This window comes from Chanodichthys erythropterus, chromosome 3 (genome assembly GCF_024489055.1).
Source record: "Chanodichthys erythropterus isolate Z2021 chromosome 3, ASM2448905v1, whole genome shotgun sequence".
NCBI classification, from domain to species: domain Eukaryota; kingdom Metazoa; phylum Chordata; class Actinopteri; order Cypriniformes; family Xenocyprididae; genus Chanodichthys; species Chanodichthys erythropterus.
This window is the reverse complement of record NC_090223.1, coordinates 34424026-34548684: the sequence shown is the minus strand read 5'-3', so window position 1 is coordinate 34548684 and position 124659 is coordinate 34424026. Positions and strand designations below refer to the sequence as shown.

At 37.8% G+C, this 124659-nt stretch overlaps 2 protein-coding genes and 2 non-coding genes across 4 annotated transcripts; 3 read left to right on the top strand and 1 right to left on the bottom strand.

Moving 5' to 3' along the window:
- The first annotated feature begins 4268 nt into the window (after positions 1-4268).
- rpl3 (ribosomal protein L3) lies at positions 4269-9456 on the top strand. Its single transcript, XM_067381912.1, has 9 exons — positions 4269-4405; positions 6241-6433; positions 6708-6876; positions 7227-7362; positions 7629-7815; positions 8039-8199; positions 8293-8394; positions 8474-8689; positions 9345-9456. Exons 1-9 carry the CDS (start codon positions 4403-4405, stop codon positions 9387-9389), a joined length of 1212 nt encoding a protein of 403 aa, XP_067238013.1. The 5' UTR covers positions 4269-4402; the 3' UTR covers positions 9390-9456.
- On the top strand, positions 7881-7976 carry LOC137018244 (small nucleolar RNA U83B). Its single transcript, XR_010894872.1, has one exon. It is a non-coding gene; the product is annotated as a small nucleolar RNA U83B (small nucleolar RNA).
- On the top strand, positions 9125-9259 carry LOC137018243 (small nucleolar RNA SNORA54). The gene has a single exon (XR_010894871.1). It is a non-coding gene; the product is annotated as a small nucleolar RNA SNORA54 (small nucleolar RNA).
- Positions 9457-27029: 17573 nt separating the features above from the next.
- Positions 27030-118416, bottom strand: cacng2a (calcium channel, voltage-dependent, gamma subunit 2a). Its single transcript, XM_067374254.1, has 4 exons — positions 118191-118416; positions 57576-57659; positions 30541-30681; positions 27030-27574 (listed from the first exon to the last, which is right to left on the bottom strand). The coding sequence occupies exons 1-4, from the start codon at positions 118414-118416 to the stop codon at positions 27030-27032; spliced, it is 996 nt and encodes a 331-aa protein (XP_067230355.1).
- Between the last annotated feature and the right edge of the window lie 6243 nt (positions 118417-124659).

Genomic DNA, 124659 nt, shown 5'->3' with positions numbered 1-124659 from the left:
TGTGAAATGTGAGCAGAATTATTTATTCTTAAAGGGTAAGTTTCCTGTCATCCTCATATTGTTCCATGCCATGATATGACTTTAATTGTTCACATGATTGTGTGTAACACGTCAGGAGTTACCCAGCAGAATGTTTAAATCACAGTTTTCTATACAATGATTGTGAATATCATTGGCCAAAATAACAATACAATGTTTGGACACTCTGCTGAACATCATCTTTGTTACACCCTAGGACAGACATACAGGGTTGGACCAATGTGAGGCTAAATCAATTATCTAATTTTAATTTTGGTGGGAACTAATTTAGTTTTTTGTTTATATGATTACATTTTTGTGATAATTTGTTTATAGCAGCACACTTAATAATATAATTTTAATAATATAAAATATTTATGTGAATTATTTTACCAGTTTAAACTTGAATATTTACTGCTTCTGCATGTAGCCACTGTAAGGCTGGGAGCTTATGCTGCTATTTTGATCCAATAGTCGGAACAAGTTTCAAGTTTACTTTATTTATATAGCACATTTAAAACAGCCACAAGACTGACCAAAGTGCTTCATAAGAGTAGTAAGATCACATAAAACATACTATGACAAAGAACCAGAAAAAAGAAATAAAGCAAAAAGCAACTGAAGGATGATTATGCATAATTCACTTATTAATCGGACTCCATTAAAGATGTTGGTTTTTCTGTAAACTCTTATTCTTTAAAGCTAAAATTCTTTCTTAGAACTGATGGGAAAACATAAGATTTAACCTGAATGCTTAGCCTATGTAAGGCCTGCCCAATCAGCCCAACGGCGGTTTTCCACAGGACAGGAAGGTTTCTTGCACGTTCAGTCTTTTCAGTGTGGCAAAGTAGTTTAATTCCAAGTAAACTTTTATCTGACTCCATTTTATTATGACCTCGAATTTAGGTTAGAATGTCAATTGATTATTGACAATTTATATGATAATTTATCTAGACATTTGATTATTCTATTTAACTCTTTACTCTTATTGTACTCGTTCATTCGGTTCTCAGAGTCGCACAGGGTCCTCGCACCAGCTGTTATGCGGGCCCACGATCACAAACTCGCCAGTCTGATCAATAAACAGAGGTTATGGCTAAAGCGATTTAACAATGCTGCCTATGCTTGCTATTTTTAAATGTAGCTCCATACAATCGCTTATATAACAACTTAGTTAAAACTTAGACAATAATCAGGGGTTATGACCAGTACTACGAGGTAATGTCACCCCTCGATAGTAATTTATCTGGCCCCATATAGTTAATAATATAACTATATAACAACTTAATTAAAGCAGAGGTAATGACCAGAGGTTATGACCAGTAGGCTACACCTTTGTCTAGCCCCATATAGTGAATGCGATTGCATAACAACTTAAAGTCAAGCAGTTATCTAGAATCTCACCAGATGTGCCCCATGCGCCATACAATCCGAGATCTAGTATGTACTTAAAGGTGCTAAAGAGGATGTTTTGTTTTTATACATTTTTGCAATATTACTTGAAACTGTGTTTACTAACGGATAAAAGACTATTTATTAGGTGCACTGAAAGTAATGATATTAATATACATCATCTGTGCATGAGGTAGGGCCTTAAAAACATCAGCCAATCGTTTATGCGATCATAGCGTAAACGATTGGCCCTCTGGCTTGTCAATCACTGCCATGACGTTCATTGTGAGAGACGTGCGCGGCTGCGTGCTAGTGATGGGAAGTTTGGATCATTTTACCGACTGGGACTTTTGAGTCTCATTCAGCAAAATGAACGAATCTTTTTTCGAGTCCTTTCATTCATTTTAGAAAAATGTGATTAAAATGTTACGTGTTACTTCCCCAACACATCTACTACTTATGCAAACGTTGATCCCACTACAAACAATACAAAACTACAATGCTATAAGATTCAGAAATGATTAATTCATTACCTGGGTCTTCAGTTTATGACAAGCTGATTAAGCTCACCTCACCTCTTGTCTGACAAGTCTTCGGGTTTAAGTCATTCCTTAATGACGTGACGTGATGCTAAACCAATGCAGTCTGAGCCGGTAAGAGAATTGATTAGTTCATTTCATGAGTCTTTCGGGTTTTGAGTCATTCCTTAATCATGTGACAGACCCATACGCTATTTCTGACATTTCTGTCACTATGTTTTTGTTACTGTTTCTTGAGGATCTGTGGTGTGTTATTATTTTATAAATAAATAAAGCCCTGTTATAAATAAAATATTAATTTATCTTTTTGACTGTCTATCTGTAAATTAACACTAGGCTATATAATTTTTCAAATTATAAAAAAACCCCAAAAGATTCATAAAAAGAACTAATCAATTCTCTTTCCGGCTCAGAATGCATTGGTTTAGTGTATGGGTTTGTCATGTGATTAAGGAACGACTCAAAACCCGAAAGACTCATGAAATGAACTAATCAATTGAATCAACACGTGAACTACTACTAGCAGTACACAACCTGTAGAATATTGCGCATGCGCGACTGAACGAATCACCCCCCGAGACGACTCGTTCTTCCCGAGTCACATTAAAGATTCGTTCAAAATTAACGAATCGTTCAAGAACGACACATCACTACTGCGCGCTCCAGTAACTTTCCACACGCCACAGGCGCCGCATGCAATGTTTTAGTCAGGAGACAGGAGTAACAACTGCAGATTATGAGTTACCTGCGGTGAGTCCGACATAATGAATCCACTAACACGACACAGTGAATGCCGGTGGTAAACACTCGTGTTCCAATACGAGTGTTTACGAGTTTTGGGAGGCGTTCCCTCGAAAGGAGGGGGGGTTGTTCTTACGCATGCGCTCATTTCAAAAACTCAGTAACAGTCTTTGGTTTCTCAGTCGACGAAACGATCCTCTTTATCACCTTTAACCCTGGTCGTAGATTTGCGGTAACAACGGATACATCATAATCTACTGAAGTCAATAATTTCAGAGTAAGTCAGAATAAAGCCAAATGTAACAATTTATTAGTCAGGTAAATGTATCATGCCAATTACATAATCATTTCAAAGATGACCAATACAAAACATCCAATGCTCAGAAACAGAGTAAAAGATGCTAAAAGGAAAGATTCTCAAAGCATTTAAGCAGGCAAAGTTATTTAATAGGTTACATGTTTAAATTTACAGACAGCAGAATGGAACAATACACTGTATAGAAAAAACTGTAACAAATAATGCACTGCAGTGAAGGAGAGGCTGTAAAAGCCTTTCTTGTAGAGGTTACGCAGGAGTGGCAGCGTTAAAGCCATTCTCTCAGATCAACAGTTACCTTTCCTTCTTATACCCGGAGCAAAGCATTGTTAAACATGAGTGGAATACCAACACCAAAACTGACTGACAGGAAACCAAAAGATAAAGCAAATGGGTGGTGATCGAGTAGGGGAAAATCATAGGCTATTCATGTATTCTTCTCAATGCATGTTTAAGCAATAGTACCTAAATTGTACATTAGAATACTTTAATATCTCTATTATGTTTGCCACCTTTTAGTTAACCTGTCAGATGAGACCTAACAACATAGTTACTATAGAATGCCAAATAAATAAATGTGGAAATAAATAAAAGTCGAAATGACACAGTGTAAGTAAATAAACGTGGAAAAAATATATACATAAATAAGGAATTAAATTTATAAATAAATATTTATTTTTTGCTTTTTTACATTTCTTTGTATATTTATGTATTTATTTATTTTTAATTTTGGCAAGTTTGGCTCTCTAAATAGTGTTAAAAAAAACACTAAAGCAGAGTTGAAATGGATAGAAATCTTTACTGCCCTAACACTTAAGACATCCCCAAATTACAAAAACCTAATGTTAGCCTGTGAGGGTGTTTCTAACGTCCAGCAGCAGCTATGGGAGTGACTTTCTCTCTCACTGTCGTCAATCAATCTCTCTCTATTTTTTAAAAATCTTTTTGATAGTTGTGAAAACACCGTTGTTGAGTTTCTTTTGCTATGTGAGAACACGGGAGCACAAATATATATATATATATATATATATATATATATATATATATATATATATATATATATATATATATTTTTTTTTTTTTTTTTTTTTTTTTTGTATTCTCTCTTTCACGGCCACAGAATTTTCCCCAACTATGACAACTTCCGCTTCTGAGAAACCCGGAAATGTGAAAGGGTGCAAAGAAATGTAACATTAAGATCCGTTGCATATTAAAGACTTTACATGTGTTTGACACATAACGCTAGAGGTTTGACATTAATCTTGAAACAGAATGAATAAATGTTATGATCTCAACTGACGCGTATGCGTGTGACGCACACGCGTCGAACGCGCCTCTCGCTATATAATGACGCGCCGCCTCTCAGTCGCTCTCTTTCAAGCGGACCGGAGACAAAATGGTGAGTGCTCGACACTTCTTCACAATCCAGCCTAAATCAAAGCCATCCTTCTAATTTCAGACACAATCTACTCAATATATTGAACACAGAAGGTAAACAAATGTTTGGTTTAGGGATTTCAGTCTCTGCGCCTGAGTGTTTTGCACATGGTGTGTGATTGACCGTGGGGGAAAATGGCAGCGTCCTTTGCCTTGAGCTCTTACGCTTAAATGCGGTTTAGGAAAGGTGAAGCTGCGAGTGCACTATTATAAGCCTTTCTGCTTGTCATATTGTCCTTTACGTTATGATGTTGCGCCGTTCTCGTTATGTTTTGTGTCTTTCTGCGATTTTCTGTTGGGCCTGTAACGAAGTGCCCGAGTCAATTTTACAGCCACGCGTTAAAGGGCCAGTCAGTCATTTCTTGCACTGTCTTTTATGGCAAGCTTTATATGTTCCCATTGCATATGGCGACTCCCTCAGTTTAAGATCGCCTTTATTACTAAAACGATTTTTTTTTCCCTCCAAGGAAACATTTAACGAGTACAATTCAGGAGTCTTATTTGTAAATGATGTAATTCAATTAGCATGCAAGGTATTCAGACACACTTTTTTTGTAAAGTTGAGCGCTGCAAGAGACGCGCACATGTTTGCATTGTAAAACAATGGAAAACTAGGGCGGAGGAATGAATGGGAAAAACGTGTTTTGTTTGAACTGCCCCTTAAGACATCGGTTCTATTAGGAGTGTTTTAAAGATTTATTTAAAGTGTACTTTAATGTAAATGTACCCAAATTAGCCAGACTTTTTTTTTTTTTTTTTTTTTTTTTTTTTTTTTTTTTGAAAATGTGCTCATTTTCCAACTGTCCTAGAGTTACAGCTGCGTTTTTTTTTTACCATTTTTGAATCCATTCAGCCGATCTCCGGGTCTGGCGGAACCACTTTTAGCATAACTTGGCATAGATCATTGACTCTAGTTGCGTCCCAAATGACTCTCTATACACTATGTACTTGTGCACTATGCACTCATCCATGTAGTGTGTGAATTTTATAAGGTTATTTTGTCATTTAACAACCGAGTCCGATCCTCCCTTCCCCTCCACTACGTAAAGCTGCGACAGTTGAGTGCATGAAGTGTCCAACATTCCACACTTCATTTTTTCCATTAAGTGCATCATCCGGGTATTTAAAGTGCACTTTTTTGGGGGAATTTGTGTGAACGCACTACTCGCACTATTTATACTTAAAAACGGCATAGAATAGTGCACAAGTACGCGAATTGGGACGCACTTTCTGATTAGACCATTAGCAATGATATTACGCAGCGGCTGTGACCCCCTGTTTGCACAGGGAGTGTGCCTTGAAACCATGGAGACGTTTGAGATGCTTCATAATATCATTGCGCCTGCTGCACCCATGGTACGGCAGCAAAGTTCCTTTGATTACGCTGGCATTAAAGTATAGTTCCTAGCCATATCGGCTTAGAAAATCACAACTCTTCACTTTCCGTCGGTCTTAGTACACAATGTAACTACAGAAGACTCAAGTTTTAAATGAGAAAAATATTGACTCTGGTCATTTTGAGTGGGATGCTAACGGTCTAATCAGATTCAATGAACTATGCTAAGCAATGCTAAAAGTGGTACTGCCAGAACCGGAGATCAGCTGAATGGATTCGAAAATGGTAAAACTCAACTGTTTAACTCTAGGGGAGTTGGAAAATGAGCCTATTTTCAAAAAGTGGTATGTTCTTTAAAGTGTGTATCCATCATAAACAAGCTGTAAAGTTATGAACTTTTGCTGTTTGAACAATTTTAACATTTAGAATGCATGTTGAATAACTTTTTCTTTCTTATGTAGTCTCACCGTAAATTTTCGGCCCCACGCCACGGCTCTCTGGGCTTCCTGCCACGCAAGAGGTGCAAACGTCATCGTGGCAAGGTGAAGAGTTTCCCTAAAGATGATCCCAGCAAGCCTGTTCACCTCACTGCTTTCCTTGGCTACAAGGCTGGTATGACCCACATCGTCCGTGAGGTTGACAGACCTGGCTCAAGTGAGTTGGTTTACATGTTCAGAACTTGTTGCATGTAAAAAAAGTAGTCTACTTTGCTTGTGTGCCTGCCAGTGATGAAATTCTCGACGGGCGGACATATTTGGGCCTTAAACCCCTGCTGAATGTCGAGTACTGAGAGCAGCTGCATAACTTTAAAATCAAAGGTTTTTTTTTTTTTAAACCTGCATTCTGCGATGAAGTAGCTTGGTGTTTAAAACCTGTCAAGTCTTATTGTTTGCAGTTGACTGACTAGCTTGTTTCTTGTGCTTATCAGAGGTCAACAAAAAGGAGGTGGTTGAGGCAGTGACCATTGTGGAGACTCCTCCCATGGTTGTAGTGGGTGTTGTTGGATACGTCATGACCCCACGTGGCCTGCGCTCTTTCAAGACCATCTTTGCAGAGCACATCAGTGACGAGTGCAAGCGTCGCTTCTATAAGAACTGGTAAGGCTTGCTTTCAAAAATGTATGCTTGCATGTTTAGTCTGGAGCTGATAGTAGTTGGCCAGATAAAACAGTCATGTTTTTCTGAGCCAATCTAATGTGTCGGTGTGGTGCAGCTCCGCTCAGGTGCCAGGTGCCCTGATGAGCTCCGGGCTCCTCTGGCCGGTGGAAAGGGCTCCTTAGAAACTGTGCCATGAGCTGAAATTACCTAATGCTGTTGATGCCTCCCCTTTACCGTGAGGATGGGCAAAGCAGCTACGCACCGTCTCCTTCCACTGGCCCGCTGGGCTATGAAGGGGCTGTGCCAACCTTTCTTTGTGCTTCTCCCCCACCCTTATCTACCACTTTCAGGTACAAGTCCAAGAAGAAGGCTTTTACCAAGTACTGCAAGAGGTGGCAAGATGAGGATGGCAAGAAACAGCTGGAGAAAGACTTTGCCTCCATGAAGAAGTACTGCCAGATTATTCGCATCATTGCCCACACACAGGTGAGTTCAAACCACTAGTCTCATGGTGGGTTTTTTTTTTTTTGTCTGGATTTTGTTGTTCAATTCAAATATCACATTGTATAATTATGAATTATGTTTAACCTGCCTCTTTAAATGTAGTAGTTTAACTTGCAGCTAAATATTGCATTTTAGCATATTCCTGCTTAACACAACTGTATAAATGTAAAATAATAGACTTTCATCCATGTTTTATAATTGGATGTTTTGTCACGGGGGGGCTTTACTAAATTATTTTTTTTGTCTAGATGCGTCTGCTGCCCCTCAGACAGAAGAAGGCTCACTTGATGGAGATTCAACTAAATGGAGGCTCCATCGCTGATAAAGTTGACTGGGCCAGAGAGAAGCTTGAGCAGGCAGTTCCCATCTCTAATGTCTTTTCTCAGGATGAGATGATTGACGTTATCGGCGTTACCAAGGGTCACGGAGTCAAGGGTAGGTTGGATGGCTTTTCGTTCAACATCTGTCCATTCATGACTTAATTTTGATTTGACGAGCATTGTGCACAATGATGAAAAACATGGATTAAACGCGTCAGGCATGGCGCCCGAAACTCATGAGGAAATTTCCCATGCTGCCTTCCTTCTGACAGCACACTTGCCATATTATAAGCAAATGCGCTTCAAAGAGGCCTTTTCTGATCAAAGTGTTTCTGTAGGTGTGACAAGCCGTTGGCACACAAAGAAGCTGCCCCGCAAGACTCATCGTGGTCTGCGTAAGGTGGCCTGTATTGGAGCCTGGCATCCTGCCCGTGTGGCTTTCTCTGTGGCTCGTGCCGGTCAGAAGGGCTACCACCACCGCACTGAGATCAACAAGAAGGTGAGGCCTCAGAAATGGACCCAAGCACTCCTGTGGGATCACCTTTATTTTTAAATCTCAAGTCTTGTTTCTCATGACGTTTTGTCTTTTTAGGTCTACAAGATTGGTGTGGGCTATCACACCAAGGATGGAAAAGTAGTTAAGAGCAACGCCTCTACTGATTATGATCTCTCTAACAAGAGCATCAACCCCCTGGTGAGTGTGCAGATGTCTCTTATGTAATTTTGTTACTTCAGACTGTCATCACTTTTTAAACTGACTCTTGTTTCCTCAGGGTGGCTTTGTGCATTATGGTGAAGTGACTAATGACTTCCTCATGGTGAAAGGCTGTGTGGTTGGAACCAAGAAGAGGGTTTTGACCCTGCGCAAGTCTCTTCTGGTCCAGACCAGCCGTCGTGCTCAGGAAAAGATCGAGCTCAAATTCATCGACACCACCTCCAAGTTCGGTCATGGACGTTTCCAGACCATCGAGGAGAAGAAAAGCTTCATGGTGAGTGAATGACTTTAGGACTCAATGGTTTCTCTCAGTACCTTAAACCTGCTGTGACCTGAGCACCCTCTCAGAGTTGGACTGCAGTACAAAAATGTCAGACAGAATTAGGCCAGGCCTAAGTCTACAGGATGTCAGTGCATGGTAAGACGGGCCAAGGTGTTGACAGCCATCGCTGCTCTGTGGTTGATGTGCACCATGCCAGACTGTCTACTTTAAAGAAGCTTTAATTGGTAGTGTTTAGACCGATAATGTAGAGGTAATGGGCCTCTTGAATGAGGTTGTGCATACTCTGTTGCCTACAACTGAAAACCTTTGAGAAATGGGGCCACCGAGTCAGAGCAGATGTTGTGAATTTTCAGCACTCTATATCTAGCATGTAGAAGTTTAATCTGGAGTGGTGGTAAAATGCAGCTCATGATCTTCTGCACATCAGTGCACTGTTCGTAACCTGTTTCAGCCCATCAGTCTGAGATTTGGGTTCCATTCCAGTGCAAAATTAAAACACAGTGAGGCAGGGGAGTGGTGCCTCATTTGTGCCTTCTCCCTGTTCACTCTCTGATGACATGACTCCTGTTATACTTAAAACATTAATTTCTCATTTGACTTAGCTGGTATCTAATTTTTTTTCTTTCTCTGTACCCCTTGTCAACAGGGACCCCTCAAGAAAGACCGTCTTGCCAAGGAGGAGGTGTCCTAAATGTGCTCTGCTCTGTCTGGTGTTGTCATGCAGTACTGCAGAGTTGTTTAATAAAAAAACAAACCAATGTCTTTGACTTGATTTCTATATATATATATATTAGTATTTTCAGGAGAGGTTAACTGCATTCTCAATTGTTCAGTTATTGCAGTGGTTTTAAACCTTTTTGACTCAAAGGCCTGTGTCCACAACAGTATTCAGTGGTTCTCTAGATCTATTTAATTTTCAAACAGTTTATTCATAGGCATGGTTTAAAATACTTGTATGAATTCCTTAACCATTTGAATTTGTGACTTGTAATTTTTGTATTAACTCACAGCAGTAGCAAACCATAATCCAGTCAGTTTTCCAATTGATGAAATCAAGTCCACAACATTTTTCTAGTTTAAGCTGCTTTACTGTCACAATAGGGAGGAAAAGACTAGCACAAGGGCTTTCATGCTGGCTTCAAGTTTATCACACAGAATTGAAATGCTGTGTGTCCATTAAAACAAACCAAATCATAAAATGTGAAGTTGCAATTTTAGATCTATAGACTCAACCCAAATGGCTTTCACCTTGAAATGTGGTTTAACTTTGTTTTCTATGAACGACCTTTTGTAAAGGGTTGCTCCAGGAAAGCAATGCTGCAGAGCAGGAAGTGGATCAATGGCAGCCTTGTAGATGTCCCTGACTCAGCAAAAACCGTGGCCTTCAGGTGCTGGGTCGATAATGAAAGCTGTGTATATACCTTAATTAGTATTGTACATTCACATGGCTCCTGGAGGACAAAAGATTATTCAGAATGAGGCTGGAAAAGTCCACACTAAATCTCAGCTTGTACCTTTTGTCAAAACGCTTGTTCCATGTGCTACTTTTTGTTCCATATTTGACAAGCATGTCTCTCAAAGCAGGTGTATAATCTGCAAAATCACTTAAAACTAATTAGCTCACCAACTGACAGCAGCTTCATTGTAATAAGAGATTATGGTACTGATGAGGCAGTGTTAGGAATTCTACCTTCCTTTGTCACATTCATCTGTCTAACCACAACACCCCACAGCACTCATGCCCAGATGCCCACACCAAAGAAACAGCTGGCTCTCTCCACTCCCTCTGGCCTTCCACCCAATCCCACCATTACATCACAGTTGGACAAGAACTTTCATTGCACCCCTGTCTGTTTTCCATGTGTAAATTTTGCTATAGCAATCTCAAGCGACAATAGTTTCGCAAGGCCTGTAGTTTTTGTCCTTGAGAACCGAGCAAGCATCCTTCTCTGAGCGTTGGTGGTGTCAAGTTTGGATTGAGGCTTTTGTTTACGACAGTCCAAAGGGAGCTCACCTAATTAACACTCTTTGTCCTCACTGACTCATTGAAAAACTGCATCCCCCAAGATTTCACAGCGTAATAAGAACCCTGGAAGCTCTTCACACACTATTTAGGCCTTTCTTCCTCCTCACATGGTAGATTTTCTGCACTGTTGGCAAGAATTGCCTTGCCCCTCACCCACAACCCTTCCAGCAATATTCATAAGGATGTATCAAGGATGGCTCCTTCATTTTTTGATGAGCTTAGACCTTGGAGTGCTGTCATCATTTTTTTTTTTGTCACGGCTTGTCTTTTTTGTGGGAAAGGCATACTAATACTTCAACAGGCCGTTTTAACCAAAGCATCAGAGAGAAAGAGAGATAGTGGCGAAAGATGGTTCTGTATATAAGAATCATGAAACCTTTTGAGGCTTCTAGGCTAGACACCTCCTCAGCAATGAACACTAGAATGAGATGGTCTAGGAAGTCATCAAGGTTTCCACAGCATGAAAATACTGTTAAAGGGTTAGTTCACCCAAAAAATTCAAAAATTATCCCATGATTTACTTACCCTCAAGCCATCTTAGGTGTATATGACTATCTTCCTTTAGACGGACAGAATCGGAGATATATTTAAAAATATCCTCAAAGCTTTGTGAAGGGGGGACCACATTTTGAAGCAAAAAAATACATGTGCAGGAAAAAAAAATCAGGATTTGAAAAAAAAAGGCTGACGTTCAAATTGAAATGGTGTCACAATAAATCAGATCCTCCCTCAAAACTGGGCTTTCATTAGAACCTCAAGCGATCCCATTTGCTTAAAGAACTTTTAATGGGTACTCTTTTAGTGCCTGATTACAGTTCCTACAAAATCACATTACATTTGTAGTTTTATCTACTTTATAATGACTATTAATGTTTATTGTAGTTACCTTTCTTACTAGCATAGCATAAAGATACACGATTTGTATCTTACATGATTACAACGATTTTTAATGCAATTACCCGCATTAAATATCCAGATATTTCAGTTATTACAAGAATGATGTAATGATGTTCAATTATTTGATTATTGTTATTATTATTATTTATTAGCAGTCAATCAAGTGAAAGAATGTATTATTTCCAGTTTGTTTTATTGCAACTGTATAGTATAGTTTTATTATAAATATATAGTAAGAAATTTTATACTTATTTTAAATTAATGTTGTTACTTATTAGTATAACTATTAACTGGTAACTGATACAGACGCTATTTTGAGGGAGGACCAGATGTCCCTGTTATTATATAGACCTCATTGGGAGGTAAAATAATGGAGTGTGCAGGGAAAAAGAGAAGTGCAGGGATGAAAGGGCCGGAGCGGTATGTCATTGTGGCCGAGGGGCGAGTCTGTGTTGGTCTCCTCTCTGCACTGTGCTCTTATGTAAGGAGCTCTGGCAGGGCAAACAGTTATTCCCCACACTGCCCTATCTTCTGCTCTCCACCCCTCCTCCTCTTCCCCTCTCATGTCATAACTACCCTTCATTATTGTTTATGTTCTCTAAGCGTGCTGTTTAAAATACTCGATGATATCATTGTTTATATAGTGTATGATTCATGCAGAAAGATGTTTGTTTGATGTTTGAAAGATGTGTGGTTTTTTTTTTTTGTTAATATTTGTCCTCGGTTATGTTGTCTTACATTTCAGGAGGATGTAATGCCCAAATACACTTCTAACATAGGACCATGTCTGTTAGTAGGCTAGTGTCACAAGGCACACAGATCAGACAAGAGCATCTACGCAGTATAAAGAAAACATGCTTTGGGTTTTATTGGAAACGTTTTTTATAGCTTCTTCTTGGAATATAATAAAAGCATAGCTAGTTAAGGAGGGTCATATTCTATTTCTGTCTAAACATTGTTTTTTGTTTTTTAGGTTATGGACTATTTGTTTTATTATCTGGCTGTATTTAAAACTCCTCTTTGCTGTTTACTTTTTTTTGTCATTATGAGTGAGTATTCTTCAACCATTGCTTTTCTTTCTTTCTTTCTTTGTCATATGTTGCCATATATTGATTGCCGAATATAACACACATTTGTTTTATTTTCTGGAGAGATGGAGACAGTGGACAGTCCTTGGTTAGAACCTGCCTAACTGCAGCCCTGATGCACAAGTGCTGCACTGTGGAATCAGTATTCTGAGCTGGTTCCTATGGACACAGCATTCTTAAAGCCAGCAACAGCATCACCAGACTCCTGAGCAAAAAAGGCTCAGCACACTTTCTCACCTAACCACTAGAGGGCGAGGGTCGCACCACTTGCACAACTGCAGTACATCCCACAGTCAGTGTACATGTGAAGAGAGACACAAGGAAAGGGTTGATCATCGCGCTGGGCAATGGGTGATACAGCTACTAATTAACTACGGGCTGTTGATCTGTTCCATCTATGTGAGTGAGAGAGCTGAATTTGTTGGCTTTTGTGTCATAATTTACATTCCTTAAATTCTCAAAGTATCTTTTATTGTCCAAGAAGTTATTAGATTTGTGCCTAAACTTTTGAAAAAAAGTCTTAAAAAGGGGCGGGGAAGTCACTAGTGACAAAATCCCTAAATTGGCAACACTGGTTTTCATTTGAATGGTTTGTATCTCTACCTGTGGGCATTTATGCTGCCTTCACGTGATTTTGGAATTACGATTTTTTCCCTCTCAAGTTGTATTTACCATTGGGAAACTCGGGGATAATTTTGGTACCCAATTTCCCGAGTTGTAGCTCTGGCCAAAAATTTTAAACATGGCGGAGGGGTGAACAGTTGCTGCTGTGACTAGTATATTCTTAACCCTCTACCGCACGCATTATGATACATTTATAAAAAAAAATATTTGACTCTTTTTCTTTTCTTAGAATGGCTTAGCTTGAAGTGCTGTAAAAAAAATTTTGAAAAAAAAAAAAAAATATTTTAAGGTACTTTATAATATGTTGCCATATGGCAATACTGCGCAATAGTGGAAATAACTTAAAATAAGTGTAAGTGTAGGCTATATAGTTAATATTTTTCCTCAGAAATGTTGTTTGTATTGAATACATTTGTGCTATTATAAGCTTTGGCAGTAAATATAAACAACACCTTATAATTATTTTCCAACATCTTGTGCTTTTATTTATGGAATTTATTATTTTGCTGAATAATGCTTTATATTCTTTCAATTTCATTACGTTTTTCGTGAATATTATTTAAATTGCAAATGTAGACAGTTAAAAACAAATCTAATACTGTTCACCATGTATCATAAAACATTGACGGGCGTTTCTTCAACTAGGGGCACTTTTAGCCTTGTGAAGTTGAATAAAATAAACTTGTTCAAAAGTCATGTAACACATTCTCTTAAGTTTAAATAATTTCTCTAGTTTTAAGGTCTGTAAGAGGACAAACTTAGATTACAAGAGAAATTGTTAATATTTTACATTTTTTCCGACCTGCAATGAACAAATGTCATTTCCACCACATCTCAATATACAGCTATTATTTAAAAATAGAATAACTTATGCCACTTAAGAATTATCTAAGATCATTTTTGTAACTTTTACCAGTTTTTCCACAATGTACATTAATTATACATTTGCCAATGAGATAAAATCAACTGCCCTAAGGACCAAATGCTGAACTGTACACCTGTCACACTCTGAAATTTAATATTGGTTTGGGTAAGAGTTTATTAGAAAATAAATAACTATAATTTTTATATTAAGTAGAGCATGATCTCATAAATTGTGGATACATTTTTAATGTGTGATGAGAACTTTTTTAATAGTTTTTAAAAATGTGTGTGGTGATGGAAATGACAGGGTGTGGTGGAAATGACAATGAGTTAATGTGAATGTAGAGAAACAGTAGAAATATTTATTAGAAAAAACTTAAAGTCTTCACACTCATTAAACTCAATTCACAGAATCACTAAACATAACCACACCTGTTTTAGCGTAGTGCTGAGTTTGATGTATAAAACAAGATTTGTCTCACAGATGAAAGTTACAGTGCATACTGTAAATAACCCACACAAATGATGGCAAGGCAAAAATATAAGCAATAAATGATGCATCAAAATTTCAACATTGTGAGATAATTATGATGCTATATAATTGTGAGAGTTTGATACTGAAATGTTCTTATTGGTCTCTTGAATGAATACTTATTTTCTGTAAAGAGTAATTGTAAAGAACACCTGAAACTGTATCATTTAAATGGAGGTGTGGAATGTGGAAAATTTTGAGCACCTTGAATGCGTGAGTATGTTTGCATGTGTGTGAGAGAGAGCGTTTGACAGATCTGTCTCTTTTAAGTCTCTCCTTCATATTTTATAGGGTCAGCTTTTATTTTGTCCCCATAGGCCTGTGACCTTTCTTTTGTTGTCTTAGGTGGCATCTTAAAAATAGAAAAAAATGAAATCAATTAATATAAACGTAATATAATTTAGAAATAAAAAATCATAATATAATTATAAATATAAAAAGTATTGTAACATACACTATATTGCCAAAAGTTTTGGGACGCCTGCCTTTAGTGCTTATGAACTTTAATGACATCCCATTCTTAATCCGTAGGGTTTAATATGGAGCTGTTCAGCAAGGTTTAGGAGTGTGTTTATGGAAATTTTTGACCATTCTTCTAGAAGCACATTTGTGAGGTCAGGCAGTGATGTTGGCAAGAAGGTCTGGCTCACAGTCTCCGCTCTAATTCATTCCAAAGGTGTTCTATCACGTTGTGGTCGGGACTCTTTGCAGGCCAGCCAAGTTCCTCCACACCAAACTCACTCATCAATGTCTTTATGGTCTTACTTTGTGCACTGGTGCGCAGTCATGTTGGAACAGGAAGGGGTCATACCCAAACTTCCCACAAAGTTGGGAGCATGAAATTATCCAAATTGTCTTGGTATGCTGAAGCTTTAAGAGTTCCTTTCACTGGAATTAAGGGGCCAAGCCCAACCCCTGAAAAACAACCCCCCACCATAATCCCCCTCCACCAAACTTTACACTTGGCTCAATGCAGTCAGGCAAGTACCATTCTCCTGGCCACCACCAAACCCAGACTCGTCCATCAGATTGCCAGACAGAGAAGTGTGATTCGTCACTCCAGAGAACATGTCTCCACTGCTCTAGAGTCCAGCAGCGGCGTGTTTTACACCACTGCATCCGATTCTTTGCATTGCATTGGTAATGTAAGACTTGGATGGAACTGCTCGGCCATGGAAACCCATTCCATGAAGCTCTCTACACTGTTCCTGAGCTCATCTGAAGGACACATGAAGTTTGGAGGTCTGTAGCTATTGAGTCTGCAGAAAGATGGCGACTTCTGTGCACTGTGCACCTCAGCACGCGCTGACCCACTCTGTTATTTTACGTGGCCTACTGTACCACTTCGTGGCTGAGTTGCTGTTGTTCCCAATTGCTTTCATTTTGTTATGATACAACTAACAGTTGACCGTGAAATATTTACTAGTGAGGAATTTTCACAAATGCGCTTATTGCACAATCACGGTACCACGCTCGAGTTCACTGAGCTCCTAGAAGTGACCCACACCTGTGAAAGTGAAAGTGACTGGAACTTCTGTATTCAATGATTTGGAGGGGTGTCCTAATACTTTTGGCAATAAAGTGTATTGTTATAAAAAGTATTACACAACTATACTCCCACTATCCATATCAATTGTACTTCTTAACCATAAATGTCATTTCCACCACATGCTGTCTTTTCCACCACAGAGGGCAGTGTGGTGGAAATGACTGTGGTGGAAATTACATTTCTGTAGTTTTTTGTGAAAAAATGGAAGATAGCTTCACTGATTCACTTTGAATTACTACTTAGCATTTCATGTACGCAAAATACTCTTATTTAACTTAAAATGTTTAGCTTTTTAAAAACACCCTTGAAGGTACAGCATGTTTGGAAATGACGTAGAATAAATATATTTACTGATCTAGCAATATTTACCTTGATTTTTCTTCATTTGTTGTTGATGAAAATTTAAAATTTCCTCCATGTCCAACATGTGCTCTGATGTCACTGAACATTTCCACAGAAACCACCTAAACAATCTTTCACACAAACTTTTTAAAGGGACATTACAGCATTGTGGTGGAAATGACACCAATACTGTGTGACAGCTATATTTTGTGTAAAAAGTAATATTGATAGTAGTCTCACATTAAATACGATAATGTATTTTAATTATTTTACTAGTGCTTAATTCAGGTACATTAATAGTTACCAGATAAATCATATTTTTAAACTGTATTTTCATTGTTGAAGTTTAAAAGTCTGGGTGTGGGACAAGGAGAAAACAGTGATTTTGACACCTATAAGGAGGTTGGAAAGTATGAAAAAATCATAATAGAAAGGTAGTAAATTTTTTTAAAGGTGGTTTTGTTGATAGTTTGACAAAGAAAAAAGAATTTGTCAAAAAATATATGTATTTTTTAAAATATGATCAAAGGACATAAAAGTGCCCATAGTCTAAGAATCACCCTGACACAAAACCAAAAATATTGTAGTTCATGAAAATTCAACATTACGCAATCTTATGAGAGGAAGGTTATGAACATGAACCCCCCATAATCCTTGAAACGTCACCTTTTTTCTGTATGAAACTTGTGAGACACATGTACACATCACATTTGGTGCTCTTCACCCTAACAATACACTTACATCCACTTGCACCTGTCTTTTTGAGACACCATGGTAGGCCAGTGGTAGGTCTGGGCCAGTAGTACTGGCTGTGGTGGCAGATCTCTGATGTTGATTTAATCCATAATATAAATGCTATGGCAGTCCTTGACATACGACTAATCAACGTTATGATTAATGTTTTTATTGTTATAGCTTAACAGACTGCAGCTAAATTTTGCTAGCTATTATAATAATGCCATTCCATTATTGCACAGTGTTGCCATTTGGCAACACAGACATTTTATCGATTTACCAAAAACTAATTTCATGAATTTTTTTTGAGTGGTGAATGTTATCATAACTTACCTGAGATGATGTTAACAATTTTTTTGTGAATGTGACATGGGCGGGTCCTTGTTTGTTACTGACATTTTAATTTGCTTTCAGCAACTACATACAAGAGATGGCAGTCTGTCAGAAAATCGCCAAAGCACATCATTGGCTAAACTAAAGTTTTCTCTTACCAACAAAAAAAACGAGAATGTTCTCTTAAAGAGATAGTGGCAAGGAAATGAACACAAAGTGTATGTTGCCATATGGCAACACTATGCGGTAGAGGGTTAATAATTTTTTTCCACAACAGCTACATCGCCTTTTCTTATGGTTAAAATTGTGCATATTTAGGCTACATATATATATAAAAATAATCTTTAAGAGCATATTGTACATTTTATATAAAGCAAAAATAGCCTGAATTTGCCTGAAATTCCAGAATTGCCAGCAAGCTTACTATCTAGATGTTTATCCATTTTATCGGCGCCATATTTGTGTCCGGTCACAGCTGCGCGCTCTGTTTAAGTCTATGGTGACAGCAGCTACAACCACCAGAACAAGGCCAACGAAACACTCTCAGAAGGTTCAAAACAAATTTACAATATGTCTGGGATATGTTGTGCTGTTAGCTGTTTTAACAAATGAGCGTACTACTGGAGTTAACATTGATTAACTTAAATTTATGAAGTATAAATATCTGATTAATCTCATAAAGGATGTGTTTTGTTGAGGTAAATAACCAGCAGAGCTTTACTGTACTGATGATTATCTTCAGCGAGCACTCAAAAAGTAACGCAAAACATTTATAAATGAGCGCTGCTGTGTTAGTTGCCATCTCGGACACAAATATGGCGGCGGGCATAGCGGAAGTGACGTCTTTGAAACCCATGGATATGGTTGTCAATGAATGGGCGTTAAATATCATTTTGGCTTTAATAAGATTTTCCCAATAAATAGGCAAGAATAAATCCGGTGTCCTCCACTTCAAAGGTGAGTTCACGCAATGTTGTAATTAGCCTACAGTAATTTACCGCTGTAAAAAGCTTTCACATCCTCAATCAGCTTCATCAGCACCACTTCAAGTTGAACACACCTAACGTGTTTTCATCTCGAAACCACTGTAATTATGACTTGGTGTGAACCCAGCATTCAATGCGACGAGCTCGTAAGATGACTTAAAAAGTGGGAAGTAGGGAATTTCCCTTAACAGGTGAAGGCAGCATTATTCTAGCTATAAAATGCCAATTAAAAAAAAACACTCAATAAAACAAATCAGAAGAGGCCTTTGTTTTTATAAAAAAGGTGGAAAAACATACTATTTAAAACATCATTGCCTGTCATATATTTTTACTTGTTATTATATATTAATATAATATCACACACACACACACATATATATATATATATATATATATATATATATATATATATAAACACACTGAAGACTGGAGTAATGATGCTGAAAATTCAGCTTTTACATCATAGGAATAAATACATTTTAAAATATATTAAAATAGAAAACAGTTATTTTAAATTGTAATTTCACAATATTACTGTCTTTAGAGGCTTGTTTCAAAAACAAAAAATTGAATGGCCCCAAACTTTTGAATGGTTATATAAACACACCATATACACTGATCAGGCATAACATTATGACCACCCTCTTATGTGTTGGTCCCCCTTTTGCTGCCAAAACAGCCCTGACCCGTCGAGGCATGGACTCCACTAGACCCCTGAAGGTGTGCTGTGGTATCTGCACCAAGATGTTAGCAGCAAATCCTTTAGGTCCGGTAAGTTGTGAGGTGGAGCCTCCATGGATTGGACTTGTTTGTTCAGCACATCCCACAGATGCTCGATTGGATTGAGATCTGGGGAATTTGGAAGCCAAGTCAACACCTCAAACTTGTGTTCCTCAAACCATTCCTGAACCATTTTTGCTTTGTGGCAGGACGTATTATCCTACTGAAAGAGGCCACAGCCACCAGGGAATACTGTTTCCATTAAAGGGTGTACATGGTCTGCAACAATGCTTAGGTAGGTGTTACATGTCAAAGTAACATCCACATGGATGGCAGGACCCAATGTTTCCCAGCAAAACATTGCCCAAAGCATCACACTGCCTCCGCCGGCTTGCCTTCTTCCCATAGGTCATCCTGGTGCCATGTGTTCCCCAGTTAAGAGATGCACACGCACCCGGCCATCTACGTGATGTAAAAGAAAACATGATTCATCAGACCAGGCCACCTTCTTCCATTGCCCCATGGTCCAGTTCTGATGCTCACTGTTGGCACTTTCGGTGGTGGACAGGGGTCAGCATGGGCACCCTGACTGGTCTGCAGCTATACAGCCCCATACACAACAAACTGCGATGCACTGTGTATTCTGACACTTTTCTATCAGAACCAGCATTAACTTCTTGTGCAATTTGACCTACAATAGCTCGTCTGTTGGATCGGACCACACAGGCCAGCCTTCACTCCCCATGTACATCATTGAGCCTTGGTCCATGACCCTGTCGCCGGTTCTCCACTGTTCCTTCCTTGGACCACTTTTGATAGACACTGACCAATGCAGACCAGGAACACCTCACAAGAGCTATAGTTTTGGAGATGCTCTGACCCAGTCGTCTAGCCATCACAATTTGGCCCTTGTCAAACTCGCTCAAATCCTTACGCTTTCCCATTTTTCCTGCTTCTAACACATCAACTTTGAGGACAAAATGTTCACTTGCTGTCTAATATATCCCACCCATTAACAGGTGCCGCGATGAAGAGATAATCATTGTTATTCTCACCTATCAGTGCTCATAATGTTATGCCTGATCGGTGTATACCACTGTTTTTTGTGCTTTTCAATCTTCCAGTCTCCTAAACTCTGACTGACCTGGGTGAACTCAGCTGAGCTCAGATCCCAGCTGCTTTATGAGCATCACAGGCTCGAGACACCCCCAAAAACAGACACAGCACAGCTCTGTGTCGCATCTCAATCCCGACTGTTTGAATGGATGATAGAGACATGCTGAATTTTAGGCTTGCTGGACAGTTGGCTTTGTGGTCTGGGCTTATATAAGTGTGGTCAGGGGCTGGAGACACAAAGGCAGCAGCTGTGGGATTGTGCCTTTAGTATTCCCAGCCAGAAGGGGACAGCATGTTCCTCGGGTCTCGGAGAAATCAACCACACACACAGTCTCTCTCTCTTCTGCTCACTCTCCACTCTGATCACACAGCACTGCAGAGAGACACACAAGGCACGTTTGATCACCACAACAGGAGAGAGAGAAAGAAGCAGAGGGAGGGAGAAAAACAGATATGGGTGGATAGACAGCCAGCGACGGGGAATAAGAATAGAGAGAGCGAAAAGACTGAGAGAGGTGTCAAAAGGAGAGGTAGCAGGATAGAGAAGGCTGGAGATGGGCAGACAGACACTGACAGGTACACAGCAAGAGGCTAATACCTAACATCATGTTTCACAGCATGATGCAGATATTGACAATCCGGGTTAGAGAAAGAGAGAGACGGATCCAAAAGAGAGATCCCATGCAAAGAGAATAACGTGAAGATTTAAACCCCTTTTATACTGACTGTGATTTTGTTGCTGGAGGTCACCAGGCTGCTGGATTGTTGTTTCTTGCTGGAGGGGTGCATAACTGGCCATAGCTTTTGATGACCACAAATTAAATGTATATTGCAGGTGAAAATAAGATTTCTTGCTGCGAAATGTTTACATTTTGCAAAGAAAATAAACATATAAATTGCAGCAGTGAATAATGCATTGTATCTCAAACTAGTAGAACAATTATCACAAACGATTTCACAATCTCAGACATGGTGTTGCATGCATCAAACCAAATGATTACAGTATTTTCAATTTTGGGTGAACTATACCTTATAAAGCCTTTTTTCCATTCAATGAATTGAAAACATCCATTAAAAATGAACTACTTCCGGTCATTTTTTGCTGCAAGTCACTGTTGTTAGTGTGAATAGAGCTTCAAGCTGTATAGAGGAAACAAAGATACGCTTTAGATGCAAAAGCTATATCTCTCCTTCCTTTTAATACTCTATTTCAGAGCTGACAGTTTGTGCCTCCTGGCCACAGAAGGGGATCATTGGAGAGGGAAATATAGGTCTCGCTGTATGCCTTCAGCCATGGCACCAATGTCCACACACACACACACTCACTCAAAACCATGCACACTCAAATCAGTGCAAATCAAAATTGTGCTACTGTGCATTGTTACTTAAATCAGAATAGTCTAATTTTTCAGCCATTTGTTTAGTATGCATATTTGAATTGAGTATGTAAAATCCCAAAGGGAATAAAAATCATAAAGAACATGTATTTAAATTGTACTCACTAATTTTTGCAAAAAAAGTTTTACACCTCAAGAAATGAATGGTATTTTTGTTGAATGCAAACAAAAATGACAGAGTTCCCCTTTATTGGAAGACATATAGAGAATTTTTGCTTAAGTCTCAGATTTTCCTTTTGAGAAAATATTGTCATCTTACATGTATCTCCTCTATAGTTATATAGAGAAGACTTCTATAGAGATCTCAACATCACACGTTAGCAGAATACCCATGTCTGCATTCAAATGTCAGAGATTTCAATATGTGATTATTAGTGATGTAATGATACCCTCATGTCACGATTCGATATATCATAATACTGAACTCACGATACAATATTATAGGGAAACTTCAAGACGTGGTAAAAGGATAAAGGGTTAGTTCTCCCAAAAATGAAAATAATGTCATTAATTACTCACCTCATGTCGTTCCACGCCCGTAAGACCTTCATTCATCTTCACAAATTAAGATATTTTGATTAAATCTGATGGCTCAGTGAGGCCTGCATTGAGAGCAAAGACACTTCCTCTCTCAAGTTCCATAAAGGTACTAAAAACATATTTAAAACAGTTCATGTGAGTTCAGTAGTTCTGCCTTAATATTAAAAAAATATTATTCTCGTCATTCTATAATATTAAGGCAGAACTACTGAACTCACATGAACTGTTTTAAATATGTTTTTAGTACCTTTATGGATCTTGAAAGAGGAAATGTCATTGCTTTGAATGCAGGCCTCACTGAGCCATCGGATTTCATCAAAATATCTTAATTTGTGAAGATGAATGAAGGTCTTACAGGTGTGGAACGACATGAGGGTGAGTAATTAATGACATTATTTTCATTTTTGGGTGAACTAACACTTTAACAAAAAAAATTAACTGTTGATTAAAATGCTAAATTTGGTATTACATTGGGAGTGGAAATGAATAGGCTTGGACTTGGTGCTAGTAACCCAATGCACACAACAGTGTTGATACCAGAATAGTTTTTATGATTCTGAAGCTGAAAATACAGACAAATACGAATATGCTTGCGCTCTGTCATTGACTAGATATATTTAAAATAATGTAGGCCACTTTTTAATGGTAAGATAGACATTTGGCATTATCAGGACCCACAAATATTTCCCCACTGCATTACTGTGCATTATATTCAACAGTAGTTTAATGTAGTAATGACAGTAAAACTCTGTAAACTTGAATCTTTTCTCACACAGTAATTTTCGTTTTGGGTGAACTATACACGATTGTCACTATCCACGATACATATTGTTGCATTATTTGTATTGCGATATATTGTGACACGATATATTGTTACACCCCTAGTGATTATTTCTCATCATTATCTTCCAAGACTAAATTAAATGAGCTGTGATGCATTCATTTTTCTGCATTCATCATTACAATTGTGTCAGTTTCTATTTTTATTTTTATTAAGGAATTTAAAGAGAAATATCAGAAAAAAATGTATACTTCATACTTTGGGATTTACATGAACTTTGCTTTCTGGTAAGTGTAGTGTGACTAAAAATATAATTTGCATGAACTATAATAGATATTAACACAGTTGTTTTCAACCTTTCAACCTTCAAGGCATGCCCACTGCTAATTAAAAAATAAAACAGATAATTACGACTTTTTATCTCGCAATTCTGACTTTTTTCTCACAATTGCGAGTTAACATCTCACAGCTCTGACTTTTTCTCAGAATTGCAAGATATAAAGCACAATTGTGAGCTATAAAGTCAGAACAGTGAGATATAAACTCACAACTGCAAGAAAATGTCAGAATCGTGAGCTGACTTGTTTTCTCAGAACTGGACTTTATAACTCACAATTGCGACAAAAAAGTCAGAAATGCAAGATAAAAAGTCTTTTTATACTTTTTAAAATTACCTTTTGTATTTTTTTTTTTATTCCGTGGTGGAAACAAACTTCCATATCAAGGCCACAACAATAGCCTACTTGATCACCCTATGACTTCTTTTTTTTTTTTTTTAAATTTGCACTTTTCCAAGTCTAGAATTCACCTGGGAACCACGGTATTAACAGATAATTTTGCAAGATAAAACACAATTTGCAAGATAAACACAAATTAAATCTAAGCAGAGGCAGCAAACATGCTTCAGTATGTACTGCCATGCCACAGTCTTAGAGACAGCGGCTCATTTAGAGGAAAATAAAGAGTGAGCATATTCATTCATCAGCCGGTAATCTTGATCTCGCGAACGAAGAGGCTATTACCTGATGATTGATTTGTCTGTTCAAATCTGTTGATTTTTTCCCCTTTTTCCACAATATTGTAATGAGGAGAGAGGAGGGTGGGGGATAGACTTTGATTTGTTAGATGAGAAGAATGGGAAAGTTGATGCGAGAGACGTCAGAATGTGATGAAGGAGAAAAAGGACAGAGCGAGTGATGAATGTGTAATGGAGAGGAGGATAGATGGAAAAGAGAGCGAGAGGAAAAGAAAGGAGTGAAAGCGATAGATGGGGGGAGGGGTGTAGTATGCAAGTAGATGATTCACAGAGAGAGGGAAAAATGAGGGATTGTGCAGGGGAGGCAAATTAAGGACAAGCATGTTGGCCCAACAAGATGGAGGGAGATGGATGAGGGAATACACGGAGTGGGAGAATGAGGGAAGCATTTTAATTCAGAGAACTGAAAAAAGGGCATAAAACACTGCTTGTGTGTGGTTGTAATTTCGTACTCTCTCTGCCTCCTCGGTCGAGGGAAGACTCACAAAATGGCTGTCGCTTATAGACGGCGGGTCAGATTTCGGCATATATTAAGAAGGCATGAATCCAATATGTATAGCAGCAAAAGTAAATTCATTCCTCCCAGGGAGGCCTGTTGTGTAGATTGACATATCCTCTTATTGAGCATGAATTCATGCTTATATGAACTAATTCTGAAAGTAAAACTCAAGCCCTTTGCTGCTCTCTGAAGCGATTCTGTCCTACGCATGAATCCAGACCTGTTACGCGCAGGTCTTCGGGAATGAAAGTGATGCTTTTAGCATGCTGGTTGAAGGAGAACGCTTCAGCAGGTCATGTTGTTTTACAAACCTGTGTTGTTTCTCGGGAACATGGCACATCTTCTCATCCGTGTTTTTTCTCTCCATTTTTTCGAGTTCGCTCCATCAGGTCAAAGCAAAACATAGCCTAGCCTACTGAATCATTCACACTCATTATTAGCGCAGCAGATACATTACATTCTTAAGAGACTGTTTCCCACTTATAGATGAGCCTGGAACAGATGAGTAATTACGTGGCCTGTTACTTCACTTCCCTACTGTTACTTACTCACGTCTGACTCATTTGGAAAGCCTCATGCTCGCTCACAACACGGTCTGCCTTCCCGCTGGTTTGAATGGTGCTCGAGACTTCGTCAGGTGCATGAGGGTTTGCAAACACAGAGAAAGAGCGAGTTTGTTCCCCCTTGGGTTTGTCTGTTTATTCATCAGGACTTAATGCATCCAAGTTTAGGATCATTCTGTTTTGGCACCTTTAGATTTCATTTCAAATAAAACGACACGTTAATGAATCCAAATAAATGCGAAATGACTAAGGCGTGTGATTCTGAGAAAAAGAAACGAGTAAAAGAAATACATGTGGATACAAAGAAACAACTCAGAATTTAAAAAGCAGTTTTGTCGTAATTTGTTCGTTTGGTTTATCACCAAGGTATGTTATTATAATGATTAATTAATAATAATAATAATAATAATAATAATAAAAACCAAAACAGAAAGAGTACACAAAACATTAATATTTAACATTTTTAACATTGCTTTTCCCTTTATAATTATCATTATCCTTTAAAACTTAAGTTTCAAGAGCAGGTTTGCTGTAAATTTATAGCATGCATTTAATCTTTGTATTCGTGAGTCACTTAGCTTCGTTTCTCGTAATATTTCATACTTTATTTGTCGCTTGCGTTCTTGCAAGTATTTATTTAGAGTTCAGCATCCTCTTCTTTTCCTCCCCCCTCCTCCTTCCTTTTTTTTTTCATCTTGGCAGTCGTTTCTGGAGTCTTTCAGCGAACTCCGACCCTTTTTTTGTCGCTCGTGTCGGCGAAGGGCTTTGCGTTTGGTTTTCTGTCGTTCGCTCCCATGACGACCGAATGCGAGAGTAGAGAAAAAAAAGGAAGCAAAAAGGGACTGAGAAAAAGATGAGAAGGTTCTTTTAAAAGAATAGAATTTTGTCTAAGGTTGAACGTCTTTGTCAGTCTCATGTTACAGCAGCTTTGCAGTGAAGATTCTCTGTGATTTTGTCCATCGTCCAGCCACAGTCGCAGCTCAGGGACACAGAATCTCTTTTCCAACAGATCATTACAGCGGTTTGACTTTTTTTTGCCTCTGAAAAGTCTTGATTATTATGTTAATTTATTTATAAAATTAATACATACATACATACATACATACATATGTGTATGTATGTATGTATGTATATATATATATATATATATATATATATATATATATATATATATATATATATATATATATATATATATATAGTGTACCTTTTGTAAGAGATTGCAGAAGACCGGCCTATTTCTTACTGAATACTGAAGTGATTGTTCACAGTTTTTTTTATGCAAATAACAAATGAACAAATAAATAAATAAGATGAATATAGTGGAGAGGGAAAGAAGACTTATGAGGGAGCAGTAGCTTGCTGATCCATGTAGACCGACGGGTGGTGAAATGCTTTCTTAACAAAACACGTCAAATCAACGCCACAAGCTACTGCTCCCGTGTCACAGGCCGAAAGAACCCTTCTGCATATCTCTTATCACCTCTCTCCATTTCAAACCAGCCTCATTTTGTCAATGGCAAATGGCAAAATCATGCATACATGTGTAATCTTTGATCGAAACGTAAAAATCCTCCCGGTTCCTCCGAATCGTGAAAACGCATGGTACATGAAGTTTGATCTGTAATATTCTGGGCCTCCGCCCCCCTCTGCCCTGCTCCCGTCTCCCTCGCCCTGCTATCTGTACGGGGGGAGGTTGTGCCTCATACAGGGGTGGTGCGTCGGTTGGCTGTGTTAGTGTGGGATGAGTCTTTCAGGTCCTTCTGGATGCAGTTGTGGACCTGCAGGAAGTTGTGGTCCCTCTCCGAATTGTAGGTGGCAGTGGGGGTGCCGTGGCTGCCCTTTAGGGTGTCGCCCCCGCGGGTGAGTGTGTACATGGAGATCTCTGTGGAGGGCAAGGCCCCGAAACCCTTCAAGCCCACCGGCGAGGTGTCGCGGGAGTGCGAGGGGTCTGTGGAGCGGGACGAGGAGCGGGAGCGGCGCCGGTAGCGGTACCGGTAGCTGGGGATGCGCGTGATAGCCGAGCCCTGCAGGTAATCTGCGGCCCGCGCGCCCGCCCGCAGCTCCCGGTGCCGGTCGATGAACATGTGCACGGCCAGCACGCCCACCATTTCAGCCATGATAAAGGATAAAGCACCAAAGTAGAAACTCCAGCCGTATGAGTAGCTGTTCTTCTTGGAGTCGCTCTTTGAGGGATCCCCCGCATTGGCTGATATGTACACGATCATGCCAATGATGTTACTGAGGCCTGTGGGGAAGAGAGCAGAGAATTTAATCCCCTAGCCATGGCTAAAATGCTTATTCACAATCTAGCACGTCTTCAAGTGCCTTTTATAAAATAAAAAAAAAAGTGCCATCCTTGCCACAGAATATAAAGTCGCTGACGTGTAAACTAATGTTAATAGGCCTCTAAGGGTGCTGTGTTTAATGATATATGGGTCAATGATAGGTAAGGGTGAGAGATATGATGAAAAGAAGAATCATTCCACAAAATGAGAGCTATTTGTGTTCACAACAATTGAAGACGTGTACTATACACAAACATTTGCTATTAAGTGAAAACTAGTAATATTCAGAGACTAATAAAAACGCATCATAATAAATATTATATTCATGTTTAATTAGTGTGTTTATAAATATTTAAAAAAAAGTCATAGTACAATTATTCCTAAATAAAAATGTATTACCTGTAAATGTATATTAGTTCCCCATTTAAAGTAGATCAGTCATATTAAATAAATATTTTGAATTAAAACAGGATCATTCATTTGTCCGTGTCTGTGAGTTTTAAAGCCGCACCAATTATTTACCTCAAAAAACAGTGACTTGTCCCTTTAAATGATCTGAGCATGAGGAAGTGACATCAGTCTTCAGAGGAGCCATGTTTAAAAGCTGGTTAGTTTGACTCTCATTCAACAGTTATAATAAGCTGGGGCTTATGCCAACATAGAAATAAACTGTGTTGTTTATTAATGCTAATGCTAGGATCAGGAGCCTGTATTCATGATTACATAGAGAAGAGCAGTCATTTTGATTTCAAAGTGTTAAGTCCCATCATTTTCCATCCTGGCACGAATTGAGTTACGACACCTAAACACTTCAGACTTTAATGCCTACAAAAAGTGAACATATGAATTTTAAATCAGAAATTGAAACGATGTTCCTTATACAGGGGGTTTATTCAAGTTATTATCTGTATGAATGTTTGTGGTTTTGAATAGATCTGAAATATAAGAATTGCAATATTATAAGTAATACAAAGACATACAAACATACATACTTCATTTAACTTATACCTCAGTGGTACAGTTATCATCAGAAACTGAACTTTGACCATTTTTATGACCTGCACTGTGTTCCACAAATGAAGAAAAAAATAAAAATAAAATGTAGACCCTAGATGTGGCTGAGGATGACAGAACCTTGCTGTCATTTCTGTGCCTCACAAAATAAACTGTGACTGCCCTCTAAATGGTAAGGTTAACACAGCCAGTTTCACAATATCCTCAACCCCTTAGCCATAAACTAAACGCTGAGTGCCTTAATTTGTCAGAGTGAGCAAGTAAATGAGGAGATCAGAGTGAAGAAGTGAGCTTATAACTGAGACTAGAGTGGGTGACCTCACAGGAACATGATCTGTGGCTCACTGCTGACTTCAGTCACACTCTGGTGGAGTTGTCTGTGACAGAGTGAAACCACCATGATGGATCACTGGGAAAGTGTGTCAGGGACACCATATTTTTAGAGTTTAATCCCAAATGGCCTCTCTAAGCCTAGCAACAGAATCAGGACCAAAGTGAGACAGAGAAAAAGAAATCGACTTGCTAACTGGCTACTGTATATCACTGAGGCAGCTTGTTCGAAAAAAGTCCAGTGCAAGACTTTGTTTCTAAGTGATACTGTGCTGATCTGGACATTAAGGTCAAGGGTTTGGTTTCAGAAAATCTTTGTTTTACTGAATTGCACTGCTAGACAGTATCGGGGGTCAGCGTGAGAGAGGTTGGGGCCAGCTGACTGAACTGTCAGCCTGTTGGGTCAGCGGTATACACGGTTTGATCATGTACACGCATTATATCTTTTTACTTTTATACCGTTTTACATTTAGTTGCAAATTCTGCTTGTCAACTTGTGAGCTTGGTAAAATTAATTGGCTAGGATGAGGCTGAAAGTGATTTGTGGTAGCATGCGTAGGAAGGGGTTTAAAATGACAAACTAATTAGTAATGTTTAATCATGTATGCCATTATTTTGTGTTTATGAACTTATCTTGGTCTTTCTTTGCAACTGTATAATTTCCAGCTGCTAATGCAAACTTCATTTGTAAAGAAAAAACTACACATTTGATGAAAAGAAATGTGTGAAAAATCTATAATAATTCATTTAAAAAAATAATTTCATAATATAATATTAACTACCGTTAAAATGTTTGTTTTAAAGAAATTAATACTTTTATTGAACAAGGATGCATTAAATTGATGAAAAATGACAGTAAAGACATTTACAATGTTACAGAAGATTTCTACTAAAAATGCTTTTCTTTTAATTATTTCAAATTGTAATAATATTTCACAATATTACTGTTTTTACTGTATTTTGATCAAATAAATGCAGAAAATCATTAAAAAAATCTTACCAATACCAAACTTTTGAATGGTAGTATACACTCTAAAAAAATAACTTTAAAAAATGAAACAAATTTACAAAGTAAAAAAATCAAAACTGTAATATACCGTAAAAAATGCATTCTGGGTAATATTATTTGTCGTCTTCGAGAAACTAGCCTATAGACATCTTTTCTTAAAATGATAAATATTACTCAAAATTCATTGTGTTTATGGTATATTAATGTTTCAATGGAAAACAGTAATTTACCGTGTACATTTTAGTGTTTTCTTTTTTCTTTTTTAGAGTACATAATAAACTGTAAATAATATATGTATGTGTGTGTGTATATATATATATATATAAGGGTATATTTGAGATGTGAAGGCATTGTAGGAGTCGTAGTATGTGTGAGCATGATGGGTAATATATTTCTAGAGAGTGTTTGTGATAATTAGTGATGTACAGGCTTAGCAAATGTCAAATACTGCTAGAAAATTAAAATAAATCTGAATGCTTTAGAATCCAGTTCTGGTTATTTGTAGCAGAAAAAAGGGGTCTTATTTGTGTTCTGTATGTTTTATCTCTTCCTTCATTCATTCCATAGTCTCACCTGCAGACACAAAGAGGATTCCTGCACTGAGGATGATATTGTGGCGGGACTTGTAGAACTCGCTGGCAGCTATACACAGGCCACCCATGAAGAGCAGGATGACGCTGAGGATGGGGAAGATACTAGACGCTCGCACGGCTCCTGCAGATGGAGAGACAGAGAAGAAGGTGGGATGAGTATAAGATGTTTGTTACTTGTTGAATGAATTCCTTATAAGAGAGAGAATGAGACGAATGAAGAAAGCTGTCATTTCAGATGATTTTAGCAGCTGTTCTTCTCTGAGCAAATTGAACACAGCCAATCAACACTTTGCCAGTGGAGTAAACAGCTCCCACACCCTTTAAAATGCCTGTGGAAGAGCAATCAGAGGTCAAGAGCCTCACCAAACACTTGTGCCTAACACAAACACTCATGTACTTGAAGGCTGAACGGGACCAGAGACACCAGGCCATTTACAAATGCCTCTATTTGCACACTTTAACAAAGTATGTTCCTAGTGAGACTTCAACAAGAGTTGGCTTCATTCAAGCCATGAAATGACAAGTGAATGTGTTAATGAATGTTTTTAGGACAGTCTGCCAAGCCTTCAACTCACCAATTAGTTTTTCAACTTGACATTTGTGCAGCTTAAAGAGATAGTTCACACAAAAATTACAACGTTGTCATCATTTTCTCCTCTTTGTGTCTTTCTGGACCTGTTTGCCTTCTTCCGTGGAACACAAAAGGAGGTACTTTGCAGAATGTTCATGCTGTTCTTTCCTATTCAATGAAAGCACACCTTTTTTTCACATTCAAGGTATGTATTTTCATACTAGCCCTGGAAATCAAACCCATTGATGACACTATGTTCTACCAGAAAGCTATGGTGACCCACAAAAAAAAGAAAAAGAAAAAAGAAATCTTTATAAAAGTGCCATGTATGAACCAATCTGTCTGTTTTCCTCAGGTTTTTTTTTTAAATATATATTTCAGGTCTTCTGAAACTTTATGCAATTGCTATTGTGTTATCAGTAGTTTGAAATTATAGACATGTTTCACTTAAAGGGGTGATTGATTATGATTTCACTTTTTTAACTTTAGTTAGTGTGTAATGTTGCTGTTTGAGCATAAACAGTATCTGCAAAGATGGGACTCTCAAAGTTCAATGCAAAGGGAGATATTTTCTTTTAAAGAATTCTCTGTTTAAGGACTACAACAAACGACTGGTAGGGACTACTCTTTTGGAAAGCGGCCGGGAGCTGCAGCTCATTTGCATTTAAAGGGACACACACAAAAACAGCGTGTTTTTGCTCATACCCAAATAGGGGCAAATTTGACAAGCTATAATGATCTGTTCTGTGGGGTATTTTAAGCTGAAACTTCACAGTCACATTCTTCTCACATCTTGTGAAAAGGGGCATTATAGGTCCCCTTTAAAATCTTTGCTGGCATAACGCTGCATTCACACGGGGCGTTGGCATTAATGCTTCTCATTTACTTTGAATGGGTGACGTCATGCATTGCCGAACTGAATTGTGGGTTCTGTCGCATCGCTTCACTCACGTTGCAAGTGGCAGAAGTTGAAGATTGAAGTAATGTGATTGGCTGTTATCACTATAATGGTCGCATCAACACAAGCTTCAGACACGCCCTCCGTCAAGCGTTGACGCTGACGCCCCGTGTGAATGCAGCGTAACAGTTCGGAATGACTTGGGTGAGAAAATGATATAAATGTTCTTTTTGAGTGAACAATCCCTTTTAAGATTGTCAACATCTTATGACTCATATGCTTTATAGTTCTGTTAACTTATTCATGAGTTCATGTGAAGAATGGTATACCTATATTATGGGCTGTGACATTACAGTACAATATTATTATGTAGTTTGAGATGATTAGAGGAACATTTTCAGTGGTTGCTCAAACTTTGGACCTTAACCTCTTGTTCCAGAGCAGGGATGATTTTCTAACCTTCCACTTCAACCCAAAATATACTTTTATGAGTAAACGGGTACGTATAGTGAATGTGACATACATTTATCATTAGTATAGTAGAATCCTTCTATTGCACATGTCAAATGCCTGTGTTCACGCTAGCAAAGTATCAGTGAAGTACTTTGAAAGGCTGTGCGTTTGGCTGTATGCAGAATAAGCCATTGCCTCAAAACTGAAGTACACTTTAATCTGCTTTCATCAAGCAGTAGTGTTGTCATTCTCTCCTGTCCTTTTTACTTCACAGTCTTTCTCAATTCATATTGCTTACTCATCTCTTACCTCTTCTCCTTTATCTGTCTCTCTTTTTAAAATACTTGATATGCAAAGTTATGCTTTCATCTGGCTAGTTAAATTTTCACCACTCCATCTAGTCTGCAAGCTCAGCAGGTTTTTTCCCCCATCTCTCTGTCCCTCCCTGCTGTGCTGTAATCCCTGATGTGTGGACAGCATGGCAGTACTGTGAACTCTTGCTGGCTAAAGTGGGGTCTGAAGGTCCTCTTGAGAGGGTCATCTGCTCTCCTGCCCTGCCCTCACCTTCACCCTAAAACCACTTAAATTGTGCCATCTGCTGCAGATCACACAAGAAGCCAAAGTCAGCTACCACAAATGTGCGTTAGTTTCGCATTTTTAGCAAAATGCCGCAAGATAGAAATACCTAAAGTTCCTAAACTGTTATGTTATGAATATTTTACTTGGTAAATGCATTGAATATGCGCTGTGCTAAATGCCGATATCTCATATGCCGCATGTGTTACATAAGGTAAGATTTTTCTAGTGCACTTGCCGCAGTTCTTCTCTCCCTCTCTGAGAAAACTAAACGAGACTTCACTCGAAGTGATGAACGGCATTTTAATTTTCTTGCGCTTTGTCCCGTCCTCTCCTATCAGTCTCTTTCTCTCTGTTTTTCTCTCTATCCACTCAATCTTAGTGAGTCCCTAATAATTCTCAGTGTCTTGCTCTATCTTTTTCTACTGTGATGTTCCACTAGTAAAACCATATGAGGCCAGGAATTGCCATTTGTACATCTAAATTGGTGTATGATAACTTCCTTTCCAAACCGGGTCCAAGGGTCCATTCTGAGAATGACTTGTCTGTCAGTGGCGGCTCATCAGAGGAAGTAAAGGAGGCACAGCCTACCCAAAATTTGAGGTGGAAAATGGGAAAAGGATGATTTAATGTTCTCAGACAATTTAAAGTTCTCAGTTATTCATTTCATTTCATGTCTCAGAATGTGAATTTCTTGTTTGTAATTTGACCATTGTAACAGCATGAAATATTACTGACGTCAGAACCACTACTGCCCTTCCCCCGAACATGTTGAATTTACCTTTTGGAAAACTGTGCTAAGGCGAGTCCGAGCGGATACAGAAAGGGAGGAGAAGCAAAATCCATAGCTGAGCTGTGTCTCTTTTCAAAGTCTGCGTCCTCCGGAGGGCTGCATACGTCATAAAGGATGTCTTTTTCCAGAAAAGTAACCATTATTAAATTGACCGTTATTACTAGTGAAGCATAAATTGGTGTAATTTCTTTATGACTTTGGAATGTAGTGGTCTATTTACTTAAATAAAGCAGCCTCATTGATGTATACGGCTGACAAATGCGACCTCTGGAGGACGCAGCCTTTAAAATGAGACAGCTCTGGCGACTTTTGCCTCCTTTTGTAAAAAAACAATCATTAGTCAATTAGTCAATCATCATCTAGCATTTCACTTTCAGCAGCTAGAGTGTTGAGAAAAAATGCATCACAGAGGAGGCTAACGTCTCTTGGTGTATCAACCAATCATCGCAGAGATGTAAATTAGTTTGAGAGACGTAGATATTATAGCATTTGAAGTGGATCAAAAAAGTTAATCAAAGTTGTCCTAAGAAGAAGGATTTAGGACAACTTTGATGAAAGGTTTTGATCCACTTCAAATGTTGACTACTGTAGTTTGAACTGCTCCAGTGCTCCTGCTGTGCTGATAATCTAGCAACTACCTTAATCATGGAGAGTAGAGATATTGAATATTTGATCACCAACAAATTGATTAAAATGCCATTTTTATGCAGGAGCTACAAATTAAAAATGAATGAAGATCCCATGCCTAAGTTAGATATAGGCTTGCCAGGGGTGGCGAACATCGGTCCTGGAGAGCCACAGTCCTGCAGAGTTCAGCTCCAACCCTGATTAAAAACTCACCTGCCTGTAGCTTTCTAGTAACCCTTCAGACCTTGATGAGCTTGTTCAGGTGTGTTTGATTAGGGTTGGAGCTAAACTCTGCAGGACTGTGGCTCTCCAGGACTGACGTTTGCCACCCCTGGGCTAGGGCAATCAGCTTCACTAAACGGCCCAACATGCTCTTTTAACACGGACATTTAAAAGGACAGAAGGATGGATTTTTTCCTCAAGTGATAGGCTAGGTGAGTGAAATGATATTTATATTTTAAGTATGTGTCAAAAAAGCCATTTTAAAACCGTTAATAGTAATAAAAAAAATCCTTCATAGAGGATCTTCAGACCATTACAATTAATGTGCCTCGGTGCCTCCTCTATTTTAAAATTCACGAGCCGCCACTGGTCACAACTTTACAAAGAATAACTCGCTAGCCAAATGAAGCCAGTGATAAACTTATGTTCAATGATAATTTCTATATATATATATATATATATATATATATATATATATATATATATACTTTTAATATATATAAACTAAAATTAATATGTAGTGACTGTACACAATATATTTTCATTATAAATGCCAAAATAATGCAATGCTTTATTTAAATGGTTAGGGCCATCAAATAATACTATATGCAGTTAATTGTGATTATTTGATACATTTCCCAGCATAAGTTAGTTGTGTTGATTGCAGTTTTAATCAGTTGACAGCATTAGCATTTTTTTTGTATTAAAAAAGAAAAGAAAAGTACAGTTCCATGACCTGTAAATATTCTCTATTCTGACGCCATTGGCAGAAAAGTTTATTTTGGACCTTGTTTGCAACTAAATAAAGGTGGATTTTTTTAGATGGATGCCCTTGTGCGTTCTCTTTATCCTGCCTCTTTTCCCTCATCCCTCTCTCTGTAGGGTGTAGAGTTGCCGGGAATGGTCTGATTAAATATTAAGGTGTGCTGGGTGCTGACCCCGGTCTTGTTGCCCTGTAACAACCTTCTCCCAAATCTCTTTCTCTCTTGAGCGCACACACACACACGCACACACACTCCCCCCCAATCTCACATTAACCTGGGGATATTGACATGGCCAGTCACAGCACAGAGAGGACATTCCACTCCTTCTCATCCATCAGCCTCATTCACAAAGACACCACAAAGCACGAGGGATGGGGGCAGGAAAGGATGTGAGGCAGGATGTGAAAGTGGGAAAGGAAAAGATAATAACCTAAATCTATTGATTGTTGACACAAGCGTTTAAAACGACAGGCTTGAAGGTGACAGAAGGGTCCTCAGAGACCAGGATGCCATGTTGATTTTCAGCTGTTGTTAGTGAGAGTCCCAGCTAATGTTTTCAAGCTTTAAGGTAACAGATATTTTTAAAAGACAAGACATGCTTTACAAAAATCATTCCAGAATAAATAATACTCTGTAATACATTCTACATGTAAGGTCAGTGAGAAGCGGAGATGGAGGGGATGTAGACATTCCTAGAAACAGTGTGAATCTCACACACAGACTTCATACATTCCTAATCATCCCTGTGGACACACGTGGGCTCATAGAGACAGGCTTTCACTCATAAAAATCTCTAGCCGGCAATCGCAGCTCTGTGACCTTGGCTTTGACCTCTCGGATCAGTCAGCAGAGCTGTATCCATGGCTGCAGAGGCTCTGGAGGAGGAAGAGAGTGATGTGGATTCTCCCCAGGCTCCCTGCACTGATCACAGCCGGAGACTGACCAGCCTGAGGGCCTTTTCACACTGACACCGAACATTTGTTTGAATTTTGAATAGAAACAATGGGTTTCTATTCTACCCCATGCACAAACATTATTCTGTCGTCAGACCAATTTTTTTTTCTTTACGAAGAGTGGTGCAATTTTCTTTGTTCATCCATCGAAGAAAATTGACTGACCAATGAGCTTTTTATCATGATTTTTAGATCTGCTTCATTTCATTGAACCCTTTTGTATAATGTATATTATGGTAAATTACTGTTTTTACTTTTGAGCAAATAAATGCAGCCTAAAAACAACAACAAAAAAAACCCTTCAAACTTTTAAACGGTATAGTATGTATTTATGTAAATGATAAATGTGCTTAAATTTTAAAATACCCGACAGAGGTGTTTCCTGCAAGTGCTCCTGTAGTCATCTTATGTGCAGAAACCCCCCCCCCCCCAGATGCTTTTCAATTAAATAAGACAATATATATATATATTTGCACTTTATGGAGTTAATCTTGCATATTTCCCACAAAGTATTGAAAATGCTATTAAGCATGATAAAATGTTCATTTTGACAGCTAGCCTTAAACTGAAAGGTGTGTGCACCATTTGTATGTCAGCACCACCTAGTGTACAGGAGTGAATTTCATTTTAATTTAGCCCTATGAAAATAATAATTTTGTCTTGGTGTGAATATACTTTTTGTGTGATCCACTGCACTTTTATATTCACATTTGTTATGACTTTGGCTTCAGTCTGTAGAATGTCATCAAACACATTTTCATGGGTTTCTCAATTATGTGTACGAATATGTATATTTTCATTGTCTTCTTCTCTGCGTGAGAGTCTGTGAGGCTATTGTGGACCAAGACCGGGCTTAGGATGGAGGTTTCTTGGGGAGCTGGACTGATAATGATGCCCCAGGGTTAGCGCGTCTCTTTCGGCAATCTGCCCAGACTCCCCAGGCATGACACTGGCACAAAGCACAGGGAAATTTTCACACAAGCCCTGTGTAGCGTTTGAGGGTCTGTCAGGGGCAGAAACACTGCCTGCGGGGTTGTTATTAACATGGTGGAATGGGCAAAGAGGAGAGAAGAGTCAGGGGCAAGTCAAGCCTGAAGCAAGGAAAAGAGAGGAACAAAGCAGCAGTGTTTTTTGTGTGTGTGTGTGTGTATTTTTGTTATGCCGCCTTCTATTAGAATGCTCTGTACTCGTGATTTGGGGCTTTTATCAGGCCCCGTTTACACTAGTGCGTTTTATAACGATCCTCATCTACACTGGCTTTCCACAGCATTTCAGAAACGATATCCTTAGAGGCTGTTCTCAGTCTCAAAGCTGCATGCAGCTGGGGCTATTGCTTTAGTTATATTACCAGTCCATTTCTTTCATTTATGCTTTTTCAAAAAGGTCACTGTAAAAAATAATCTACCCTTATAAAAAGTACCGGGTTGTGATGGGTTGTAAAGCTATCCAATGGTAATACCATGGTGTCTTGGTATACTGTATATATACCACTGAATGATTATCTTATTTATGGGCCATGCTATTTATATGGTACTTTATGGAATATCATAGATACGGTACTGCTATGGTAGTCCAAAATAATGCAGTGCTCTACAATGTTTTCATAGTAGATCTTTACCTATCTTTATTTATTTTCATAGTAGCCCTTTTGGTCCTTTTGACCATTTGTTTGTACGTCAGTCCAATAAACCTTCAAACCAGCTTATAGATCAACCAGGGATAGTTCACCCAAAAATGAAAATTATCCCATGGTTTATTCACCCTCAAGTCATCCTAGGTGTATATGACTTTCTTCTTTCAGACGAACACAATCGTAGATATATTTAAAAATATCCTTAGTCCTCAAAGGTTTATAATGGTTGTGAATGGGGGGCCGCGTTTTGAAGTCAAAAATAATGCATCCATTCATTAAAAAAGTAATCCATACAACTCCAGTGTGTTAATGAAGGTCTTCTGGAGTGAAGCAGTGTGTTTTTATAAGAAAAATATCCATATTTAAAACTTTATAAATTCAAATAACTAGCTTCCGGTGGACCACCGTACGCAGAATACACAAGTCGACTTGCGGCGGAAGTGTATCTTTGACCTTATGCACAACGTAATGACGAACACGGAGGCGCAGAGGATAGAGCAAAACAAATCACCGGTCACGGATTATAAGTCTAAAACGATCATTCTTAAAGAGAAATTTCAGAGGACGATATAAGAGAAGAGGAGCTTATATTTGTCGCACAGCCCTATTTGTTTGAACCGCGAGAGACGTCTAAGCTTACAACACTCCAGAAGACCTTCATTAACACACTGGAGTCATATGGATTACTTTTTTTAATGGATGGATGCATTATTTTTGACTTCAAAACACGCCCCCCCCCATTCACAACCATTATAAACCTTGGAGGACTGAGGATATCTTTAAATATATCTCTGACTGTGTTCGTCTGAAAGAAGAAAGCCATATACACCTAGGATGGCTTGAGGGTGAGTAAATCATGGGATAATTTTTGGGTGAACTATCCCTTTAAGCACTTTTCAAAACTTTCAGATTCAAAGTGAATTACGCACACAACCCTGGTAACAGTTTGATAAAAGTTCCTTTGTAAAACAGCCCTTTTCAAAACAACAACCCTTATATTTCCAGCAGTCACACAGTAGTGCACAGTACGTGAAGAATATCCTGTCGCTCCCAGACTCTCTGCCACAGCTAACAATGACCTGGGCCAAATTAGCACTTTCACCTCTCGCCCTGCTAATGGCTGGTGAGGATGAGAGGGTGTGAACTGAGGTTCTTGTCCCATAGCAGATAAGAGAGGGAGATCTGATCAGAGAGGCGGTTAGGAGACGTGATTATCTGGAAGGTCACGGTTTTGATTTAAGTGGAGGTCAAAGATGCTGGTGGCTCGAGCAGACCCTTCAGGGTGATGCTGCTCATGATGAGAAGCACAGGAATTTAGGTTTAGGTATCTGTTCAGAAAGCTGTTAGCATCCCTATTCACCTCAAGTCATGGTAGTTACACTGCAAAAAATGCTGTTCTTACTTAGGTTTTTTGTCTTGTTTCTAGTCAAAATATCTTAAAGTTCTTGAATCAAGAAGTATTTTCTTGACAAGTAAAAAATATTTTCTTGTTTTCAGGAAAAATAAGTCAAAATTGAGTGAGTTTTTCCTTAAAACAATGACAGTGGGGTAAGCAAAATAATCTTATTTCAAACCAAAAATAAGCTATATAATCTTGTTTTCAGTTTGGATTAAGATTATTTTGCTTAACCCATTGGCAGATTATTTTGCTTGTTTTAAGGAAAAACTCACTTAATTTTGACTTCTTTTTTCCTAAAAACAAGAAAATAATTTTTACTTGTCAAGAAAATGCTTCTTAATCTAAGAAGTTTTAGATATTTGGACTGGAAACAAGACAAAAATTTTAAGTAAGAACAGCATTTTTTGCAGTGTAGTAGTAACCTTGACCCTTTAAGTGCACAACACCAATGCCTTCATGCCTTCAATGCTGCATGTTTGAAATAACTGCTTATAAACAACTGCTTGGAATTAGCAGGAGCTACTACACATGGGGCATAAATAATGCTCTCTCGCACTCACATGAATGCACACACTTTCTTTCTGACAGTGGCTGTCTTTGAAATTTCATTCTATTCGTTGCTCTCCATCTTTCCTTCACTCTCGCTCTCACACTCATTGACAGCATTGTGGAAGAAAATTAACATTCACACTTAATCAGCCTCCCACAGGCTTGAATGTGCTGATGTGCAGGACAGGGTCATGCTAATCAGGTGCTTTAGCTTGCAGGCATATTGATTGAATACTACAAACGCTTATTAATCTAGCCCTGCCCCAGCACCTTACCCTCTCGCCACAAACACACCCACACATGTGAAATTACATATTTTCAAAAACAACTAGTCTGTGGGTTGTACTAGTAGATGAATTTATCTTAAAGGGGTGGTTGCATGCGATTTCACTTTTTTAACTTTAGTTAGTGTGTAATGTTGCTGCTTGAGCATAAACAGTATCTGCAAAGTTACAGCGCTGAAAGTTCAATGCAAACGGAGATATTGTCTTTTAAAGTTATGGCAGTTTAAAGCCTACAAAAACGGGTGGTTTGGACTACAACGAGCTTCTTCCCGGGTTGGTGACATCATAAACCCTTGCTATTAACACAAACACTGCCCCCGGGAACACGCAACAAAGTGGGCGAGGCCATGTGGCGCGGCATAATGGAAGCGGAAGAGTTGTTTACACCGAACGCGAGCTGTGCGACGCGACGCATCAAAAGATAATAGACCCCATTATAATCTGTGATATTTCCTACACTGAATGCGGCGCTGAAGACAGATTCCAGAATCTACACAAGTTCAATGCTGGATTTACACAAAGACTTTTACTGAAAGAAGCAGTTCCCACTTTAAAAGCAGAAGCTGCTGTTTATTGTCTTCAAACTGTAAGTACGTTTTATTGTTTGTCTTTTAATCGTAATGTTATAGTTCTGTTGCTATTTTTAATGCATCAAGGACGTATACAAAGAGCAACTCGTTTTTGCTAGCCAGTTAGCTAAGTTCTAGTGCAACAAACACCAACAAACTTCTATGTTCATATATACAAACAGTTGTTCATGCTATAAATTAAACGCTACCTTTACAAAAATGCGACTACTCAGGCATGTATTTACTACAGTAAAGCTTTAATCAGGATAAAACTGTATATTGAAAGCTAACAAACAGCAGTGACAGCATCTAAACACTTTGACACAAATACTAAATGAAATACCATTTAAACGTCCTTTAAAAGCCGCGATTGCAGAGGTTCTGCTTTATCCTCCTCATCTGGGTCTGATTCGGCTCAATTTGATACAGCAAAGTAGGCGCTATTATTTACTTTCCACCTAAGCGCGTAACTACGAATGGTAAGGGGCGTGGCGTTTCCGGACGCTTCAGCGAATCATGACAGACTGGGCCAGTAACCAACCTGCTGACCAATCTGAGCACATTGCGTATGTCAGAGGGAGTGGCTTCATAGAAGCAGGAAGTCAAACGAGCCGTTCATATGACAAAACACAATCAAGCCTAGAAAAAAAACATGTAACCACCCCTTTAAGGAAGCAATGTATAGGCTGATTTCAGGTTCATCTGACCCTAATTGAACCTGTTTCTGAAGCAGTGTTCACACAAGATGTGTTTTTGTGTTCTGTACAACTAAAGACAAAACTTTAAAACTTGCGGCCTTATGTTTCACACAGGACGAAGAGGATTAAGTAAGTAAAACTAAAGACTGATGAGGAGAATAGAAGGACTGGTGACTGGCTATTAAAAGTTGGACTATTTTTGACTTTAAATAGTTTGCGACGTTCGAGGCAGGACACTCAAACAACAACAACAAACAAACAAACAAAAAAAACAACCTGCCAGATTTGTTTGCATGCACACTCAGAGGCTTGTGTAGTAGATAAGTCATGTTGGTTTTGTCTATTTATTGGCATTTTTATATTTTAGCGGTGCTGCTATTACAGTTTCAACTGCTTACACGTTTTTTCAAAACTTTACTCACAAATCCAAGAATTGCACACACAAAATGCAAAAATGCCTCACATTTCTTGCAAAATGAAGCACTGCATTCAAAATATCACAAACAGATCTCAAAAGCAAACATTTGTCTTACGTTGTAAACCGCTTTGCCATAATATTCTATTTCTGGATATATCACATACACACAGTTATTCAAAACCCAAAGCTCTTCTTTCATAAGCTCCTATATACATTTCTGTACAAGACTGAAAGTAAGCAGAGAGATGTTGAAAAATTCAGAGTAAACATGAAAGCAAGATTGAAACCAAACTATTTCTTCTTTTACTGTAAGCATTTGTGTTAGTGAATACAGTATTACACAGTACGAAAGGAAAGAAATACATCAACCATGTGTAGTTGGACAGAAACAATGTTTGTGTTTGAAAAAGGAAATCAAGATACTTCCTGTTAGATTTTTGTGTGTTACATAGAGAACTGTGTGATGTGTTTTGCAAAAAGTGTTTTATGAAGTCGAAGGCCGAGGATTAGTGTATGGTTTTGCAGATTTGGTTTGTGGTTCTGGTGTTTAAGTGTCAGCTTTCAGAAATTGTATGACAAGTATGGATTTTGTGTGTAATGTGCATGTTGTGCTTTCACTTTTCCACTTTTTACCTTCTTTTGAAAAAGTATTTAAATCTTTTAATAAACATGTGAAGAACAAAATATTACTTATTCCTGTGTTGCCAAAGCTGTTTTGGTGTTAAAAACATTTGTTCTGATTAACCTCTCATCCCCCCATGGCCCTGCTCAGGTATGTGTGTGTGTGTGTGTGAGAGAAATGCTTTTCTTGTTTGCAAAAATATATATTATGCTGTATTATCATCATCAGATATATGTTATATCGTTATAGATTTAAAAAAGTATTGTCAGTGAAATTTCTCAGAACACAGCTAAAGCTCTTCTTGTCAGTTATATCTGAGTAAGTACAAAGCAGCCACAAACACACTGGCATTGAAGCAGTCAACACTTTAGTTCATTTTAAGCACGTGGTGAATATTGTTCTCAAGATAACACAATTATAGTGAAAACACTTTAGGAGTAGGAAATACCTCAGCTATAAGCACACAAGACAGCCAACTCAAGGGTAAAAGCTCCAGAAGCTGATGTGCGTCTGTAAACCTAGAATTTACCATAATTTGTGTTACCCAGCTCTATATCACACACTCTGCTCCACAATCCACTAGTCCCTTCCAGTTTACCCCAAAAGCATCAATAAATGCTACAAAAAAATGTGCTTCATGGCCATTCCCAGCAAACTTTGCTATTTTTGCCCTATCTGTGCCTTCATGACTTATTACTGGTATAACGTATCATTTACTGAAATGTCACATTACTACACTCTAAAAAATGTTTGGTTAAAAACAACCCAAGTTGGGTTGAAAATGGACAAACCCAGTGGTTGGGTTAAATGTTTGCCCAACCTGCTGGGTAGTTTTATTTAACCCAACTACTGATTAAAAATGACTATATGACTGGCTTAAAATGAATCTAAAATAGGTGAGAAATTAAAAATCAGACACATAATTACTAGGCAATAATAATAATAATCAAAAGGTGTACATTTATTAATAAGCAATTTAATAAGTGTTTATTGTTTATTATTCATTATCTTATTAATAAATGGTCATTTATTAAACATATTAATAAATGTTAATTTCCAGCATATTTTGGGTTCATTTTAAGCAAGCAATACAGTAATTTTTATACAACAGTTGAGTTAAATAAAACTACCCAGCACGTTGGGCAAACATTTAACCCAACCACTGGGTTAAAACAACCCAATTGCTGGGTTTGTCCATTTTCAACCCAACTTGGGTTGTTTTTAAACCAGCATTTTTTAGTGTAGATTTTACTCTGTTTGGGAGCTGTAATGCTCTCAAACAAAATTATTAATAAATCAATTAATAAAATAATATAATGTTCAGACACAAATGGCAGAGAATGACATTTCATCACACTAAACTAAAATGCTTTTATCATAGTATTAATAAGTCTAATAGGGATTGTGTGTCATATGTGTGATGTTTAGATCAGTGGTTTTGTTTCTAAACACAGATAGTAACATTGGACATTAAGTGGCAACCCAATATGAAAAGTATGAAAATTGAAAAGTATGAAAAATCTTTAAAACTGAAATTTGTGGTTTTTAAGGATGTGTTGATTTCTTTTACCAAGTGAGTAGATGCAAAATCACAATGACAGTTTGCAGCAAAATACCAGAGTTTGATTTAAACAACAAAAGATAAGCAGTTTCTCCTTTTCAAAAAATGTATTTACAATATGTTGTTAAATGGTTTTAGATAAAAACAACAACAAAACATTTAGCATTATTATTTTCCCCCTGCTATCCTATAAATACAGACCTGTGACCCATTTTTGGGTCACAACCCACCAGTTGGGAACCACTGATGTGAGTGCTATTTCCTTTTTTATGCCCATTTCACACTAGATGCGCAAGCAGAGTGGAAGCAGTGCATGAGCTGCATGTATACAGAACAGAGGCAGCAAAGTGCTTTCACACAAGCAACTGAACCGCTGCTGAATGTGTAGTCCTCGAATCACGCTGTTTTGTTTACGATCACTGGAATACTCAGCATGTTGTATGGTTTAACATGTAGCTTTGTAGTGTAGTTTCTATGAGAAAATGAACTTCATCTTCAGCTATTCTTGTAGTTTAAATAATTTAAACATGCTTTTGTGGGCTTTGCAACTCCTAGTACAATAGTCTTGTTGTTGTTTTGCTTTTTACACGGTGTTGGAAGTCATATGGTGACTGTAAAACACAGTAGACTTCACTTACATGCTTTTATGGTAAAACAGCTCCTTTTTCGTGTCAACCAATGTTTATTATGACCATGAACAATGCACTGTCACTTTAATTCAGCATGAGCAGCACAGCATTAGAATTAATGTATATAATGTAAAATGGGCCATTCAGCTCCTCACAACTTTTTTTTTTTTTTTTTTTAAATTTATAGCCTAGAAAGTATTACAGTAATGGATAAACTTTCTCCAATCCTGTATTTACCTCTTTCAGTTACAATTAAGTCTTTCATCTCTCCATTCAAGATAATGCTTTTTAAAAATTCTACTTTACGAAATGATTACAAAATCCTCCACCTATTTCCACCGAGCTCCACTGATCTCTATCACAATGTGCAGAATCATCCTACATTTCGTGCCTCTCGAGCTCAATGAGCGGTTCCGGAAATGCTGGGAATCCGGTACAGTACCCAGTGATGCAATTCACATGACCTACAGGACAACTGTATTCTAAATATATCAATAATGCAGAGCATGGCCTTTGCTATTGTGATCATGGACTCGTCGGCTGGGCGTGTGGAATCTCTATAAGCTAAGCAATGTCATATCAGGTGACACAGGCAGTGGCCTGCACTCTCATGTGTGTGTGCATGTGTGTGCTCCATGCCCAGTGCCTGAGGCTTCAGTGGCATGTGCCCCATCCCCCCTGCCAGCTCTATGATGGATTGTCATGTTTGGAGTAAGAAAATGAGACAGAGATAGCGACTGGAAGAAAGAAAGGTTTAAAAAAAAAGAGGTGGCAAGAGAATGAGGATTCATTAAATCCCCGCTTTCACCGGCGATCAGGCCATTCGCTGTGATGTCGGATGGCGTCTTCCTCTTTTATTGCTGTCTACTATAGCACCAGTCCATCCTCTGCCTTGAGCTAACCTACTGCAGCCTCCGCACATGCAAACCCGTTGCTGTTCGGCCAGCCTCATTGATTTTATCGGCCAGCATTTCGGTATGTGTGCGTCTGTGTGTGTGTGTGTGTCTGGGTCATCCAGTCACAGCCAGTTTTGGCCACACAGCGTGCCCGTGAGGGGGAGAGCCATACAGACACTGATACTCCAGAGCACCTGCTGATAGTCGACATGATAGTCAGCAGTCCACACCATCATGACAACTAATGTACAAAACACTTTTGTGTTTATGAAACTTATGTGTCCCTGTTGTGAAGTTCAGTAGTGTTGTTGTTATACAATTTTATTTAGTGCAGTTTAATGCTGAAGTGCCATGCTTATTAAAAAATTAGGGGGAGATGTTTTCAGGAAAGTTGTTTTAAGTGCAGCTTTTTATTTTTTATTTATTTTTATTTTTTTAAATTAATAAATAAAATCTGTATTGGGTCAGAAAAAAAGTAAAGTACCTTTTATTTGACCACAATATTATAGTAAAACGGTAATATTGTGAAGTATTATTACAATTTAAAATAACGTTTTTCTGTTTTTAATATATTTTAAAATGTAATTTATTCCTGTGAGGGCAAAGCTAAATCCATCTTCAGTATCTCCAGTCTTCAGTGTCACATGATCCTTTAGAAATCATTGCTGATTTGGTGCCCAAGAAAGATTTCTTATTACTATCACTGTTGAAAACTGTTGTTCTGTATAATACTTTTGTGGAAACATGCTACTTTTTTTCAGGATTCCCTGATGAATAGAAAATTCAAAAGAACAGCATTTATTTGAAATCTAACATTATGAATGTCTTTACTGTCACTTTTGATTTATTTGATCAAAACTTGCAGAGTATTAATTAAAAAAAAAAAAAAAAAAAAAAAAATCTTACTGACCGCAAACTTTTAAATGGTAGTGAAAATAGTGAACACTAGTTGACAACACTGCCAATAAAATAAAATAATCACAGTTAATCTCATGATTTCCAACCAATCTTTTGAAAGCAAATTCAATGGTAATATTATAAAATTTGGTGAATTTGAATGTTAAAAAATTGGCCCAAAAAAAGGGTTAGTTTACCCAAAAAATCTAAATTCTGTCATTTATAACTCACCCTCATGTCGTTCTACACCCTTTAGACCTTTGTTCGTCTTCCGAACACAAATTAAGATATTTTTGATGAAATCCAAGAGGTATATGACTCGTCCATAGACAGCAATAAAATCAACACTTTCAAGGTCCAGAAAGCTACTAAAGACATCATTAAAATAGTCAACGTGACTGCAGTGGTTCAACCTTAATTTTATGATGCGACGAGAATAAATTTGTGTGAAAAAAAAAAAAAAAAACAAAAAAAAAACAGCGACTACATTAGAATGCCGGCTCAATATTGGCAGAGGCTGTTCACGTGAGCAGCATGACGAATTCGTGTGAGCCGGCCAATAATGAGTCCCCGTTCTGATGTAGAACCTGGAAGCGCTGAACATAATCAGCATACGAGAATGCCATAGAAAAGAAGATATTGTCGAATAAAGTCGCTGCTTTTGTTTTGTTTTTGCACACAAATTTATTCTCGTCGCATCATAAAATTAAGCTTGAACCACTGCAGTCACGTCGACTATTTTAATGATGTTTTTTGTACGTTTCTGGACCTTGAAAGTGTTAATTTTATTGTCATTTACCTCAGATTTTATCAAAAATATCTTAATTTGTGTTCTGAAGATGTCTTACGGGTGTAAAATGACATGAAGGTGAATTATAAATGACAGAAATTTCATTTTTGGGTGAACAAACCCTTTAATTCTGAAAACCCCTAAAATATATAGTACATAGTAAGTAAATAAATAAATAAATAAAATACTTAATTCTGCCATTCTACCGTTTTCACCCTTATTTCTCCTCTCTGACTGTTTCTAACACTCTAGTCCCTTCTACCAGCTGGCTGACTTTCTCAAAATTCGCCTCTCGCTCTCACTCTCTCAGTCCCTCTTATTTCTTCTTTTTTGTCCTCCCTTCCCCCTCTCAGCGCTGTTTGGTCCTGTGGAAGATTGCAGCTCTGACACGGCATGATCTAAAAACCCACTGGCGCTTCAGAATGCTTCAGCACTCTTATATAACAGTGTGTGGATGTGTGAAATGCCTGATTCCACTGCCTAGGCTGCATACCCGTGATCACTCCAGCAAAGAGAAGCCTGCCACTGATAGGGCCAGTGTGAAAGTGTGTGTGTGTGCTTGTGTGTTTGTGCACGCTGTAAATAGTATGCAGATGATGTGCTGTTACTACGTCGTAGATATTTCTTTCATCATAACCCTCAGCCCGTGGGTGCTTGACAATCAGCGCACAATTCCCTCATAATAAAATGTGCATGAATTCATACAGTAATTTTGCATGTAAGTATGCAGATGTTGGGCTCTAAAAATACAGGCATGAATATACATGCGCTTTTATGTGCAGTATTAGAACAGATGTGAACACTGACCTGTTTTTCATTTCCCCTGGTTTTCCCCCTCATCTTCATTTGAGCTGTGTGCATTTTCAATAAACGTCGATTTTTTCGGTGTATCACTGAACTGTATGACGCTTTCTATGACATCACTTATTTGTCACTTCACTAATGTGGCTCCTCGGTTGGAGCTCTGATTCCTTACATAACTGTTTCACGAGTGGTGGAGATGAGAGCATCCAATCCACATTGTCTACTAAAGCACAAGGCATGATACTAACAGAAATCTCACTTCTGAAAACCATCTAAAATGCATCAGTTTTGGAAGGACATGAGGGTTGAAATCAGTCACTTGATCACACATTTACTAGTTTCTACATGGTGAATGGCTCATAGTACACTATATAGAGGATATATATATATATATATATATATATATAAATGTACACTATATATAGATATATATATATATCTGCTTATGTTCGATATATACACGGTTCACGTGACACTAAGGCGAAAATGGACTTCATTCGCGTCAATGGAAAGCATATTTACTAGTCTGAATCATTCCCTATCCTCTATATAGTGTACTATGAGCCATTCACCATGTAGAAACTAGTAAATGTGTGATCAAGTGACTGATTTCAACCCTCATGTTCCAAACTTGTAAGACTTTCGTTCATCTTCTGAAAACAAATGAAGATCTTTTTGATGAAATATGAGACATGTCTGTCTCTCCATTGACTGCCTTTGCAACAAACTTTGACGCTTGATCACTTTTAATGTTGAACAGATTTAATTTAGGCTTTTACTCGCAAGTAAACATTGATCAGAGAACACAGAAGCTCAAACAAACATGAATAACTCACAAGAACAAACCTCTTCTGGAAGCTCAAACGTGCTGCGTAACACACGAGAGTGAACCTCATTGGTTACGCAGCACGTTTGAGCTACCGGAAGACTTATTCATGTTTGTTTGAGCTTCTGCTTATGTTTGCTTTTATTATTGGCCTAACTTTAATTATAGGTCACTTAGGTTTACTTATAGGTCAAAGAGGTTCAGCTGACAAAAAAAGTTGGGGAATGCCCGCATTGCATGTAAATATGAATGTGAATTTGTGCATTTTAATGTGTTTGGAAGACAAAAGCCTTCCAAAGAGAGTAATACATGGTTAAATGACTCGCTGAGTTATAATTCAAATAATAATTAATGTGTGCGTCAGGAGCTGATTTAGATATGTGCAATGTTGCAATTTTGAGAAAACAATTCTTAAAAGTGAAATGATTTTTTTTAATCCAGTGATCAAATACTGTTGGTCTCAATTTTACAGTGATAGGCACATGACTAGTGGCTGGTCTGTGTGTGCGCGATTAAAAACAAACCTGGAAGAACTTCTGAACATATATAAGCAGTAGGCTTTTTAGAAAGTAACATTTAAAAGATAAAAAAGAAGTAGTAGTAGGAGGAATCAATGAATTATGAATAAATTACTGCCATTGTGAGAATAACATGTAATGTAATGTAAAAAAGTAACTGTAGTCTGATTACAAGTATTTTAAAATGCAATATACTCTAATTACAAGTACTTAGTTTTTTATTATTATTTGATTGCATATAGGATGTTGCATGACACTGTTAAATGTTTTCTCATCAAACAAGTGCAATGTTTCTAACAAAGCAAGGCAATTTTTTTTTGTAAAGCACAATTAAAAACAACAGTTAGCTGACCAATGTGCTGTACACTTTTTAAATATGTACAAAAAGCAACAAAAAAAAAAAAACATACATTACACACCAATATTATACAACGCAGACATAACCACACAACATTAAAGGTGCTCTAAGTGATCCTGGGCGGAGTAACTTCCTGTTGACGTTCAAAGTGTTGTCAAACAAAACAGAGGCTAGCTAGACCCTCCCTCCTCCTCCTCCTCCTCCTCCCCCTCCCCTCAGTGCTTCCTGAAACAGTCATGAACGTGCATTTAAAATCATTCTTGTCGGTTATTGGCTGGAGCATGTTTATTATGTTAAGTGGTCCAGGCTGCACCAGTTTGTTTTTATTGCCGTTTTCGGAGCTTGTGGCGTTTTCTTTACAGTGTGTTCAGGGGACAGTCAGCTAGCGGATAGTGAGGAGATGTTTGCTGTATGTGACAAAAAATGTTTTGGCCTAAAAACGCGTGACATCGCTTAGAGCACCTTTAAATGAAAAAATATCAATAAATAAGAACCTACAAAAAGCCATTCTAAAATTTATTAAATATCTGTATTGCATTACAGCATATAAATAAGCTATTTGGACTGAATGTCACCATATACACTACTGTCTGTTCAAAAGTCTGGGGTCAGTACTTTCTTGTGAAAGAAACAAATGCTTTTATCTTTTTAAAGATCCACTAACTTGATCAAAATAATGACAATACAGACATTTATAATGTTTCTAATTCAAATAAACCTTTGCTTTCTATTAATCAAAGTGTCCTGAAAAATGTATCAGGGTTTCCACAAAAATTTTTAGCAACTGTTTTCAACATTGACAACAATAACAAATGATTCTTGAGCAGAAATTCAGCGTTGCCGTCACGGGAATATCTATTAAAATAGATTAAAATAGAAAACAGTTATTTTAAATTGTAAAAATATTTCACAATATTAGTTTTTTTCTGTATGTTTGATCATAAGCGACTTCTTTCAAAAACAATAAACAAATTCTTACTGACCCCAAACTTCTGAACATTACTGTAGACAACCGCTTTACAGAACACTCTGTATTACAACATGATCTTTCTGCGAGCAAATATCATTGCTAAACTTGCTAAAAGTGTTCAGCTAGTCAGTTCTCAATGGCAGTGCATACAGCGGATCCCTCAGTGACTGCACTGTTCTTGAAGGATTCAGAACAACTTGATAGCTAAACACCTATTTTATACCCACAATGTTTGCTACCTCGTATTGGTAAAAACAAAGAAACTGTTTATTCATTTATTTACTGGCGTGTGACTTCCTATTGAAACATAAACCACTGTATCTGCTCACTCTGTAGATCTCCCATAACTCTAATTTAACCCAGCACACAGTTGGTGACCAAAGTTACTACAGAACAGATGTCAGAGAGGATAAGAGATAGACAGGCAAGGAGAAGAGAAGTAGGAAGAAGAGGAGAGAAAGTAAGAGAGACAGAAAACTGACCTATATAAGAAAGAGGCTGAAATATTTATGGAAGTAAGTGTCCTAATTCACAAGCCACTGGGAGCGTTGCGGCCTATGCGTCCAATTGCAGCTAAGGAAAAGGACAAACACACACGCGTTCATATAGGTGTTCACACACACACACACACACACACACACACACACACACACACACACACACACACACACACACACACACACACACACACACACTCAGAGCGCATGAGGTCTGCGGTAGTTCTCTGTCCCGGCTGGCATGTCATCTTGACCACTCCTGGTCCACTAGTCCCCATATTCACCCCTTTCTCTGGGTGTCGTTCTTTAAGCGGTTTGAACTTGATATCTTAACTGTCTTTATTGCTACATATGGGAAGGCACAAGTGCTCAAAGCACCAAGACTCACTGGCAAGGCTTTATCTGTGGAGTTAGTATGCATTGTGACTGACTCTGCGCCCACCTAACAGCCCAAAGCGCGAGACATGCTTGGACGGATCCGACTCAGACGTTCAGACTGAGATCCGAGCACTCAGAAAGCGAATGCATCATTATGACATTGACAATTAACAATCAACTGCAATGGGGTCAATGCTGTCGCATAACTGCGTAACCTGCGCTGTTTAACTGCGTGAACTATAATCACAGGCTTAGTGAAGAGTCAATTACAGCAGGTCAGCCTCCTGTTTGGGGTGATGCATGAAGCTTAGATACTGAAGAAGGCTTTGTACTGGGATAATTGTATGGTCTTTTATCTGATATCATCATCTAACCAATGGGTGTTCGGTTAAGTAGGTTAAACGCTTCTGACTGGATGGGCAAATGCTCTGAAGGATGAGCTGTGATTCTAAGGCTCTTGGCTGTATGTGACATTCTAACATATTATTATTGGTAAATGTTGCAGTCTGAGCTGATTTAAACAAGGAACAATGTTAATGTTATAAAATGTTGATTTGGATCAGTTAGTGGTCATTCAGCTAGCTCAAACTAACTCATAAGCCTACAGTTTTAAAGTGTCCTCCTGTCAGATGCTTGTGCTGTTTAGTGCATTTGAGACCTTTTTTCCTCTACGTGTCACTCGTATTGTTTTGAATGGGAGAAAGTGTAACGCGCAATATGGCGGAATAAGTCCCGCCTTCTAAAACTAAGAGCCAATCGCCGACTGGTAAAGTCATCGCGTCACTTCAGCGGCCGTTAGAATCACCGGTTTCTATAGAAACAGTCAGACGCGCCTCCGAAGAGACGCGCATTTAGGTCTGCGCATGCGCAGTAGCTTGATCCAGCCTGAATTTTTTTTTTTTTTTGTCATGATTCGAACGTTTAGAAACTAAATTTATGAGTCGGTTGTTGTTAGATTTCACTGGTGATTTCAAATATCAAATTTAATCGTAAGGTTGACGAACAGTTTTGGAGAATCTGATGTTTCCCCATTCAAAGAGATAGGAGCTGCATGATGCCCAGGATGCCCGAGGGGCGTTTCAAAGATGGCCGCCGAGTGAAATGACTTGTCTTAAAGGGACTTTGGCGTTACCTACATGCCACAGAGACTCCAGACCAGTGAGGAGCATAGGTGACAAGATCATATCAAACCGGTTTGAAAATACAGCGGCATTTGTGACTGCTCGAGACAGGTTCGGATCACGTCGTGCTAATACCTAACAAGCATCAGTGACTGCAACGAGTACCGATTTGGCCGTGACCTGGAGGTTTTGTCACAGACAAAATCCAGCCAAATATCATGTAGCGCGAGTTTGCATTAAGACTAGATGATGACGAGATGACACCAACGTCATTAAACGATAACTGACTATATCAACATGCAGTATCGTTGACGAAAAAGATGAGACAAAAATGTTGATGAATTAAAACTTGACCAAAATCACAACAAAATCTTAGACTGTTCTTAACAAGCCGCTATGAGCTTGCGGTTGCCAGATGTCAAGAATTTAAATCCCCCAATCAAAGCTTTCCTCTTAAAAGGATATATTTTCTACCCAATGTTTTACTTAATCTTTGCAATCTGGTAATCAGGCGCACATGCTCTCTCTACACTGTGGAAGTGCCACTGATGATCTGAAAACACAGACAAGCAAGTAAGCGAGAGTTTAGCAATCTCCACTGAGATATTCTGCTCAAATGAAAGTGTAATTGATAGTCTGTGTTCCTTCACAAGCCACTTGTGCTGTTTGCTGTGACTAAATCTGCAATCAAACCATCTCAGTGATGAACTGTAATAAATCCAAACATGGATCTTGACTATATTCTTTGTTTGTTTGTTTTTTTGCTGTTGTTTTAATATAAATACATTAATGTAATTTTGAATTATTGGAATAACTATTAGAATTTCACTTTTAAATTCTATTTGACATTCTCTTGTGCTTATAGCTGAAAGTGCAACAATTCTGATGAAATGTAAAAATGCATATCTCAAATGACAACAATCCTTGTGATTATAATTTTGATCAAAAATAATCATGATTATCAATTTTATCATTATGCAGAATGATGAAAATGTGTTCAAAACGTTTCAATGACTAAAATTAGATTAAAATGCTTAAACATTAAGATGACTAAAACTTGACTAAAGAACAGGACAAGGTTGACTGATTATGATAAATAAAAAGTACATTTGACACAGGACTAAGACTAAATAAAAAAATAGCTGACAAAATTAACATTAGAGCACAATAATTCTGCACTTATTCCCCCATTTAAAACAGAACCATAAACTTGGAGTCCCATCCAAAATATTAGTCCCGTCCAAATGTTCCATCTCGGTAATCATTACAGACAATGTTAGTATATAATAATGATATCAAGGAGCAACGTAATACGCACATGATGACTGGGAGGGTGACGGCGCTTCGTAAATCGAGTTCTGGTAGTTTTACTGAGATTTCTTATCCCGTGCAAATTGGCTACTAATATTACAGACGTCCTGTGGTAAAATTACATTACTCCATCTACCATTGTAAAACTAATCCCTTCCGAATAGGGCTTTAGACTAATTTCCCCTCTCTCTCAAGTAGTCTGCCATTGTCCTCTTCCACAACAGTTCCAGAATCTTTAATTACTCTTTGTTGTTACCTTGTTGTTTCTAGTCAATTCAGGCCCTTGTTTTGATGACAGTAACTGATAGTCCTGCTTGTGAGTTTAGGATTGATGCGTGTGGCTTGTTTGACACTCACTTCCCGGGTCTGCTTGCGCAGACGAAAAAAGAGTGGAAATCAATGCTCTGTGTTTACGAGGGAGCCAGTGTACTGTAATCGGGCCTAGTTGGGCTGCACTGTACGAGCTAGAGAGGCTGCCGCTGCTGAGAGTCTAAACAGAGTGAGGAAACATTCACACTCTCCCGCAGAGACAACAGACCATCCTTACACAGCTGAACAGCATGAGAAAACCAAAGATAGGTGGAACAAAGTTAAAACTAGGACATTACTTGAAATACAGCTCTGCTGCATTCATTTAGTGTGAGAGATGTTTCATTGCCAGCAACAGCTGGAAAGTAATAACCAGCCCCATACAGAATCTTTTTTTAATTGATTTTTATTTATTTATCTATTTATTAGGGAAATTAGCTACATTTTGTGAAAATAATCTACAGTAAACATGGTAAAATGACAGTTACTACATTCTAATTGCTAGCTTAAATGATCCATTTATTTAATATTTTAATACAGTTTTAATATTTGATTACACTTTTAATAAAAAAAAATATATATATATAAGAGTCTAAGAATAAGAAGAACTATTTATTTAATCAGTGGTTAGAGTACTACACATTCCTATTTGTAGCTGAAAGCTAAAATAATCCACAATATTTAATATTTTTTTACATTATCATTGTTACATATGTTATATGTAGTTGCTATTGTAATAAATATAAATTATTCATAATTACATGCAACTAACCCTAAACCAAACCAAACTCTAATCCTAAACCTATAGTAAGTACATGTATTTACTTAAAGGTGCCCTAGAATCAGAATTTGAATTTACCTCGGCATAGTTAAATAACAAGAGTTCAGTACATGGAAAAGACATACATTGAGTTTCAAACCCCATTGTTTCCTCCTTCTTATGTAAATCTCATTTGTTTAAAAGACTTCTGGAAAACAATCGGATCTCAACATAACACCGACTGTTATGTAACAGTCGGGATCATTAATATGTATGACCCCAATATTTGCATAATGCCAGCCTATTCGACGCATTAGACAAGGAAAGGCAGTATTAACGTCTGGATCTGTGCACAGACAAGGTAAGCAAGCAAGAACAACAGCAAAAAAATGGCAGATGGAGCAATAATAACTGACATGATCCATGATATTATGATATTTTTAGTCATATTTGTAAATTGTCTTTCTAAATGTTTCGTTAGCATGTTGCTAATGTACTGTTAAATGTGGTTAAAGTTACCATCGTTTCTTACTGTATTCACGGAGACAAGACTGTCGTTATTTTCATTTTTAAACACGTGCAGTCTGTATAATTCATAAACAACTTCATTCTTTATAAATCTCTCCAACAGTGTGTAATGTTAGCTTTAGCCCGTTAGCCACAGAGCATAGCCTCAAACTAACACAGAATCAAACGTAACCATCTAAATAAATACTTTACTCACATAATTCGAAGCATGCATGCAGCATGCATGACGAACATCTTGTAAAGATCCATTTGAGGGTTATATTAGCTGTGTGAACTGTGTTTATGCGATATAGTTGAGAGCTCGTGGGGCAGAGGGAACGCATCTCTTAAAGGGGCCATGCTGAAAAAATCAGTGCATTGTTAATGATGCCCCAAAATAGGCAGTTAAAAAAATTAATAAAAAAAAATCTATGGGGTATTTTGAGCTGAAACTTCACAGACACATTCAGGGGACACCTAGGACTTATATTACACCTTGTAAAAAAACAATCTAGGGCACCTTTAATGTTACTCAGTACTTAAATGTATAATTACAGTGTAACAAAGACACCTTAAAATAAAGTGTAACCAATATTTTTAATTATTAATACAAATTTTGCCTTACAGTTTTATTTAAAAATAACAAAGAATAACTATTTTAAACAGTGGTTAGAGTACTACATTCTTATTGGTGTCTGAAAGCTAAAATATCCAGCATATTTTATATTTTAATTTAAATAATAATACAATTTCGATATTTTATTTAATTATTAGCAAAGAATATGTTTAAACGGTTAGTTCACCCAAAAATGAAAATTCTGTCATTAAGTACTCACCCTCATGTCGTTTCACACCCGTAAGATCTTCGTTCATCTTCAGAACACAAATTAAGATATTTTAGTTGAAATCCGATGGCTTCGTGAGGCCTCAATAGGGAGTAATGTCACTTCCTCTGTCAAGATCCATAAATGTACTAAAAACATATTTAAATCAGTTCATGTGAGTACAGTGGTTCAATATTAATATTATAAAGCGACGATAATATTTTCGGTGCACCAAAAAAACAAAATAACGACTTATTTAGTGATGGCCGATTTCAAAACACTGCTTCATGAAGCATCGGAACATAAATTAATCAGTGTGTCGAATCATGATTCAGATTGCATGTCAAACTGCCAACGGCTGAAATCACGTGACTTTGGCGCTCCGAACTGCAGATTCGACACACTGATTCATTTATGCTCCGAAGCTTCCTGAAGCAGTGTTTTGAAATCGGCCATAACTAAATAAGTTGTTATTTTGTTTTTTTTGGTGCTCCATAAATATTCTCGTCGCTTTATAATATTAATATTGAACCACTGTCCTCACATGAACCAATTTAAATATGTTTTTAGTACATTTATGGATCTTGACAGAGGAAATGTCATTGCTTCCTATGGAGGCCTCACTGAGCCATCGGATTTCAACAAAAATATCTTAACTTGTGATCCGAAGATTAATGAAGGTTTTACGGGTGTGGAACGACATGAGGGTGAGTAATTAATGACATTATTTTCATTTTTGGGTGAACTAATCCTTTAAGTCTGTAAATCATGGTTAACCTGTAGAGTTTTGCGGGCCTGGAAATAACCTTCTCCAAACTTTTTGGACTCTTTTTTTTTTTTTTTTTTTTTTTTTTTTCTCAAAGATTGTACATGTAGGTTAAGTTTTTTTCCTCCTTTGTTTCAGCAGTAACAGCACTTGGGCAAAAAATAGCATATCTGGTACTACTTGAAATGCCTCACAGATTGAACAAGGAAGAACAAGATGGTGAGAACATGAATACTGTCACAGAAACACTAAGGAGGCACTCACGTAAGAAGTACTCTGAGGCATCTGCTTCATAATCTGTGTCTTCTGGAAAGTGATCTATCTGCTTACACAATCCTTTGAAGTTTCCTGTAACAGAGAAACATAGTTTCAGAGTTAGGTTTGTGAATTCAAACGCCACATTTCCACATTCTTCTCAACGGCATTTTGCTTATTCATAGGGCACAGAGGGACACGGATGAACGCTTAGACCCAGCGCACATGCGCTCAGGTTGGGCTCGGCTACTCAAGCGAGCCCAGGGATGCGGTTCGAAGCAGAGGCCTGTCGCGAGGCCACTCCAGCAGCAGGCGGCGGCTTGTAAACAAGGGCAGCACAGCTGGTGAAGACCTGGAGCAGCTCCAACTGCTGTGCTATGGAAAGCTCATCTGCTAATGTTCATTCATTAGGTGTGCTCGCAGAACCTGACATGCTAGTGCCCAGGTTCAGACACTTCTTGGCCTGCTCAGTGAGGAACCCGCTGTCCTCCGCCGCTGCTCTGGCCCGTAGCGTATAACAGGTCAGTCAAGGTGAACTGGAGATGTGGGCCTGCAAACAGCAGCGATTACCGCAGCCTTTGATGTGTGTGGACATAAACAACGGGCACGACACCAGGAGCGCAGTGCCAAGCTTATGAAGTTGTTCATCCAACCCCCCCCACCCCCCGTTACCTCGCCACTCTCCCTCCTTCATCTCCCACTCTCTCTTTTCCGTCCTCCCATGTGTTTCTCTAATGATTTAATCAGTTTTTTTTCTTCTTCTTCATGGTGCCAGGTGTTGCTGGGGATATTTTGGCTGGGAGGCAGAACATTAGTGGCATGCTTGTGGAGATGAGATGAGAGTAGAGGCCTATCAAAGACGCTTTCATGTAGGAGACAGATTTACATTAGTCTCTCTACTCCATACAGTCTGTTCTGCTAGGCTTTCAGGTCGAGAAGAAAGATAACAGGCGAGCAGTTCCTTCTGCTTTCACAGGGTTAGTCTATTAGGGTTTTTTTTTGGCTGTCATTATTGGTTTTCATTTTGGTTTCAAGATGACAGCTTTTTGCTTTAAGAAAATAGAATAATGCATTTTATAAGAATACTTAGAGGTGAAGTGTGCAATTTCTGTGCCACTAGTGTCACCAAACGGAACTGCAATCAATAATGGCTGTTGTCAAATCAAGCAGGTCTGTAATAACTGGAGAAAGCTATCCGTTAGCATTCGCATTTATCTCAGTGGCTGCTTGGCTGAAGCTGAAAATGCATGATTTAAAATCTGCAAAACAATTGTGTCCAGAAGTGAGTGGGCATAAACAATCACTTGAGTTGTAAAATGTCATGTGATTAATCACTCGAGAACTGAAAAATAAGTATTCTGATTGGCTGATGGCACCACGAGGTCTCAAACCTGAGCGACTATACTGAGTTGACATGAAAGGTAACAGAGAGGGAAAAATATGATTGTTTTTGTTTGTCCTTCAGAAAGAATCGTTCACTGATAAAACAACTATAATATGATAATGTTTTGTTTTCACACACACACACACACACACACACACACAAAACAGTATTATTTTGTCAGAATACTTTTGAATAGCACTCAATTACAGAAAGATGGCATTTAAGCCAGTGGTCCCACCACTTTGACTCAAAAGCCCCTTAATGTCCAAAACAATCTTTTAAGGCCATATACAGTAAGGTAAGACATGCCCTCCAGTTTTTCTGCTATAATTATGAGAAACTGGGAAACAATCAGAAACCATAGTTATTATTTTTAATTAATTTATTTAATGTAATAATTTAGTTTTAAGTTGGGTTCTTTTAATGTATTAATACTATTCATATTAATTGTATTAATAATAATGTATTTATTTGAATAATTGGGGACTTTGGAAGTTTGCTGAGGCCTCCCTGCATCCCAGCATTTTTTTTTTTTTTTAAAGGATTAAGGCCCATTCACAGCCGATAAATAACTATAGATATAGAAACACAATTCACTCCTATTAGTAATGAATGGGAGAAACTGTAACGTGCAATATGGTGGTATATGTCCCGCCTTCTAACTAAAAGAGCCAATCGCTGATTGATGAAGTCATTGCGTCAGATCCTGTTCCCATAGAAACCGGAGACTCGCCCTGGGACTGCTCATGTGCATTGACTCGTCTAGCCTGAAAAATAAGCTTTTTTTTTGTGCATAAAAAACAACATCTATGGGACAGTTCATGTCAGATTTTGTTGCTGATTTGAAATATGTTATTTAATTGTGAGATTTCAGGATTCCCCCATTCAAATAGACTTGGACTTGGTCTTGGATGCCCAAAATAGCTGCCTGGAGGCGTTGAAAATATGGCCGCCGAGTGAACAGACTTTCCTTGAAAGGGACTTTGAGCCCGTTCATACCAAGAGTGACAACTATAATGATAACGATAAAGATATAGTTTTAAAAATCAGAGTCCACACCACAACTATGACGATAACGGCACAGAGGAACAATATCATTAGAATCACTTTCTGAACAAAAGCTGAATCAATCAGAATCTATCCTGCTTTAAATAAGTCAAGCCTTTAAAGTGTTAAACTACAAAACTCAGCGTGCACTTATAATAAACAGAACGTTATCGTCTGCTGGTGTGGACGCTAATATAGTTTCTTTATATTTACATGTATCGCTCTTGGTGTGAATGAGAATTTAGGATCAGTTTCATTAGTAAAGGGATAGTTCAGCCAAAAAAGAAAATTCTTTCATTCTGTTACTCATCCTCATGTCGTTTGAAGCCTAAATGATTTTCTATTTTTGTCCATAGAGCGAAAGTCAGTGGGACTTTTTTGGACCCCACTTTCATTGCCAAAATAAAAAACAAACAATTTTTTACATGACATAATGGTGAGTAAATGATGACAGAATTATCTTTTTTTTTCCCCCGATGAACTATCCCCTATAAGTTTTGTCTCTGGGGTCTGAATGAAAAAGGCTGAAAAGGTTTGCTGATAGATTTTATAGCAGTAGCCACATCCTTTACACTGTTGGATATGTCAGTTATTGCATTTTATGCTGCTCAGAGCCATTTGAGGTTGACTTTAATGCAATAAATGAATAATAAGCAAGCTCAAATATAACTAATGGCATTATGGTCAGATTGATTCAGAGGTTTTGTCAGGGGTTCTGTGGGAAACCAGACAAATACACAATGTTTATATTCAACACCTCTTAATCATCCAAAGGATCAGATATGCAATTGCTGAGTGTGTATGCTTGTGTATTTGTGATGTTCATTGCTCTGCTTCACCTTCCTGTGCTTTGGCTCACAATCAAACATTGCACATTGATTTCTATCAGTGAGCTCTGCGGCAATTAGCTGGAGCAGGGGTGGAAGAGAAGAGGGAAAGAGAGAGAGAGAGAGAGAGAGAGAGAAGGTGAAGATGAAAGGGAAGAGCAGAACAGAGTAGAAGGAAGAACCGAACAAAGATTACAAACATAGAATCAAAGGGAAAAGGTGGTATCCTCAAAGTAAAACAGAGAATAAGATACAGTGCGTATTGATACTGTAAACAGTACGAATGTCCTCATGTCTGAAATCTTATGCACTTTAGGTTAGGTATGTGTCCAAAATGTAATAATATTGTTCAAATATCTTCAAATTTCGTACCTTTAATATCAGGTGAGGAACATTAAGGAACTTTTACATGGACAAATGTATAATGACAAATGGGTAAATTCATGAAATAAGTTTTCCATTTTTGCATGTGGAATTTTAGCTTAAAAATGTATTTATGTAAATGTTTTAAGAGTATTTAAGTTATTGTGTTTAAATTAGGCTCATTAAAGATGGTGCCTTTACAAAAATAAATCAATAAATAAGTTTACCTTTCAGACGTAAAATTAAAGGGAGAAGAGTTTTTAAACAAATAATGCAACATGATTTACTAAGGTTTGTGGTAGTCAATTTACTGTTATTTGAACCATTACTTAACAATTACAAAAGCATGCATTAACCAATTATGCTCTTGACATGACTGTGATAGTTGCTTTTTCAAAGTTCAGGGGCCTCATTTATAACCGTTGTGTACGCACAAAACATGCCCTGAAATATGTGTATGCCACTTCCTATGCAAAAGATGGGATTTACAAAAACAAACTTGACTGGAAAATATGCGCACCAGCACGCAAACTCTGACCCATGTGTACAAACTCTTTTAGTGAGAAAAGTAATGAAGTAAACAGAACGATTTTAAACTATAAAACATTTGCATTAATACTGCTGGATTCGGTGGTCGAATGGTCCATTGTCCTGTTTGAATAGGTTCAGTGATAAAAGCTTACTTTAAAACCGCAGTTGCATGGAGGTGTTGACGTTGTGTGAAGGCATCTTCAAACAATTATTAAATATACCACTTTATTTGAAGGATGCGACTTGAAGAAAACTGGAAGATTTGCATGTTTCCTTTTTAAAATACTTTGTCAGTGATGCGCTGAGTCAGACAATTGTATTTACACTAGAATAAATAAGTAGGCGTATCTGTTTCCTCTAAAACTATCCTATGAACATCCTAAAAGATATGTTCACCTTATCAGCAAAACTGCATCAATTTTATTTGATTTTAATTGTTTAAAACAATTATATTGTTTTAAACAATTATAAAATACTATTTGGCCAGTGGAAATGAATGAATCAACTCTTTTCTAAAAACTTTAGCCTTTCTGATTTTGTTTTTATGGATTTTTTGATATAATTATCCTAAAACATAAATATCATCCATATTGGATGATTTTTAGCAAAGTAATGTCTATGGCACAAATGGCAATTATAGTCTGTATGTAATATTTTCCAATGTCTTGTAGCCTACCTTTGACGGTGTTGTCACATGGATGGGAATATGCATGGAAATGATATGCAGATGAGGTTATGCAGAGTAAAACTAGGTGTTATAAGCTCCATATATGGTGATTTCAGGGAGGAGACAGGGTGTTTTCCGCTGACTGGGATTTATGGGATTTTTGCCCAGATTCTGGCGTACGCATGCTTTTATAAATCTGAAAACGTTACACAGAATCTAGCTTTTGTGTGTACGTACACTTTTAGCATGAAATCTACAGAAGGTTTTATAAATGAGGCCCCTGGAACTTTTGGGGGTGGGACTGAACACACACAGCATTTTGATTGGTTAACTCCACGCAGCATTTTATTTCAACCACCACAAAAAGTCTGTTGCGGTGCATACAGTACAAGTTGTTTGCCATTTTTATTCAACAATGTAGTTTTAAAAATACGACCGATGGACCAGTGACAAGGTTCAAGATTTATTACGCTTATACGGAGGATGACATCCAGTGGAAACTGGAAAGTCACATGCAGTCCCACGTCCTAATCTTTACGGCATATTGGACCACAATGGAAACGCAGAGAGCTGTAGGAAAAAAGGTTCCTAGGACAAATTTTGGTGGAAAGGCATCTATTAGCATTAGTTGTTTGCGACCCAGCTCTAAATTTGCGCAGCTCTTGTTAGATTGTGTTGGTCATAATGGAAATGAGCTGCTGGGTCTGTATTATTTAATTGGCACATTGTCAGTGGATCACCCACAGAACTTTCCACTCCCGACTGCACTTTTATGTGACTGTAGTCTCACGCTAATTTGCCATTTAGTAAATATGGCCTTATATTTCCTATAATTGTTGTGAACATATTTTACTGATAGTTATTAATCAAATAATAATAATCAAAAAATGGAGATGAGTCCCCTAACTCTTAACTCCCCAACTCCTCTAGTGAGAAGCGGTTTAAACTCATTGTAAAATGACAGAACCTTACTTTTCTAGGCCAACAGTTTCCATACCAGCGCCCATCAAACAGAGAACAGCCATGCTTGTGTGTATCTCAAAGACTTCATGAAGACTTCATAAAATGATACTGACATTACAGTCATAAATTAAACGTCTATCACTAGCAAAGTTGAGTCTGGTGACCTTCCAGTATCACGGGCTACAGTATCTTATAATCTGCATCGCCGATATAGGGACAGAGTCCACCCTATTCAATCACTGTAATGGCAGAGAGGGGTCGTCATACACATCCCATCTCATGACATGTAGATGAGCTATGCATTGCTCTCCTGCTTCAGTTCCTCATAAAGCATGCGATTATCATTATGCTTAAAGGAAGGGGGTCAGGGATGAAGGGGAGAAAGAGAGAAAGAGAGAGGGATTGGTAGGCAGGGAAGACAGCAAATTTATGAGTGCTTGTGCGGCAGAAACCCCCGGTCAGCCCACGCACCAGGCTTTCCCAGTCACCATCAGTCGATGAACCTCCATCTCTTGTGTTCTCCATTTCCTAGCCTTTTCTCTCTGTTCATGTCAGTGGATATTCGGTTTCCATAGACACTGCCTGAGAACTGAGGCTGCTTAGGTACAATCACATATATGTGGGTGTTTCTTCAACTACATGCACTTCTGTGTCACAGAGATGGGTTTTATTTAAATAACACGTTTCTTATGAAGGTAACATTAAACTTAAGCATGCATTTATTTTTTGCTACTTGTCAACTAACTGTCTTATACTATTTCTTTTACTCGTCTCAGAACCACAATTTCAGCCTTGCAATATTTTTTATGGAAATCCATATTTTATCATTTAAATGAAATCTGTCTTGTTTGATAAAAATAATTTTATCAATATCCTGTATATCAGTGAATCCTTTCCACCATGACTAATAATTTTGATCCAGTAAAGTTTTTTTTCTTTTTACTGTACTAATTTTTAAGAGGATATACTATGATATGTGGTGAATAAAAGAACAATAATATTTTTAAATGTAATATTTTTATTGTGTAGGATTTCCAATCAAGTCCAATCTGTCCAAAAAAATGGATGTTATTGATTTTTATTTTTATGATGCATGAAATTTTACCTGTGAAATTAGCCTTAGCTTGATAAAAGAGTCTGCCAGCTTAATCTAAGTTTTTTTTTTGGAGAATGCTATAACAAAATTGCTTTTTTAGAAAAATTAGGAAAATGGTAGTTGCTAGTGGACAAATTAAACTAAACAAATGAATGTGTTATCAACTATGGGCACTTTTGGTGCTGTGTGTGAACACAGGCACACATACACACAAATTAAATTAGCTTTGGATGTGGAAAAATATTAACCCTGTTTTTGAGAGATTAGGTATTTTATTAATGAATACAGTTGTTGTTGAGACGTGAAGTTAATTCCAGCACACTCTCCCTACAGCAATGTTTTCTTACTGTGCTCAAGCCACTGGGGCCTTTATGCACCTTCCCCCTAGTCTTCTCTCATCCGTCTCTCTGAGTAAGTGCTGGATTGTAAAGCTCTGCTGCGTGGGATTTACTGCTGGTTAAAAGTGGGACAATTTCTCCCTGCTGAAACTCCTCACTATTCATCTCTTTACTTTTTCATCCCCCCTTTCTCTCAGTTATGTTAACTTAATTCAGAACAAGCCTGAGTTCAATTCGGTTCAAAATGAAGGTCTATAGATTACTTAAAAATATATTAATTGCTAACATGAGCATTGTGTGTTTGTGTTTTAGGTGTTAGTTAGGTCCACAATCTGTTATGTTTCCTAACTATCGTAACTAAGCAAGACCTATATATATATATATATATATATATATATATATATATATATATATATATATATATATATAATATATGTGTGTGTGTGTGTGTATATGTGTATATATATATATGTGTGTGAGAGAGAGAAATATAACTGTCTTGCTTGTATAAAAAAATGTCTTGCTTTATATATATATATATATATATATATATATATATATATTAGGGCTGTCAAATGATTAATCACGATTAATCGCATACAAAATAACAGTTTGAGTTTGCCTAATATATGTGAGTGTACTATGTGTAATTATTATGTATATATAAATACAAACACATACTTGTTAATATTTCTCAAATATATACATGGATATGTATTTATTTATATTTTTATATAATTTATATTATATATAAATACACTTTTTGTACATAAATAACATATTTCTCTTAAATATATACATTGATTTGTGTGTATTTATATATACATATTATTTACACACATTACTCACACATAATAGCAAACTCAAACTTTTATTTTGTATGCGATTAATCACGAGTAATCATTTGTCAGCCCTAATATATATATGTGTATATATATGTGTATATATATATATATATATATATATATATATATATAATGATCAAAAATATATGAGAAAATAAAAGTAACAAAAATTATGAAATATTTATACCTTTGACCTTTTTATTTTTACATTTTCAAATATATTTCAAAATATATATCTGAAAATATGGACATATGGAACTTGTTTAATATGATCTAACTAGTCTCCCACCCAGGCCAAACTGGTGTTAAACTGGTCTCCCAACCATGCAAAATTACTATTTATTTAGCATGTTTAGCTGGCCCTTAACATGACCAGACTAGTTACACTTTATTTCAATTTTTCACTTAAGATATTCTTCTAAATTTAAATAACTTTGAAACTGCATGTCAACTAACTCTCATTAAAGTATTAGTTGACTGTTAGTAGACTGATAGGTTAGGGTAGGTGTTAGGGTAGGGTTCGGGTTAGTAGAATAATTTGACATGCAGTTGAGTGTCTGTTGGGGGACCATCAAAATAAAGTGTTAGCAGATCTTGAGCACATGGTCTACTAATACTCTAATGACTGGTCGATGACGTGTGTCTAAAGAATGTCTAAAGTGGACTATCGAAATAAAGTGTTACTGGTGTTGGTCCACAATCAGATATGTTTCTCTTCTAGCTTATCCAAGGAAGACATCTTTGGTCAACCAGCATCATCAGAAAGCCATGCTGATTAACCAGCTAAGTTTTGCCACATGTCGGACCAGCACTAACCAGATTAAACCAGGTTTAAGCTGGTCTTTTCAGCAGGATGTCTACTGAAAACATCAACTCAGTAACTAGATGTATAGCTCAGTATCTGTCCTCTCTTTTTTTTCCTCATTGTTTCATTCTCCCTTTTTAGTCCTTTCAGCTTCTTAGAGATGAATGACCATAGAAAAACCACAAAGCTCATTGCCCAACGATGGCAGATTACTGCATGGAAAAAATTTGATTTTTACTTTAATTGTAATCTTTATCTTCCCATGCTTTTCCCTTCCGCACAATTTCCATTCAGTGTGAAAGATTACAGAGGGATTATTAAAGATAATTGGGAGCATTCTCCTGCAATCCTCCTCCCTTCTCATCTCCACCCTTCATGCGGCTCATTAGATATCTGAAGTTGCCTTCCCTATTAAGACGGTGTCACTATGCAGCCCTTCTCACTCACGGTGTGTGTGCATGTATGCGTTAATGGTTGAAAAACAGTAAGTGAGCCCTTTCACAGCTCCTTTTCTCTCTTGCTGCTGCTATCATAGACCAAGGATATTGACATTTTCCCTCGCCTGTCACCGACCCCTCTGTGGCCATTGTCCTATCATCGTCTGCTCGACTAAAGACAGGCATGCAGAAGAGCCGCCCACATGCTGCTCCCCTCTAAAAGTGATGTCATCCCTTCAGCTCAAGAGAAAATCAATGCCGTTGCCCACACAGATAAAGACAGAGCTGAAGAGGGTTTGTGTGTGTATGTGTTTGATGTATTTGTGTGTGTGAGTGTGTGTAGGGGGTGTCAATCAGCTCAGTTCAGCTCGGTGGAGGAGTAGGCCAGATTTTTTGTTTTTTCTGTGAGAGGGAAAGCTTGACTTTTTCACCGGACTCTGCCCCATCTCATCTTTTTTACTGGCCTGCTGCAGGTGGGTGTAATATTTTCAAAAAGTTTACCAGCAGCCTCATGAGCTATGCATTATTATTCTGAGTTTCCATGGTTACAGTTTAGGCCTATCAGATGGTTATATCAAGTAGCAATCTAAACCTATAGCTTAAGAATAAACAGCTTACAACTTCCTAAAATGTCCAAGATGCAGTAGTATACACCAGAAATGTACTTTTCAAGTGAAAAAGTACATTACAAAGTGTACTTAGAGCAGTGCAGTTTATAAAATACATTTTTGGGTAAATGCAAACTGTATTACAAGCTAATAAGCAGCTAGTTAATATTGAGAATTGGACCCTAAATGACAGTGTTACCAAATATTTTCATGTAAATAAATTAACATATATTAGCAATATAAATATTTGTAAAAAGGCCATTTGTGTATATTGTGAAATATATGTTCAGAAGTATTTGTAGATGTACTGTATATTGTCATGGGAGGTTGCAGTCAAACAGACGAAGACGATGATTAAAGGTCCAACAACGGGTTTTAATAATAATATTCCTTGAAAGGCAAACAGGTAGGCACCACACACTAAACATAACGGTGATGGGACAGAGAATGAACGTGAGGGACCAACTTATATAGGAAGTGCAAACGAGGATGATTAATGAAACACAGCTGACACAAATTACTACAAATGAGGAGCGGGAAAACTGAACAAATGAACACATCATGAGAATGAAAAACTGAAAATCCACAATAATGAAACTAAACAAAACCTCACACTGTAGAGAGGAGAAGGAGGCGGCTTAGGAGGAGGGCAAGGAGAAAGTGAGAGGCTGAGGTGACCTGATGGTGGTGAGTGGATGACGATCCCCTGGCGGTGACGGTGTATATTGTCCGCTGGCACAGACCCAGAGCCTGCCAGTGCTGACAGCCCATGGCGGAGACGAGGGAGGGAGGAGTCCAGGTGGTCGAGGCTGAAGACGACTGGGGGACGACCGACGGAGGCATGGCCGATGGATCCGCAGGCACAGACAGATTGCCGATGGAATCGAGCGGCATCGCTGGCACTGGAGACCAAGGCAATGCCGCGGCGACGAGCATCGAAGGAGGAGCCAGAGGACTGAGGTGGAGCCAGTGTGATAGAGGACAGAGACGACGCTGAGGGAAAGGAGGAATTTGCTGCAACTGTAGGGGTGGAGGGACGGAGTGCAGCGGATGGACCGCAAGTCTGTGGAGGAAGTGATGTAACAACTGACTAAGGGGGAGCCGGCAGGACAAGGGAAGCCAAGACGGAGCTGACAGGTCAAGATGGAGCGTAGAGATCCGTGGCTGGAGGCAGAGCCACAGGATCCTCTTGGACTGAAACTGCCAATAGTAACACGACCTGCGGCTCGACGTCAATGCAGTGCATCCATGGAGATGGCGAGATCCGCCAGCGGGTAGGCAGGAGGACTGTTTGAGCTATCCGGTGATAGAGCTGGTGAGGATTTCAAGGGAATGACCGTGAGTATGACACAGTCCATACAGTCAGTAGTACTGTTTAAAAACAGTGATGTTGATGAAGGTACCGGGTGGGATGGGGGGAGAGTTGATAATTCCTCACTAAAGTTGATCAGCCAGTCCTCATTATCAGTCATCATGATTCCCTCGTCTGCTGATGTTAAGGGCTCACACCCCTGGTCAGACTTGCAATGAAACTCCACTTCCTGGGCGAGGGTCAGCCCTGTCCTCTTCTCCTTGGGCTCTGGCTGATGCGTCACAGTGGGTGGTAGCTCTCTGTCTGTGGGGTAACACACAAATACTCCGTGGTTGAAGGGGTTGATATGGGCTCTGGGTCTGGCTGTGTTGCAGATTGGGTCGGGATGAGATGCTCTCCAGACACCAAATGACGGTCTCCCTCCAGTCCAGTCCAGTGGTGTCTGGGAGGTCTATATGGTGGTGGAACATTGCCCCAATCCAGAACAGGGTCTTTAGGGTCTCGTTGTCGAGGGCGCTGGTGATGGTAAGGCAACAAAAGTCCTTCGTAAATGAAAAAAAGTTTTGGCTCCTCTGAGCCTCGGCGATAATTCTAGACATATCGTCCATCTTGGACAGTCCGATCATCTGTCATGGGAGGTTGCAGGCAAACAGACAAAGACGATGAGTAAAGTTCCAACAACGGGTTTTAATAATAATATTCCTAAATAGGCAAGTGCAACATACACTAAACATAACGGTGATTGGACAGAGAATGAACGTGAGGGACCAACTTATACAGAAAGTGCAAACCAGGATGATTAATGAAACACAGCTGACACAAATGACTACAAATGAGGAGCATGAAAGAATGGGTCGCTCTCAGGAGCTCAGTGAATTCAAGCGTGGTACCGTGATAGGTTGCCACCTGTGCAATAAGTCCACTTGTCAAATTCCCTCACTACTAAATATTCCAAGGTCAACTGTTAGTAGTATCATAACAAAATGGAAGCAATTGGGAACAACAGCAACTCAGCCATGAAGTGGTAGGCCACGTAAAATCACAGAGCGGGGTCAGCACATGCTGAGGCGCACAGTGCACAGAAGTCGCCAACTTTCTGCAGAGTCAATAGCTACAGACCTCCAAACTTTGGCCTTCAGATTAGCTCAAGAACAGTGCATAGAGAGCTTCATGGAATGGGTTTCCATGGCTGAGCAGCTGCATCCAAGCCTTACATCACCAAGTGCAATGCAAAGCGTCAGATGCAGTGGTGTAAAACACGCCACCACTGGACTCTAGAGCAGCGGAGACGTGTTCTCTGGAGTGATGAATCACGCTTCTCTGTCTGGCAATCTGATGGATGAGTCTGGGTTTGGTGGTTGCCAGGAGAACAGTACTTGCCTGACTGCATTGTGCCAAGTGTAAAGTTTGGTGGAGGGGGGATTATGGTGTGGGGTTGTTTTTCAGGGGTTGGGCTTGGCCCCTTAGTTCCAGTGAAAGGAACTCTTAATGCTTCAGCATACCAACACATTTTGGACAATTTCATGCTCCCAGCTTTGTGGGAACAGTTTGGGGATGGCCCCTTCCTGTTCAATCATGACTGCGCTCCAGTGCACAAAGCAAGGTCCATAAGGACATGGATGAGCAAGTTTGGTGTGGAGGAACTTGACTGTCCTTCACAGAGTCCTGACCTCAACCCGATAGAACACCTTTGGGATGAATTAGAGCAGAGACTGCAAGCCAGGCCTTTTTGCCAACATCACTGCCTGACCTCACAAATGCGCTTCTAGAAGAATGGTCAAAAATTCCCAAATTAAGAATGGGATGTCATTAACTTTTGGTAATATAGTGTGTGTGTGTATATATGGAGCTTGTTTAAGATGGTCTTGCTTGTCAAGGCCAAGTTGGTGTTAATCTGTTCCAACTGGTCTCCCAACCTTTCCTAACTGGCATTTATCAGGTTTAGCAGGCCTTCCTCCTATTTAAAATCATCAAAACAGACCAGACTAACCATGTGCAGACAAGGAAACCACCTAACCACCTTAGGCCATTAAGGCCTTAGTTTAAGCTGTTTTTTCAGCTACTGTTTTTTGAAGCTACTGAACAATATGAATTTTACTTCGCTATGGTTAAAGAGCCCTTAATGTTGGTACTGTATCTTAATATCCACAGACTTTATACCAAAACCATAGTGAGGTGTAGCAAGCACTCCATGGTTACCGTTGCCCTCGGTGATGTGGATGGATGGGTATGGGGTTAATATCTGCCGTTGGTGTGCTAACGATGTGGCCTTAATTAACGACAGTGGCAGCATAAGGCACAACAGACATAATCGGTGTATTCATCTTAATAATCACCAGTTATTAATCTCAATAATCCTGCTGGTGAGGTGTGCGCTGAAGTACATCGCCAGGAGAGCTCTACTCGCACCATTCCCAGCAGGTGCTCTGTCTGTGTGTGCATGTGCCTTGGCATAAATAATGATGCTGGATTGGTAAATGGGTGCTGTGTCTTTTGGATCGTACCAGGGTAGGTGTAACAGCTTAAAGAATTGGATGCTCAGTAAATGTTATGGCCATTTTCCTAGTATAAAAGCCAGCTTCTGATGAACTAGCTCATTAAAACTGATAAGGTATGGTCATTTATTAGCTTGTTCAAATTGATTTAGCTTGCATGTAGTATATTACAGTATGCATATGTGAAACATTACTTTAGTGGTACACCTAGTTTACGTCTTTTTGAAAACCTGCTAATTTATATAATCCTTAGTGCTGTCACTCAATTAAATTCAGTCATATTAATTATATACCAATCTTTGCAGCCCACAAATGAAGAAAATTCTAAATATATTACATTATTGTGGCAGATGAAAGCAGTGAATTCACATAGTGACAACATAGTATTTTGTTATATTTGCATATCACTGAACACTTCTCTCTTTGGCCTACAGTCCACAGCAATCCAATTTGCAAGCGAATTTGTCATTATTAGAGGCCATTTGCACAGGACAGGACATATTCTTGTACTGCTATGTTTTTATAAATTGTTAATCTATGTATACATGCAAATGGCCATCTTTGGCAATTGCTTTATGCCTCATGGTTTTTCAGTATCTTGTGCCTTGAAAGTGTTTTAAAAAGTGTAAACTGGTGTTCTGCTTCATTTTGTTTTGCACCATCCAGCTGTATTTGAATGCAAGATTATACAAACAAACATTTTAGTAATTTTCTGAATTTCTCAGATGGGGAAAATTGTATAGCAGTTTTGCATATGGGTCATGACCAGTGTTTGAAGTGGAAAAATAAAAGTGCTGGTACTAACGATGATTGGTTCAAAATGCTTGAAGAAGGGAGGGCAGGCTTCCGTACATGCAACATGTCGGAAGTGCCGGTACTCAAGGAAAACTGGCGGTATGCTAATGATAAAAATAGAGAAGTGCCGGCGCGTACTGGCTCATGTCAAGCACTGGTCATGACACATCATTAATTGTGTTTTTGCAATTTTTTTTTTTAAAATTGAACTTTTTTTGTTCATTTAAATGGACAACTCTAATATTCATGAATTAATTGTAGAAGCTGAATAGGTTTGTTTAGGCTTGTTTTCCTAAAAGGAGAAAACTGACCTCTAAATTCCTTCTTGGATTTAAAGTTCTCATGACATGAGAAATCAAATTTGCCTTGATCTTTTGACAAATAAGAGGTCTTTGTACCTTTACAACATCCTGCAAGTTTCATAGCTTAAAACATCCATATAAACAAAGCATTTATTTAATCAAGCTCCAAAAATGACTACTTTTGATATTTTTGGGATCTGTGACATCACATGGGAAAATATACGTATGCATATGACTACCTCCAGAGCAAGACATTGACGAATCAGTGCAGCATCCTCGCACCATTGTTCCTGCCTACTGGTGTTCAGTCACTTAACTGCTGACATTTGTCTACGCTGGATATAAGCGTTGCGTCAAAAGAAAATAGAACCCATTATAATCAGTGACACTGTCTACACTGGATACAGTATACAGACGTGCGTTCTGACATACTTCACGCACTTGAGTGTCAACAACAGGACAAATGTAATAGTGAAGGAATGTCCAATGTAAACAGCTTGTTTACGTCTCTGTATGTAGACTTCAGAAGGATTCCAGCATCAAAGACAAGTGGATGGTTTATGTGGAAGTAAAATAATGCCATATGTTTTTGAAACAAAAAGCATCTTGAATTGCACTACTTGAAAAAAAAATATGCATTGCATTAACCATGCTTACATTTTAATTCAATTTATTTTTAGGACTTGCATTTTTATGGGCTGAAATTCAACATGGTTGTATATTTAAGCTGTGAATAGCTCAATTCAAAACATTTCACACACGTTTTCATTGTTAAAAATGCAATAATCCATATTAACCTTTCAAATTTCACTTCCAAAATATTAATTCTGTTTAAAAATACAACCTCTAATATTCAGCAGGCAATTTTTGGGCCATTTTATTTTCGCTTCCACAAATTCAGTGTTTCAAATTTCAACATTTCACATCCGGGAAATGCAGGAAAAGCAGTAGAGTACCGAGCATAATCTCCCGCTGCTGTTAGTCGACCTCACCAGCAGGTGGTACAAGTGCGTGTTGACGAAGAGCAGAGCAACAGTTAGAGCAAGTCATTAATTTCATTCATTAAAACGGATTTACACTAATGGAGCAAGCGGTAAGTGCATGTGTGATGATTATCAGGGATAGTATATGCAGAAAAGCTGATAAAGACAGAGAAAAAGTGTTTACATTTAATTCAGTGTCTTAACTGTTTCTTTTCCTGTGTAGCCTACATGTAAGCAACTTTCTCTACAGTGATGCTGATGTACAGTTCAAACTTTAAATCTGAGGTAGACATATAACTTTCCTTAAATTTATATTGCGGCTGTGCTGCAGTACTGGGGTTTCCCTCAATACGTCATACTCCAGGATTCCCTTGCCATCAGGACATATAGAATGCTTAACTTATCTTTATAGACTAAATATATAAGCTACTACAGGCAAGCAGGTTGTCTCAGAATATGGACGTAATGTGCAAAGTTTGTTACTAAGCATTTCCCAGTGAAATACTGGCATAAAGTTGGCTTAACATTGGACGGTCCATATTCACAAATTTAGGGACCGTCTCTAAAGTTACATACGACATTGGTATACACATTTCTAACTTCAATATCATTTGAAGATAATGACTTAGTGATAAAAAACTAGATTAGATTAACTTTATTAGTAATTTGTGGATGGAAAATAAAATGGCCCGAAAATTGCCTGCTGAATATTTTCAAACAGAATAAATATTTTTGAAGTGAAATCTGAAAGGTGAATATCGATTATTGAATTTTTAACATTGAAAATGTGTGTGAAATGTTTTGAAATAACTTAAAATATACAACCATGTTGAATTTCAGACCATAAAAATGCAAGCCCTAAAAATACAATGCATTAAAATACAAGTACGGTTAATGCAATGCATTTTTTTTTTTTCAGTTAGTGCAATTCAACATGTTTTTTTGTTTCAAAAACATATGGCATTATTTTACTCCCATAGGTTTATTTTAATGTCATTCTGGATTGTGTCGGAGGATTATATGTTTGTTCAGAGCATTTTGTTTTGTAAATGAGGTACAGTAGAAACTTTTGCTAAAAGATGAAGCAGCCAACTGTATGGGATCTGACAGCATCACAGACTGTACGTAAATGATTTCATAATGCTTTGTCTCTATATGACGGTTTTACACACACACACACACACACACACACACACACACACACACACACACACACACACACACACACACACACACACACACACACACACACACACACACACACACACACACACACACACACACACACACACACACACACACACACACATATCCATCCTGTTAGTATTTGTGTTGACTTTTTGAGGATCAGAGATCCCTGGGCATTAGCTTTGATGCTCAGCTAAAAGGGGCCTGCACCCCACTGTCATTTTATCACTCCATCACCATGGTGTTCTCTACACACACACACTTACACACATCACTTCTCTCTACAGTATGCTACCCATCCCCCTTCCCCTGGCAGACCTCCTTTCCTTCCCTTTCTCAAATAACCTCTTCTATTTTTTTCTTTTCCTTTCTTTCCTTTTCAGTTTTGTCACTTATATCAGCTTTCTCTTTTCTACATTTCTAACCCCACTCTCCCCTCTCACGTCTCCACCTGCCCCTCATGTCGGTGACAGTGTGTGAAGTGTGTGAATTGCTGATGTTCTGTCTCAACCAAAGCTTATAAATTCCTAAAATGCTACGCCTTTGGTACCGCTGTGCAGCAAATACAAAACGGGCTACTCTGGGACTGCAGTCATGAGTATCTGACCCAGCTGAAATTCACATCAAAGCTATAGAGATGATCCTTCACTCTTTCCCTCCACTGGAGAGCTAATCTGAGACTCCAGACCAGTTACCAAGAACCAGGTCATCAGAACTGACAGGGTGCTCAAGTAAAGAAAGAGAGAAAGTGGAAAAGCAATGGAGGCAAGAAAAGGAGAGTTGAAAAGAATGTTTAGAAGAAGAGTAGGTTAGACTTGGATGCCAGAGACAAAGTGAGAAAAGTAGAGATAGAGGTTAAAGCAAAAAAAGATCAAAGATGAGAATCACTGTCAAGAGAGTATTCAGCTGTAGTCATGCCCACCTAAACTGGTGGTATGTGCCCATACATATAATATTTGAATGAAAAATGTTATATTTATTAAATTATATCAACTTTATAGAACATAATAATTATATAACATTATGTATGAATAATATATTTTTAATACATTATATTAATGCCATTTTTATTATCGTAAATATATGTTTTTATTGAAATATAAGTAAAACAAATATATAGTACATAATCATTATCATTATCAATAATAAAATGTGTGCATTGTCACTGCCCTTCTGGTCAACGACTCAGGAATAAGCTAAACTTGCTTATTCCTTTCTGTTTCTCCCGAACATATAAACGAGGGAAGGGGGAATGGTGAAGAGCTTACACTTCAGATGTCACCCTGTCTATTTACCGCACATGGTGTCGCTAGTAGGACAACAGATGTTCTTATCCTAGTTTCCAGGCAAACTTTTTTGGGTCATCCTCAATTCATTTTTCACCTTCAAGAAAAGAGCAGAGAACAGAACAGAACTCTGAATGAATGATATAGACAGATTCATTAAACACAGGACCACAGGACTCACATGTGAATGTGAGCGAATAAGATGCGCACAACTTTAGCAAAGAAGCAGCGCATGACTTGATGGCGCAGGGGAAGAGGGCAGTAAAGTGTGTGGTTCCTCACCAAACTATAGGAAGGACAATACAGAGTGAGTGGTGATGGGGGTAAAACAAGTGAATGAGCACATGGGGAGAGAGAGGAAAAGGAGGATAGAAAGGAGAGGAGAGGAATGGGGCATACAGCCAATGGGGACTGGAGGGCGTTCTAAAAACAGCTGGTCAAAGATCTGCATGTGCTGTTCTTTTCTCGCCTCTCTCTTCTCTTTCTCCTTCTCTCAGTATCTATATCAGGCTGAGGAACACCGTGTTCATGCCGCCTGAAAGGTGTTTAATCCTACATACACAATGAAAAAAATATTTTCTTAATCTGAATGTTTGCCTTGTTTTCCAGTTAAAACTTCCTTAAAGTGGTCATGAATTGAGAAATTTTCCTTGATCTTTTGACATGTAAGAGACCACTGTACTATAAAAAATATCCTTTTCGGTTTCAGAACTCAATACTTTCTTGTAGTCCAATAACAGCTGCAGAATCAGATCAACGGCTGGTTACTTATTGTCAACTACGTGAATGTCTCAGTAGAGCATTATTTTCTTGTTCGGTGTATTTCACTGTAGATTTTTGTTAAATCAGTCGCAGTCAGACATTCTCTGTCTCAAAAGTTTATTGCTATTTATGTGTCAGTAAATCAAGCCAGTGACTACACGGTCAACTTTACATTGTTTCTCTTAGCATGAAAATAATCTGTTATTTAACCTTTTGAGAGGTACGGTCCCACATATGGGATTTAGGACGTTCAGTGACGTAACAAAACTGCCAGATTCAAACTGATGTGCTTTCGAGCTTTGGCTGTGAGACGAACGCACTCAGTGCTTGTCATACATCACAACTATGCAGTGTTTTTAACCACATTTTTTTTTTAGGTTTCAAACATTTAAAGATACATATAGGTACTAGTAAAACAATACATTTAGAGTTTGTACAATATACACTGATGTCTATGGAAGCAGCAATAACAATCAATTCAAATATAATTTGCCCAAGTTTTATTCATATCAGACACACACAGTGTAAATAACTATAAAGTTTACTCTGTTCTTCTTCTAGCTGACCGACCACTTACTTATATATATTTCGGGAGAAATGGATGAATTCCCGTGCTGTAAATCCGACTGACAGGACTCTGAACTGCGGCGCAAAAAAAAACATGGTGGTGCACATCTCACATTATAGATCAAGATGAAGATCATTTATAAAGATTTTTAAATGACAAAACACACTCACTTACATATTTGAGAATCGAAATATCAGAAAGTTCATGATATGGTAAGCAAGTTTGTGAATATTTTGAATAAAAAAGGAGAAACGAAATAAAAGTGATACATCTGTCATACAGTGTTATTGTGGCTGCGGTGTGTGTCTTGACAAGCATGACGGATCGGTATGGAAACAATAAGGGAAAACGTTCTAAAATAATGGTCACATTAAAAAAACTCACTATGGGGAGTCAGCTAGAATATTTTAAACTTACGTTTGAAAGGGTTAAATTGTGATTAAATTATATACAGAAAGCGATCAAAGAGCCCTCCCTTGATAATCGCCGAAGCTCTCAATCACACAGCGTGAGTTTATCAGTGACTGAGTTCTGGACTCTCAACGAAACTCCTGTTATAATCAATGATGCTGTCTACACTGTACAATGAATCTCTTATTTACGTTGTGTTTGCACTGTTAGTTATGATGAAAGTATTCGTGAGAGTGCAGAAATCAAGTTGCAATTACGTGATCACTGCATTCATGCGCTCAACAGACATGTCTGTCATCGGCTACAATGCTCATCGCTGCAACATTTCATGTGACGAGAGTAGATCGAAGTATAATGCTATAATCAACAATTTTCACGATTAGTTAATCTTGACAGCTGTAATAGTAAAAACGTAGTAAAAGTTTTTGAGAGAGATCCACTAATAATACTTATTTCATATGCAAAGATGTTAGCCAGTCAGTGGGCTTTTACATCCAAGTCTCACCGCAGACACGCCTCTTCAAACATTCAAATCAGTGGTTCACCCCCAGTGGTGAACCATTGAAATTTCAAAATGTTTTGAAACACTTATGAAGTAACGAAGCCTTGTTTACTGAAATGACGTGACTTTGGTAGTTTGATACATGCTCTGAACCACTGATTCGAAACAAAAGATTTATAGTTTTGAAGCTTCATGAATCAGTGTTTTGAAATCACTCATCACTAGATATTGTTGAATAAAGTCATTATTTAGTTTTTTTGCTGCACAAAAAGTATCCTCGTCGCTTCATAACATCAAGGTTGAACCACTGTAGTCACATGAACTGTTTTAAATACGTCTTTAGTAGCTTTCTGGGCGTTTGAAAGTGTTAATTATCTTGCTGTCAATAGAGGCCTCACTGAGCCATCGGATTTTATCAAAAATATCTTAATTTGTGTTCTGAAGATGAATGAAGGTCTTACAGGTGTGGAACAACATGAGGGTGAGTAATTAATGACAGAAATTTCATTTTTGGGTAAACTAACCCTTTAACTTGATTCTATGGGCCATCACTCACCACACATAAGAGACTATCCATGAATTTTCATGTCAGGTTTTTTTTTTTTTTTTTTTTTTTAGGAGTAGGTCGCCAAGTCTTTCCACAACCCTCCCCATTACATGGCTTGGGGCTCATACACACACACACACACACCCCTACAACTAGAGACAATTTAGTGTCTCCAGTTCACCTATACTGGGGTGCATTTCCCAAAAGCATCGCTAGCCAACTAAAATCACAAGTTCCATCATTAATAACATAGTTCATAGTTCATAACATATGTGCTCTTATACGCAAGAACGAGTCAATGATTGAATCTGGAAATAAAGCAAAATAACTGAGAAAGATAATTAGTTTTCATATGCTTTGTCTGTTCTAGCAATCTAGCATTATTTCAAATTCCAAAGGATTCATTTAAAGAAGTTATAACTCCACCACCTGCATGACATCATTAACCAACGTGGCTGAACGACAGGTTTACTACAATACAGTTTCGGGAAACAGTCGTGACTAGCTAGTTGATTTGTTCAATGATGCATTCTACTATGGTAGTTAAGCAGCAAGTTATGCCGTTGTACGGTAAATGCAACCCTGCATGTTTCTGGATTGTGAGAAACCGGCGCACCCGGAGGACACCCATGCAGACACAGGGAGAACATGCATACTCCACACAGAATGGCACAGTGGCTCAGCCGGGACTCAACCTTTTTGCTGTGAGGTGACACTGCTACCCACTGAGCCACTGTGCTGCCCGTTTTTAGATTAAACAATACTAATTTTGTTAGATTTATTTAAATTTATGCAAATATCTTATGCAGCGTTGCTTCTGATGCTGATTAAGAAAATTATTTTTTTGCAGCACACTACACAAGCCCTGATTTATCACATATATGAATTTTGCCTGTGCTAAAGACTGATGTGACTAGTGCTGTAGGCATTTATTGGCCAAACTTTAAATCTGCACTTAGAAATATTACCAAAGATCATTGAAAATCATAAAGAATAAACTAATAAGAATAGTTTGAGTTTGTTTGGTTCTGCACATCTCAAATGCTGGATAAACGCCTTTTCAGTTGACTATGCACAAGAATAAACATTCACGCCATCTTTGCCACTAAACGCCACTAAAGACTTTGTAAAAATGTGGCTATAAAATGATAATTATATGCAAAGAAGATACAACCAATAACAAATTAAAGTGATAGATCACCCCAAAATTTTAATTCTGCCATCATTTACTCACCCTCATATCGTTCAAAGCTTATATGACTTTCTTTCTTCTGAGAAACACAAAAGAATGTTTTGCACAACACCCCTTTTTTTTTTTTTTGAATATCAGAATAAAGAAAGTCATGCAGGTTTGGAATGACATCACTGCAAAAAATGCTGTTCTTACTTAAATTGAGTACTTTTTTCCTTAAAACAAGCAAAATAATCTGCCAATGGGGTAAGCAAAATAATCTTAGTCCAAACTGAAAACAAGATTATATATCTTATTCTTGGTTTGAAATAAGATTATTTTGCTTACCCCATTGGCAGATTATTTTGCCTGTTTTAAGGAAAGACTTACTTAATTTTGACTTATTTTTCCTGAAAACAAGAAAATAATTTTTACTTGTCAAGAAAATGTGTCTTGATTTAAGAACTTTAAGATATTTTGACTAGAAACAAGACAAAAAATCTAAGTAAGAACAGCATTTTTTGCAGTGATGAGGCTGAATAAAAGATGAATTTTTCATAAAATCTTCATTTTTGGGTGCACTACCACTTTAAGTATGTAAATAGGTATAAAAAAGAAAACCAATTGGAATTCAGTTTGAAAAAATACTATGATGACATCATTTTGAATGTAATCAGATCTACTATCAATGTTCTATGTCAATACATTTTCTTAAATGGTATACATTTTAGGGGAAAAAAAGGCTAAACAAAGTTTGAATAGCCTCTCTAAGTGATTTGGCCTGATTTAATTTAAGTTTTAATACCAATGATTATAAGATCAAATCCTGAACATCAATAAAGTGCTGTCTTGCACTCAGTGTAATTAATATTTGCACATAACACCATCATTTATTATTATATTGAAACATGTAATATTACCTTTCTGTAATATGCAGATGTGAGGCGGCCGAAGAGCTCTGCTTAGCTCTGCTTAGCTCTGAAAACACATGGTTCATAGGGGGTGTGTTCACACTTCCCTTTGCACCGCATGTGTTTGTGTGTGTGCACGCTCACTGTAGTGCATGCTTTGTAAAACACACTGAGTGACTGAGGCTGGTCTGCTCTCATTAACACAGCCACTGGCCAGCCAAGAACCCTCACCGACCAGGTGCTAATTTGATTTAGCTCACAGCGGCCTTTCCCCTACCACTGAGACACAGCCCGTCAAACCTGCTCCCTCTATTCTAATATATCACAAATACACATGCAATATAAGATATGCTTACAGACTTACAAACGTGCTGAAATAACACCTACTATTAAGGCCTCCCCATTAAGCTTTTCTTAACAAGAAAGTGCAGTCTTTTTTTTTTAAGTAGTACCATGGCAATACTATATATATATATATATATATATATATATATATATATATATATATATATATATATATATATATATATTTATTTTTTTTTTTTTTTTTTTTTTTTTTCCATGTACAATGGTAATCCCATGTTTTTGGACAAGTTCCAAAGAAGTACAATGAATATGCTTTTTTATTATTTTTTTTGTACCACCAATATTTTTATTGGCAACTCATATAATAAGTAAGATTTAGCAAAAAACCTACAAATTCGAGTATCATTTAAAAATGTTTACCGGTGTAAAATTTTATAATTTTACCATATATCGAAATAAATAAGTAAATAAAATTAATGTGTAGCCATTTACATTTTATTTTAGTTTAGTTCATTTTGAAGTTAGCTACAGTTCAAAAGAACTTTACATTCTTGCTGTTCTTTTGAAATTTCTATTCATCAAAGAATCCTGAAAAAAATGTATCACGATTTCCACAAGAATATTAAGCACACTCCAAAAAAAGATGGTTCTTTAAAGGTTCTTTACACATAGTAAAAGTTCTATTTAGGACCACATCATCTTGAAGAACTCTTTTATATGCTGAAATGTTCTTTGTGTTAGAGTTTATAGTGTTCTTTTCCCGCCTGTTTGTTTTTCAAATCTGTAACTGTCAAAGCCACCTCATTACAGATTTTCTGGAGCTCATCAGCCATCCAAATACACAGACTGTCAAGACACTCTCAATAGGTTAATAATTTTTTTCTTAATACGTCTATAAATTTTAACTTTCAAGTTGTTACTGATTTTCTAGCAGTCACTACTTTTTCTCATTTTGGTTTAACAGAACATGTAAGTCTGAGAAGCTCTGTTTAGTTAAGTATACTTCTCTTCTCCACTAATAACAGAGATATTGAATTTGTGATCTATAGATTTGTTTTTATATTATTACTTAATTCATAAACATATTCAGTCACAAAACAATTAAAGCTATATAGTTTCTACTTTGTTTGCAATGTATAACCAGAAGTAATTAATTTTTTATGTTAAAGGTGCCATAGAATTGAAAATTGAATTTACCTTGGCATAGTTGAATAACAAGAGTTCAGTACATGGAAATGACATACAGTGAGTCTCAAACTCCATTGTTTCCTCCTTCTTATGTAAATCTCATTTGTTTAAAAGACCTCAGAAGAACAGGCGAATCTCAACATAACACCGACTGTTACGCAACAGTCGGGATCATTAATATGTATGACCCCAATATTTGCATATGCCAGCCCATGTTCAAGGCATTAGACAAGGGCAGAAGGTTTGGATCTGCACAGCTGAATCAACAGACTAGGTAAGCAAGCAAGAACAACAGTGAAAAATGGCAGCTGGATCGATAATAACTGACAGGATCCATGATAACATGATATTTTTAGTGATATTTGTAAATTGTCTTTCTAAATGTTTCGTTAGCATGTTGCTAATGTACTGTTAAATGTGGTTAACGTTACCATCGTTTCTTACTGCATTCACGGATACAAGAGCCATCGTTATTTTCATTTTTAAACACTTGCAGTCTGTATAATTCATAAACACAACTTCATTCTTTATAAATCTCTCCAACAGTGTAGCATTAGTCATTAGCCACGGAGCATATAGCCTCAAATTCATTCAGAATCAAATGTAAACATCAAAATAAACACTATACTTACATGATCTGATATGCTGCATGGCGAACACTTTGTAATGATCAATTTTGAGGGTTATATTAGCTGTGTGAACTTTGTTTATGCAGTGTATTATAGAGTCGCGAGCTTGGGGGCAGGGAGCGCGCGATTTAAAGGGGAAGCAGGCTGAATCAGTGCATAGTTAATGGTGCCCCAAATTAGGCAATTAAAAAAATTTATAAAAAAAATCTATGGGGTATTTTGAGCTGAAACTTCACAGACACATTCAGTGGACACCTTAGACTTATATTACATCTTGTGAAAAGGCATAATGTGTATAATGACGTATTACAACGTAAACATGGTTTATGAGGACACTTCTTGTGTCCTCGTAAACCAGATGACTTAAAAACATACTAAACAGTTTTCTGTGATGGGTAGGTTTAGGGGTAAGGGATAGAATAAAAGTTTGTATAGAATAAAAACCATTACATGAATGGGATGTCCCCATAAAACATGGAAACACAACATGTGTGTGTGTGTGTGTGTGTGTGTGTGTGACAGAGAGCAATTTATGAACACAGAGCAGGATATAGTACAAGGGAATACAGGGAAAAAGTCAATGACTGTATAACATTAGATTGATCAGAGATACATCACACTGTAAAAAAAATCCCGTTGTTTCTACGGAAAAATACCGGCAGCTGTGGTTACCAGAACAATACTGTAAAAATGACATCAAACCGTAAACATACTTACGGAGTTACATGTGAATTTTACATTTTAAATCTGTTAAATTTACGGTAAAATAACGTATTTCATTAACTGATATAATGTTAATTTACTAACCTAATGAAGTACTAATATCTGTTTTGTACCTTTATAATACACTGACAGTCACCAAACACAGTGGTGATGAGAGTCACATGATGAATCAAAGTTCATCACAAGCAGCTTTTCCACAAGCTGAGAAGCACAATACTAATATATAGAAGGAGCACACAGTGTCATTCACACACACACTAAACACCATCATGGTAACATGCATGAAATTTTAAAAATGCAATAAACATTAATTTAACAACATTAGATGTAACATAAAACCCTAATGTACATAACTGATTAGAAAAAAATGAGAAAAACTAAGAAGAAACAGAGTTATTTCAACGAAAATATATCAAATGTGAAGTGTCACGCAGGGAATTGTGGGAATGTCAATATACGGTTTTTCACTGTAAATTTTACAATGAATTGTTATTTTTCACTTCCAAAAACTGTGAATTTAACGGTATTTTACCGTAAAATTACATTAAATGTACCGTTAGATCTATTACAGTTATTCACCGTATATAGTACGGAAACTTTCTGTAAACCAATCAACAGTTTTTCACCGCAGCATTTTTACAGTCTTTTACTGTTAAAATCACGGTCATTTTTTACAGTGCAGAAGAAGAGAGACAGATGGCATCAAATGCAGCATTTTACATTACAGTATGTATGCTATGTGATACTGTAAACAGATTACCGTGGTAGTGACTGCCACATTACTGTAACTCACCCTTCATCTGTAAAGGTCAACTACAGCATAGATTCAGTCATATGGTACAGAAACATGTATCTTGCATTGTTTGATATTGAATGAACTGAATGTTAAAAGTACTAAACTGAAAGAAGAACATACTCTTGTATTTCGGTGATTAAACCAAATGTTCTCATTACATATCACAACGATCTTGTGTTTTGAAACAGTGATTATGTAGAATGAAAATATGTACAGCTAGAATGAGAGCAAGAGATCAAGTTTTGAAACAATGACTAGCTGTGTTACAAGTGTGATCAGTTTGGAGTTTTGTACTAAGAGTTTTGAAAATGTACACTTGTGAAAATGGTACTAAAGAGAATAAAAAACCTGTAATAGTGCAGCACAACTGCTTTCAACATTGATAATATTAAGAATTGTCTCTTGAGCAGCAAATCATCATATCAGAATGATTTCCGAAGGATCATGTGACACTGAAGACTGGAGTAATGATGCTGAAAATACAGCTTTGACATCACAGGAATAATTACATTTTTAAATATATTAACATAGAAAGCTATAGAATTTGAAAGCGAACAGAAAAATAGTTATATTTCACAATGTAACTGTTTTGACTGTATTTTTGATCAAATAAATGCAACTTGAGTGAGCATAAGAGAATTTTTCAAAAATATTTAAAAAAATATTACCATCCCCAAAATTTTGATTGGTAGTATAAACTAGCCACATTTTTAGCAACACAATTCACTGAAACTGTTCCCAAACAGCCCTGAAAGCAATGGGACCCTCTGTGGCCCTTACAAATATTGATAAACATCAGCTTAAGCTATCATCGTTAAAATGTGCACAGTTAGCGCAGGCACCTACTGAGCCCCATAAATCAGCATTTAAAACAGCCAGCCTTGGATCATGAGGACTCTACTCGTATATAAATGAGTTGGATCTCCACCCTCCTTTAATAGCAGCATGTATGATTGAACATGGATCTGCTGGACTACTTTTATTAGTGACCATAAAAGATCACAAATCAAAGGCAAGTGGTGTTGCTGTGTCCCTAGATTATAAAGATTACTGTAAAAGCAGCCACTCAGAGAAAAAGAGGAGTAAAGGGACAGAGAGTGAAGTGAGACATCATGTGAGTGTGAATGAGAGGGAAGGGAGGGTGAGAGATGAGTTTGGGGGAGTTAGGTGCTGCTTGAATGATATTGACACCATATCACTCTAGAAAGAGGGCTGTTTAGGGACGCACAATATTTCTGTACCATATTGGTTGTTGTGTAATGTTATACTCTTCTTTTGATAATAATAATAATAATAATAATGATAATAATAGGGTCAGAATTATGTGTTGAAAGAAATGTATACGTTTATTCAGCAAGGATGAATTATAAAACTGATCAAACAGTAAACGGTAAAAAATATATAATGTTATAAATAATTTCAAATAAATGCTTTTCTCTTGAACTTTATATTCATCAAAGAATGTATCTGCAGTCTTAATATTTTTAATATTAAAATATTTTTTAATAAAAAATATTAAGCTGTTTTTAACATTGATAGTAATAAAAAATGTTTCTTGAGCAGCAGATCAGCATATTAGAATGATTTCTGAAGGATCATGTGACAATAAAGACTTGAGTAATGATGCTGAAAATTCAGCTTTGCATCACAGGAATAAATTACATTTTCAAATATATAAATAAGAGAACTGCTCATTTAAATTGTAATAATATTTTACAATATTACTGTTTTACTGTATGTTTGATCAAATAAATAAAGCCTTGAAGAGCATAAGAGACTTCTTTCAAAAACATAAAAAAAAACTTACTGACCACAAACTTTTGTGTAGTAGAATTAATATCAGCCATTATCGTAAATAATATATTTATTAATAATAATTATGCCAATAATTATTGGATGAATTTTTATGTCAGTGTATCCATATTTCGCCTTTTAAAGGTGCTAAAGAGGATGTTTTGTTTTATACATTTTTGCAAAATTACTTGAAACTGTCTTTACTAACGGATAAAAGACTATTTATTAGGTGCACTGAAAGGAATAATATTAATATACATCATCTGTGCACGAGGTAGGGCCTTAAAAACATCAGCCAATCGTTTACATGATCATCACATAAACGATTGGCCCTCTGGCTTGTCAATCACTGCCGTGACGTTCCTTGTGAGAGACGAGCGCGACTGCACGCTCCAGTAACTTTCCACACTCCACAGGCGCCGCATGCGATGTTTTAGTCAGGAGACAGGAGTAACAACTGCAGATTATGAGTTACCTGCGGTGAGTCCGACATAATGAATCCACTAACACGACACACTGAATGCCGGTGGTAAACACTCGTGTTCCAATACTCGTGCACGTGTTTTGGGAGGCGTTCCCTCGAAACGAGCTGTGAAGGAGGGGGTTGTTCTTACGCATGCGCTCATTTGAAAAACTCAGTAACAGTCTTCGGTTTCTCAGTCGACGAAAAGATCCTCTTTAGCACCTTTAATGCTCATGCAACATTGTAAAACTCACCAAGAAACACTCATCACCAAGACACAGTAGTGATAAAATAAACCAAAGAGGGAAAAAACACTATCACCACATTATGAACCAGATTATCATTTTAAGCCCGGGACACACTTAACGATTGTGAGGCCGATTATGAATGTAAATTGATACTTATGACTGATTGCGCTCAAACGCATCCAGTCAGAGCCAGTTGCGTTCAGTCGGCGATTACAGTCGGCGTTCAAATTCTGTGTGTAAGTATGTAAGTCTGCTTCTGTGGAAGGAAACAGTGTTTGTGTGTTGAGCACAGTCTTAGAATGTTTCAGCTAGTCGTTAAGTGCGTCCCCGGCTTTACTCTCTCAACAACCAAGAGCACTTTCTCCCTCCCTCAGTCTATCAGAGCCATGTGATATTACATGAATGCATCGCTTCACCCCTTGTGTGTATGTGTGTATAAACATCCCTGATTCTGTGTGCTGCTTCAGGTTTTGCTTTCAATGCCCTACGGTGCGTGTGGGCTGCGGGGCGGGTTCATTGCTAACCAGGTGCTGGTCTGAGGGGGTGGATCAATAACATCTGCTTTTATGCCTCCTGTGTAATTTTCTCTGTCTCTCAGGTAGAATAGCTCATTTGCAGCCTTTCACTTTTACACCACAGCACTTTTAAAGTGGAGTTTGTTTAACTTTGTGTCACACGGAATTGCTGAAACCTTTTGAATGGCATGGCTGTGTATGTCATTACAGTGCACGTTTGAGCCATAATCCGCCTCCTGTATAAGGTACGCATTAGTGTGAGCATGTGTATTGATTATGTGTAAGTACATTCATTTTTTTTTTTTTTTTAAAGCAATATATCCCTCACTAATATGGGCATGGAGTTCAGGCTGTTACTGATACAAATGTGCCAGTAAGATCCAATCAATTCAAAAGCTCAATTACATCATATCCTATAAATGAACCTGTGCAAGGACGAGGACCACTGCCAGTGAACGAAATAAAGAGTTTTCCCTTTTGAGCGTACGTTGATTGTGTACAATGAACTTTACACACACGTTGGGTTTTTATATTTTATGGGGACTTTCCATAGAAATAATGATTGTTATACTGTACAGTGTAGGCTACTGCATATTCTATCCCCTACTCCTAAACTTACCTATGGCCATCACACGAACTTTCTGCATTTTTACATTTTCAAAAAATGTAATTTAGTATGATTTATACACTGATTTCCTCATCGGAACCAAAAAATGTCCCCATAATGTAGGGTTTACCAGGACACACACACACACACACACACTGGTTCACTATCCTAGTAGGGACTCTCCATAGACGTAATGGTTTTTATACTGTAGAAACTGTATATTCTATCCCCTACCCATCACAGGAAACTTTTGGCATTTTTACATTTTCAAAAAAAAACAATTTAGTATGCTTATTAATCCATTTCCCCCATGGGGACTGCTGGCTGGTCCCCACAATATGGCGATTTTCCACTGCGTGGAACAACTCGGCTTGGTTCGTCACAGCTCGCTTACTTTCCGTTTGCTTTTCCACTGCAATTTAGCACCGCTTCAAAGTGGGCGGTATCGTTAAGGCCTTTGCACACTGAGTCCAAAATTTTCGCATGTGTTTTTTCGTATTCGTAATCCTAAAAAGTCTGATGAGTATTAATGAATGCACTGCGAAACAAATCGAAATATTGGGTCCATCAAATTTCGAGATTGCATAGAGAGAAAGGAGAATTCACCTCATCAAGGAGCTGCGTGATTATCCCGAGCATTTCAAAGTTTACTTCAGGATGTGATTGACAAGCCAGAGGGCAATTGTTTACGCGATGATCACACAAACGATTGGCTGATGTTTTTAAGGCCCTACCTCGTGCACAGATGATGTATATTGATATTACTCCTTTCAGTGCACCTAATAAATAGTCTTTTATCAGTTAGTAAAGACAGTTTCAAGTAATATTGCAAAAATGTATAAAACAAAACATCCTCTATAGCACCTTTAAGTGAGCCGTACCGTTCCATACCGAGCCGTCCCATGCAGTGTAAAAGCGGCAAAATGTAAGCTGTACCAAACTGTACCGAGCCGCAGTGGAAAAGCACCATAGGCAATCTCAGGTTTTACTACCCTTGTGGGGACCATTTGGTCCACACAATGTAATATAAACCTACACATACTCTTAAAAAAGGAGTTGTGATTGGCAGAACTTTGCGATATATTTTAGCTTTATACTATACTGACAGTGTTGGGTAAGTTACTTAAAAAAAAGTAATTAATGACTAATTACTAATTACATCATCAATGTTGTATTTTAAATACTTTTCTAATTACTCTGTCTGAAAAGTAATTTAATTACTCAATAAGTATACTAATTACTTCTTAAAATCCCTATAAACCTTGGTCGGATAGACAATAGAAAGGAAACTCTTTTAATAATTTAGTCAAACATGGACTAGTTTAGCCTTTTATATAGCTTTTTAAAACATTTTAACTTCATTAAAACATATACTATAATACTTTTATTTACTTTATAATACTTTACATTTTAATAACAAATAGGGATGTCAATATACCAAAAATCTAGTAGTCGGTACCGATACCACCAAAAGTGCACAATACTCGATACCACGGTAAAAATATATAAAATAAAAATATATATATATAAAAAAAAAAAACTAAAAAAAACCCCAATGGTATATTTTTTTAGGTCTAATAGTAGTAAGTAAAAATACCACAGAAATTGAATAATCAAATATAAAATATCTCTGCATAGTCATAACTGTATAAATTAAATATATATTAATCCTTATTAAAGATTTTTTTTTTGTTTATAATTGATTATAATTTATAATACAGACAGCAAACACACAGCATGTTTTAAAGGCTGCTGTCTAATGGATGGAGACAATATGCTGTTACTGGGAATTTTGACATAACTGTGTGTGTATTTGAACGTTTATGTGTAATAAACCACGAAACTCTGACACTCGCGAGAGGCAGCTATGTGTCTCGCGCACAGTTTTTTCTCCCTGGGATACAGTTGACATTTTACCGTAATGTTCTTGCCTACCTGTGTCAAAAAAGTGAAGTAATTGGAATATTTACATTCTGCAAAACAGCCACTCGCTTCTTCAGACATCTTCAGACAGCGACTATGTAGCCAACTAATGCGAAGCTGTGAACTCACGTGCAACTGCACTACAGCTAACAATTTTAAAGAGACAGTGTTCACTCTTACCTTTAAATGAAAAATTTTGATTTTAAATTCAATATTGATTTAAACAGAACTGTTGAACTAATTTACAGTAGGCTATGTAACGCAAGTACATTATAAGTAACTGTAATTAAATTACCAAAAAATGAACAGTAATCCCTTACTTTACTTTTTCAGTGGATAAATAATTTAATTACAGTAACGCGTTACACCCAACACTGCTGACAACCACATTAAAAAGACAGGTAGTAAATATGATGAATCAAAGTTCATCACAACTAGCTCCCACAAAGCACTGGTAACACATTAACATATTGCAATAAACTTTAATTTGAGATGCAAGATGTAACACAAAAACCTAATGTACATAAATGATAAAAAAAGGAAGAAACATTTATTTCAGTGAAAAATTATCAAATGTGAATTCTGATAATGTCAATTTACGGGTTTCACTGTAAATTATAAGATGACGTGTTTCTCTACTACAAACCCGATTCCAGAAAAGTTGGGACACTGTACAAATTGTGAATAAAAAAGGGATGCAATAATTTACAAATCTCATAAACTTATATTTTATTCACAATAGAATATAGATAACATATCAAATGTTGAAAGTGAGACATTTTGAAATGTCATGCCAAATATTGGCTCATTTTGGATTACATGAGAGTTACACATACACTTAAATGTACATATAAGGAACAGCTGGAGGACCAATTTGCAACTTATTAGGTCAATTGGCAACATGATTGGGTATAAAAAGAGCCTCTCAGAGTGGCAGTGTCTCTCAGAAGTCAAGATGGGCAGAGGATCACCAATTCCCCCAATGCTGCGGCGAAAAATAGTGGAGCAATATAAGAAAGGAGTTTCTCAGAGAAAAATTGCAAAGAGTTTGAAGTTATCATCATCTACAGTGCATAATATCATCCAAAGATTCAGAGAATCTGGAACAATCTCTGTGCATAAGGGTCAAGGCTGGAAAACCATACTGGATGCCCGTGATCTTCGGGTCCTTAGACGGCACTGCATCACATACAGGAATGCTACTGTAATGGAAATCACAACATGGGCTCAGGAATACTTCCAGAAAACATTGTCGGTGAACACAATCCACCGTGCCATTCGCCGTTGCCGGCTAAAACTCTAGGTCAAAAAAGAAGCCATATCTAAACATGATCCAGAAGCGCAGGTGTTTTCTCTGGGCCAAGGCTCATTTAAAAGGGACTGTGGCAAAGTGGAAAACTGTTCTGTGGTCAGACGAATCAAAACTTGAAGTTCTTTTTGGAAAACTGGGATGCCATGTCATTCGGACTAAAGAGGACAAGGACAACCCAAGTTGTTATCAGCGCTCAGTTCAGAAGCCTGCATCTCTGATGGTATGGGGTTGCATGAGTGCGTGTGGCATGGGCAGCTTACACATCTGGAAAGGCACCATCAATGCTGAAAGGTATATCCAAGTTCTAGAACAACATATGCTCCCATCCAGACGTCGTCTCTTTCAGGGAAGACCTTGCATTTTCCAACATGACAATGCCAGATCACATACTGCATCAATTACAATGGCTGCATAGAAGAAGGATCCGGGTACTGAAATGGCCAGCCTGCAGTCCAGATCTTTTACTCATAGAAAACATTTGGTGCATCATAAAGAGGAATATGCGACAAAGAAGACCTAAGACAGTTGAGCAACTAGAAGTCTGTATTAGACAAGAATGGGACAACATTCCTATTCCTAAACTTGAGCAACTTGTCTCCTCAGTCCCCAGACATTTGCAGACTGTTATGAAAAGAAGAGGGGATGCCACACAGTGGTAAACATGGCCTTGTCCCAACTTTTTTGAGATATGTTGATGCCCTGAAATTTAAAATCAATTTATTTTTCCCTTAAAATTATACATTTTCTCAGTTTAAACATTTGATATGTCATCTATGTTGTATTCTGAATAAAATATTGAAATTTGAAACTTCCACATCATTGCATTCTATTTTTATTCACAATTTGTACAGTGTCCCAACTTTTTTGGAATCAGGTTTGTACTTACTACTACTACTACTAATTATTATTATTGTTACTTATAACTAATGACATGCACTGAGACAAAATTTGTTGGCATGTATAGAACAAGTAGTCAACACTGACCCAATACATTGAGTAATAGAGCTACAACCTTAAGTAGTGTGTATAACTATTATTATGATTATTATGTTTGGAATTAGACAAGTGAAAATAAAGTGAATCTGCGATGCTTTGTGTTCACAAAGCATGTTATGAGTGAAGCGTACTACGTGGGCTGCAGACAGAAGTTAAAGAGTTCACATACACATACAAGCCAAAATTCTTGCAAACTGCGCTGAAACTAATCAAGCGTCGCCCACAGGCTGACAGAAACTATAAGTGGAAGATGACTTTTTACTCTGTTAATGACAGTGGAAGCATGATGAGTCTGACAGTAAAGGATGTTTCCGTTTCTCATCTCATTCTCTCCACTCACACACTCTCTCCATTGACAGACTTGCCAGAAACGCAAAGGCCACTGATGTTGCATGTCATATGATGAGTCATTTACTTTCTGTAAATATTGAGCCACCTCTTAGTCAGACTCTTTTCTGGATGACTAGTAAAAAACAATGATTAGTTGTGCAATCCTTACCTGCTATATTTATATAATATTCTTGCCCCCCGTATGACATCCGTGCTGAAAACAATAAGCTTAAAATGGTATTTTGGTCTTAGTTATAAGCTGATCTTAGGTTTCCCACCCTGCATTCTCAGAAAAAAAGAGCAAATATTATACTGATTAATGGTACTGTTGGCAGTGCCATTAAATGGACGTATTTGTACCTTATTCACTCTAAAACTTTCATAGTAGTACCATAAGGGAACATATCACTTTTCTAAGGTACTAATATACATCTATTAGGGGCAGATGAGGTACAAAGTTGTTTTTAAGGGTATTGCCCTAGTGACAAGCTGTTTTTGCACATTTTGGTGGTAAAACCCTCTAAAACTTGCAGACCAGACCAAACTGGGACCCAGGCAAACCAGCTTAGGCTGGTTTAAGATGTTTTCTTTTCAGCAGGGATATGAAGGTGTACAATTTCATGACAAAATACAAAAGTACCTTGATCTCCTTTCCTACAGGTTCCTGCCTTTGTAAATAACGCTGACTGACATGATGTGAACAGAACAAGAAAAACAAGCTGAATAACAACACACCACAACAAGCAAAATAACCGTTAGGGTAACAGTATCAGTTACACCCCCAATATGAAATAATGTTGGTTTAGCCATAAGGAGAGCTTAAATCAAATGTCAGAACATGTACTACTGCCAATTCTTCCTCAGCAACACACACACATACACACACATGCACACGCACACACTCACACTCACATGCACACCTCTCCAACCCCCTCCCCCTTTCTACCGGATTGCCTTAGGCAGAATGATTAATTTGTTGCTATTGATTTCTCTTCCTGAGCCGAGAGAGCGACCAAGGGGGGACATGGAGTCTGTGCGCATGTATGTGAGAGAGGCAGGGGAACAGAGCGACTCTAGGGTGATGGACAAGTTTAAAGACAGACTCTTTGTGAGATGTACTGGTAAAATGAGACAAATGAGATGTTAAAGGGATAGTCCAAAAATGACAATTCTGTCACCATTTAATCAGCTTTGTCATTTCACGTTTTTGTGTGTTTCTCTTTGGAAAAATAAAGTGAGCAAAATGTTGAAAGTGAATGGTCACCATAACTGTCCCCGGTCCCCATGATGATTGGTGAAGAAAGAAGCTCTGTTCTCAACACCTCAACACACAGGGGATTTTCACTCAGAACACAATTTTGCATTCTACTGTACTGCTTTTCCATTGTTTTTATATGTGAACATGTGATAGATTAACATGTAATTACACTCACATCTATTGCAGTTTCTCACACATGATGAAATGGTGTTCCAAAAAATGAGGTGCTCAAGTTAAAAGAAGTTAAACTAAATTGTGTCTGTAGATCTTGCTTTTTTTTTTTTTTTTTTCCATTTCACTGCAATGCATCTCACTTTTTTAAACGCAAAACATGTCTGTGCGAATGGCCCCTAAAGCAGCATTTTACTCATCATAGAACCTCTTAAATGACATATTTGGAATATAGACACCAACCACCAATGCCACTCTTTGGGGGAGAGTCAACTCTTTGTTTTCTCTATAGTTTAGCGTAAACATGTTGCTATGCTATAAAATGTGATATTTGTATATGCTTAAAAATATACAGTGCACACATGAACATTAGAGTAAATAGTCTATTTTAATCGCACTGAACCATTGTATTCCTAAACTTTCAGTATTGAAAGAAATTTAAGTATAGCTATATTATCAACATTTCCCTTGTTTGTGATTTTGGATTTTTTTTTTCTTCCTAGAGTTCACTGCAATGCATTCTAGGATTGCATTTTGTTCAGAGGGTATTTTTGATGCCGTTTAAAACAAGCTATCTAAGTACCCTGCATAATTAGGCAGCTCACTAGGATTTGGAACAGGGCAATAAATGTAGTTCCAAATGTAGGTTTGGGAAGAGCCTAAATATTCAGTCCTGTCAATCATCATTACGAGCATATATAAGCAGCAGTCACTGCATCAATTCTTCCAGCGTCCCTCCTCCTCCCCATCTCCTCCTTTATTTGTCTTATTCTCCCTCTGCGCAGTATTGTTATAGGGGGTTTTAGCTCAGAGCTCGAGCCATGCCTCGGGTTTTAGCCTCCTTCGAGGACAGCAAGCCAAGTTTGTTTACTATTAACTATTAAGACCGAATGGGCAGGCGAACTTGTGAAAGTGATACAGGTTTGGAAAAACATGAGGGTGAGTGAATGATGACAGAATTTTCACTTTTTTTGATGAACTATCCCTTTAACGAGTGTGTAAAAAGAGAGGGGGGCCTGAAAGGAGACAAAGACAGAGACAAAGAGACTGAGATGTTAGTCATGACAGTAGATAGATGTGTGTGGATGAATGTGGAGAATGAATAGGAGGACATAGAGATGAATGCATCCAGGATTCAGTGCACTGCTTCGCTGCAGGTTTTTTCCCCCTCTGATCCCTAATGAAGAAAAAAGCCAATGGTTGCAGTCTAGATGCGTCAAACCACCTCCCCTCTGCCTCCCTTTCTCTCCTCCACTCTTAATTTTTTCCTGCTTCCTTTTATCCATACAAATTTACCTTTTGGACACTTTTTTCCATACAAATTTCCCTTTTGGACACTTTTTTCCCTTTCTTTGGTAGCTTGAAGTTCATTGAGTGCATATCTTCTGTTCTGCAGTGAAAGGAACGTGAAAAACACTACAAAAAATTATTTTCTTAATCAGTAAAGCATCCTTTTAAACTAGGAAATGCAAAGAAAAAAAAAGACTTGTTTTCCCAACTGGGAAACAACCCGCAACCTTCGGATTACAATTTACTACGCTTACAAATACATTATTAAAATCAAAAGTAACAAGGCTTAGATTAAATCAGGATTAGGCCTCAGTTAAATTAGTACATTTAAGTAGCTTTTGTTAATGTGCCTTTTTTTCCTTAAGAAAAAAAAACAAAAAAAAACAAAAAACAAAAAAAACATTACTGGTGTGCATCCTGAGACAAAACAATGGTACTGACATATTTTAAGATATGTCAATGCAAGTTGCTTTCAGTTCAAACAGCTCAAACATGCATTTTAGTCTGGGACTGGGCTAAACCTAGTCTGTGAAACTGGAGGATAAACTAACAATAAACAGTTGTGTTTTATTAACTAATGTTAACAAGGAATGATAAATACTCAAACAAATGTATTGCTCATTGTTACTAATGGGACCTTATTGTAAAGTATTACTTTTTTAATGTCTTAAGTTGTTTCATTCATAGAATTATCTTAAGATATTAAACTTTTTATAATAGTTTAATATTTTAATATATAATAATTTCAATGTCTTAAATTTAATTGTTCAGGTATTTCTGTGTTGTACTGCATGTTGTACTGGGTGGCAAAAAGCCACGTAACACCCCCCCCCACCCCCCCCCCCCCCACCCCCCCACGAATGCAGCTTCAACACATTGAATTTAATTCACTACTATATATGCATGTTTCTTCCTTCATTACGTTGTGTCTCAATCTCTCCCTCTCTTTCTTCGTGCCTGTCTGCTTTTCTGCAGCCTTAATAGGCTGCTGCCGTTAAAAGGTGTTAATTCATTCTCACACTATCTTCTTCACTCCCCCCTCCCTTCTCCTCCTGCTCCTCCTCTCTCTGTCCCTTTTCTTGCTGTTGCTATGAGCCCGTGACTCGTGACGCTGTCCTCTCATCTGATTACTTCCTGATAGTGACACACAGCAGCTTGACGTAGAGTGTCTGCCATTGGTCCCCTCCAAAGACAGACACAATGCCCAAGTCACGCAGAGACACACGCTCACACAAACTGAGTATTGAGATGGGAATGTGTTGTGCCAGCACTGCCGCTGTGACCCTCAGAGCATGTTGCGTGTCTACGCTTGTGTGTACGGCTGTGAGAGAATGAGCAAATATAAGAGCCAAATAGAGAAAGAAATGAATCCAAGATGGCTGCCTCGCTACCTATCACTCAAGCCTAAACGCTCTACACTTCACTACACAGCCTGGCATTTCTATGGATGTGTTTACATTTGATTTGTAAAAGTCACTCAGTCAAAGCGCCTCATTACTTTTAACCCAAAAAACCCTGATGTCACTCAAGCAACGGGTCATCCACGCTAGCTCTGGTCACTCTAAGGGCCCTGAGGGAGCGGCTGGTGGAGCGGTGTGTGATCTCAGTGTAATTCAGCTGATTAATTGCTTTAATTAGGCTCATGCAGGGCTGAGCAGGGATGCATTGCGTGTGCTGCCTCACCAGCTGAGAAGCACTGTGGACAGTCAGAGGTCAGTGTCACCAGACCCCTGTTACTCCTGCCTCTGACTTCCTATAAGAGTCCTGCACTGGGTGGGTGCAGTGCGGGTTGGATGCGTGGTAGGCATGGGCAGACTGCAGGTCCAATAGCCAAGACTATTTCAACTCAATTTGGTGCATTTGACAGCTGTTTTTAAATGGTCCCGTGCTTTTTTGTGTTCTCACTCTGTATGAAGACCCTTAAAGGCTTCTAATTACAGCCCGATTTGCAGTGCTGAGCACTGTAGCCCATTGACCTTTCGCTGGGAGTTTGATTGACAAGCGATCTAACCAATCATAACGCCGAATCCGCCTTTGTGTCTGACAAAACAGTCAGGAGTTAGAAGATTAACCTCGGTGGACTTGAACTTGAAAAATGGTGTGTACTGATGTCTTTCTGTGTTTGAAACAACATTCCTTCTGATGTTCATTCATGTTTATTTGATGCTATAAATGAACTAGTAAGAAGAGATGATCGGTTCACGAGCCGCTTGAGCTGAGGCGCTACGGCGATCTGTCACGACATATTAAAGAACCACAAAACGGTTTTTATTGTTTGAATTTCTTAAAAAATTACACAGTTTGAAAGCTGGGACTTTGTTTAATATCATAAGTAACCTGTTCTGTCTTGTCTGTCGACATGTTGTCAGTGTCCTCTTTGCTCCGTGATGTATTTTTCACTCTGTGTGGTGTGACAGCGCCATGGCTTGGAACCAGTAACTAAAAGGGGCGGGTCTTTGTGAAGGGTCAATTGCGCTGCATCTGATTGAATACTATATAGTGATTATATTAAAGGGAGAGTGCTATGCTCGCTTTATGCATTTAATATATTCACAATTTGAATAAAGGTTTTAGACTATTTTTTGTGCTGCTACAAAGAGGACCAATGGCCAGGTAAACTCTGCTGAGTTTCAGAAGAGGCAACCATGTTTAAATGCAGAGTGAACTTTACGTTTGTTTGTTTTTTTAATGTTTTTTAATGTCTTAGTTGTTTTAATTTTTTGATAATTAATTTTAATTTTTTAATGTTTTAATTTTTTAGTTCGTACAAAACTCCAAACTGATCACACTTGTAACACAGCTAGTCATTGTTTCAAAACTTGATCTCTTGCTCTCATTCTAGCTGTACATATTTTCATTCTACATAATCACTGTTTCAAAACACAAGATCGTTGTGATATGTAATGAGAACATTTGCTTTAATCACCGAAATACAAGAGTATGTTCTTCTTTCAGTTTAGTACTTTTAACTTTCAGTTCATTCAATATCAAACAATGCAAGATACATGTTTCAAATCACTCTTGATGCTGAAATAATTACAGCTACAGATGCCACGTTAGAAAATACACTTACATTACCTAAATGGCATAATTGGCATACAATCCATAATGTTTGTAACAGTATCTATTCAGTGTGTTATCAGAAGGTGTGATGAAGTTATGAAATGGCCATAAGGTTTTGTGTAGAACAGAGATTGTTGACAATACAGTAAATGTTCTCACTGTACCATATGACTGACTCTATACTGTAGTTGACCTTTACAGATGAAGGGTGAGTTACAGTAATGTGGCAGTCACTACCAGGGTTATCTGTTTAGAGTATCACATAGCATACATAATGCAGTGTAAAATGCTGCATTTGATGCCATCTGTCTCTCTTCTTCTGATGTATCTCTGATCAATCTGATATTATACAGTCATTGACTGTTTCCATGTTTTATGGGGATATTCCACAGACATAATGAGTTTTTTTTTACTGTACAAACTGTATATTTTTACTGTATATTTTATCTCCTACCCATCACAGAAAACTTTCTGATATTTTAGATTTTCAAAAAGGATAATTCTGTATGATTTATAAGCCTTTTTCCTCATGGGGACCAAAAATGTCCCCACAAGGTCAGAATTTACTGGTACTACTACACTGGTGGGGGATATTTGATCCCCATAGAATTTTTTTTTATTCGCTTTGGTACTATTTTCACAAGTAAGGTGTACATTTTCAAAACTCTTAGAACTAATATCACAACAGATCATCAAAAGTGCACTTTTTTCAAACATTTCAGCATATTTTCAATTGTTTTAGTACAATACACAAAATCACAAAGTATCCTTTTCACTACACAAAATAAGTGTTTCATCTATATAAATGTTTCATTCACAGTAACTGCCTTTCATAATGCTATTACTATCAAACTTGTGATTTGCATTTCTTTTCGTTCAGTTTAATACATCTGTCTATTATTTAATCCAACTGAACTTAATGGTTAATCAATGGATCTTTTGGTACACCTAATAGATATCTATAGTCATTGATTCTATAGGCATAGTTTCTATATCAATTTTTTTTGCAATTTTTGGATATGGATAATCAAATGTAATTAATTATAAGCAATTTATCTTAGATGATGACCACAATTTTCAAAGTGTGTGTGTGGTCCTGCAACACTGCATTGTGAACCAAATATCCCAACAAGGATGGTAATACCAGTAATTTTAGACCTTGTTTGGACTTTTTTTTGTCCCCATGAGGAAAACAGCTTATAAATCAAATGAAATTATATTTTTATAAAATGTAAAAATGCAGAAAGTTTCCTGTGATAGGTACTTTTAGGGGTAGGGTTAGTGTAGGGGATAGAATATACAGTTGTACAATATAAAAACCATATATATATATATATATATATATATATATATATATATATATATATATATATATATATATATATATATATATATATATATATATACTATTGTGCTCTATACATCAGAGCCACTGTGTTTATACTCTACAGAAAATCAGTGCAAAATCAAATGGCTTGTTTATAGTTGACTCTGTGTATTGAAGTGGGATAGGAGAATATGTTTTAACTTGACACACTTCATATTTAAGCTCCACAGTCGTGTTTACTCCTGAGTGTGTGAATGCATTTACACTTGCATACACTTACAAGCACTGTGAAGATTAGAGACTCTTTGTCCTGGAAAGCGATCAGAGAGTGCAAAGAGAACCCATGCTGCTCTTCATTAAAAATGTATATTGTTCCTTATTACTTTAAGAAATATACACATGCACACACACACACTTGACTATTGCAAGCCCAGCAGAGATCCAAGACAGGTAGAGGAAAGTGGGAGTAGAGGGCACGAATGACACAGCTGACAGGAATTTCATCATCATCATCTTCCATGACCCAAACTGCATACTTATCTATGGGCACATCTGCACAAAGAGATGATAGCAGCAGTCTCTTTTGACATCTTGTGCAACCTGTTCCTAAGGTTATCTTCAGAAGAGAAGCTTGTCGTCAGCTCTTTTGTGAAGCGGTAATGTTTGTGTCCTGACTCCTGGCACATACGGAACCCTGCACCATTTTTACACATTAATTATTTGATGTTTGCAGAAATTACAACACCAGGTGTACATCATTTCTTGCTATAAACCCAGAACAGCCTCTACTTTCAAAATGAATTCAAATACGTGTTCTTCAAACCAATGAGATCCTGATTTGTATATTTACATAAGAGCTTTGATTTTAATTTTTATGGTTGACATGAAATCAAAATTAACCCTATTTATTACCTTTTGCATTCAATTGCATGTTGCTGGATTTCTTGTCAAAGATTTATTCATATATATTGCAAGAGAGAGAGAGTTATGATGTATCCATTATCTAAGAATAAATTGACCAGAAGCAACACTGTATAAGATATGACAACTTATTTTCAATGTATCTTTAATTCAAATCCATCTTGTCTTATTTAACAAGTATCAACAATTTATAAATAAGTGAACAAATACAGTAGGAAATCAATTTTAAGGATTTTTTAACATCTTTTTAAACACTTTTTTGCAGTGTGTCAGTTTATTCCTTAAAATGATAGCAAGCATCACTAGTAAGAACACCTCAGCAACTACATAGAAACGTGCAAAAAACACTCTGAACACCTTAGCAACCACATAGAAATACTGTAAAAACCACTATTATAGCAACTGCATTGTAACACCCTAAAAACACATTTGCAATGATATAGCAACATGCTAAAGCCACTCAAACTACCTTAACAATCAAATAACAGCTTGCAATAAAACCCCACCCAGAACACATTAGCAACCACATAGACACATGTTCAAAAAAACAAAACAAACAAACAGTAGGATCACATACCAACACGTTAAAAACCCTCAGTACACCTTAGTAACTGCATAGCAACACCCTGCCTCATGGTAGTGAGTTTCATATTGTCAAACTGCACTTGTATTTCTTCTGAAAATCTTCAGTCTAAAGATATTGCTTGATTTTTAGGCTGAACATTGAAATTTACACTGCCCTGCAAGAATCTGGCTTCCCTGAGATAGCCGGTCTTGTTGAATTCTCCCAGATGAAGTTGACAGTGGCAGTCTCCTGACAGCAGTATGTTTAGCCAACAGCACCATTTGCTGTGACTGGAGGCTTTGCCAGCATTGGTGCCTGATGTAAACACAGCCATCTGAGCAGCTCTGCTCAACCACAGCACTGCTTGGCCCTTTTAGACCCAGACCACCATAGCGGCCCTCCATAATTCACAATGGTTTCGAAAAATTGGGTGCGAATTTTCAGCACTGACTTGAGTGTTATTACACCAGAGAAAAAGACAATGTTGGACACACACACACACACACAAATGAGGAGGGAGGAGATACTCGTACCATCAGAATGAGACACGGGGCACCATTTACTTCCCATCAATAGTCTTCAAAGTCCCTAGCAGAGCTGAAATCAATACAGACACAATGTGGACCGTTATACCTGATCTCCCACTTAGAGAAGGAGAGGAAAGAGGAGTAAGATGACTACATATTTGTATGAAACCTGATGCTATATAGTGCACGTATTGTAGTTTTGGTAATTCAGGCTAAACAAGAGCATAATTTAACCAACTCCAGTTTGACTGCAACTGCAGTTCACCCAAAAATGAAAATTCTATCATAATTTACTCACCCTCAGGTTGTTTTAAACCTGTATGACTTGGTTAATCTTTGAAACACAAGATAAGATATTTTTAATGAAATCTGAGAATTTCTGCCCCTCCATTGAAAGTCCGGTTAAAAAGTGTCGTAAAAAAAAAATCCATATGAATCGAATGGCTTAATCCAAGCCTTGTGAAGAGATATGTGATGAACAGATTTAATGTAGGATTAAATTCACATCTAAATAATGATCAACACACATATGGTAGCAGAAGCTTGTGTGTGCGAGAGTGTGTCATGTGCAAGAACAAACCTCTTCACAAGATTTATTATTTCTTCACAAGACTTGGATTAAACAATTAAACAGTTAATCATTTTACAATGCCTTTAACCTTTTTGAATCTTTTAAGTTTTGGTTACCTGGGGCCTGTTGCATAAACGTAGCCATTATGTTAAGACTATGTCTTAAGAACTAGTATGAACAGCTAGCAGTTAGTTTGTGATAATCAGTCTTACTTTTCGTATAAAATTAGATCAATGTTTTTATGTAGCTGACTTAAAAAAAGTTATGAAAAGACAAAAATTGGATGACTAACTTGAAAGACTAGCCTTGGCATGTGCAGTCTTAAGCATGGATTTCTATGGGAACCGTAGCTTCTAACGGCAGCTGCAGTGACACAATGACTTTATCAATCAGCGATTGGCTTTTTTACTTAGAAGGCGGGACATATTCCACCATATTGCGTGTTGCAGTTTCTCCCATTCATAACTAACAGGAGTAAACCGTCTTTCTATATCTATAGTCTTTGATGTAATTGGCTAGCGTCTGCGCTAGGGTATTTGCATGAGGCGATCTGATTGGCTGACGCCTGCATCGCCACTTTAAAAAATTTTCAACTCAACGCGAGCAACACCAGTGACGCGACGCAATGGAAACCACTATTTAGTTGGGCAATTCACAATGTCACCCATTCAAAGTAAATGAGAAGCATTAACGCTAGCGCTCCATGTGAATGCACAATAAATGATGACAGAATTTAGATTTTTGGGTGAACTATCCCTTTAACATGGTCATGTGGTTTCAGATGCAGTAGGGACATGGAAATGCAGTGTGTAGCTCAATGCACATATTTTGAAAGCCAACCAATAAAATGTACTTAATGAGCCCTGCTGTTTTGTAACTAATAAACTAAAATACAAATTGAACTAATGTTGTCTTTTGGGATTTTTTATTTGTGTGTGGGAAGGAACTCAATTTGTCATCTCACTGAAGTTAAAAACTTACTGTGCAACTTTGTGTGACTTTAGAAATCACTTTCAGTATTGCTTCTCTTCTACAGTTCTCCCTGTGCATATGCCATCCTCCGTCTCCCTCCCTCAAGCACACAGCCGCAGAGGGGGGTGGATTTGGCCGTATGCTCCTGCCTGGACTGTGGAGCGTGACTGTCAGCACCTCGCCAGCTAGGTGCTAACCGCAGGTCTGCAGAGGTGGAAACATCTCAGTCCATCCTCCACATAACCAGAGCCTCACTGATGCTAACCGAGAAGATATATGCTCAATATGTGAGTACCCATGGCATGAAAAAAAAATAGATAATGAATAAATGAACATGACTTTACACGGACATCTTAATGGGCTGTCTGAGTGTTGTCCTATATGAAACATTACACCTGAGGCCTGTAATACATCAGGTCTGAAGCAAACACTAAGCAGCATGTGCTAAGATATGATCTTCTCCAAGGTGAGACTCACCCATAGGATAGAAAAAAAGATATCATTAATTTCTCAAAAGACAGCAATGAGATTAAACGGCAATAAGAGAAAATGGAGAGCAAATGGAGTCTCATGCTTCTTAAATTGCTCTCTTGAGTACAAGACTCCAGTAATCTCACATGTCTCCTCTAGAGTGTCAGATTCAATGTCAGACTGTGCTGAGATTGCCACAAACACACACACAAACAAAACCTAAAGCTCTATCTATCTATCTATCTATCTATCTATCTATCTATCTATCTATCTATCTATCTATCTATCTATCTATCTATCTATCTATCTATCTATCTATCTATCTATCTATCTATCTATCTATCTATCTATCTATGTTTCTTGAGCAGCAGATCAGCATATTAGAATGATTTCTGAAGGATCATGTGACACTGAAGAGGAGTAATGATGCTGAAAATTCAGTAAAAAGAAAACAAATGGAAAATAAATTTTAAATTGTAATAATATTTCACCATATTTCTATTTTTATGTGTTTTGATCAAATAAATGCAGCCTTAGTGTGCATAAGATGCTTCTTATAAAAATATTGAAAAAATCTTATACAGACTCTAAATGCTTTAATGTTGGTGTATATATTCGATATATACTCTCTCTTTCTGTACTATATTTTGTGTATACGTACTGTTGTTGTATGTAAAAAAAAAATGCAATATTCATTTCCTAAGGGTTTTTTCTTTTTTTCGCTTTGCCTGATACAAAGCTGATAGATGAAGAATAACTGAGGTCTCCAACATGTTTCTTGATCTATAAATGAGCAGCATCTGAGCACTACAGTTTTCTTCCCGTTTTTATCCTGAATATTTCACACTTCCTTTAAACAGTTCTGGCCTAATTTCAACACTTTATGAAACACAAATTAAAATTCAAACATGCTCTGCAAGTCAATGGTATGTGGGTGTAAGTTGGGGTATCTGATCGCATCCCCTCACTTTAGTGATGCATGGTGTTTGGGTTCCTTTCTGACACAAAGCTAATGTGCTGTAATGGATTGCAAATGAACTGTGCCAAGGACACCACCAATTCATCACACCTGAGAGGGCTGCAGATTCCACCGCTGTTATCAGGGGAAAAATAGCAAAACACTCTGACTTAAAATGAATGGAGCAGATATAGAGTTAATCAGCATTTATGGCGGGATTTACTCTCTTTAAATCTGCAAAATGGCCGTCAGAGAAGGGTGAGGGGATAAATGAATGATCTCCTTTAAATGTTATCGCAAAATTGGCCTAATGTCGACTGCACAGTCTACAACAGTGGAAATGAGATCAATTCTATATAATTGGTCTTGCTCAGGATAATAGTATCAAAGAGATTTTGGCACTACACGCAAAAGTACATAGAGCCAATTTCTAAATTACTACAGACTTTTTTTTTTTTTTTTGTTCATGCAGAATGCCACATGTGCATGTTTCAACTGGAGCCATGAAATAAGCTGCAGTAGTCAAATCCCTTCTGCATCTTTACCAACATTTCAAACAAATCTAATCTTTTATTTTAAATGAACTATGTGCTGTAGACAGAATCTTTTAAAAATATGTCACTTCATAATGAAATTCTGTTTTCATTTACTCATCCTCATGTCATTCCAAAAACATTTTTTATTTTTCTCTCAAGATTCTTAAGCTTCAAAAATGACAAAATGTATGAAAAAAATCTATATAATCTATTCCAGGTCTTCTTAAGTGATTATAGCTTTGTGTAAAGAACCTTCACCTTGTGTGAAGAATTCCTGATAACATGTCTTGATGCACCATATTTCAATATATTTAAATATATTTACAAAGGAAATAAATACATTACCATTTGAAAGTTTGGGGTCAGTAAGTTTTTTTTGTTTTTTTTTTAATAAATTAATAATTATATCCAGTAATGATGCATTAAATTGACCAATTGTGACAGTAAAGACTTTTACATTGAGGGGAAAAAAAAAAACAGAGAGATAAATTCTATTAAAATAAATGCTGTTCTATTGAACTTTATATTCATTGAAGCATCCTGAAAAAAGTGTGCATGGTTTCCATAAAACTATTGAGCAGCATAACGGTTTTTAACATTGTTAAAATGAAATGTTTCTCGAGTATTAAATCAGCATATTAAAATGATTTGTGAAGGATCATGTGACACTGAAGACTGAAGACACTGAAGAGTAATGATGCTGAAAATTCAGCTTTGCCATGACAGGAATAAATTACATTTTAAAATATATTAAAATAGAAATCAGTTATTTTAAATTGTAATAATATTCTACAATATTGTTTTTACTTTATTTTTGATCAAATAAATGCAGCCTTGATGAGCAAAATTAGACCCTAAACTTTTGGATGTTAGTATATGGCTATATGGGTTTTTTGTTTTTGTTTTTACATCAAAATGCCTCTATTTTCCATTGTATCATTATATACTTCTGAACATCTCCCTTTAGCTTGCCTCTGCTTATCTGTTTCATTCATTCATTAGCTATAATCAGTGATGTTACACTGTAAAGGCTGCTCCCACACACAAATCCTGGGAGTGTCCTCTATTGATCTGTTTCCTGGGTCAAAGTGCAAAGAAATCACACAATGCAACAGGTCCAAAAACAAAATTCGATCCCTCTCTTTCCCCTGATGAAGGCTGCAAGAGAGCATATGAAAAGATGATTGGAGAAATGATGAATGTGACAGGACTGTCAAACAGTTATGTTTATGACCCTTTCTAATTTCAACACACCATGTGCAGTTTGCTACAAGGACATTTTGATCATTTAGCAGTCCCTTATTGTTTGCAAAGGGCAAAAAGAATGCAGAAAAGCTCTTAAAAGAGATTTTACTTATGCAGATGTGCATCCCAGTAAAGGGTCAACTGAGTGGGGTGGGAGACAGAAGTTCCAGAATAGCATGAGTACTCCTACACATGCACCTCTCGTTCAGGTAGAAAGAAGCAAAGGTAGAAAGAGAAAGCAAGCGAAAGAGAAGAGAGAAAGCGAGAAAGCGAGAAATGAGATGTGGAACAGACTGTTCTGTTGCACTCTGATCACTGCCGTCACATTCAACCTGCTTTCAGAGCTGAATCAGAATGAGGATGATTCAAGTAGTATTCCACCCGGGCCGTCTCCCAATCCAATATTAATAATGCCCCTGAGACCCTCATTATGTTCCCTCCTGTCTGAGAGGCAGAGGAGAATTTTGTCCTCTGATTCTGGCAGAGGTTGTCTAGATGTTGCAAAAAAAAAAAAAAAAAAAAAAAAAAGATCTGCGGTTTCAGCTACGTGTCCAGCATTTGAGAAGTTCAATGTGAGACCTGGCTTGCCAGTACATTAGCTCTAAATAAGATCATTATTCATCAAACAAATGGCTTCTGTCATTATTTAAACGGACAGTGAACCCCAAAAAAAATAAAAATTCTGTCATCATTTACTCATCCTCTTTTCTTGTGAAACCTATATGACTTACTTTCTTCCGTGGAACACAAAAGGAGATATTTATAACAGAATGTTCAAGCTGCACTTTTCTGTCTGCTAAATAAATGTACATGTAAACATCTTGCACAAAAAAATATATCATATGACTTTAAAAGACTTGGAACATATGCTACGTTCACACGTCAATTTTTGGGGTTGACAACTACATTCGCTTACAGGTGTGAGTCTCGAAATGTCCCGTTCAAGCAGCAACAGTAGCGTCTTTAACAGAAGTCTAGCCTGAATTTTCTTACCAGAAACTATAACGAAAGTGACCAAAGTGACATCAAAGATGGCGACATCCATATAACTGAAAAGTCTTATCACTTTTGATATGACAAGAGTCCAATTAAGCCGTAAGTTCATCCGTCAAATCTTAATTAACTGACAGCAGCTTTTATATCTGGGTGAAGAGCGGGCATTTGATTCATACATAGAACACAAAACTGACAGGAGCAGCTCTGGTGGTGAACAGTGACTGGATCTAAACATTTAGATGACACACAGCGCATATCTCCATTGTTGTAAGTTACTGAAAGAAAAACCACACATGAAAACCCGCAACACATGGTAGACATGTTTGTGTAATGCAGAGCAGCTCTCTTGCACTGTATGATGTAACAGTCCCGTCCAGTTCCAGTCACACAATGCGGGTTCCCTTTTCGACACCTTTGCATGTTTGCGTCTTGAAGCATGTGTGAAACCAGTCCAATGACGTGGTGAGACGTCAGCCCGTAACATGACCAGGAAGCTCTATAAATTGCACCAGGACCAAACTATGTCAGCTTCTGTGCCTTCAACAAGCGTTCTGTGTGAATTGTTCTGTCTTATTTATTGTTTGTTTGTTCCGTATTGTTCATATAAAGTACAAAAGCATTATAATGGCAAGCAAACAACAGTTCAAATAATTTTTACATTACTGGTAGGAATACGTTTGGGAGCAGAGAATGCATGGTCAGCTCTCAAGGGTGCTGACTTTGCCCATTGTGAGTTTTTACAGTTAAGAATGCTCTGCTCCCACCTGGCGCTCTTTGAGGAGGGCGCCCTGGCACGCCCTCCTTGTGGTTCAGGTCCTGCTTCTGCCTTGGCAGAGCGGTGGCTGAGATCATGGGGATCGCAAATGAATTTAAAGGAGGGGTTGGAGACAGGCTGTGCCTTTTTCTCTGCCCTCACCCGCTAGATCTAGCACCTTCTCTCTAGGATTGAAAGCATGTTCTACAGTTTCTTCCACCCAGAGTGAGGGCCAAGTGCTGCAGCTATCCTGCTTATGAGGAGCTGGTGGAGGTTGTCACTCGAGCTGTAGTCAAATTAAGTATTGACTGGCTAGCCAAGAAACAGGACGCTCATCCTAAAAGTCAACTCGACAAGCATTTCTTACCTAGTAAAGTGCAACCTGCATGTTGGTGCCTGTCGTTTTTCCCGATCTCCACACCAAGGTGACGAGATTGTGGAGTAAACAGTTTTTGGCCCCCAATTTATGAATTATTCAAACATCATGGGGTTAAAAGAACACGGGCATGAGGCCAAGGTCTTTGAGGGGTAGGGTTGGATCTCAGGACCATCTTTATTTCTAAGATGGCTTTGGCTAAGAGGTCCTGAAGCCAGTGATGTCAGGCCTCTGAGGGCAGCCCCCTCCCTCAAGAGACCATTCTGCCAACCCTGCCACTCTTGGTGATTCGGGGAACTGCGGTTTAGTTCTCAGTGTCCGCCCGAAGATGTTGCACCACTGAAAGACTTTTAGAGGATTCGGTTTGGTTGTTCCCTGCCAGTCATCCACTTCAGGGCACTGAGCTGACTACTCCAAAAACACCAGAGACAAGACTTTAGAGGCTAGTTCCCTTAGTAGACCACCTGGCAGCGTGGGAACTTTTGCCAAATGTGTCTCAGTGGGTCCTGCAGACTATAGAAAGAGGCTACAGAATTCAGTTTGGTTCTCATCCGCCTTGATTCAATGGGGTCCAGCCCACAGTGGTAGGCACCAAGCAGGCTCTGGTAATGGAGAAATAAGTCAAAGAAAGAGGCCATAGATTGTGTTCCTCCACCAGAGAGAGGGTCCAGGTTCTACACCCGTTATTTTATTGTTCCTATAAATTATGAGGGGTTGTGTATGATTTTAGATCTGTGCCAGTTAAATCATACATTAAAAATGTACAAATTCAAAATGATCATGTTGGAACTTATCGTGACTCAAATTAGATCCGAGGACTGGTTTGTCACGATAGATCTCAAGGAAGCATACTTCCATGTATCCATCCATCCTCAAGGAAGTTCCTCAGGTTTGCTTTTGGGGATGAAGCATACCAGTATTGGCACCCTCCACAAGGAAACTATATGTCTTGAAGTGGAGAGTCTTCACTTAATTTTGTGGAAATCGCCAGTTGTACTCAATTAACTGTCTGGTTGGTTCAGTGCTGGAGTTCCTTCAGGATCAGTTCTTCACAGGGTTATCCCCCTCCACTCTGAAGGTGTATGTGGTGGCCTTAGCTGCTTACAACACACTTTTGGGTGGTGAGTCATTGGGGAGAAACTCATTTACTATGTGGTACCATGAGGCTGAGACCTGCAAGCAATATAAGGCTTCAGGCTTGGGATTTGGCTGTGGTACTAGAGGTTCTGTCCATGGCACCCATTGAGACTATTGAGTCCGTAGAAGATACATTTCTGACTCTGAAAACTGTGTTCCTCCTAGATATTACATCTCTTAAGAGAGTAGGAGATCTTTAGGCTTTCTCTGTATCCCCTTCATGTTTAGAGATTACTCCCAGCTTGGTTAAAGCATTTATTCACCACCAGGTTACATGCCTAAGGATCCTACCAAATTTGCACGATCGATAACCTTGCAAGCCTTTTGTCCTCCTCCATTTCAGACATTTTCCGACCAGGAAAAGCTGAATTTCTTGTGCCCAGTGAGAACACTAGATGCATATGTCTACAAAGCTGCCCTGTGGAGAAAGTCTGATGAGTTGTTTGTGTGTTTTGGGTCGCCTAGGAAGGGTTCTCCAGCAACCAAACAAATTATGAGCAAATAGATAGTCAAAGCTATTTCTCTTGCTTATGAGGCATTTCAGAAGCTGACATTGTTTGGTTCAGGTTCTATTTATAGAGCTTCCTGGTTGTGATGTCACACTCTATGGGCTGGTGTTCCGCTACATCATTGTTGTTTACATCACCTCAAACTTTGAGTCCTTATTTAGGTTACATTCACACTCAGTTTGGTTATTTACGGGACTGACAACTGCATTCTAACCGAACTCACACCCATAAATATTCAGAACTCACAACCGCATTCTCAGAAAATGCCCCAGGTTACGACTGTAGCCATGGTTCCCTGAGAAGGGAATGAAAACCATATTCTGCTCCTGTGTGAATATAGCCAGAGTGCACAAGTCAAATGGACACTTTTATGTGCTTTTTTAAGTTCTTACAGGTTTGAAATGACATGAGGGCAAAAAATGATGCCATGATTTGCAACTAACCCTATAAAATGTAGAAAAGGATACACTACTGTTCAAAAGTTTGAGGTTGTATGATTTTTTTTCATGTTTCAAGTCTCTTATGCTTACCAGTAGCCTACTACATTTCTTTGATCAAAAGTAAAAAAAAATGTCATTATGTCATTAATGACTCGCCCTCATGTCTTTCCAAACCCGTAAGACCTCCGTTCATCTTCAGAACACAGTTTAAGATATTTTAGATTTAGTCCGAGAGCTTTCTGTCCCTCCATTGAAAGTGTTTGTACAGTAGACTGTCCATGTCCAGAAAGGTAAAAAAAAACATCATCAAAGTAGTCCATGTGACATCAGTGGGTTAGTTAGAAGTTTTTGAAGCATCTAAAATCTTACGGGTTTGGAACGACATGAGTCATTAATGACATAATTTTCATTTTTGGGTGAACTAACCCTTTAATGCAACCTTGCTGAATAAAAGTATACAGTTCTTTAAAATAAATTCTTACTGACCCCAAACTTTGGAACTGTAATGTCAAACTTTTTTTCAGTTGCTTTGTAAACTTCCAGTGATTATAACTTTCAGAGGGATAGCTCACCCAAAAATGAAAATTCTGTTATCATTTACTTACCCTCATGTTGTTCCATACCTAATTTTTGGATGAACTATCCCTTTAATGTCATAACTACAGCTAAAAAATATGCCACCTTAAAACTATAATGATCCTGTGACAAAACAATATGAAAAGACATTGAATGAAATCATTGTGAAATAGCTCTTCTCATATGTTAACCTGACATGATGTTTTGGCAGTGTATATGCTGGCTTCTGTTTTCCCCACTGTTTATCGCATCACTGGTGTTTATAGGATAAGTGGATCATGGTTTTAAAGCGTTACTGAGAGAGGGAGAGAAAAGCCATGGTGGGCATGTCAAAGAAAAAATGGTTTGTTTTTTTCTTTGCAAGTGTAGAGCTGAAGTGGCCTGTGTGAGTGAACTGAAGCATGCAGTAGTGTTGTAATACTGTGTAATGCCACTCTGGACCTGGGTCATTAGCTGGGCAGATACATGCCAGGCTGGTAATCCTTATCTGATCAGTTCATGAGACTAATCTGTCTCTACAGCAGCGTCAGGCACGGCTAAGTCCCATGGCCTGTCTGTCTATATCATACATACATACAAATATGGCATTTTTAAACAAAATGTGACCAAGCATTTTGACCAAGATGCAATTCACGAATAACAGCACCAAGTGACCACACTGATTCAGTCGACCTGGATGAACGCAGAGTATGAGACCTCACAAGCACTTGCTTACAAAGAGCAGATTTGTGAGCATGAACCAGCGAGAGGTGAGAAAAATGCAAGAGTATTTTTCACCCCCTCCTGCTGAGGTGGCGTGGGTTATCTCTTCAAACACACGCTTTGGCCGCCTGCGAATGGAAAGCGTGCGCAGGAAGTCCATTCATTAGCAGCAGTCCCCCGTGGCCCGGGAAATATTCACGGCGACTCAAAGCATTCAGAAGAATGATCTGTCTTATTGGGAAAGTTGCTGTCACAGAGATTCGGAATGATAAGTGTTGGGTATGCGAGGAACATAACTGCGGCTCTTTTGTCACTGTACTTTGCTGCGCTGTTCCTGCGCTCTTGCTGTGCTGTACCCTCACATTCATTGTTAGCATAATGAAGATTAATAACGCAAATTAACTGTAGTTCTGGTGAAGTACACTTGGGTCTGAGTCACTACTGGTGGCCCACCGTATACCAGTTTGTGTTCTATCATGGCAATGTTTATATGTGCACATGCATGTGCTGCAACTTACAGAGCTGCAATGTCATGCTGATTCATATTTGGGTCCACTCACTATAGGGACACATTCTAATTTGCAGTGGCACTATAATGGCTCTGTGGGTGTCCAGAATAAGACCTTAACAAGCTGTCATCTTTCACTGAGAGGTGCGATAATAGCAAGTGCATTGAGTTTTGCTTTTGTGTTGCTTTTCTTTTTCTTTTTTTTCTTTTTTTTTACTTTGCCCTAATTATCTGGTTTGACACTTTTTTGCTTTGGGATTGAGGATTATAATAATAATAATAATAATAAAAATGCAAGGGCAATTAAAAGCATTTGGACATTTAAGCCAAGATTAAAAGTTTATGAATTTCATTGTATTAGATAACAAGATGTCAAACTACAGTAAGTGGCATTTGAAAATAGATTATGCTAGACTAACTTCACATTTCTTTGCCATTTCTGTAATTACTTTTAATCAGCTGTTGTCATTGTAATTTATTGTAGATTTTTAGATGTTTTTTTTCTCTCAAGTTTACCAACAGGTGTAGTTCACTATGTACCACTACTGACTGTACCACAATCCACTTTAGTTTATACTTTTTTTCCACCAAACTTAATGTTTTTCTTCGAGGGTTAGTTCACCCAAAAATGAAAATCTGTCATTTATTACTCACCCTCATGTCGTTCCACACCCATAAAACCTTTGTTCTTTGGATCTTCGGAACACAAATTAAGATATTTTTGATGAAATCCAAAGGCTTAGTGAAGCTTCCAATGACAGCAAGATAATTAACACTTTCAGATGCCCAGAAAGACATATTTAAAACAGTTCATGTGGTTCAAGATTAATATTATAAAACGACGAGAATACTTTTTGTGTGGCAAAAAAAAAAAAAAAAAAGACTTTATTCAACAATATCAAGTGATGGGCGATTTCAAAACACTGCTTCATGAAGCTTCGAAGCTTTACAAATCTTTTGTTTCAAATCAGTGGTTCGGAGCATCTATGAAACTGACAAAGTCACGTGATTTCAGTAAATGAGGCTTTGTTACTTCATAAGTGTTTTCGAAATTTCAATGGTTCACCACTGGGTGGGTGGAACAGTTTCATACACGCTCTGAACCAGTGATTCAAAACAAAAGATTCGTAAAGCTTCAAAGTTTCATGAAGCAGTGTTTTGAAATCACCCATCACTAGATATTGTTGAATAAAGTCGTTATTTAGTTTTTTTGGCGCACAAAAAGTATTCTCATCACTTCATAACATTAAGGTTGAACCACTGTAGTCACATGAACTGTTTTAAATACGTCTTTAGTAGCTTTCTGGGCATCTGAAAGTGTTAATTATCTTGCTGTCAATGGAGGCCATACTGAGCCATTGGATTTTATCAAAAATATCTTAATTTGTGTTCTGAAGATGAACGAAGGTCTTACGAGTGTGAAATGACATGAGTGTGAGTACTGAATTTTCATTTTTGGGTGAACTAATCCTTTAAAGTGTGCTTGTTCTATTTGTTTTAAAAATGTCTGTTTGTTTTATATCTAATAACATCTATACATTTTTCATTGTTCATTAGGAACAAAAACAAGATCTGCTGACACTGGAAATAAATGCAAATGTACTGGAAGCAACTCTGAAATATATAAGAATAAAAAGTGAATGAATACATGACCCTGCTACAAGAATAGCTTTAATATTTCACTAATTAAAGCACTGCTTAATTAGCCATTGGCCTCTATAAATGGTTTTTGAAGCATTGCTCAAAGCAGACTAGTGTAAACCTCCATAATTGACAATAGTTACATTTTAAAAGAATTTGATACTCTATTGCTCAAAAGATTGAGAAAGAAGAAATCAATTGATCATTAAATTGGTGATGAATAAATTGATTATAATGTTACACAAAATAGTTTTTATTCATAAAATAATCCTGAAAAATAAATGTATATGTTTCCACAAAAATATTAAGCAGCACAACAAACAGCATATTAGAATGGTTTCTGAAAAAATCATGTGATACTGAAGACAGAAGTAATGATGCTGAAAATTCAGCTTTTCCATCACAGGAATACATTTCATATTAAAAGATATGTATTTTTGATCAAAGAAATACAGCCTTGGTGAGCATTAGAGATCTTTTTAAAAGCATTAAAAAATGCACAGTACGGCACCAATAGAATATAACCACTTCGTGTAAATAATATGATATACATTGTTCTTTTTTCTCTTGCCAAGGAAGTTATTAAAGCTGTACAAGTTATGTAGGTGTGATTTTCTGGATTGCTCTATAGTATACTTCATATGTGGGTGGTGCAATGTTAAATATCTGAAGCTTTGCTAATATTGCTGAGGACAGTCCAGTTGAGGGTGTTTCCCCTCTCTCATCAGTTTGGAGCACTCCAGGGACAAATTACACTAACACTCTTGCCCACCTGCATGCTGTAAATCTATTCCTCCCCAGCAAATCATCTTCTGCACTGACCACTGAGATTTACATCCTAGCCTGCCTACACACAGTCTATGAGATGGCAGTGCAAGATGGGCTCTGAGAAGCAGCACCTGGTTGATGGATACAACTATGTAGGTTGAGGGATAAGTGTTATTTACTGTTAAAGCTAATTGCTTTTTTCATAGTCTGAGCGTGAGATCTGTGTGAACCTGAACTGAGAACAGAAGGAAGATGTTTTACATTTAAGCAGCACAATCCTCTTTTGATTAAGACTAATTTTGAAAATGGGCTAAATGTACTCAGCCATTTAAGTGTTCTACTATTTAATGTTTTTTTGTTTTGTTTTTCATCCAGTGATTTTATCCAATTCATTTTGGTGTTACTGGCTGTTCATAAATTATAGGATTTATCTGACAAAAAAGGGCACATTTTTCATTCTCTGTGTCAATTCTGCTAGTGTACTATCAGTTTATTAGCTGAACCGAATCAAAGCGTATGCCATTTCATTGCTATTCCAAAGAATTTGACCTTGGTCTGCAAAATCTGTGTAACTGAGAGCTAAAATGCATCAAAAATTACAAATGACTGACTACCATGTGGAATTATGTTGGGCCAGTGACACACTTAAACACATGCACTACAAAGAAAGCTGTTAAGAAATATTTTACATGTAAATGTTGATCAAGTTCAACTTGTTCTCATGAAGCACTTTTTGATCCAAGAGATTGTCCTGCACACCAAATGTAACTCAAATGACAGATGTTGTATACCTTGCGTATTTTGGGTCATTTGACAGACAAACCTTACGGATAAATTGACAGACAAACCTAAAAAGCAGATGTTAAGGACACACTGACAGATGTGGTCAAAGTCACTTGTCTTGCCTTAGTCAACATATGGCTATGAGAACTCATGATGATGATCAAGATCAGCAGCATCCAGTCTCCCCTCGCAATTTAACTTATTTGACTGTAAATGCTTACATCCTGTCTTTGCTAATTCAGAATGACCAGCCTCTTTGAAAAAAATTCTACATAGATTTTCTTCCTGTGCTCTAGAAGCAGCAGAGGATGTGTACACCTAGCATATGGCCGTGTGCCTCAGAGACCCAGGCCATCTTCTTTGCCTCCTCTGAGCCCTGGTGAGGATGAGGAAGATTCGTTATGCTCCATGACCTCACAAGGTGACATTGCTTGGCCAAAGTCAGCAGTCAGTGCAGCCACCGAAGCATGACAGGAAATCAACAGTCTGTGTATGTTGACCTGACACACAGAGAGCCCTTCTGAACGTGGTTCATGAGAGTAGCATTTTTTCCCAGGTGTTACTTATAGTGGAAGTCCCAGTAGTGCAAACATGCATTTATCTGCTGTTATATCCATAACCTTCCAAAGCTGGAAAATCCATCTTAAAGGCATAGTTAACCCCAAAATGTAACCTTTTCTTTTTACTCACCCTCATCACTCTTAAAAATAAAGTTAAAATGTAAAGAACATTTTATATAATGGAAAGTTTCCATAGATGTTAAAGGATTATTTAGAATCATAGATTCCAAAAGAACCTTTTATTTTTAAAAGTGGTCATTCCTGGACTTTATTTCTTACGATGAACACACACAAGAAAAAATGTACTTTTTTGTCCATTAAATGAACATAAGTGAAGTTCAGTGCTGTTCTGGACTTTCATTGTATGAATAAAAACATTCAAAATATATTCTTTTGTGCTCCATAGAAAAAAGAAAAGTGACATGAGGGTGAGCATATGATGACACAATTTTTACTTTTTTTTTTTTTTTTGTGAACTATCCCCTTTTAGCTGGTTTCTAGTTGGCCTAAAATGGTCATTTGCTTGACCAAGCTGGTCATTAGCTGCGGCAAATCTATATTAGACCAGCAACAAACCGGCTACAAGCTGTTCTTACTAGATTAATGCTTTTAAACCAGTTTTTGGAACATGATGGACCAGCAAGAAACCAGCTAACAAGTTCTATCCTGTTTCAACACATCCTATTAGACAGCATTGTGTTTGGGACTATACCTATGTGATTTCACCAAGTACAACATGTTCCTGGATCAACATCTTTGTTGATCCTGGAACAACATTCCAATCAACCAATCAGATTTGAGGGACAAGTTTACCATTTATGTCAAGTTCAGGCTTACAACCAGGGTTAGGTGCTTCTACATCAGTGTTATTCAACAATCATTTCCCTCTGATTTTAGGGATAAGTTATGGGTATGGACCAGTTAGGTCACCGTGATCTTGCCAAGTAAGACATGTTCCTGGATCAACATATTTTGTTGATTCTGGAACAACATTCCAGTCTGAAAATTTAGTCTTAACCTTATTCCTACCCCTAAACCTCCTACCCTTAACTTATCCCTAAAATCAGAGGGAAATGATTGTTGAATAACACTGATGTAGAAGCACCTAACCCTGGTTGTAAGCCTAATCTTGACATAAACTGTAAACTTGTCCCTCAAATCTGATTAGTCGATTGGAATGTTATTCCAGGATCAACAAAGATGTTGATCCAGGAACATGTCTTACCTGGCAAAATCACGGTGACCACCTAGCAAAGTATGGTGAACGTGATTTCACCAAGTACAACATGTTCCTGGATCAACATCTTTGTTGATCCTGGATCAACATCTTTGTTGATCCTGGAACAACATTCCAATCAACTAATCAGATTTGAGGGACAAATTTAGGTGCTTCCACAGCAGTGTTATTCATAAAACATTATTCAGTGTTATTCATCATTTCCCTCTGATTTTAGAGATAAGTTATGGGTAGGGTTAGGGTTAGGTTTAGGGGTTGGGAAAAGGTTAGGACTAAATTTTCGGATAGGAATGTTGTTCCAGGATCAACAAAATATGTTGATACTTGGAAAAATCACAGTGACCTTGTAGCAGGCTTATTCCATATAAGAAAGAACATAAACCAAATGTTCTCATTATATGTAACAATAATGTGTGCTGAAATACTAGTTCTTAAAAAAAGAAAACATAAGGGAAGAGGTTAGGACTACATTTTAGGAATGTTGTTCCAGGATCAACAAAATATGTTGATCCAGGAACATGTCTTACTTGGCAAAATCATGGTGACCACCTAGCAAAGTATACCCTGTTTAATATCTCTTCACATCAGTTTTCGGTTATTGTGCGCTACTGTCGCTGTCCGTGGTGCTGAACGTGGAGCTTGTAAACCATCACCAAGCAGCAGGCCTAAGATGCGTTTCCGTAACAACCAACAGGAACACGTGTGCACGTGCTGAGATGGACCCTCTAATGCAAATGGGGGGCCGCTAAACGTCATCGGGTGGATAAAAGAGAGCATGTCAGTCTTACCTTCCAAGCAACATGTCCTCCACAGTCCCGAATGGGTCATCACCTCTTCGTTCTTCTTGCTGGTCTCGTTCTCGTTGTTGGTCTTGATCTTACACACGCCGCGCGAGTACAGCCAGTAGTCCGTGCCCACCGCGATGGTCATGAGACTGAAGGCAGCGAACGCGCCCACCGTGGTCAATAACATCTGAACTCCGCGGTCAAACACACCCATGTTTCCGCATTCCATGAAAGGGGGACCCCCTTTCCTCTTGATGTATAGGAAATAAATATTTGAAAATTTACGGGACCAAACCAAATCTAAAAAATGGGATATATTTGAGCGAAAGGAGGGGGAAGGGGGAGGATGCGGTAGGAACCTTATGGTTGCGTTTGGGTGAGAACCGATTAAGGAAGAAATAGGTGAGCCTTTCTGGCTGGTTTTTTGTGTGTTTTGGAGAGGAACGCTACGCTTTCCGCGCTGTTCCAACAAAGAGCAATTGTACCCTCCTAAATCGTTTGTCCTTTGTTTCTAAACGAGGTAAGATATGCAGCAGCTAGTGCTACAGCTTAAACTTACACATTCACGCTGCAAAGCCACTAATCAAAGATAACAATTAATTGCCGAGGCCTTTACTAATGGCCTGAGCATGTCATTCAAACGCCACAGCAATTAAGCCAATGTTGAACAATACTCGCTTTAATCATGACAGTTTTAGGCGCGTAGATTTGATGAGGAGAAATCCTGGTTTAGGAATAATGTGGAATTCAGACTGGCGTTGGAGTAGCTAATGGATCGGAATATATATCTAAACAATTCAATGTGTTACAACAACTGTTGACCTACGTAGCTGCTTAACAAACGCGCTGTCTTCTCTTATTATGGCTAAGCAAATACTAGTCTATTCTAATTAAGAGGGAAAGACGCAGAGAGAGAGAGAAAAAAAACCCCAGAAAGGACAGGATAAGCTCTACTGAAGTGCAGGAGCAGAAAAAATATAGGATAGATGGATGGATGGCCAGGATAGTCCAGTTCAAAACCAACGAAAAGAATGTCCAGGCGAATCTAAATCTGCTGCTGCCGCTCTCGCATCGATTTGACAAACCAAGTCAACGATGGAATGAGAAAATTCATCGAGAACGAAACATAAATGAGCAAATTAGAATAATAAAATAAAGCACTACTATATATCCTTTTTCCTAAAATTCCGATCCCCAGTTTCCATATGTATCTCCTAGCTCTTTGAAGGTTTCTTCCGAAAATGGCAATCTGCTGTTGAATATGGTGCCGTCGAAGATCCGGTTAGAGCAGGGAGCATCCAGCAGAACGAGCCGACCATTACTCGACATAGAGCCGGCTAGAGGAGACCGAGGAGGCGGAGGCGCCGCAACTGCTGTATTCTAGACCCGTCGGTGATGCTCGCCTATCCAAATCCGCGTTGGCTTTCTCGCACCCAGAACCGTCCCGCTTGCAGAGCCCTTGCGCCATATAAAAGACAAAAAGACCTGAGAATGAGGAACGTGGTGTGCTGGGAAAGGAGGATACGGGTCTGCTTCGGTCCCCTTTGCTTGTGTGCTAGTGAAGATTTGGGAGAGGGATGTAGGCAGGCGTGCTGTGGCTCAGAAGAGGAAAAGAGAGAGAGGAGAGAGAGAGAGAGAGAGAGAGAGAGAGAGAGAGAGAGAGAGAGAGAGAGAGAGAGAGAGAGTTATACAACAGAGAAGGGATGTGCGGCGACAGAAAAAGGGTGCAGTTAAATCTCATAGCCTATGGACGGAGCGAATATGGATATTAACTCATGTTCGCGAAGTAGATTTTAATGCTTATACTTGCTGAGTGACAGTATCGTATCGGACTGCATGTTATATGTGGATTATGTAATCAAGTTACAAAAATCAAGTTCTTTTTTATTAGAACAGCCTATGTTAGGGTATATTTTAAAATATTAGGCTACACGAAACCACACGGTCACTTAGCTAATCGTCAGTAAAAACGTTTTAAACAAAACACTTTTTTTTATTTGTTAATAATATTAAATAAATGATAAATATTGATAGGACTTTTTGTATTTTCTATTCTGATCTTAACGGAAATCTCTCGATCAGCGTAGGCTACTGTTGCTATGGTTACCTATTGTCTTAGCGTACATATTGCAGCTTAACTATATTTGCACATAGCCTACTGAAACTTATATATATATATATATATATATATATATATATATATATATATATATATATATATATATATATATATATATATATCTGGAAAAAAATAACTTAACTTATCTTAACTTTTTCCAGAGCTGTAAACAAGCGCACCGCCATCTTTAGAATATTGTCTTTGAACTTCCGGTTTTGCGGTAGCCCTGTATATTTCTATCGAAATAAGAATAAGAATAATTAACTGGTGAAGTGGATTTACCTGTTGTAGAGTCAATGAAAGCTATCACGAGCATTGTTATGTTTAAAGCAGATGTCTTAACAAATGTCAGTAGACCACTGAAAAGCGCTGAAAAGGGGCGGGGCTACATAAGGTCCCAAAACGCGATAAACGCCATTTTCAAAAAACTGATGCTGCGTCCCAATTCGCATACTATGCATCCTAAATAGTATTCGAAAAAAGAATTAGTATGTCCCAAATCGTAGTATGTTGAAATGAGTATTCCAAAGATACCCGGATGGTGTACTTTTTCCGGTTAGAATTCGAAGTGCAGATCCGTGCACACTTCTAACGGCTAATATTGCCCATAACACATTGCGCTGTGGACGAGGATTCGATTAGAACTACAAATACGAATAAAAAGTGTTTAAAAACTACAAACATGACGGACGTGCGAGGTACGACGGTTAAGATAAAGTGGCTTGAATGATTAATAAGCAGTGTCTAACCTGACAAAAATATATTTATTAAATGTTATCCACATTATATTTCATCTGCAACTGCATTGTGAACTTTTATAACGATGTGTTTGGTCATTAACTTTTAAATGCATCATTATGCAAAGATGAGGAGAGTTCTCTGCATGAAAGACCCATGACTGGCAGTTCAACGTGCGACTACATTTCTCTCCGAAACGGTAGGAAAATAAATTTAATTTAAATGTGGAGGATTTTAACTGTGACATGATGATTGACACGGTAGTTTAAACAGTTACAGGTTGAGTAACTAAGCAACAGAACGTCCGTTAAAGACGCAGTTATGACGAGGTAGTATGTCCCAAAACTTGCATACTCTTCTACTACACACTCAAAAGTATGTACTTTTTCTTTACAAAAAGAGTACATACTTTTAGGACGTAGTATAAGTAGGCGAATTGGGACGCAGCATGAGTTTCTGCCAAAATCAGTATTGTATCTGGTCGGTATTGAAAAGTCATTTATTAATTTTGCGCAAAATACGATATCCGTCGTGTTATTCTGTCATGTTTTCTGCCTTTCTTCCCAAAACGCGACAAACACCAGGGGCACATTCAAGCTCACACCAGTGCGCAACGTTTTGCTACGTTTTCCGGGTTGAACGACACGTTTCCTGTAAACGGTGTGAAACGGTGTGCAACGGGTTTGAGATGCGTTTTCTCTTGTTTGGTGGGCGTGTCAGAAATGTCAGCCCAATCAGCGGCAAGATGTATATAAACCACGCGGTATTAAAGAGACAGCTCGCACACTGGGTATTAATGTAACATAAAAATACTATACTTATATATTTTGGTGTTGTATTGTGAAGGTAAACTTTAATAAACTTTTCTATTCTCCTCTGATTATATAATGGTAAATATTATAATATCAAAGCAATAATGATAAGCCTATTAAACAATAAAATAATATAGATCATAACACAGTCTGGGAGGTAAGAAGTGGATTATCCTTCACCTGAAATGTTTGTCTTTTCATCCTGAAATGCGAGGCAAGTGTTGTATCACAATAATGAGAAGTTTCTACAAATCCTTTCACTGGATTGGGATGTTCTTTTTATTCTGGACGGCAAGGGCAGTGACTGTAACATCGAGCGTATGTTGCGGTATTAAACACGTATTTATACCGATTTATACCGACTTCATCAGACTCCGAAAATTCTTCAAAAAGAACACAAAGAATGACCTTCTCAGTTGCCATAGTTGCAACGCTTGCGTCATCACAACAGGTTGTTCAACGCGCCACCGTTTCCGTTTAAAAAACGTTTTGCAAAGTTTTGTCGGGGCTGAACGCAGCCCAGTCTCCTTTCTCTGCAGAATGCGATATATCCGCTCTCAACCAATCACAGCGCACCATTCCACGCACTGTAAACATTAGCTGCATTCACGTCACCTCGTATTTACCAGAATCTTGAAATGACAACACGTGACGTTATATTCGGAGCTGTTCACGTCCTTTTGGTCCTTGGACTGGGAATTATGCGTTTCCATGGCACTCTGTGGTCATTAAAAATCCCAGGATGTCCTTCGAAAAAGAGTAGGGGTGTAACCCCGACATCCTGGCCAAACTTGCCCATTGGCCTCTGCCCATCATGGCCTCCTAATCATCCCTATACACTGATTGGCTTCCTCACTCTGTCTCCTCTCTACCAATAAGCTGGTGTGTGGTGGGCGTACTGGCGCAATATGGCTGCCGTCGCATCATCCAGGTGGATGCTGCACATTGGTGGTGGTTGAGGAGATTCCCCCTTCAATATGTAAAGCGCTTTGAGTGCCCAGAAAAGCGCTATATAAATGTAAGGATTATTATTATTATTATTATTATTATTTCAAGATTCCAGTAAATACGAGGTGACGTGAATGCAGCTTTTTTTGAAGGCCAATGTACTCGGCAAATGTGTTTATTTAACCGTGCGGTGGCGCCAGATACTCTTTAATCGGTAATGACAAATAATTCATAACATTAACAAGATGACCATTTTGGGAGCGACGGCTGAATGTATTTTTAGTAAAATGCCTGAATATAAGATAAATATTGGCAAAGTTTAGACTCTGTCATATATGTGAATCCACTTTGTTGTGTATTTTCAATTTGAAAAAAAACTTTTATATTGATGGATTAATTGCATTTAAAAAAATAAAAAAATTTCCAATCATGGATTTATTGCATTTTGGGGGGAAAAAAATAAAACGTTTTTATAATAAACTTTTTAAAATCAAAATGTAGATTTGAATTTTTTATGTTTTTATATCCAAAAGATGCTATGTGAAAGTTTGAAACAGAAAATAGGGGTTTTCTAGCCTGACTTCTAGGCAGAATGTGAGTCTGATACTGCTCCATTGCACTTGAATTATGGGCGTGTCTTAACCGAACCAGTAAAAAAAAACCTCTGCACTCAATTGGATAGACCTAACACCAATCAGAGCAACGCAGTAAGTGACGTATGTTGAACTTGTACTTAAACTTTTGCCGAATCCCCTTGGAAGGACGGCAAACACATCTTTCCCATCGACAAATGCCTTGATTGCGGTTCTTTGTTAATGCGCTGTCGATTTCTTTTATTACAGACGTGATAGCGGAATCTAAACATCTTACTTCTCCAGCTGCAGTCATCATTGGTGAAAACCAATTCAACCCAAGCGCTCTTTGATGACGTGGGTGGTTACGTAACCGCAGATAGCCTGTCCATCATCGATTAAAGCCCGCCCTGGCAATTTGATTGGCTCGGCCTTCTGGGAGCCGAGCATAATTACTCCACAATGGCGGTGCGTTCCAAACGGGATATATCGCTCTCCGAAGGGCACTTCGGAGTGAAAATAATCATGGCCGCCATATTGAAGGGTCGTTCCAAACCAAAGTGCTCAAAACTGGCCACTTCAAAGGGCCCTTCGGAATGAAGGATTTCGAAGGGAACAACTGATGGACACTTCGGGCCCCATGATCCTTTGCACAAGGAAGTTGTTTGATGTCACAGAATGGGTACAGGAGGTTAGGAGTTCGGATTTTAACTATTTTTCTGTACTTCTGTAATATTTATACGAGTTAGATTTGGTACATTATTATGGTCAAAATGACATTGTACTTAAAAAAAATACTTTACAGCTCATTTATCAGTCCATTCAAATGTTTCAAATACATAGATACAATATAGCCTACATGCGGTAAACCTAAAATAAATAAATAAATAAATAAATAATAACGTTAAACAAAAGGCGCAGCTTGCACAATTTATCCTCCTTGATTGTCTCGTTAAGATGACGCTGAAGTGCGTTCCAAAAGAACAGTTTTTTTTACCCCTACACCCTTCATCCCTTCCAAGCTCTCACTCCGGAGGGTAAACCCTCTGAAGGGATTAGGGCATAGGGATGAGCCCTTCCGAATGGAACACAGGGTGGATCGAGTCCAGACCGAACTTCCCGTCCAAAAAATGTTGTGAGCGGGGTTCGAGCTGGCACCCAGGCTAGGGGTTTTCATCTTTTGGTCTGTCACTTTCTTGGTAAAGAAAACACCTTTTTACCCAAAATAATCAAAATGGAGTTATTGCGTTTTGGAACCAAACTCTTCATATATATATATATAT

Excerpts from the sequence above, each read along its gene's own strand:
- rpl3 (XM_067381912.1), top strand. Across the intron at positions 6,434-6,707 it reads GGTTGACAGACCTGGCTCAA|AGGTCAACAAAAAGGAGGTG; the intron begins GTGAGTTGGTTT and ends TGTGCTTATCAG. Across the intron at positions 8,395-8,473 it reads ACAAGAGCATCAACCCCCTG|GGTGGCTTTGTGCATTATGG; the intron begins GTGAGTGTGCAG and ends TTGTTTCCTCAG.
- cacng2a (XM_067374254.1), bottom strand. The coding sequence starts at position 118,416 with ATGGAATGCGGAAACATGGGTGTGTTTGACCGCGGAGTTCAGATGTTA. Across the intron at positions 57,660-118,190 it reads GAGGACATGTTGCTTGGAAG|GAAACTTCAAAGGATTGTGT; the intron begins GTAAGACTGACA and ends TCTCTGTTACAG. Across the intron at positions 30,682-57,575 it reads TGCCTCAGAGTACTTCTTAC|GAGCCGTGCGAGCGTCTAGT; the intron begins GTGAGTGCCTCC and ends CTCCATCTGCAG.